General features: G+C 40.0%; 4 protein-coding genes across 5 annotated transcripts; 2 read left to right on the forward strand and 2 right to left on the reverse strand.

Annotated features, from left to right (window-relative positions):
• Window positions 1-738: 738 nt before the first annotated feature.
• Window positions 739-6,664, reverse strand: TFPI2 (tissue factor pathway inhibitor 2). Its single transcript, XM_063151431.1, has 5 exons — window positions 6,583-6,664; window positions 6,322-6,501; window positions 5,680-5,859; window positions 4,297-4,470; window positions 739-1,875 (listed from the first exon to the last, which is right to left on the reverse strand). The coding sequence occupies exons 1-5, from the start codon at window positions 6,662-6,664 to the stop codon at window positions 1,772-1,774; spliced, it is 720 nt and encodes a 239-aa protein (XP_063007501.1). The 3' UTR covers window positions 739-1,771.
• A 3,355-nt stretch (window positions 6,665-10,019) lies between these two features.
• Window positions 10,020-13,599, forward strand: LOC134415718 (guanine nucleotide-binding protein G(I)/G(S)/G(O) subunit gamma-11). Of its 2 annotated transcripts, XM_063151455.1 has the most exons (3): window positions 10,020-10,116; window positions 10,243-10,346; window positions 13,161-13,599. In XM_063151455.1, exons 2-3 carry the CDS (start codon window positions 10,251-10,253, stop codon window positions 13,284-13,286), a joined length of 222 nt encoding a protein of 73 aa, XP_063007525.1. In that variant the 5' UTR covers window positions 10,020-10,116; window positions 10,243-10,250; the 3' UTR covers window positions 13,287-13,599. The 2 variants fall into 2 exon arrangements, with proteins under 2 accessions (XP_063007525.1, XP_063007516.1); XM_063151446.1 differs by lacking the exon at window positions 10,020-10,116 and having other exon boundaries at window positions 10,155-10,346.
• Window positions 13,600-13,737: 138 nt separating this feature from the next.
• On the forward strand, window positions 13,738-89,087 carry LOC134415736 (probable acyl-CoA dehydrogenase 6). The gene is made up of 9 exons (XM_063151502.1): window positions 13,738-13,884; window positions 25,921-26,041; window positions 59,361-59,490; window positions 63,488-63,594; window positions 69,504-69,671; window positions 74,871-75,044; window positions 80,999-81,160; window positions 81,284-81,434; window positions 88,288-89,087. Exons 1-9 carry the CDS (start codon window positions 13,738-13,740, stop codon window positions 88,376-88,378), a joined length of 1,251 nt encoding a protein of 416 aa, XP_063007572.1. The 3' UTR covers window positions 88,379-89,087.
• A 1,256-nt stretch (window positions 89,088-90,343) lies between these two features.
• Window positions 90,344-94,527, reverse strand: BET1 (Bet1 golgi vesicular membrane trafficking protein). The gene is made up of 4 exons (XM_063151516.1): window positions 94,347-94,527; window positions 92,991-93,106; window positions 91,053-91,109; window positions 90,344-90,508 (listed from the first exon to the last, which is right to left on the reverse strand). The coding sequence occupies exons 1-4, from the start codon at window positions 94,363-94,365 to the stop codon at window positions 90,353-90,355; spliced, it is 348 nt and encodes a 115-aa protein (XP_063007586.1). The 5' UTR covers window positions 94,366-94,527; the 3' UTR covers window positions 90,344-90,352.
• Window positions 94,528-124,307: the final 29,780 nt, after the last annotated feature.

Here is a 124,307-nt window from a genome sequence, read left to right on the forward strand (position 1 = left end):
ACAGCACAGCTGAAGTTCACAGCCAGCAGGAAGGGATATGGGCAATGCCCACAGACACTGTGCCCTGGCTCCCCCAGGGAGTTTATACCGGCCCCTTTCTGTTTGAAGGCTGGCAACCAAGAGGTTTGGCATGGGACTCAAAACTGTGTCACAAGTCACTTGCCATTGTCTGCCACAGCGTCCTCATTCATCTGCACTAAGCAAGGGATGATTAAAATAAAAAGGGGTTTTGAGACTGAAAACCAGACAGGGAGTGACAGAAAGACAATGGCAAGCACAGACAACTGTTTTAATCGAAAATCTGGCAGTGAGAGAAACATCAGTAAGAAAATCAGATCTTGACTAGTTCGCCCATCATGTTCCCTCTCTGAAATAGGTTTAAAGCACACACCTGAATTATTCTAACTGAAAGCCAGTGTAATTTCAAACAAATAGCTTGTTACCCACACAAAAGCTATTCAGATAGTGCAACATCAAACAAGAGAGCAGCAGCAGACAATAAGCTAAACTAAGCAGCCCTTTGAGAGCACCTCATTGAGAAAGCCAGCTGAGCTACAAAACTGCTGGGGATGATTAACATCAATGCAATTTATTGGCTTTCTTCAAATAAAGACCTCAGTGTAAGGAAATGATTGAAGAGACAACTAAACTCTGTTAGAGTCATAATTAACAAATTATAGGTTCCATTACACATATTGGTCTATACAACTCATTCAGGATAATGACAGAACAAGCTTATTTTTTTTCCACAAAAAACATTTTATTAACATTACTTATGAATTTTTATTTAGAAAATATTGATGGTGAAATTAACTGAAATTCAGACATTATTAAAATACAAAATATAAAAGAATGTGCAAAAGTATCACCATAGGCATAACCTACCATAAGAAATATAAAAGTGCCTCAAAAGAGGGATTACTCTTTTGTAGATGAAATTTGCAGAAACTTCTGCTGCTCTGCTTCAACAGCTACTGGATTATCACAAATATCAAAATCCTCTGCAGATGTAATCAGCATAGCTCCATTAAAATTAGTAAAACTATGCTGATTAATGCCATATGAGGATCTGGAGTAAGTTAGCCAAAATTTCAAATGTCATGAAAAAGTAATGGCTACAGTTTAATTTTAATGCTCAACTAGCTTATTCATTGCCTTTGTCAGAGTGTTTATCAGGGCATCTCTATTCCAAATTCTCTCCTGTGGGATAAGCTGCATTTAAATTTATACTTCTTGTACTGTTATGAAGACTTCTGAAAGCCTTTACTATGAACATTGACTGTAAATGACCATCTATTTAAATGACAGGGCCAAACTATGTAAATGGCAGGGCAATAAACCTCTGAACACACTTGTGAAAAGTTCCTCTTCTTTAGCAAGCAGAGGATGAAAAAAAAAAAATTAAAAATCCATGGTAGATTTTCAGTGTTGGACTCTCCTTAGTTATAATAACAGACATTTGATTTTTCAAATTTTAACTGACTTGCAACAGCTGAAATATTCTCCCAAGGCAGTAGTAACATTTCCCCCATAAAAACATGGAAATCTAAACAAGTCTTTCCAAAATATTATTGCAAAGACAACACAGCAGAAGAACCAAACTTAGGTTCATTATTCTATTAAATGCAGTTTCTTATAAAAAAGTAAATTGCATAAAAAGCAGCTCTGAAAGACAGAACTATGTCAGTATAAAACTTTGTGAAAAATATCTTACAAAAGAAGAAAGTGGAATCAACAAAAAGTGTATCAAACATCCAAGTGCACATCAGCTTTAAGACTTCAGGTTATACATCTGAGATTTTTTCTTCAGTTTTCTCACTATTTTTCGGCGGGATAAATTTGCTGGCTTGTTGATACCAGGTTTCTGATTTCCTGCTAACAAAACAAAGGAAGCAGTTAGGGAAACTGAAGGACAAAACTGTTACTACTTGTTATCGTTTGAGTTTGGTTCATGTTACACTGTTCACTGTCCAATAATAACAAACAGCAGAAACTGTAACATGCGTTCTGCATTCTCTATTCTCACACTGTAAGGTTGCCAGTGTGTTTACCTTTGGCACTGGAATCCTACTTTGCTGCTCTTTTCCTGAGCAGGCATCAAAGCCTTATCCAAGTGTCCTGCAGTGACAGCAGAATGGAACTAAATACTGCCCTCTATTAAAAAAAGAAAAAAAAAAAAACCAAAAAACCCAAAACCCAACAACCAAACTAAAAAAACCACAAACAAAAAACCCCAACCTATTCTTACATTTCTCTAAACAGTGGGACAAAGGTTAAAATACAGCCAGTGCTTGTAGGAGATATAAAGAGAAAATTACTTGAGTTTCTGCACAAAACTCACAGAAGCTGCAGAGTGGCCCAAGACAGTCAGAGCTAACACCAGACATGCTTCCAAAGGCTGCATGAATTGTGTGAGAGCAATTCAGAAAACAAGTATTCAGCAATCTTGACTAAAAATCTTTGTCTTTATGCTACCTGTTTACCAGCACCCAGAGCCACTGTGGCCAATTCCCAATTATTCTGCTGTCAGCCCAATGCATTTGCTTTCTTTTCCAATATAAACTTTTAAAGATTAAATGACTCACAAACCTTTTCACTCAAAACACTATAGATCAATTTAACAAACAAAGTTGTATATTTGCAGAGGGAAGGTCAACTGAATTCAACCTGAGACTCCAAGAGGTAACATGAAAGCTGCTGAGGAGGAAATAATGGAAGCAGGAGAGGAGGAGCAGGAGAGGCTTAAGTTGCCTGAATTATTTGCTTAATGTTGCTGTGCACTCCCAAGCTCTAGAAATGAATATGCATAGCACAACATTAATCAGCACTAATTATGCCCTTAACTTTGGTCTTCAGCTGCACCAAGCCTTACTGAACTGTGAAACCCCAGAGTTGATGAAAAAGCTTGTAACTGGTATTTTGCATTTGGCTATCTGGTGCTCTAGTTACAAGACAGACAGCATCTCCTTACCTCTTTCTTCCACACACACAAAAGGGGAAAAAAAAAAAAGAAAAGAAAAAAAGAAGTGAGTTAGAGAGAACCCCCAGGTGAATCTGGCTGGGTGTGGGCAGGGGCAGTGTGCAGGTGAGATGCTGAAGAAGCAGCTTCCTTCCTCCTCTCTCTGAACTCTCCACACTGGAGCCTGGCCCAACCACTTCACAGGTAGCAATGGATGCAAATTAGATAATCACAAGCATCTCAGATAAACTTAACATACTATTAGAGACTCTCTCATAATAAAATGGCAGAGACACACTCAGACTTGTCATCCACAGAAATATTACTGTCATGACTAACTGGCAGGCAATATTTTTATTTCTGAGGACAGTGCTCAGGGTACAATCCTTGCCCCAGACCTGGATTTCCAGCCCAGAACTGAAGAATCATCTCCCAGCATAAGGCTTCTGACTATACAACTTCAATACTGAGGTACTCAGATCTTGTGCTTATTATGTTTAAAATAGAGTTTTTTAGTTTCAGTGCTTTTCAGTTTTTCCTTTTTCCCAAAGGCAATGTACATGCTTGATACAGCCTTAAATATATCTCCCATTAGTATCCATTTTTAAAATACTGCACTGTGTCTACTTCCTAAGTTTTCTGGGCAGCAACATACAATTTTCTATCTCATTTATTTTCCTATCAAATTAATTAAATTAGAGTATTAAAACTTGCAATAGCTGTAATGACTGCAAATAAAAGCACAACTGTTTTGATTTACAAGCATAGCCACAAGCTGGTTTCAATAAAAGCATTAGGAAAATCTATTATCATTCCAAGCTTTCCCCCCACAGCCTGAGAAACAGCTGACACAGCACGACTGATGAGGCAGAATCTTTAGTAATGGGAACAGGAAATGTCAGTAGGCAACAGGGAATTGAGGAAGGATGGTAACTTCTGAAAATGCAAAGGAAAAAAGTAAATTGATTTCACAACAGACTTTAATCCTATTTAAAACTATCCAGAATAAAAGGATATCTTGGTTTGTGGTCGTGGAGATACTGAACAGTTTAAAGACTGATTCCTTGTAGGCTCTAGGAAGTAAGCTTAGTCTTTTTGTGTGCCCTCCTCTACACTTCATTCAAATATGGTGTAACCACTTCACATCACACTGATCTTGCCAGAAGGATTTAGCATTGCCTTTCAATTTTCCCTGCCCTTAAAAACACAAGAGTCCAAAATGCAAAAAGCATACCCCTGTAGCTGGCCAAGGTGAGTAAAAGAACACTATGAATATTTGATACTGTTATATGGATGAAAAACAAATAAAAACAAGAAACAAACAAAAAAACCCTCACCATTTCTGCAGACATTGTAGCAATCCTTTTCAGTGACAAAGTTGTTGGCATTTCCACCACAGCCAGTATATCTGAACTCTTTACATGATTTAGTCTTGGTGTCATAGTAATAGCGAGGCACAGAAGAGGAACACAATCCTTCATCCATTGGGCTATAGCATAGCAAGGGGCCAGCTTGGGAAAAAAGGAGAAAGGAAAAAAAGAAGAGAGAGAGCAAGAAAAATTACATAAATGTGATCACTGTACATGGCTTCTTAAAATTGATCCTGAAATAAGTTTTGTGTCTAAACGGCTCTTTTTCCCCTTGAATTGACACTATTACTGATGACTTCAGAGACTTTCTACATCTAATTCCTGGGAGCTGTGAATTTGAGAAAGCAAGAGACCATCCTAGGAAACAGGATTAGATCCCATAAGTGAAATTCATCAGCTATCCCCATTTGTGATGCTATACATATGACAGAAAAGATTTTTACATATTATTCTATGTATATAGGAATATAGCAATAATTTCAGTGGAACAACCTCCACTGAAGGCACAACTTTGCTATGATTTTCCCAGCAAATTCTGCTCGCAGCAAAAAGTACAAATCCAACAACTTTCCTCAAGAGCGTGTTTCTTTTTGCCTCAACAAAACTTTATTTTTTCTGCTGTACCCCCTTTATCAACTCATTGTATGTGCAACAGAAATAATTCAGCTTTCACCTAAGAAAATGCTGATGATCTGTCATCAGCTACAAACAAATGTCATCAAGCACTAATAACACTTAGGGAGGGCAGTGACAGCTTTTACACATTCTGGTAGATCTTCAAAGAGCCTATCTTGAACTAGATATTAATCTGGTGTTCATGTCAAAACTTAGTTATAGTTACCTGCTCATAACTGCCACCAATCTTATTTAAAGCTCAAATAGAGACACAGTGAAGAACCACATCAGGCACCTCACTTTTGTGAGAAGCTGAGTTGTTGAGTGCCAAAAACCTGAGCTGCCTACCACCATCTCCTAGGCCTGAATTTTAAAAAGGTGTTTCTGCTTTACATAACACTTCCCTGAATGTGACTGCAACAATCTCTGACACATCATCCTCAACACACATCCTCAAACTTATTATTTCTCTTCAGATACACCTGTACAGCCCTCTAGAAGTCAAGAAATTGATTTGGTACAGCTGTGGGTGTATTTAAGATCTCAGCATTTTTGTTCTTCCAGTAACAGCTAAGACAACATACTAAAATTAAAGTCGACAACATAAACATCTGCTTTACACAAGTCTTCAAAAAAACCACTGTATGGGTATTCAGAGGAAAATATCAAATGAAGTATCCTCTTCATATTACTTTCAAACCATCTATTTTATTAAAAATTTGGAACAACCATTACTTTTTTCTGGCAGACAGTGGTCCACACAAGACTGCAAATCTCTGAAGTTGTTTCCATTTCCATAACAGCCACCATAGATGAATTCCTCACACCTCATCGAGCTCAAGTTAAAGGCATATCTTCTTAGATAGCTCCTGCAAGGTCCTCCATCAGCCTCCATACGGCATAATTTGGGCACTTCTGCAGAAACAAACAAAAAAAAAAATAAAAATTCAACCTCTGTAAAAACAGCCCTTCATGCTTTGCATACAGAACAACATGGTAGTGCAGATAAAACTGTATTACTTCAGTTGCAGGCAAGTCCCACTTTGTCCCACTTGCTTTTCTTCTGGAGGAATCCAATGCATTAATTAGCAAGTAAGTGCAATATCAAATCACATTTAAAATCCTAATAGATAAATTCCACACATCATCTCTGGATCAACTGACTCTGTATTTTCTGCCCAAAACTGCCATCAGCAAGAAGCTGCAACAAGCAGGAGGGTCATCAGTTGGACTCGATCATCTTAAAGGTCTTTTCCAACCTAAATAACACTATGATTCTAAGACTTTGTGATATATCGGGGTGGTGCAAAGCGTCCCGCAAAGCCAAGCAGCCTCCCCGGTGTGTCCCCTCCAGCCCCTGCCGGTCCCGGGACTCACTCTTGATGGTCCAGCAGCTCTTCTCGCAGTCGTCGAAGGTGAGGAAGTTGTTGGCGTTGCCGTAGCATCCCCCGTAGGTGAACTCCTGGCAGCTCTGCGTGTGCCGGTCGTAGTACCAGCGCGGCACCAGGGCGCGGCAGGGCCCCTCGTCGGGGGGCAGCAGGCAGGCGCGCTGCTTCTCTGCGGAGACACCGGGGCTGAGCCCACCGCGCCGGGAGGCGGCCCCGGCCCCGCGGGCTCCCCCCGAGGGCCCGTTCCTACCTGTGAGGGGGCGCTGGGCCAGCGCGGCGCAGGCCAGCAGCAGCAGCGGCAGCAGCGCGGGCAGGCGGCGGCCGGCGGCCATGGCAGCAGCGGGGTCCGGGCAGCGAGCGGCGCTTCCCCTCCGACGGCAGCGCTTTATATGCACCCAGGCGGCTTCCCCGGGCCGCCTCCTTGCGCAGGTGGTGGGAGGGGAAGCTCTGATTCAGCGGGGCAGGAGGTCGCCGCTGACCCGGCCGCCAGCGGGGCGCAGAGGGCTGCGCGATGCGGGATCCAGGGGCGCGGGCGGCCCCCGCCCCGTTCCGCCCCGCTCCGCCGGGGGAGCAGCGGGGGCCGGGCGGGGCTGCCTCCCGCAGGGTGCACCGCCCATAGCCCAGGGGCCCCCGCCCGGGGCTGCGGCGACCTGGCTGGGGGCCACCCCCCGCCCCGCTCACGTTACGGGATGATGCTCAAAGAGCGTTTCCTGTAAATCACGGCGAAATCCGGGACAGGTCACTCAGCGAAAGCCCCCCTCTCTCATCACTGCGCGTCCCACCCTCGTCATCCTCGCCTTCTTCCCCCCGAGGCCGCTCCCTATTCGGAAGCTCCGGGTAGATGACGGTGGGACGCCGAAAATCAAACGCTGGTCCTGCTGCATGTCCCGATCCAGCCGGATCGAGAAGAGGCTGCTTAGCGAGTGCCGCCGAGACAGACGCGCGGCGTTAGTTTACCTCCCTAGTATAAAACGCTGATGAACTTGAGAAAATGAGGCTTGGACTCTGGGGAAACTCGAGGGGCCGAATGGATAACAACTCTGGCAGCGCAAAGAGGGATGGACTTCAGGAAATACCATAACCTGGTTTATTCTACAGATTGCCTGCCCCACCAGGCAATGAGGTGTGATCTGTGGGAGGAGGGGGTGAGCACCAAACAGCATACTTTCCCTCTCTAATCTGTTAGACACATTGCGTTAATTAGTGCTTACCCCAGATGGAATATAGTAAGACAGATAAGAGTGGCTGCAAATTAGGTGCGCTCTCCATAGATAAGGACAAACTAATCTGATCTCCTATTGTTCTTCTCTGCTCCCTTTACAGCGACATTGGGCCATAGTCCTGCAGGCAGGCACTGCCCTGGATAGGTTGCAATACAGGGCCCTGGAAATCTGTGGCCTGCAGGAAAGATACAGTCTGTAAGCAGGAGGCACTTCAGGGCACCCTGACTGCTTGAACTGACTTTCTCTCCATGGCTTCTGTGCTTTACTTATGTCGGACTACAACCTAGCTTCCTGACATATTTTTCATAAAGGCAAGAAAGGAGCAAGTCTAATTCCTACTCCACCTACATGACTTCTGAAAGGGAATGAATGGCACCTCTTTCCTTCCTTTTTCAGAACTGCTTCCTTTTTCAGAATCTCCAGTAGCTAAAGCATAAGTGGTGCTTTACTGACAAGAAAATAAATCCTGGTGCAGCTTGAGTCATCACGATGGGATATATCTGCCATGCTTTAGATTCCTATAGCTACAATGGTTACTAATGGGTATCCTCATTTTTAGGGATTTTGTTCAGCATATTAGGCAGAGCAGCTATATCAAAGCTTATGTCCCTCCCGAAAAAAAGAACCAACAAACAAACAAACTCACATTCTTTTTCTATTTCCAAAAGAAAGCAAAAGGTCATTGGGAAACTAAAGTGGTTTTAATATGATATTCTTTAATATGTTGTCCTAGACTGATGCCCTTTAGTTTTCATGACATTTTTTGGAATTGCAAAGAAAGAAATTTAAATACCACTTTAAACAATAGCAGCAAAGTGAATGCAAACACCATTTTCAATATTTTCAATTTCCTCTGTGCACAGACATATAGAAATCAAAGTCTGGTTTAAAGCCACCTATCCATCAGTGCTGCTATTCAGCTTCTCCTTTGCTTTCACTTAGATCAGGTAAATATCTGTAAAAATATATGAACCACAATAAAAGTTAACACAGTGAGTGGTAGAAAGTCCATCACTCACTGCCATCTGCAGAGCCAGTCACATCAGCAGACAGGTCAGGGAAAGTTTTCCATTACAGAGCTATGGATACCAAATTCTTCCCACCCCAACCGTGTCAGTGGTGTGCCAGAGCCCACCTTCAGCTCGCTCCTGCACCCTACCCCTGCCTCCACCGCATCACATGCTCTCTGCCTCTGCACACCACAATGTTTCTGCTCCCACCAACAGCCCAGGCTGTTCTGGGGCACTGGACAGCCGGCTCCTTACACCTGTTTTGGCTGGCCCAGGACCAGCAGCTGGTGGGGTTTGGGAATGCAGCTGTCAGTGTAGGTTATGGGCGTGTAGAAAGCGCATGCCACAGCTGGGGAGGGGAAGATAGTAGCCATAGGGAGAGGAAGAGAAACTGATTTTAGTGAACTGGCTGAAGTAAAACGAATACAAACCCCAAGGGCACTACAGGAGCAGTGCTGGAGATGTAAATCTTACATGCTGCTGACAGCTGCTTACATCTGGTGAGTAGGAAGAGGTTGGAGAAAGGAGTGTATTTAATGGGAAAAAACAGAGGAGGAAAGAGGGAGGGTTAACTGCCTATAAAGATCTTTGAAGTGGCAGATAACAGAAGGACTGCAAGCCCATTTTAATGGCCCGTAGCTATGTTCAGTCTCACGGGCCCTGAATTGTGCTTCCATTGCTATTGTAGGAAAACAGCTACTAGGATGACAGATGCTAGGTGCTGTGCAAGCATGCATGGAGGGACCACTCCGTTTCTAAAAGCACAGAAACCTATTTGGGATCTAGACCTCAAAACCATATGCAACCACAGGAGAAGAATTTCCTAACTCCTTCTTGCATTTTCTGAATGCATCACTTCCCTTATGTTGAGTACTCCACCCCAACACCTGTCATAACTCCATGTGTTCAGAGACCCTTGCGCAAACCAGCCACAATAGCCCTCTTATGCAGTTGCAAGTCTGCTTTGCAGACATACCTACCAACAAGTTGCAATGTCGGGCATTGATGGGCTGGCTACCTGTTGAGGCACTTTATATGGGAACAGTTTCTTCCCCTCTCTACCTTAGTCAGTTCATCTGTAGTGGTAATGCACAAGTATTGAGGAAGGTACCCGTGCACGCCACCTGCTTCTGCCTTAGCAGAGGGGGAGAAGAACACAGAGCCCAAGGATGCAGGTGACACAGAGCCGGAGTCATTTCTATGGCCGGGAGGTGCATGGGGAGAAGATGGTGGGGAGAAAGATCTCATGCTGGGCCAAAAGCTCCAGCCGACCTCGCTGCTCTTGCCCCGCACTGGAGTTGCGGAGGGTGAAGCCAGGGAGGTCAGCACAGGAGGGTCTTCCAGCTCCCGGCTCCTGCTGGGACGGCCGGACCTCCCTGCGCTGGCAGGGCCGGTGTCAACGCCCCGGCAGCGGGGCCGGGCCGGGCTCTAATCCGGTTAGGGGGGATTAGCGCGCAGGTTTAAAGGCCGGAGCGGCGCGGGGAAGGGGTGCGGGCGCGCCGGAGAGGAAGCGGCCGGGGCCGAGCAGCGGGGCAGCCCGGCCGGCAGCGTGTGAGTGAGCCGGGGGCGGGCCGGGGGCGGCCGTCCCGCAGCCCCGCCACCGCCCGGGGGCTCCGGGCCCGGCGCCCTCGCTGCCCAGACGTAACCTTTTGTCCTCACTCCCTGCGCGCTCCGTAGTGTAGACGATGCCAGCCATCAACATCGAGGACCTGAGCGAGAAGGACAAACTGAAAATGGAAGTGGAGCAGCTCCGGAAAGAAGTGAAGCTGGAAAGGCAGCCGGTGAGCGGGCGCGGAGAGGGGGCCGGAGCTGCCCGGGGCCGGCTGTGGAGCGGGGGGCGAGCCCGTTCCTCCGGGGCCGGGCGGGGCTGTGGGAGCCGCTCGTCCGCAGAGCCCCGGCTGTTTTGGGACGGCCGCGCTTTGCACCGACGGTCCTGCCGCCACTTTGGGTGAGGGGCCGGGGACGGCGCTGTTGGCACAGCGCTGCTAACACCGCGCCGGAGCGCCGGTCCTTGCCGGGGGTGGCTGTGGAGCCCGGGGGAAGGAGCGCATCATCGCTGGGATAAAGCGCCCCGAGGGGCTGGCGCGGGCCGGCCCGCCGCGGCAGGATTTGGCACCCCTTAACTTAATCCCGGTGGATTTGGCACCCCTTAACTTCCCCTCCCCTCGAGTCCCTGGCGCCCAAGGCCGGCACAAGACCGCCTTGCCGGGCGAGGGAGGAGCGCGTCGCGCTGTTCCCCCCTTCTGTAGCAGAACGCCCAGGGACGTGCTGGTGCTAGGGGAGGATGGCCCTCCCCTGGGCAGCCCCATCGCGGCACTGCGCCCTGCCTGGCCCCTCGCCGGGTCTCGGCTGCCCGCGTCCCCGCCCCGCTTCCCGTGCCGTGCAGCGCCCGGGCAGGAGCCAGAGCACCGCCCGTGCCGAGCCGTGACCCACCCAGCCTTGTTTCATAGACATCTAGACATTCACACTGATTGTTCCTTCCACAAGTACCTTACCCTTAAAGGTTTATGGTTTTGTACATTTTCTATAGACGAAAGATGTGCAGAACTGATCATACTCTATGATGAAACTAATTTTTTAAAAAATTCTGCATGCCAGCAGAGGCAAATTACACCTAAATAAACCCTTCAAGTTAGGACCAAAAATACATTTGTATGTGGGAATCAGTAGCATTAGTCATGTTGATTACATTGAAGGTCTAGGTTTTACCCCAAGAATAAAAATGCCAATGCTGAAGTTATGTTTTAGCTGTGAGTTGGCTATCAGATATTAGATATTAGATATTACAGTATAGTAATAAGGTTCTAGCAGTATTGAGGGCTCAACGTCCAACTAGTGTTGATACCTATGTCATCTCTCAAAGATAATTCTTAGACAACTGAAATACACTCTGCAGGACATAAAGTTTTGGAAATAATAATAATTCTAAATACTTGTCTACATTTTTGGAATAAACCAAAACCCTGATCGCTTTAGTAAAATGGGTATTTTTTTCAATTTTCCTGTAGTGAAACATGTTTAATTCTACCAGTGCATTGTAACAGAAGTTTTGCTGTGAGAATGAAATTGGTGTTGTTATTGTCACAGTCCCCTGGTACCTGTGTGGGTGTTACAGGGACTGCGAAATGCAGAAACCACATTACTCTTGGTACCAAAAGCAAAACGTCAGACAAAATTTTTTTTACCCCCACTAACAACTTTACAAAATAAAAAGGAAATGGCCTTTGGAATGAATAAAAATTTCTAAATGTATATTTAAGCAGACTTTTTTACTTGTAAGTTAAAGTGATCCTGGCAGTTCTGACTGAAGTAAAACCCTGGTCCTTCATATACTTTGGCATGCAACTGTGTTATGGTGTTGTTAGGTGCTCCAGTTTGGATGAACAAAGTTGGCAAGGCACAGAAGAACAAGACACGTATAATGGGATTTCTAGGTGCAGCTTCTTCTTTGCTCTAAGGCACCTAGATCTTATTTTATGCACTGTTTAATTGGGAATTAACTCTGTTCCTTCTGATGGCTTAAAGCTTAATTTTGCACAGGCCGTGCTCTGTTGTTTGTGATGCAGTAAGTAAATTCATTGGTTCTCTTGTTGTAGTTTTACCTTTGAAATAAAATGTAATTAACAGAGGAGGCAAGGGGCCTTAAATTAGAAATACTAATCATCTAGTGGCCTGGCCAGCAGCTGGTTCCTGCTGCTGACTCTGCACAGCAGTACCACTGCAGGGCCTGCGGGTACGAAGGGAGGAGGTAGGGACAGAGCAGGAGTGTGTCCTCAGGCATGTCAGGTATTTGAGCATCTAGGGACAGTTTCTGCTGGCACAGAGAGCAAGAGATGTGTGTGCACAAGGAACCTCAGGAGCCCCAGACATTCACTTGTGCACTCTCAGACTCCACAGACACCATTACCACATGTGCTGCATGTGTCAGTGAACAAAACTAAACACCCTTCTTCTTCCTCGGTGGGTTCTGTGCAGGCTTGCCGACATCAGTGCTAGTTTGGTATGAATGCTATGGGAACTATTATGGTCTCAGAACACAATAGGCTCTTTTATTAACCATTGTTTGAAATAACCCCAGGTAACCAGTAAATAAGTTGTCTTTCCTAGTTAGACCCTCATTCAAGGTGCCTCATTGCTATAGTAGAACTGCAAAGTAAGAATTGGTATTACCACTGAAAAATCATTGCTGAATGTTTTGTTTGTGAAAAAACACATAAAGCCATAAATACTTTGAAACTGAATTGAAAGTTACTGACCCTGAAACTATTGACCATAAGTCATGCCGGTGCTGAGGGAGAGTGTGATCCCCAGCTAAATGAAACTAGATCGGCTAATAATGAACACAAGTTTTACTATGCAGCAATGGCTGTTCGGAGTTGCATTTACATTCCCAGAGACACTCACATGCTCTGTCAATATTAGGCTGTGAAAAGAGAGGAAGGAAGCTGAGTATGCACGTGCTTAGTGCTCTGTGGCCAGATATTTTATGCTTGGTGGGAAGGTGAATGAGAGAGAATATAAATTCATGGGTTTCCTCCACTGATGAACATTTCCCACGGCCGTAACGCAGCCACTCTTCTGTCCTTTCCCTCGAGGTGTCCAAGTGCTCCGAAGAGATCAAGAACTACATCGAGGAGCGGTCGGGAGAGGACCCGCTGGTGAAGGGGGTCCCCGAAGACAAGAACCCCTTCAAGGAGAAGGGAGGCTGTGTCATCGCTTAGGAGAAGGAGCCCCCGCCTGCCCCTGCTGCAGACATTCCTCCCGTACCCGTAGGGAGCGACTAGCGCGTCCCGTCCGCCGCCGGTCTGTGTCGAACGAGCACAGGAGCGGATTTATTTTCATTTTCTATTTCTCCTTACAAAAATACAGAAACCCTCGCGAAAGCAGCCGAGCCCCGCGCCGGCCGCTGGCCAGGGCCGGCTGTGCCCCGCTCCCCGCCGTGCCCGGCCTGTGTCGCTGCGCGGGGCCCGCTCGCCACCCGCTTGTCGGTCGCTTCATGGCTGTTCGTTGGCATTAAAGAGAACCTGCCCGTAACCCGAGAGCTGCCGTGACTTGCTGCCGGGGCGAGGGGAGTGGGAGGAGGGGCGGGGCGGGGCGGGGGCTGCCGGCGGCCCGGGCAGGCTTTCGGGACACGGCGGCTGTAGCGGCCTTTGCCCGGCACCGGCGGCGGCCATGGCGCTGCGCGGCGGCGGGCGCTGGGCCCGGCGCCTGGGCTGGGCGCTGCGGGGCCGCACCTCGGGGCCGCGGTACGCCGGGGACGCCCCGCGGTTCGCCGGGGACACCCCGCAGCACCGCGACCTGCGGGAGGCCCTCCGCAAGGTACCGAGGAGCGACCGGGCAGCGGCGGGACCGCGGGACACCCGGCCTGACCGCCCCGTGCGGGGAACGAACCAGGGCAAGGGCAGCGAGCCGAGAGAACGGCTCGGGATGTGCTTAAATGAGTAAACTTCCCTGTGCCAAGGGCAGAAACGGAACCGTGTGTGCCCTGCCTGCCGGTGACCCGCCGGGTGGCAGAGCCCTGCCCGGCGTGTGCTGCCCGGGGCGGAGCGGGGGCTCGGTCCCCGTTCTAGAGGAGCACGACGGACACATAATGGAGTGTCCTGCAAGACTTAGTCATAAATCAAGAGGAAACGGAGCGCTTCTGGTAACGTAGCATGTACATTGAGTGCCAAATGGCAACCTGCAAGAACAGTGGTGCTGGCGAGCTCTGTGTATTCCATGTCAGTGAGGTCAGTGTCACCTGTAGATCTCATCTCCGTGGTACTGTTCAGGGCGCCTGCCAAAGCCAGAGAATCAGCAGGTTCGGCTGTAGGGAGCCCTGGTGTGGTGCCCACTGCTGGGCTGAGCATCAGTGGGAAAGAGAAATCCACCTTTAACCTAGGAACCGCTGAGAAAAGTGCTGGAGTTCAGTACCTGCTGCAAGGGCCAAACACCATCATTGTGGCCACCACATAAGAACGTACAATGGGTTCAGGTGAAGGGAATGTAAGGACTTATCTCAGATTGCAGGCAAGTTTCCAAATTCTAGCTGGCGTGCAGTGCTCTGCTGTAGTTTTTTAAAAACAGTATGCTCTGGATTGCCAGATACTTTCATGTGAGAATGTCCTATCCTTCATGGATGTTTTTAAAAATTACTTGCAGAATCTTGTATTTCCCTAAATACGCTTAATTATTTCCAAACTTCACCTCCAACCTCCAGTCCACTGTGGACAAAAGATAGTGGAGTTACTTCTGAAGGTAAGATTTTTTTAAACTTTCACACTTCCAGTGTTAAAATATCCCAAACCCAGTGTTTGGGTCAGATTTTCTGTCACTGAGATCTGTTGTCTTCGAGCTTTGGGAGAAGGGGATGTATCTTCTGTGCTATAAAAAAGAAATCCAAGTAAGGAGGAAAAAAGACCCATGACTTGTCACTTTCTTAGTAAATTACTTTCATTACTCTACATTCCTGGACTCTTTGCAAAGCAGAAATAAAATGATGCAGAAAGAACCAGAAGCTGGAAATGAATCCTCACCTGGATTAATAGTGTAGAATTTTGTAGTTAATACCATTGTGTAAAATTTGTGCTGATTCTGTCTGGAGAGAGCCTCCATATATCTGTGTATCTTCAGAGCTATCTGCCAAATGGACTTGTTCCCTGGCATGCTGCTCTTCATTACCTGCCCAGGGACAACAACTGCATTAGTAAAAAATTCATGTCATGAAACTCAGAGGACAAGGACAGAGCTTGTAAAGGAGGTAATCTGGTTCTTTGTCATGGATAGGTTAAGGCACACATCGTTTTGTGTCTCAAGTATTTGCAGCTGTGTATTTATTGAGGACAGGGGAAGTAGCTATATTAGTGTCTGCTAGTGCAGTGTTTGCTGCTCTGTTGTGTGACACACTGCTTTTTTAAATAAAACTTTTCCCTCCTTTTCCCCTTGTTTTTATGCCCTCCATGCCTTCTGAAGTGCAGATAACAGAATGCTCTACCTTGCTGAGTTCAGGGCAGATAATTAAATCATGGGCTAAGAGAGAATGTGATGCTACATTTATCACATAAGGCCCTGTGATGAATATATTGTAGAATAAGTCACAGTAGACAATATAAACCAGCTTATTGAATCACCCTGCATTAAAAAAATGCTTATATAGCACTTATTTTAATTTCCTCTGATCATATTGGAAAAAAAGAAAAATCACTATTTATGTCAAATCCAGTCTGATGTTGTTCACACAAAGCTTCTAGCAATCAATGTTCGATTTGTCTTAAGTTAAGCCTTCCTCTAGTGATTTTAGGATAAATTGAAAAGTGTCCCCAAAGTCTTTGGGAGAGAATGGCCATTCAGTATCTGCAACACATTTTAAGTATACCTGTTATATATTCTGGGGCACCCTTTCCAGTAGCTAAATGCAGATGCGAGTACCAGAGAAATAAGAGAAATGAGCAGTGCAATTCCATGAGTGAGAGCTGGGGTTTTTGTTTGTTTGTTTGCATTAATTTTATTTTTTAGTGTATTAACGTACTTCAAATGATCTATAATTTCCCAATTGTTCTGAGCAGGATGAGGAAGAGACTCTTATAATTCCAGGGGGCTGTTTTTAGCAAGGGTATTGAAATAATTCTGTGAGTGGTTTCCTTTACAGCTTTATAGGTCACCACCCTTCCTCTTGGAAATTGAAAACCTAACTTTTCCTTAACTTGTTGAACAATGCTTGCAGTACACTGGTATCCTACAGCTTGCTTCAGTAATTACTACAGCTGGTTTGAGGAAAAAAGTTTAACTTACTCTGTGTATGTGTGTCTAACAGTATTCATATACATACAACATGTATGTGGGCTGCTTATTTGTCTTTTTCTCTGGCATTAGTAGTAAGAAACTTTGGAAATGCTGAAATTTGACATACATTTTGCTAGAGCTGCATGTAGTGTAAAAATGACATTTCATTTTGTGCCCAGTGGTGATTGAGTATAGTTACACTGTGTTGTGTGTCTGTAGGATGAGAATTTCCCCCATGACAATGAGACTCCACCAAGGGACACTGCTTCATTGTTTTCCATTCTTGGCTTGTATGTCATGAGTTTCTATTTATTAATATATATCAATAGATTTTTGCAGCAGTTAATGTCTCTTTGTATTAGAGCATGCAGGATCTGAATTTAATATTCACATTTCCCATAACTTTCTGGTAAAATTTCTGTAATTTTTCCATCAAAATAATATGCCTCTTTCTGACTACCTGCAAAATAATGAAGGGTGACAACTATTATCATTGGGGCACCTTGGATGGAGTTTTATTATGATTTTTTTAATTTTATTATGAATTTGAGTTTTATTATGAATTATTTTTATGATTTTAAGAAATCATAAACCCCTGCCACAGGATGGTGAAGTAATAGCTTGTTGGTATTAGAAAGAATACTTTAAATGCCAGTTTCTCACTAAGTTGGAAGAGAGAAAACATGCAGCTGAATCTGAACAATTACATGACTGGCACCTGCGATTTTAAAACCTAGATTATCATATACCCAAGTTAAAGGCTTCTGCAAGAGAGCAGTCTGGCAAGGCTCACAGATTCTGTGCTGACTGCCCTTCTGTCTAAGGGAAGCAAAATGTATTCCCAGGTTCTGGGGTATTGCAGTCTTTTTCATCTTGTGTCTGCCAGAAACATCGCACGAACATTTAGGGGCTAATTCTCGTGCTGGTACCAAGAATTTTTGGTAGCAGTTTATCAGAGAGGAAATCTTCATCATTGAATTTTGTTGTTATTGGAAGAGGCAGCTGGGATACACCACTGTAATGTGAGAGACCACCAAGTACACCTAGTAGTGCCCTACCAAGAAGTGCTTTTAAATCAGTGTAGGAGAACAGGAGTGGGAAAAAAATGAGGTACAGTTTATTTAAGCAAGCTCTGTAAAAAGCTTTTTCTCATAATAAGAAAAATGTCACTTTCTGTACAAATGCTTCAGTGTGTAGCAAAAGTGCAATTAAGGCAATTTTGTAATCAGTGCTCCTATTTGTTACTTGGTGTCAGAGTAGAGCTGACATTGAGTTGTTATGTCCTAACACTGGATTTTTTTTTCCTACCTCATATCAGTGTTAGAACAAATTTCCACTGTATCTAGTTAGACTTTTCAGTGAACAGTTTTTAGTACAACTATGCCTAGTGGATATTTTTGTGCCTCAGATCTAGCTATTATATTGCTTTATCATTGCCACATTTGATTAGGCAATACAGTTATGCATTTATGAGAACTAAAATTGTGTCTTAATAAGCACTTTATGCCTGAGGAAAAAACTGGGGTTGATACTGGTTTAGCCTGACAGTTCAAATGTGATGGTGTGGGCTGCAGTGAAAGAACTTGTTTTGTTCCTCCAGGGATGTAATGTAGATTCAGAAGGAGAACCCAAACCCCAGCATGCCAGCCTCTGGTGGACATTACACTCTATCTAATCAGCACCTCGGTGCTGGAAAGTAAGATTTGCAGGTGCAAGAAAATCTCTGTGGTCATTTTCTCAGTCTTGTATCTCTTTCATAACTCAATACAAGTAGCCTGGATACCATTCCAGTGGCCAGAGCTCCCTGTTGCCCAAAATGCTTGTCCCAGATCAGTGCCTAGATTAGCACAGCACACATTTTTGGTCTTGTAGGACTACCCTGGTTTAAAAGCCTCTGCTATCAGATCCCAGGAATAGCTGTGCCCTCAGCACTCGGTTTTTTACAAATTTTGGGATCCTCCCTTTTCTGCCATACTCTTGAATAGGGCAGTTGAAAGGGGTGTATTTGTGAGTGTGCAGGGACTGCCAAGTCTGCACAGGAGGGATTCGTCTTTGCAACTGTCTTTGGAAAAATGACATAAGGACGTGGTGTTGGCTGGGACCATGTGTGTTCCTTCCCAGCTGGAGCTGCCTTCTAGCCTCTCATTCCTCAGGAAATGGTTGAGCAGGGCTCAGCTCCAGGATAGGGGGCTGAACCTTTCATTTTCTTAGCATGGTAATAATGTGTGCCCCCTGCTTCAGCAATGGGGCCCCCAGATGTGCCAGCAGCTGCATGGGGGGGAGGGCAGGACATGCTTCTGCACTCCTTGGTGAACTTTTAGCATTTTAGTATTTCAGTAAGTGTTGGCAAAAACTTTTTAGTTGATTCAGGGTTTGGATTTTTTGGTTTCCTGAAGTTAAAACTGTAGTCATATGTCTGGGACCAAAAGATAATCAGTATTCAAATTTCTGAACCAGTACTCAGCCTTGCTTTACCTATTAGGTTTATTGCAAGGAACTGCGTTGCAGTGAAAAGGAAGAAACACAATGATTTAAACAGAAACATGTCTAGGTACTGACAAATGAATAGACCAGGCACAATTGCAGAATACTTATAAAGTGCGTGCTTTTTTCCCATGGAAAATCAGATTTTGTAAAAATAGATGAGGGCAGGTATGCTTTATTATACAATGAGAAACTGCCAGCTCTTACATTATAGGGTTTTTCCCTCCACTAATTTTTCCCTCTGAGAAAGGGAAAATTTCCTTTAGTAACTGTTGCCGTATTTGGTGATCACAGCTGTCTTTGGTACCCAGTGCAGTAGCAGATTGCAGAATACTTTGTTGCCTGTGGCACAGCTTAATTGAAGGTACAAAAATGAATCGTTGTGCTCTGATTAATCAGTTTTAACTGCATGTATTTCCCATTTAAGCCTTATATTTTCAAGCTATTAGGAAAATCTTCTGAGTTTTTTCTTTATATAAGCTTACTCAATATTGGTTTAAAATCTGTTGGAATCTTCTCTGGAAGGTCAGTTCTGGCCACAGCTCTGTGCAGCAGCATTGGAGAAACCCACTTTTTTTGTCTTCTCAGTGATATATTCAGTAGGTTCTTTTCTCTCTACACCTTGTCCTGCAGGCACCAAGTACAATCATTGGCTTCTGCATATAACATGTATGAAAAGAGAGGGAAATAAAATGTTTGAAAAACTTTAGTCAAAATTACTTTGTTTTTGTTCTTTATTTTAATTATGAGGAAATTCTACATCTAGGATGTTTTTTCACGTTTTTCACAGAGTCACAAAATGGATGTCTGCTTTTAAACTGAACTTTTTCAGTTCAACCCCATATCATCACGGGAAATGTTTTCTTGGCTTGTTTCCAGAAACAGTCTGATGACAGCTCAGGGTACAAAAGTTTCCATATCATGATTGAGGCACAGCCTCAAATCCCATATGCAAATAGGGCAAATTTTTCATTGACAATTCTTGTAGCTGATCATTTGCCCAGGTGTGTCACATGATATATTTGGCTGGGTAGCCAGCTGGGAATATTGAGTAAGAGATGCATATTGTATGCAAATGCCAAATCTTCTGTATTGTGGGCAAGAGGAGACTTGCCTGTGAGGCAGAGAAGTGTTTCAGCAGCATCTGGGACATTTTCTATCTGGACATGACCCCTTCATAGCAATGAGTTATATTTTACATAGATCTCCTAGGTGAGCTCCTAACTAATAATAACAACTCATGTTTTTATAGGAGGATTGAGGGCTATCCCCCTTGTTTCAGTTAGTATTTAAAAATCCCCAAAAACAACAACAACAAAAAAAAAACCCAACACCCCAAACAACCCCCCAAATAACCCAACCACAAAGAAAACAATCCCCAGAAAACTGTCCTGCAAAACTTCCTGAAGACCTTTGCCCTGTGCTGGTGGTGCATCCTGAAAGAGGAAGCAGTAGGCTGCAGCTTTGCTCTCTAGATTGCTGCAGACCACAGGCAAGCCTGTAATGAAGGATTTTGCTTGCCAGAAGAAAGTGCACTAAATAACTTTGTGTGAGCAGGCAAGGTTAGCACTGCAGGGAACATTTTCTGGCTGCTGTGTGGTTAAATCATATTTGTTTAATGGGGTTATTTTTAGCCTGTTGTGGTGTTTTAAGTCACATACTGCCTCTGCTTCTGCCCCCGATGTCATGGCAGACTGAATGATTGCCTCTTCTGCCGCAGCGCTGAGCCTGTCAGGCCAGGCTCTCCACCACCACGCTGGGTGATCCAGGCACAGGGGCAGCTCCTGGCTTCTGCCAGGGTCTCTCTCCTAGCATGTGTCATGGGGGCTGGAAGCACAGCACTGCCATCCATTCCGCCAGCGCTGGAGGGACATCACAAATGCAGGACATGTTTTGGCCTACTGTGTGGCATAGACATTCTCATCAGTGAGCTGCCGTGGCAGAAGCTCAGTCTCTCCACAGCCTCTCTAGTAGGGAGCAGCTACAAGGAGCTGACCTGCTTCTCTCACACGCCTATATTCTCCCTGGTTCTGTCCTTAATATGTTTCCACACCTCAGTCTCCTTCCCTGTGGCCTTTCCCTACCTTTCTGAAGAGTATTCCTGGGAAAGGATTGTCCATCAAACTTTATTTAGGACGTTGGAAGAGTCTTGAGAGAGTCAAGGAGGGCTGTGACCTCCAAGCCCTTGAGTGAGAAGAAATGAGTAATATATTCTGAGAAATTCAGATGTGCTTGGGATGCATGCCTTGGGGGAACCAAGATGGAGATCAACATGTGGGAAGTGGGCAGCTGCTCTTTGAACTGGGAACTTTTTTTTCCCACGTTTTTCACAGAGTCATGAAATGGATGTCTAGTTTTAAATTGAACTTTTTCATTTCAACCCCGTATCATCATGGAAAACCTTGCCTTGGTCTTCCTGTGCAGCAGCTGAGAAGACCTGCACAGGCTGCACGTGTGGCCAGTCAGGAGCTCACCAGTGGGGTCCTGGCTGCCTTGCACCCCGGGGCTGGGTTTTGGAGTCCAGCTTTGGTAGCACCAATGTGTGGCCCACGGGTTTGCCCACCTCAGCTTTGGGGTTTTTTTTTGTTTTTTTTTTTTTTTTTGCCTTAGCATCTTTCTAAAGTACTACCTTGACCTCAACACAGTGTTGCTACAATGCTGAGTTGTCTCACAGTGCAGTCATTACTCCTTGTGGTTTTGATTAAAACTGAAGGGAAAATGTAGTTTTGAAGGCTGCTAATTATTTGCTTTATTTATTGGTGATATAGAAAGCAAAGAAATCTCTGGTCTATTACCTCTTGTTTGAGTCATTGTTGCACTAATATCTACGTATAACCACTCAAGAACTGTCATTAGTGGTTTGTTGTTTATTTATTTGCTTTTTACATTAAGATCCTATTAACCGTGTCTTGTTTGGTTATTATAGCAATAGAGGTAAGTTCAATTACTGTAACGTGATTTAAATGGGAAAAAATTCTGCTCCTAACATAATATGGAACAGTTATGTCATAAAATCATAGAATCATAGAATGGTTTGGGTTGGATAGGACCTTAAAAATCATCTACTTGCAGGCCCCCTACTCTGGGCAGGGATGTTGGACACCAGATCAGCTTTCTCAAGGCCCCTTTCTACCTGACCTTGAACTCTTCCAGGGACAAGGCATCCACAACTTCTCTGGGCAATCTGTTCCAGTGTTTTACCACCCTCTGAGTAAAGAATTTCTTTCTAACATCTAATCTAATCCTGGCTCCACAAACTCCATTTAATCTTCTTAATCCACTATACCTTTTTCTTAGACATTTTCTTTTGCTTCTCTAATAAATTAGTCTAATCTCAGCTGAGGTGTAACTCACAGGAGGCTGTAGTAAAAATTTGTGTAATTTTTTAAGAATTCAGTTTCTTGTTTCAAAATTCATCATCTTGCTAATAGTGTGCTGAAACTGTACACTGTGCAGTCTTACAAGGGGCACTTAGAAGAGGTATTTTGTGTAGAACTGGTGTGGTCTTTAATTTCTGAATTGTATGATAGGAGGTAAACATGCTGATGAATAATGAAAAATAATCTTTAATTGCTGTAAAAGTCATCTGTACATTCTCTCAGTACCCAAATTAATTAAGGTACAGTTTCTACTGTTGTAGAATGCATTTCTTTTAGAATTCAAAATTAAATGGCATTGCTAATGTTTCTGGGTAGTTGCTGATACAACTACAATATCGGCAAAAATACTGAGCATCAGCATCATATATTTTTGTTACTTTTCTCATTTAAATAACATACCAAGTTTCAGTGGAAAATAGTCAAAACTGTATCAGTGATCTGGGGAGATATTTTAATTGCTTTTTTCTGAAGAAAAACTAAAATTACCTGTTTCTAACAAAATCTGAATTTATGTCTCTGTCCCCTCACCAACCCTGCCATGGCATTTCCCCAGACCTGGGCAGGAAGCTACAGGTGCTGTTTTCACAAAACTTTGTCAAGACAGTTTCTAATGAAAACACTTATTTTTCATACCATCATTCAACATGAAGTAAATTTGTTGGCTTGATCCATTTCCACTCTGGCAAGTATCCAGAGTGTTTTTAATAATTCACAGCTGATAAGAGCCCTGAGGGCATTTTTGGAGGCTCCCCAGAGAGCAGCCTGAGCTCATGCTGGGATGCAGGCTAAGCCAAGGCTGCCTCCAGACCCTGGTCCTTTAGGTTTGCGTCTTTATTGCTCGGATGAAGTAGCCTGAGAAAAACACCAGTTCCATACAGACTGTTCAAACATACAGTTCAGATAAATAAGATTTACTGTGTCCTTGCTGTCAGGAAAAGAACGCTTTTTGTTGTGGTGTACTGGTACTTCAACAAGTAGGAAGGTTATATGGCTCCTTAATCAACTTTACACCCCAAATGCCATTGAGATTTGGCCAGCTAGATCAGGTGGAAAGATTTCTTTTGTGGCTGGGAATATCTGTCAAATGACATCTGTAGTATGGTATGCTAAATATTTCTACTGTTAGAAGTTTTAGATCTTGTTATAGTTGGTATCCTGGTGATGGAAGTCTAAATGCTGGCACTCATGATTTCCATGTTTCTCATGATTTCCATGTTTCTCATGATAAAGCACATATAAATAAGCAGACCAGATGCTCACATACTGCTGAAAGCTTGCTTCTGTGCAATTGCCAAACACTGCACGGATACCTTAGGGTTTAAGTTAAGATCCCTACATAATATTTGCCTGAAGTTCATGTGTAAAGTATTTTTCTGAGGGTACAAATGTGAGGAAATAGCTAAAGCCAAGGGAGGGGACAAATCAGATGGTTAAAGTACAAAGCGTTATTTGACCTGTCTGCAGCAAGGTTTTAAACATTTAATTTTGTGATCATTCTGTCACTGCTGGCTTGGCTCTTTAAAAATACCTCTCCTTGTTTCAATTAGCTTTTCTAGGAAGGGATGACAATACCCAGTAATCAGTGCTGAAGCACCAGCCAGTTGAGGAGTACTGTAGTTCTTCAGGAATTTGGCTTATGTTTTTATGAGGTTGTACAAGGAAAGGTGTTCCATAAAACCACAGTGAATGGTCCAGTAGCTAAGAAGAAACTGTGGCTATCAATATCTGGACTTTGATTTAAAAAAAAAATTAAGGCCATACACAATTTATGGTTTATGCAATAAAGTTGTCTTTGGGGGTTTAATTGTATCATTCAAGGAAGATCTTGTTTTACTCAATGTGGCAAACTCACCTGGTAATAAATCAGTTCTGTTAAGCAATTTGAATTTTGCTCAAAGGCACAGGAGCAAACCTGTAGAAATCATGGCTTAGTCATTGAGAATGTGCTTAACTTCAAAGGTAGCTTTGTATGTAGGCTACAAAAAAACTTGGCCCAGTACCAGCTACAACAAACAAAACTATGGTAGCATATTCACCACATATTTTTGCCAAGATCCATCAAAATACTTGAATAACTTTTTGTATGCTCTTTCCCTGGGTGTTTCAGTCCAATGAGCATTACCAGACAACAGCCAAAAAGGTGTAACCACCTTCAACACTGAGGGTCAGCATCTTAGGGTCTGAGCATATGGGACATGGTAATACTGAAGAGAAATGTGAGCTCTCCTAGATAGGGTTCTGCCAAGTATTTTTTTTACTACTGATCATTAGGCCTGTGTTAATCAATATAACAGTGAGAGAGACATGATAATCACTGAATGAGTTGAACATTCAGTATACGAGTTTCTCAGAATTTGGTGAGAGAAGTGAAAAAGTGATTTTCCTGTTACCAGCATTCAAGTATGCTTATTTCTGTGGCCAGCTGGAAGACAGAAAACAGCCATATATGGGTTGAAATTCTCCAAAGAATGTGCAATAAATACGTAGTTTGGAAGAAGGTTTCACAGGGTCTCAAGAACACAGCAGTCATGGAGGGAGAGGATTCTATTTCCAGCTCAAGAAATAGTTAGCAGCACAGGACTTGTTTATTTAGTGGGGAAAGAAGACTAAGAGGAGTAAATTCTTGAAATAACAAAATCTCTCTTCATGAAACAGCATAGTAGTTAAATCATGATGCAGGTTAAAGGCATTACCTTTCTCTTGGGACCTGGTGTTTGTTTTGGTAGGGTTTAGTTTGGGGGGAGGATGTTCATATTCGGACCCCCTTGTGAGGCTGACCGAGGTGTGTGATGCCCTTGGCTGCATGGCAGGAGCAGCCTGTGCCAAGGCCTGCTCTGGGCTGCAGAGCTGGGTGGAGGTGGGCACAACCCAGCTGCCTCATGATGGGCAGCAAGAGCACACCTGCAGGCCGCCCACTTTGCTGCTTTCCCATGGCCATGGAAATCTGGGACTTTGTGGAGTGGAACATCCAGCTCTTGTGCCCTGAAACCTGAAGGTGTTGCTGAACTGCAGATGTGTTTTGCTTGCAAAAGGAAGGGAAGGGAGCACTGCAGCCTGCACAGTGTAAGGACTGTAGTCAGGCAGCTCAGGACACTGACTTTTGGATGGTGTGCACCCCTAGCAGTAGCACAGACAAGAGCTGCTCAGGGACTAGATTTGGAATATTATCAATTCTGGAAGAAGGTCATACTTTTCCAGTACTTATTCTGTCAGACTTGTGGGGAAGTCTAAATACAGACATGCTCCAAACAGCACCAACTTCCTGGAAAGTGTTTCAGGCAAAGGGAGAGGAAATTCTCTTCTACGTGGCTTTCTTGGAAATGTGTATGGTCATCAAGAACAGATCAACCTTTTTTTCCAAGGTTATTTTGAGGATAATCCAGATTTCCTTTCCTGTCACTTTCTAGAAACTATACCCAAACAGGTAACAAATGATGAGGGAAAGAGCCATTTTCATAGACATTGAAGAGGCTTAAATTTGCCCTGATGGCCTGTTCTAGTAATAATTGTTAAAATAATTATTTACATTTGCCTGATTACATTTGTTGTAATAGTTGTGGCTGAGTGGAAAATAAGGATATCCATCAGGAAGTAAGAAAATTAGTGGGCTTTTCTCAATATATATTTTCTTTTTCTTTTTGAATTGCAGTTTTTAGGTGAAAGTAGTCAAAAGTTTTTGTGCAGGATGCCTGTGTTTATAACTTGTGCAAATTTTTTTTTCCAAATCTAGATCATTGACAAGGAGATTAATCCCTTTGTGGATAAGTGGGAAGAAGAAGGACAGTTCCCAGCACATAAAGTGTTTAAAATCCTGGGACAGGCTGGATTCCTTGGTGTGGATAAGCCAACAGGTGAGTGTGTAACTCCTGACTATTAATAATGATAGACTCAAAAGATTAATTCACTTTTGCCCCAGGTCAAAGCATGGGTTGGAATTCAGTGCAAAGTTTGCTTATGTTCCTCAGTCACATACAGAGTTACTAACTCTGCAAATACAGAAAATTACATTGTTGCATACTTAAATTGATATTCTTCTAAATGCAAATGTTAAAACATGTATGACTATTATTTTAAAATTAGGGAAATGAACATCACTTCAATTTTCAACATAAAATCTATAAGAAGTATAAGAACTTTTCTTCTGCATCCAGATAGGTATGAAATAATCCAGATCTTCATTAAGGAAACCACAATTTGTAGGCATTGGAAGCATTTTAAGATCTGGCTTATTGTACTGCCTTAACATGCAACCTCTCCATCACTTCAAAGGATGAGGATAGTGTGGCCTTTTGGCCATTATCCCCTAGATTGTCTTTAAAATGCATTATTCCATCCCACAGAAGCCTGAACAGGAAAGGAGGCTGAAGATACAGAGAGCAGGTTTTTGTGTGTGTGTGTTTATATATGTCGGTGACCCAAAAAGTCCAGAGGAATAGGCGGTATTTCTGCTCTTCAGCTAAGATAGATATTCTGCTATCTATTTCTTTAATATGTGATATAATATATACTTGTTTTCTTTTCAAATGCTTCTGTTACATGTTCAAGTCACAATTCTCGGTGATTTTCTTTACCCCATTTTCCTACATTCGGAGCAGCCCAAAGTGTTTAACAGTTAACTGCAGATAATTTTCTCTATGGGGTAGCTCACATAATCTCGGCTATGCTACACCACATCATGATATTGCTAAGGCACAGGGTTCTGTGCAACAAATTGTGTCTTTTTATCACTTAATTTCAGAGGAAATATTCCCTCTTGAAATGAACTCAAATTCTTATGTTATAATGTGGAAGCTTTTCCCACAGCTGTTCAGCTGTTAGATCTCAGAGAGCTGTTGGGCTGCGATTGTCTGACAAATCCAATTAGGTCTGAGCTGGTATTTCTTTACAGAAATGCTGACAGTTCAAGATTATGCTTAAGATCGATTTAAAGGACAAATAGGATTACTGGGGGAGAGAGAAAACTGCTTCTACTTTCTGCCATAATTGTTTGATAGGCAGATTTGAATTGCATCTCAGTGGGTCTCCTTTGCATTGCTGATATTCATGTTGGGTGTAATAATGGTGCATTGCATGGCTGGCAGATTTCAGTTCTGCCTTCTTATATTCATCTCAGGGCATGCAGAGGCTTCAGCTGGGTTTAGGAACCTCAGTGCTGAAGGTGCTGCACATACAACAATACAGAGGTGGGAACTTTGAATAACACTCACAAAATATCTGGACAAGAAATAACTGGAGTAAAATCCAGTGAAGAAGGGACTCGTGGAGGTACAGGTGGCACAGAGCATGCACTTATTACACTTGTCATACTCATGTTTAAGACTATTTTAACTTCGGCTTTAATGTTTGCATCTAGCTGTTAATATAATTTATTTGACCTCTGCAGCTGCGTTTTATAAAAGGTATAAAAAATTGATAGAATCCTCAGCAACCTGTAATCCATCTCAGTTCAGTATTGTTGGGCACAGAAAGTGCACAAACTCCTTGGAAGCTGCTGTCTTTGCAGCATTCAGTTGTGCAACAGGATGTCATCAGATCCAGCTTTGCTCTGTAATGGTGTAATGCCACCAGGTACATCTTGAAAGTCCTGAAACTTTCTCCTGATGGTAATTCAAAGTAAGGTGTGTAACAGCACAGTGTATGTAACTGCACAAATTTGGCAAAGCCTGAAATTCTTTGTCTTCTACAGTTCTACACAGTCCTTAGACTTGCTGTATGATTAGTGTATACTGTAAAATAGAATTAAAAGATCCACTTTTATACTCTGCTCAGCCACTTCTGTTATTTAGTTGCTGTTTGCAGAGGAAGAGAAGTCTTAAGAAACTTGAAGAAACCAAGAGCAGGCAGGAGCTTTGGAGGGCTGTTGCAGGAGAAGAAGGGAGAGTAAATTGATTTGAGGAGAGCAATTGCAATGCAGAGCACTTGTGAGTTAACAGTCTGCCCTACTTTCTCTTTCACAAACCAAAATTATCATGTTGTATGTCTTCAAATCCAGATCATAAGACATTCTCTTTAAAGAGCACTGATTATTTTTTTAAAGTTAATTCACTTTAGTAATAGTTGCTATTTTGAAATACAAGTTTTATTGAATTTGTTTTCCAAGATCATTCCGTCAAATATGGAGGGTTTTTTTTCCTCCAGAAATAATTTTAAAATTTTCTGATTGGGCAGAAATGGGTCACAAACTTGTTTTGCTTAGATGGAAGGAAACATCTGTTGGATTTTAGATTTGTTGAAAGTAGACTTTTTCCTGTGTAAACACCATTCCCTTTATGAACAATGACCCGCTTCATGGGAGTCAGGTTTTTAAAAGAACGTGCCTTACATGTGTCCCTTATCACTGGAAACTTTCTCTGTGTGGAGAACTGATTCGGGGCACTATTTGTATTGCAAAAGCTCTATCAATTCCCACTGTATGCAGTTGCAGGCCACAAACTTGAAAAAGCTTTTCCTGTATATTTTTTTCACAGTTGTTTATGCAGTAGTTGGTTCTAGTGAATATTGGCTGTAGTTCAGGATGTTCATTGGAGGTCATGTAAACACTGTGGGCAAAGCTCAGACATGCACCCATAATTGGAGAATTTTAAGATCATCAGTAGATTTAATTTACTGTCTGGTCAGTTCTCTGCCAGAGAAAGAGTCTTCTCTTTGAACAATTTCTCTGGTATTCTTTACATGACTCAAAAATAGTGCATATGTTAGTTTTCCTTAGGAAAGAGTTTGTTTTCTGTTACATTGCAAGATTCTTCCTACTAGTAAAATACATGGTGAAAAGTGAATATCATTTATGCATAAAAAGTGTATTTTTGCTGTATGCAAAATGTGCATAAATTTACTTCACTCAGGATTTAGAAGAAAAAACCAGCATCCCTATATATTTATTATTCTTCATTTATATTTACTGTGTATTTCTTCATAAATGATAAAATTATGAGTTTTTGAGCTACTGCCAGTCCCAAAACTAAGGGCAGAGAATGTTAGGGCAGGCAGCAGAAATATTTAACCAGTCTTGGTAGTTTGCCATTGTCTGTTTTGCTAAGAGAAGTGGGCAAGACATATTCTTTGAACTGTTCTATGTGCAGATTAGATGTGATACTGGATTAAAAGTGGAAAGTAACTGTGTGGTTATTTGTGATGTTATGGCTTATGAATCAAAGCCTTGGCTGTTGCTAAATTTTAGGATGTATTGCCAAAAATGCAGGCTCAAAATGTACTGTGTGCCTGCGTATGCCAATGCAGATGATTAAAAGTTGTTTTATCAGCTGATGTAAAAGCACAGGAATCCTGTAAAGGATGGGAGAGAAGGGTTTGTGGGAGGGCAATGTTTGCTCTCCTGCATATTCACATGGCATCACTGTGAAACATGAGTGATAATGATGCCTGCCCTGGGTGTTTCATTAGTGTTTACACTGGCAGTACTGTAGGAATATTTAGTGGAATGCGTTAGCATCTAGAAATAATTATGACAAGTTTGTCCAAATAGTAGCCTGCATTTATTACTGTCAGACACCTATCAGTGAACATAGAAAATATGTTCTTGTATATTTCAGGAAAATTAAGTAACTGTGGTAGGATTTGCACATGGATGGGAAAGTGTAGTTCTACCCTGCCGGTCCCCTTCCTCTGCTGCTGGGACAAACGCCAGATTTGGGACTGGAGAAAGTAATAACCATTACCTTCTTGTCACATCAGACAGAGAAGCATCTAATAAAACAAAAATAATGTTTCAAGTGTATGATTGCACTGGAATTGGAAAATGATAAGATTCCTTCAGAAAGTCTGTTTATTACAAGTGTCTCTGTGTTGTATGTGGGGAGGGATTATAGATCTATACTATCCTCTAAGGTTAATTCTGTTGTTTTCTTTGCAAGTATACATTTATCTGGTAAAATGAGACCTTGTGAGAGTTTGGACATGGAGAATCACTTGGAAAAAATGTATGGGGTTATTTTTTCTCCCTTCTGTAGTACTAAGCCTTGTTGTTACACAGAATGAGCATAGAAGGACCTGGGAAGAGCAATAACTAGAAAGGGATTTAGTAGTTCAGGTGATACTGGATTCGATGGTAGCCTAGAAAGAAAATGGAAGGTGTTCAGGTACTTCTGTGGATAAAATTAGGAGCGATAGATTTGTCAGAAGTGAATTAATTTACCCCAAACTGTTCCTGCATGGCAGTAGTGGACCAGCTGCAGTGCTTGTTCTTGGTTTAGTAGATTTAAGTATAGTCAGCTGAATCGACTGCTTGATCTTTTCCCACTTACAAAAGAGTGCAATAATCATCAATAAATAGTAGTTGCACTCTAAAGGTTTGCAAGAGAAGCCTTTGGGCCATGCTTTCAGACACCAATGAACCACTCTCAAGTGTTTACCAGCTATAATCTATACCTGTTTTGCAATCAAGAAATAATTTTGATAGGCCGTCAGAAAGCAGTAGACCAAATCAGCCACTGCTTTGTTTGAGTCAATTTGATGACAAAAATTGTGATGTGTGGCAGGGGTTTGGAGACCTTTATCAGATATGTATAAGAAATTTCAGATGCTTATTGGACCTTCTAATTCAGTGGCTTGGATTGAAATCTCAGGAAAACAGGGATTTGTATGTGTATATACACCTGAGTTTTGTGTAGTTGAGAATTTTTTCGCCTCCTCCACTGCTGTGAAATGTTGACTATTCAAGTCCCATCTAGTATCTTGCAAGTGCATGATGAAATTCAGTTGAAAATGGTAAGGTGGGGACAGTTTGCTACATTTCAGAGATCATCAGGTATTTCTGATCAGACAGAGAAATGAGCACTTGAGTTCACCTTTGGTTTTTCTTTAACTGGGAACCTGACTTGGGAAATGGTTGTGTTTCTTTTCTTCATGGCTGGTTGGGAAATGCAGTGTTACCTCTGGGAATAGCTTGTTCAGCTATCAATAGCAGCCAGCAGAGAACTGACTTACTCAAGGACACCCAGTCTTTGCAGAAGAGATAATCTTCCTTTAAATGTGTTGTTGATAGAGGGATCAGATTAGTTCCTGGGATTCTGCTTTTGTGCTTCAGATAAGGCAAATCCTCACACTTGTGGCTTGCAATGCAGAACACAGCAGTACTTCATGCTGTTCAGGTGTGCTAATAACAATGCCTTAGGGGTCAGATGTAGGAGTTTCTGAAATCTGGTATGTGTACAGGCTATGTCAAAATTATATTCAGAAGGCAATTTAAAATGTCTCTTTCCTGGAGAAAGTTAGAAGCATCTTACTGGTAGCAAATGCTCAGTTATGTATGTGCAATTAATGCTTGAGCTCTTGACACACATTTCTCTCACAGCAGACCTGCCATGCCAAATTCCCTTCTGTGAATCACAGGCTTTGCACAAACTGTCAGACCCATGTGGTGTCTTGAATCTGACTTGGAGCACTTAGAATCTGAGATGAAACTGTTACAAGCAGCTGCCACTGTTCTGTCCCTGTTCTACTCTGGGTTGTGCAGGAGAGTCTGTCCTCTGTTGTGCTTGACTTCCCTCTAGTTTTGTAGGAAATTGTTGGGCTTGGGGATTTTCAAAGAGATTTATCTGATAAAAATCTGATATTCTTGATTTTATAGTTGTGAATAAGAGAAGAATGTACACTAAAGAGAACAGTTTAATATATTAAAGAAATATGAAATAATATAATGCCTGAAAAGAATATAGGGATTGAGACATTATCAAGTAAGACAGGAACTCTAATAAAAACTTCAGGAAGTTTTTGTTAGAGGCGTCTTGCTTATTCTTTATTTCTGTAACTCAAATAGCAAGACTGTCTCTTGAACAAAGCTTGGCCAATGAATGAGGTTATACTGAAACAACCTGGGTATTACAAATATGTCTAATTTACACATAACTGTCTTTTCCCAGCCTCAAGATTCTTGACATCTGTCATATACATAAATGGCATAATTTAATAGCTTTCTGAAAGTATAAATGCATGTCTTATGCTTACATGTCAGTACACATATGAAGTGTGGACCAACTGTGAGAGACAGTGTTCTTCCAGTCACCAGAGTTGTACATACACTGAAATTTAATTTAATTTTTCTGTTTTATAGAAAAAGTTTTGAAGTAAGATCTCAGTGTCAGGTTTTTTTTCTGGTTTTTTTTCCCTTTGTTTTTTTTTTTCTTAAGCATAGGCATGGGAGGCCATTTGTGATAAACAAAGTACTTCTTGCAGGACAGTGTATTTCCTGAAGAATGTGTCTGTTTGTTCTCTTTGTGCCTTTCCTGGGTGGCCTAGAATTGCTGATTCCTGTTATCTCTAGTGCGGTAGCTATAATTTTCCATAAGACTACTAAGCTGCTCTGTGGTCTTGCCTGCCCTGGGAGATGCCTCCAGTGCTGGGCAGCAGGAGCCAGGAACGTGGCATGACTCTGGAGGAGGGCAGGAACTTCTCGCGTGGGACCTTTGTAACAGCACACCCTCTGTACTCCCCTTGAGCCTGAGAACTGGCAGAAAATGGGCAGAAAATGCCCAGAGCCTCAACCATTTACAAATCAGCTTCACTTGTACACCTGAAAGGAGGAGCAAAGATAGGATTAATGAAAAATTTCCATGGATGTGTACCACGGGAGAAATATTGGAGTTTTTTGTGGCATCATTGAATGCTTTAAAATTCTTTGAAGCAGCATTTCTTCTGCTTCCTATACTGTGTGTCAGAGGAAATGAATGGGACTGTTCTCACCATTGCTTTATTATTCAAGAACAGGGGTCTCTCAGCAGAGCAGAAGATCTGTGAGTAATAATCCTTCTGAAAGGTTTTTTTTTTCCTTTTTACATTATGTATAACCGGTGAAACTCATTTCATGGAAAACACAAGGAGCAAAGTTTAACAGGAATCCAGAGAATGTTAAATAAATATACAGATGGTGGCACCATCTACAGTTACTGCAGGGAGAGTAATTGTATTTCTGATCCTCAGCTGCTCACTTAGCAGGTGAATACACCATTTCACAGCTTCTTGTACCCTTTGGCCTCATCAACTCCCCCCTGAATAACACATCTAGCACTGCTCCATGTGCTGGAGTCTGAGCCTGGCAAAAACATTCGCAATACATATTTCGACTTGTTCAGGATCCATCCACAGCCCAAGAAAGGAAGCCTTTAATTAGTCACAGAATCATAACGTTTGGAAAAGACCTCTTAGGTCATCAAGTCCAACCATTAACCCAGCACTGCCAAGTTAATTTTTGTATTTTTCTCCATCTTTGTATGTTGGAATGGTTGTGAACGTGTTTTTTACTACTATCCATATTTATTTTCTAAATCTTACCAATTGTTTTCAACCACCTCTATCTACTTGTGTTTCCCACTGAGCCTCATCTCTTTCTTCTTGTTTTTTTTTTTCCCTCTTGAGAGGATTCTGGTGGGTCCTTGTGTAACTTCCCAAACAAACTCTATTTGCTACTTCTTCTGTTTTAACTGACTTTGAAAGGACTGAAGGCAATAAAAATATTTTGCGAAAAAGTAATGAAAAAGGCCTCTGAATCTATTTTACTGGCTTTTTGGTCTTTGATTGTTTGCTTATTTTAGGTAGAATAATGAGGGGCTCTTTCCCCTCCCATCCTCCCCGCTTTTATTTTTTTTTTCCCCAAGAGCGATAGCATGGGAGCAACTTGCTCTTCTGTAGCTGGTGTAAAAGAGCTGTTAGTTGAGTTTGTCACTCAGAGCTGGTCAGGAAATTCTTTCCAGCGTGTTCAGATGCTTCCTGTGGACAAGGCTGTCATACTTGGCACATGATTAAAAAAAAATCACACTGAAGCTATTTTTTATTTTGGTTTTAACCAGGTCCTTTTACACCATTGAGGGAGGACAGTTTTGCTGGGGGGAGAGTGACACTGTGCTTGGGGTTGTTTGGAAGAACAAAAAGGAACCATGTAAAATTTCTATTTATTTGTTTCTAAAGCCTTACACTAGTTCATATTCTGCACGTTGGATTCTGCATTATTAAAAGAAAATAATTATAGCAGCTGATACTTGTAGCAGTGCTGCATTTAAGAAGAGATTTTGGCATCTTTGTATTCTGGGGGGTGTTTGAGCCGATCATGATGCATCCTCTGACCTCTTTGTGGATTGTATTATTCTTTTACATGCTTCTGCATAGGAAAGGTTGTGTAAGCTGTACCTTCTGGTTGTTCCTGTAAAACCTGTGAGCAACTGGACCTATAAAGGAAACAATTATGCACTTGTTACCTTTGGACAGGTCTCACTTGGACTCCCTGGCACCACACTAATGAGATGCCCAGATAAACTCGATTCTCTCAAGAATAAAGGGAGTTTCCTACATTTTAAACCCATGTCCTTCCCAACACAATGTTGGGAATCCCATCCTCTGTCTCTACCCAGGTTGAAACTGTGTGTCATCAGATCCCATAGCCCCAAAAGAGGATGTGGAAAGAGGAGAATACAAGAGGAAACAAACAGCAGGAGTAAAATTCTTTACATACAACTCATTTTGACAGGAAATGTTTTGCTCCTTCCAGTAGAACTTTGTAACTATTTTCAGGGCACTAATTTCACTTTATTGCATTTTTGCATTTATTTCTTTCTACAGAGAATCCAGTTTCTTCTTTCCTAGAAGATGGATGAGTATTTTGGTCTTTGAAAAGTTTGCTTCATCATCAGTTTAAAGTCTCCAGCAGATTTTTAATGCACATGAAAGATGCTGTAAGTTCTGCTGGATGGTACATTTAAAACTGAAGGAATCCTGAGTTTTGGAGGTGCCCACTGAACATGCTTCTGCAAACTGATTGTGCAAGAATTGGCCTGGCCTGTAAAGCCACTGTATTGTGTAACCCATAAGCAGCTCCAGGGATTTCAGAGTATCATCTTAGAGATGGATCAGAATCTGGCTATTGCACAGATTCTCTGGTGCTGCCTGCTAAATTAGGGAAGGCAGGGAAAATATCCATTTTCTGTTTGGAAACTGGAAAAACAGCAGAAGATAATGAACTGGACTTTCCCTAAAGATATTTTTCAAGCAATTTAGTTAGGTGTCTGAAACATAAAATATGTAAATGCTGAGGATTAGAAAAATCTTCCAACTTTGATCTTGTTAAAGGTTTGACAGGTTTTAATTGCTCCCAGGTTTCAGACTTTGAAACAATTTATGATGAAAAAATTAAAGTGATGAGATTATAGGAGATTTTTACCTTTGCAGCAACCACTATCTAGATCTATAGCATAGTGTGGTTTCTGCAAGGAAAAATGCACAGCAGAGTGTGGAAGGTGGAGAGAGGGGCCCATTCCATGTTGTACATTGTGCCTGCATGATAATTATTCAGGAGGCATCCTCAGGTCTTCTGACAGGTTTGAAGCTGTCTGGGGTTCGTGCTGAGTTCTGTGGATAGGCTCTCCAGCATGGCTTTGAAATATTTTGCCTGGATTTGGGTAGATGTGTGTTTGTGGTGTGCACAGTCTTCCACTGATGGATTTAGTCAGGAGAAGCTGAACAGAGAGTGGGTACAAGAGATCTGGGGCTTGAACCTGCTCCCTTCTCCCACCACTCCAGCGAGCTCTGTAATTAGCTTGTCTGTAATGAAAGGTGGAAAAAGCCTCCAGCAGAGACTTTCCATGTCCTGATGAGAGAGGAAGCAGCACATGTGAAGAGTGGTGGTCTCTCACAGTGCTACCATCATCTCCTTTCCTGTCATTTGAATGAAGATACTGGTAGTGCTTGAAAGAAAAAAACAGCTGATATTTTAACATAATTTTCCCTTCATTTCACTATTTTGTATATTCAATGGGTAGTTGTGAGCTGTATTCTGTAAATGCCTCCACATGCTGAATGATCTAATTTTCCATGTGAGAGTACAGAATAAACTTTAGAACACAAAAGGTTGCACAGAAAGGTGGCATTAATTATACAAAATTACCATCAGAAGGCAGATTATTATACAGAACATTCTTTTTAACATTATGAAACATCTTTTAATTTAATACTAAGTTTGAACTGACAACATTCAAAAAAACAATCACAAAGCTTTGGAGTTTAATTTCTTGTAAGGGAGTATCCTTAGAGGTAGTTGTTGAAGCATATTAAGTAAGTTTAAGAGGAAAGGAAATTTAAATATAAGTTCTGCTGAATAATAATAAAGGGATTAATTGAAATCATTAATTTCTGGTCATAACAGAGCTTGGTCAGAAAAGGTGAAATGGAACAATACCTGAGTTCTTCTCTGAGTCTCAAATATCCACGAGCTGTAAATATGAGAGTAATCTTGCAGAGAACAGCACTGCAGCTGGGGGTACTGGTGGATGAAGAGTTGGACATGACCTGGTAGATGTGCACTCATAGCCCAGAAAACCAAAAGTATCCTGGTCTGCATAGAAAGCAATGTGGCCAGCAGGTCAAGGGAGGTGATTGTCCCCCTCTCCTCTGCCCTTGTGAGACCCCACCTGCAGTGCTGCATCCAGCTCTGGGTCCTCAGCACAGGAAAGATTTGAGTCTGTTGGAGCAAGGCCAGAGGAGGGTCAAAACGATGATCAGAAGGACAGAGCCCCTCTCCTGTGAGGAAAGGCTGAGAGGGAAGGTGTTGTTCAGCCTGGAGAAGAGAAGACTCCAGAGAGACCTTGTTGCAGTCTTTCAGTACCTTAAGGGAGTTTATAAGAAAGATGGGAACAAGCTCTTTAGCAAGGCCTGCAGTGATATTGAGTAATTGTTCTAAATTAAAAGAGGGTAGATTCAGATTAGATGCAAGGAAAACATCTTTGACAATCAAGGTGCTGAATCTCTGGAGCAGGTTGCTCAGAGAGGTGATAGATGTCCCTCCTGTGGAACATTCAAGGTCAGGTTAGACAGAGGTCTGATGTAGCTGAAGGAGTCCCTGCTCAGCACAGGAGTGCTTGAACTAGATGACATTTAAAGGTCAAGCCAAAACATTCTATGATTCTACACAGTTAATTTCACAGGCATACATAAACAAAAGCTTGCAAAGAAAAGGATTGTCATTTCTTTGAGGTATTGTTTAAAAAGAAATAAGAAAATTAGGCAACAAATAAGAGAAAAAATCAAAACATAACATGGCCACTGATTTGTCTATGGTTAAAGTTGCATAATGTGAAATAGATAGTGATGAGGTAAGACTTGTGTTTTGTAATTGTCCCTGGCTTTGGAGTGGTACAAGTTCTTACATGTTTCCTTTTTATCTCTAATTATGCCAACTTATTAAAAAAAAAAACCCAACACAAAAAAAAACCCAAACCAAACCAAAACAAAACAAAACAAAAAAAAACAAACAAAAAAAAAAACAAAACAAAACAAAAAAAACAATCCAAAGCAAATAAACCTGCTCCCAGAGCTACACTTCTGGGATTATTAGAGGCCACCTGTGTAAGGAGGTGCATGATGCTGGTGGATGGTGGGTGCCCGCCTGGAGCCAGGCTTCAGAGCTGGGAGCTGAAATGCAGAGATGGCAAAGTCTGGAGCAGAGCCAGAAAATGAACCCTAAATTTGGGAGTCTTGGTAGCTGTGCTGAATGTGGGAGACAGGAGATTTCTGATCAGGATGGTTTGTGCTTGCTCTTGGACAGTCCTGAGGGAGTTGCTGTAGTCCAAGGCTTGAAAGATCCCAACAGATGAACCTTGTGGAGAAGTGTTTACCTCCAGCATCTCCCAACATCCCTGCTCAGCTTTCCACCACCCTTCTCACTCTTGTCTGTGATGTTTTTGAGTCAAGATTGTTTGGGGTTTTTTGTTGTGAGAGTGGTAAGTTTCAGAAAAAAAAGGTGAATGTTTTAAGAACATAGTAGAAAATGTTCTTGTTGTTCAGGTATCATGCTGAGAAACCACTTGGCAGGGGTGATTTTATTTCAGCTGACTCTGGAGAATCTGAGGAATGCCACAAATGCATTTTTAATGGTCAGCTGCTATTTTATTAAGTAACAAATTGCACCAATCAGGGCATAATTTAGAGTGAAAAATGTCTCAATGATATGAAGTCATTCTAAAGCACAGGGCGAGATGAAAACACCCATGTTCAACACAGGCTTTGAACTCACTGTGTTTGTGGAGCTGAAAGCACAATCAAAACATTGCTCTTCTTTTTGGTGTATGAGATGTGTGTCATTTGCAAAGAATGAAACTGGAGGGATTATAGTTAAGATTGGTTTTAAGTTGATCCTCTGTTAAAACCGTATGTCAACATACATCATCTTCATGCAACAATATTTTCAACACTCAGGCTGCTGGCTGAGATTTGGATAATTGCATATAGCATCCCTGCTGCTTGCCTGTGTCTTTTTAGCTGCTATAGGTCAAATATCACCTTTCTTTAAATAACCTCTGTGCAATAAAAGGCCTGAGTGATAATTATTGGGTTTTGGCTCCATTGAACTACAATGAGAACTGGGGACATACATGCAACTTTAGTTCTTTGAAAACTGAGATTGTAATGAGAGAAAGGAAATGATGTGATAAATAGCTTTCTCTTTGTTTGCCTCCTTAGAACATCTTTCCTTGCTGGTTTCTACTAAAGCCTTCAAGCCACCTGGAAGCATGTAACCAGATCAGTCAGCCTGTCCTGGTGTGTGTCTGCTGCCAAGCTCCCCTGTCTCCTGGAACGATTTCAGTGTTGCAAAGCCCAGCAAGGGAATGGCGGGCAGGTGGCAATCACTGCTTGCAGTGATTTTAAAGGCAGCATCCTCACTGACTTTAATAAGCTCTGGATTAAAGGGCCGGAGACATCTTATGCAACTTCTCTGTAATAAAGGAAAGCTCCCTGAGCCACTCATGGAGATGTCACACAGGGGATTGGCAGATGTCACCATGCCCCCTTTCTAAGTTTTTTAAATTTGGGCAGAGGGATACCTGTGATGAAATAACACCAGTGCTACCTGGTCTGCAGCAGTGGCCTTTGGAAGCAAGGGGGGGACACTCAAAGCTGCTTTTATATGAAGCTGTGATGTGGTTAGAGTTTGTTTCTGAAAAAAACTCTTACTTTATTAAATGCTCAGTTTCCTTTAATGCTTTGGGATATTATGAAGCTCAGCCAGATTAATTTGAGGTCCCAAAGATAAGCAGTTCCTGAGTGCCTGAGAAAGTCCTTAATGGGTGAGAGGAGAGAGACAAGAGTGTGTGCCACCAAGAAAAGAAATGGGGTGTGAGCTGAAGCTGCCCACTGCCCAGCTGGGGCAGCTGCATTTAGAGCTGTTACCCCACACAGCCCAGCCTTTCTCCTGGCTGCAGCCCCAGAGCCTGGAGTGGGGAGCTGGTGGTGCAAAGCCTGAGCACAGAACAGGGGGAGCAGAGCACCTGGAGCTCAGACAGAATTTCCCTCTATATGATGGCAAAAAACACCACAGTCTAACTATTTTTTGTTTGCTGGGTCACCAGGCAGAGTAGTGATCATCACTGATGCCATAAATATTTATAGAAAAAAATTCCATTCCATCTTCCACTTTCACTGAGGTATTTATCCTCACTGTTTCTCTGTTTGTTGTCAGGTCACCCACCTGATTCGTTTTTCATCACTCTACACTTGTGGGCTAATGCAATGTTGCATATATTCAGATATCTGTGAGAAGAATGACTATACTGTTTTTGCAGGAGTGCTTTTTTACTATATATTTTGCATGCTGGTAATAGAGTGTTTCTGTATTGCTTTGAGGTGCTACATTATTATTGTTGAGTGTATTTTTTTCTTCTTTTAGATATATTATCAAAGCCTTCACTGGTTTGTTTATTCTAAGAAAATCTTTATAAATCCATTTTCAAAGCTGTGCCTTGCATTTATACATATTTTACACAGCCTTAATATGTTGAAGAAAAATCAGAGGTCAAGCAGAAGCTCATAGATCCAATTAATGAGTTCCAGTAAATACCTTTAAATCCTTTATGCATTGGGAATAGAGCACAGGGACACCTCTCCTGATGCTTATTTTCACTTATTCCTTCAATATTTAATTAGCATGGCTTACTCACTAATTCTCAGTGTGTTTTGAAAATATTTAATTTGAAACTAATTAGACCAATTCCCTGACTATTAATTACCCAAACCTGCAGATGTAGGAATGGTAGCAGATCAGTCCATGTGAAGACACTGGGTGCAGCTTTATGTCAAGGCTGAATCTCAGGTGTGGCTGAACAGACTTAGGCAAATCTCTCCAAATCTTTCTCTGTACCCCTTGTCCTTTGAAAGACGGAAGAGGGGAGTGGCATAACAACCTCAATGTTGTGCTTGGCCTGTGTCCTGCAGAGAGAGCCAGGTCAGCCCCAAGCAGTGGTGTTCAGTCATGTCTGAAACATGAGTCAGAGTGGCAGGACATGTTGCTGGTGCAGAGATGTGTATACAGGTGTGTGTCTTATGGTACATGCATGTTTGTGTGTGCATATGCACATCATGACACATCACAGAGTCACAGAATATCTCGAGTCAGAAGGGACCCCCAAGATCACAGGGTTCAGATCCCTGCCCCTCTCAGGACTATCTAAAACTAAACCATATGACTAAGCGAATCATCCAGACATATGCATTTTCCAGTCTTTAAATTAATGAACAATTTTTATTTTGCCATAATTTTAAATGGTGAAATAATTGTATTGCTTGTGGAACATCGTATTTTTCTGAGGCTCTTTCCTGACTGGATTTGAAGATAAGGGAGTCTGTAGAGGAGGTCTTGTTTTTCAGAGGTTCAGTGTCCTGAAGTAGACATACTGCTAGTTGGAGATGCTCATTTGGTAATCAGCAAGTGAAATTTCAGTGAAGCATTACATACTCTTAAGTTTTTCATTCCTGCTTTTGGGCAGATGGGCATTACTGTAATCTTGCAATAAATGTGTCATGAAATGTGTTACTGAGATTTGTAAACTTGCCAGTTTGATTGAAGTGAGGAAACTTGCTCATGCTTCATTACTCTTGTGGTTTTGTATAAACATTTCTTAAGCAGTCTCAAGTTGTCATAAGGAGCATATACCCGAGTCTCTTTGTTACTTCAGTAAAGACACAGAGGCTTAGATCTCACTCTTAAAAGAATAAAAAAGGAAAATTATGCTTTTTTTTACATTTTCCATTTTTTCCTGCTGGTTCATTGGTTCTCACCTTAGACTTTGGTCTTGCATCTTGCTGAGTGTTTTGATGTGACTTTTAGCAGTGGACTTGCAAGGCATGGAAGCATTGCTGCAGTGTGCTGTGCAAATCCTGCCCAGCTAGTAGTTTTCCCATAGGCCTGCAACCCTGCCAGGCAGCAAAAGGTGTGGTTGGCAGAGCAGAAAGCCTGTCTGAGAAACCACCGTGCAGCTGTGGGGTCTGGCCATGCAGATTTTCTGTCCATTATTTGTTCAAATGGCAGCATGAACCCTTCTTCTGCCTGATTAAAGTCAGTGCAGCAGTGAATACTGCAGTAAATAATAGGAAAATACTAGCAAGATTTATTTCTCTGTGTTTGCAACACAATAGGGGTTTCAAATGAGCTGCTGCAGGTGCCCTGCATTTTCAGAGACCCTCAGCTGCTGTTAAATCACAGTCGTGCGCTGGGACTTTCAGTGTTTCTTCTTCACACTGACATCAAAACTGTGCCTGCTTTCATGCTTGTCTGCCAACCTCCCATTGCAGGAGGGAATGAAAGAAGCAGGGCTGTCTCCTGAAACACATAGGAGATGAAGTGTATCTTATTTTCATGAGAATATTAATGAGGAGCTGCAGACTGAACAACTTGAGTGTGTAGTAGTGAGGGTGCCTGCAGTTTCTGTCACCCTTCATATCTGATGACAGTAAGATGACTTACTGGGGTTAAAATTGGATCTTCATGCACTTGGTTTCTCTAAATCCTAAGTAGCAATTGAGAATATTCTTAAGTAAGGTGTCTTTTAGTCTGTTATCTAGACTTAATGCAGTGTACATTATTGGCTAGGAAAGCTGTGGTTAATTTGTTTAAAACTGTAGAAACAACAGAGCCCTTTCCCTGGCACATGCCATGTCTAGTGGCAATATTAATAAAAAACAAACTTAGATCTGTTTTAAATTTTTTTAACTCACCTTAGTTTCCTATGATTCTTTTGTTTTTCCCAAATACAAAATACTGAAAAATTACGATTTTGTATGCTGCTGGAGACAATTAAACTGCTATCTAGTTTAATTTGGTCTGTGATCTTGATTTGTTTCTCTACCCATCTGTTAATCAGCCAGAAAGACATTTTTGGGAGGTCTTTTTGTTTGACTGTTGGAATAACTTCACTCTGGTGCTGGACTGCTTCTGCCAGTGAAAGACCCAAGTTTAGTAAGTAGCACTGAACCATGTTCTGCTGTAAGTGTTTTGCAGTTATCCTTTATTCTTGAGCAGCATTTATCCCATTCTTTATTTTAAATATTTGTTTTCTTCTTTCTCTTTGCTACAAGGCTGCTTTTCTTTTTGCATCTGTTTACCACTTGTGTTGCAGAGGTCATCACTGTAATTGCCAGTGAAAGCTCAAAAAAGAGCAAATCAATCTTTTCTGTATTTCAGGGAATTTTCATCTACAGCTCTTAGGACAACAACTAAATTAACTGCATATTTTACTAGCATTGAGGACAGATTTGGAATGGAAGCTATTAGCTGGGCATGTCTTGGCCTGAAAGTTTTTGGCAAACTAATGAGGTCAAGGAAGAAATTAAGAAAGCTCAAAGGATTGATCTGTAGGAACAATTTAGGAGCTCTCTAGCTGAGCTATGGAGTGATTAGAGTCATGTGATTACAATATAAGTGTCTGGCATAAACAAGGAAATGAGGTCCTGTTTAGGACAGTGGAAGAAAATGAGAAATATAGACTGAAAAACTGCCAGCAAATGAAATGCTGAGATTATCACTTCTCACCAAAAGTTGGAAACTTTGCTGGTGAAGACATACCAGTTGTATTCATGAAGAAGATTTGCAGCTGGGACAATCTTCTGGGACCTTCTGTAGAAGTTCTTGGCTTGCTTTCTCAGGTCCTCACATCTTTAATCATCACTAAGAGCATCTTTATAGATAAGACAGATATAAAAAAGTCTCTTTTCAGTGAACAGTGCAAGAGTATGAATAATTGAAGAAAATCAGGTTGGTATTGCTAATAGGCAGCTTATCTTCAGAATCTCCATGCATTTGTTCAGAAAAAGTGTTTATTAAACAATTTCAAGCACATTTATAAGTTTCTTGTCTATTAGAAAACAGGCAAAAAGACAACTTCTGACTGCAAATTATTTGCTACACACACTTCAATCACATATATATTTATTTTATAAAAAAGTTTTGCCCTGTTTCTTTGTAAAATAAACCTGGCTTATGTCATCATTGAAAGTAGTGAAAAATGTTAAGTCATTTATCATGCTAATGAGAAAATAATCTCAACTGTAAACAGAAAAAGATAAGTAAGGAAACCATCAGTCTTCAGTTTTCATGCTGCTTCCTCTAGACAGCTTGTTAAGTCACATTGAAGTTAGAGAGTGTATGCCATGGAAAGACTTCTAAAGCAAATTTTGGGGAAGAAACCATCAAAATTGCTGTGGTTTTGTTCATGTCTTTTGTTATTCTGTAATGTGAAAGCCCCAGATAGAGTATTAAACAGACAAATATGAAACTTCTGTATAGAGTTTGGGTATGGGACAGAACACATGGGACTTACGTTTTTCATACGTTTCTAGTTTGGTTTTATGTTATTCCGACAGCCGTGTTGGGATTGGTGACACTCATTAAAGAGTGTGTAGGGTGGCCATTAGAATTAGAAAAAAGGGAGCTTTAAAGTGGAGCTGGTGTAAATTTTACAAATTGATTTTAAAAAGTATTCTTCTAATAGTTAAAAAGTGTTGTGCAGGGAGATAGCATAACAAGTGAAGTACACTGTGGTATAATTTAAAACAATCTGCCACTTTTTAGCACTGGTTATTTCATAACTCTTCTGTTGCTCCAGGCAGTTGGGATTGTGTGGCTGAGGGATGGGGAAGCCAGCAGCCAGAGACAAATTATGTTCAGGCTGGAATAACAGCAGAGCTGCTGGCAGCACCACAGTGTGACAGCTGTGGCTGCTCCAGGAGTCAGAAATCCTTCTCCTGCTGATTTCTGCTTGCAGATGGGGCAGTGGTTCACACTTAGGGATGGTCTGTTATCTTCAAACTAGTCCTCACCGTGGAATAAGGAAAATGAGAGTCCCAGCTGGTGAAAGTCCCAAGCCTTTACCTTTACCTGTTTTGGGCTGCAGTCTCTGTAGAGCTGTGAGCCCTCACCCATTGTTAGGTTTGTCCTGTACATGCCCATTTCCATGGGGGCCATTCTTATACCAGACAAGATTATGGGATGGCAATAAAAAATCTTGGTCTGTTAAAGCTGAGTGGTGGAGCTGGGTTGTTTCTCCAGTCTCTACCTGCCCCCAAAGAAGCTTTTTCCTACTGTTTGCTTTTTCCAGGAGGAAACTTCAGTTAAAGCACATACCAAGTAGGTTGTGAGGATTCATATTTCCTTCCACCCCTTGCTTCATTGAATTAGGTTTTAAACAAAGTACTTTTATTCTTAAACTTCTTTCTCCTTTGTTTTTTGCAATGGTGAGCATCACTCCTTCCTTTCCATGAGCTTTCCTGAAATTATTCCTCTGTTGTGTTCCTTGTTAATTAATTATACTACTCTCTGCTTCAGGGTTTCTTTTTTTTTTTCTCCTTTGGCTTCTTTGAGACTGTGATAAAATATCTTAACTTGTGTATCAAGAGACTTACTCTTTATACTCATGTTAGTTATCTTGCAGCATCTACTTTGTCATAGAGACCAAAAACATCACAATAGTGAATTGTAGGTAATGTACTATCTCTAAATTACATTGTCCTTCCTCACCATCCTCTTCCATGTCTTTTACTAGTGTTGTAAATCCTGCTGTCATCATTAAGGGGAAAAAAATTTCATCTTTTCAGTAAGTTATAAGGCATTTTAAAAGAAATTTCGTAGTACAATACGAGGGCTGTATTGTCTCACTAGCCATTTATTTTGAAGACATATAAAATGCTTCCATGCTTATGCAAGGAGATAAGAAAATGAAGGTAGATGAATGGGTACATGAAAGATAAGAAATACAACTGTTTGGCCCCTCTCTTCCTTAGCAGGAAAGACCTGATAGCAGGTAGTGCCTTGTATCTCTAAGTGGAATCTGACTGTCCAGACATGGGGAGGCAGCAAGGCAGTGTGGGGAGCTGAGGGCTTTTTGCTTAGCAACGCTGTGGCGTTGTTGACAGCAGTTGAGGAACTTAGCTAGAGGTCAGATTAAAAAAAATTAAAATTGAGTCAACAGGGAAACATTTGGAATAATTAAATTCCAATATGATTAGTTTTTATATAACCCTGTTGCAGCACATTCTCCATTGCTGGCAGGCTAAACAGAGGTCTTCTGATCCTGCTGTAAAACCTAGATGAATTTGGTTTGGATTCTTCCACCTTTTCTGTGTTTGTAATCAACAAAACAATCAGATCAATGAGGGTCATTCATCTTGCTAAGATATTCCAAAAACATCCTGAATGTGGGATGAAGAAGATAAATCTTCATTAGCATAAGAAACAGGACAGAAGCACAGTGCCCAAAGCTGCATTTACACTGATAAAGACTTTTCATTGAGGAAGAAATTAGGGAGCACTTTCACCCCAGGTTAGAATGGAAAACACAAACCAGAGAATGGGATTTGTCTGAAGACACATCTTAGCTCTGGAAAGCTGGCATGGAAGGATACACTGAGAGATGAAAAACAAAACAAACAAAAAATCATATCAAAATTTGTTGCTTGATTACTCAAGCATATTCATCTTCAAATAAGAGTGACAGTTTCTTATACCTCTTCGTTCCAACACAGTTAAACTTGCTAGTTCTTCTCTTTTGCTTAAAGTTTTAGCCTAAAGTTTTCTGGAAGCTGACAGGCTGCACACATCATCTCAACTGCAGGGCAAGATTAAACAGAACTCCAACAGCGCTAACTACTCTAACACAAAGTCAGAAGCAAGCCAAATCTCACAGAGTGAATTGCAATTAAATTGCAAGTGGAAGACATTTTCCAGTGGTAAAACATTAGTGTGGGTGACCTCAGTCTGCAGCAGCAAAGCTTCCAAACAGCAATTTCCCTAAAACGGTAAAAGGTTGGGGTTTCTTTTGTGGGATTTTCTATTTCTTTCCATGGCAATACTTCTAACACATAAGAAAAATCTGTCCAACAGGAATATGTGTCTAGTCTTTCATGTAAGCCTCCTTAAAATGCAGAGAATAGCACATGGTTTGGTTTGAAAATGTAATTGCTAAGGTCTGTCTTTTAGCATGCTCTTTAGGCGAATTTGTATTTGCTGAATTTTTCATGTTCTTGCTTAGTTAATTGCTCTCAGTTCATACTTTATCAATGCTACTCCAAGATTTAGAAAGCAGGATTAACCACAGTTTGAGAGAGATTTCAAACAAGAAATAATTCTTTATTGGGACTTGGTAATGTAAGGAAAACAGAAGCTCAATCATTACAGTTATACCATGTTTGCATAAATGAAGGTAAAATAAATAAGCTCTTTCTTTTCCTTTTCTTCTGTGTTGGAGATTTTTGAGATAGAAGATATGCATTCATTCATGTCTTATTTTTACTTATTTTATGCCACCTGACTTGAAGTGATGAGGCTGTAGCCCAGAAGATGCTGTGATCTTTTCCAGATGGAAAAACTCATCTCACTTCCCCCTCCCTTTGTTATTGTTGTTGTAGTTGTTGCTTTTTGGTTGGTTGGTTGGTTTGGTTTGTTTTCTTTTTTAATGGAAAGAGAATTGCAGCTTTACAAGTGAGGAATTGTTCATGTAAGTTTTCATTGTTTCAGCAATGTATAGCATGGTCTTAAAGCTTACTGCTAATTTTTAGTGCTCACTATTCAATGAACAATGTATTTGTCCTTTCCTCAACTATTTTAAACATAGAGTGAGAGTTGAGCATAAATTGATGTCTTTGGTGTAGACTTTCTCATTCTTTGTGGTTCTGTACAATGATGTAGTTGGGAAAAAGGAGGCACAGTCACTGCTGCTTTGCTCACCATTAATTTGCTGTTGCCAGAATCACTCAGTTTGGGCCTACCTCATGCTGAGAGATGCTATACACTGGATTAATCATAATGAGTTAGCAAATTGTTCTTAAGGAGGAAAAGGATTATAACAATGCAGCACTGAAAGGATGTGCAGTATGCTCAGGATCATGAAGCTTGTAAATTGTAATACATTTATTATAGTTTTGTCTGAGACACTGCAGAAGCTTCAGAATGGGTCACGTTACAGATGCGTATATAGCACTTTGTTTCTTCAGCATCTCACTCTGCACTTTGACCTTGCTAACAATGACGAAAAAGCTGCTTTGCACCCTTGAACAGCTGCCCTGGCTCTTGGGCAGTTTATAAAGACAGTCTGAGTCAGTGTGGGCTCAGTGTCTCCACTGAGAGATGTTGACCGTGCTGTATTTTTGCGTGACTGTGAGATACAAGATATGTGCTGGAAATGCATTTTAAGCCAGAACCATTCCAGGACAGACATCTGCACATCTGCTGCCTCTCCTGTGCAGCATGGAAAGCCCACAGTGTCTCAGCTGCAGGGGAGCTGCAAGGGTCCAGCAGCAATGGGCTCTTTGTTTGTCATCAGCATGATCCCTGCAGTCTCAGCCACCTCCCATGTCATGTGCTGCCCATAAATGAGGAAACTAATTTAGCCCAGCACCTCCTTAGGGTGCCTCTGAAACACTGGAAAGCTTATCAGCAAGCTCTTTGGAGATGTTGTTTAAGAGTAACTAGGAGATGGTGGGAAATATTTCTCTCTCTGAACAGAAATGTCCAGGAGACTGCATGAAACAAAGCATTCATCAGCAATCTTACATACAGTGGCTGCACAGTGAGATGGCTAACTGTGATAAAAGGTGCCTATGGTAATAAAATCCTGTTCAGTTCCCTTTCTTACAGGCCTGTGCTGCCCACTGGGGTCTCGTGACCACAGAAGCCTGCAGTGATAGATGGATGGATGTGAAAATTAGGCAAATAGTTTGTGACTAGTGAGTGTCCTCCTAAAATAGTGCTTCTTATGAGATGTTAAGTTATGTAACTCAAAACCATGACAAGGAGCCTTAGTATATTAAAATAATTTTCTAAATGTGTGTTTTGTTTCTGGAGATTCTTATACTACTTGTCAATAAATTGCATGGTATTTATTTTTTATTTCAGATTATTCAGTTACTCATTTAGAAACCCATAACACTGTATAAACACCAGGTGTCTGATGGATGGTTGCAAGTGCTTTAAAAATTCTTTGCAATTAGATGGATCTAATAGAAAGTCCTTCATACAAGACCAAGTAAAAATTAGTGGTAATGTATAGTTTTGTCAAAAGCTTTTTTCTGCATGAAAGGCTACTTTTTCCTCTCCCATTATTCCCACTTTTTGTCTACATGTAGATGTGTGGGAGAGATAGGAAAATCATGGTGACTGGAAAATCTATGTCCTTGGGAGGTGCAAGGTGGAGGGGACTCCAGCCTCCTTCATTTGTTGTTGTTTTCCTGTTTGTTTGTTTGTTTGTTTGTTTTAATTTGAAAGGAAGGTGTGTTATTGGCTAGATTATTGAGCCATGAAGATAATTATTCAGGTATTTGCCAATACTTTTAAGATTGTTTTTTAAATATCTCCTGGAATAATTTCTGAATTTCTATGAAGAAGGTGGGGGTTTTTTTCCCTCAATAAAAATCGTTTTGCTTCCCTTATTTTAAAATATAAATATTTTAAAATCAATTTCAGGAACATCCCATAACAATACAATGCATGTGTTGATTTAATGTAATTTGCCTTTCAGAATTTCTTGGAGAAAGCAATGAAATTTAATTCCTTTACAAATTTACTATGTGACCACATATTCAGTGTGTTGAATAAAAATACACATTTATTGCTATGTAACTCTAGAATGATATTTTGGGAACAAGAATTTGAAATAAAATTTGTTGTATAGCTACTTATAAAAGTAAATTACTGAGATGAGTAGTGAACCCTTCTTGGGTTCCTGAATGGTCTGTAAATATTCATAACTGAGAGAGGTCTGATTTTAGTCTTAAGTGTTTAAATAGCAAATGGTGCAAATGCCTCCTTACTGCAGACTTTAATTTGCTATTGCTAAATCTATATTCTATTTCTGTGGTAAAAAATTGCAGCTAAACTAGTTAAAGGGCATTTAACTACTGGTCCATGAATTCTTAGGATCATTAATTATAATTCAGGTAGGATTGAGAATCAAGGCAGGGATATTCTGGGGAGGAGGTTTTGTTGGTTCTCTGAACTCATCTCAGTCTTCTACAGATACCTTTAGCCGTGTCATTGTTCCCTTTTGCCCTAGATTAATCTCTAGGTATGTTATGGACCCCAGTGTGTCACACTGGTAACTGTGTAATAGGCAGCTTGATGTGATTTTAATTGCAAACTGTATTATCATTTTATCTGGTCTGCAGCAGGGTGCTGTTATTCTCTCTTGGAACAACCTGCTTTTCATTGCTTTGCAAGCTGATTTGGTACTGATTTCAGAACTAAATCTATAAGAAGAAAAAATATAGTCCTGATCAATAATAATTTCTTGGAGGAGACTACCTGGTGTGATGAAATTCTTATAGAAATAATATAACACTCTGAGTAGGAGGTTCTTTTGAAGAAAATAATCTTGAATGTGGAATTTTATTTGGTGGTGTGCTTGCACTATGCTGAAAATCCTTTCGTTTTTGCCCAGTAACACATACAAAGCACACCCAAAAACGTCAGCATAAATAAAAATAATAGATAGCATATTTCATACTGGAGATAGCAGTTCAGATCAGAATCCTGTTGTGTCAGCTCTTCTACAAACAGAGAGGAATAATCTGTTTCAGTATATGGTCTGGTTGACAAATCTTTAAGACAAGGATGCACACAGAATCCTAGGCAAAAATGAGAACTGAGCCAGATATTTGCAGCTCTAGAATATGGCTTAAAACATTTATCCACATTCCTTAAACAAAATAAAAGTTGTCAATGAATTTTTTTCTACATTAAAATTATCAAGAATAGAGAAAGCATGGAAATATATCAGTTTTACTGAAATATTGACTTTATTGGAGAAAATGAAGGGAAAGGCATTGTTCTGACATTGCAAAAGTGCTTTCATTTTTACCCCAGAAATGTTTTTTATTGTGATCTTTCCTTTGTGTGTCTTTAAAAAAAACCTAAGGTCACCTGACAGAGGCATACAATTTACTGTTATAAAAATTGGATTGTTTAATTTTTCGTTGACTTTTGTTCCCCTTTTGAGATCAAACCCATTGCCTTTCCTGGAAAACTGCAAATTTGGGTTTTGTCTTGAAGAGCTCACCACAATCCATTGCTCAGAGCTACAAATACTCTTTTATTGCTTTGCTTTTGCTAGCAGAAAGCAGTTTCAAAAGCAGCCAGGTTTCTCAAAAATCACAAACACAGGAGGTGGTCTCCTTTGGTTTCTGATGTCCTTGGGAATTGGAACCTGTGGAGGTTACAGCACGATGGATGGGCTGTCCACAGGGTGAGTGAGGGTTGGGAGCTGCCAGAGACAAGGAGCTGTGGGACTGGTGGCCCCAGCCCTGCCCATGCTGAAGGCTGTGTCAGCATGCAGAGGCAGATGTTGCCAGCTGAAGAGAATTTATAAACAAGGAAATTATCTAATGACAGAGGGGGGTGTGCTTCTGGCTCCAGCATTACTTGATGGATGTCTGTTTAATAGTCTGTTGGCTGTGGCTGTGCTGGGACTGTGCTGACCTGCAATGTGGCAAGGCTGTTAGCTAGGATGGCATTTTACCTTTTTCTCAGCGTCTGACCCAACATCTCAAGGACTTAGGAAGTCAGCCATGAATGGAAATTCTAATGGAAATTCATTTAGCCCTTTAAGTCTGTGCTGATCAGGAATTCCTGTGGAAACCTCCTGCAGTGCACTCCTGTTCCGAGTTTGCTGGTACTGAACTAAAACCTCTGTGCTGGCCAGGCTAGCTCTAGAGCATGTCCGAAGTTTATTTCATTATTCACTGCACACATGATGAAATCTTTTTTTTTGTTTGTTTGTTTTTTTAAGTTATTGCAAATTGTTGTAGATTGCAATTTTTGCAAAGTATGAGCTAGTAAAATTTATGTCTTTGGGTGTGACATATTAAGTGTCTAAAGTTTTCATATCAGACAAATGTGAATTTCCAACAAGCTATTTATTATCTTGGATTGGAATAAAAGATCTTGTAGGGAAGAAAATTAAATATAGCTTTCAACTGATAAATATTTAGTCTATATATTAAATCTTAGCATAGAATTTTTAGTAAGTAGCAAATGTAATAAGTCTGTAATCCTTAAATCACTTAGTATTGCTTCTTATTTAATTGATTTATTTATTTGGAACTCAGAAGAAACAGAATGATGTTTTTAATATTGACTGTATATCCTGATACCTTAAAGGAGTGAAAGTAATTGGATGCCTGAAAGAAATGAAGCAGTAAGTCTGGTTTTTTGTTTATGGAGAGCTACAAAACCAAGTACAGTGACTCCTTTTCATCCAGCTTTTAAAAATTCCTTACAAATGTACATACTCGTATTCAGTCCTGTTACTCTTCTCTCTGTTGTGCTTAAACTGGGTATGTTCTTTGGGGTATCTCTGTCGGTTACCCATTGATAACTCAATTCCCATTTTCTTTCCCTGTTGACCTATGGATGGTTGAATGTCTGTGCATTACTGTATGTTCCTTATACTATCTATTTGTGCATTCACACTCAAGATCTTAGTGGCAGAAAATTTGCAGAGTAGCATAAACTTTTTGTAGGAATTTGTGGCCGTGCATGTGAGAGGATGAGTCCTGAATAGAAGCACCAGCAACACATAAATGTGACGTACCTGCTTCATCCTTGTGCAGGTGTGGGACTAATTATTACCTGTTCAATGTGAACAAATATGTTTAAGACAGCTGAGCAGCTGTTCAGACATTTTCTTGGGAGGAAGAACACATTTTACATGGGGCTAACAGATGCTGATGACAGATTTGGGTGCCTCTGAGGGCTGACTTATGGTTGTGTCAGGAGGACTGCAGTGGACAGTTGTTGGAGGATTTGGTGCAGTGGTGGCCTGATCATCAGAAGGGTGCCCACCTTCAAGCTGGAGAGAAGCATTCACTGCTGGATATGCCTGACTCAGAGAATTTACTAGAGCATCTACAAGCAAACTTTAGAGCAGGCTGGTAGCAACGTGTGTGCTCAATGTACGTAAGGAGTCTGGGAGCTGTTGCTGGTTGACTGATCTCAAGCAGCAGGCAGGTTGCAAAGGTGATATCCTTGAAATGCATTCTGTGATTTGTTTATGAGCTTGCCCAAAGAGAATCCCCATGAGAAGTAACATGGCTTTTCCCCTGGAACTCAGGAAGGGTGATAGCCAGCCTTTATACTTCTTGACTTAATTTTTCTGTGTGTTTGGTGTTTATTTCATTTTCTTTACGCTGTGGCATTTAGTTTGACTGACACTTTCAAATGTACAATAATTGAGATCTGTGCTCTTTAACCTTAAAGAAAAAGCTGTGAGCTATTTTGATTAAACTCCAATTCTTTGGAACAGGTGTTGGATCAGGACTGGGGTGGGGGGGGAAATAAGCTCCATTTAAAACTCCAGGCAAAAGACAACTGAGGAGTCTGTGACCAGGGGTTGCTTAAAGTTTTTGTCTGGCTTGGAGCTGATGCAATAGCTGGTTCCTGTGGCTGTGTGCACTTTGGATCTTCTTTGTCCTATTTTCTTTTTTGGCTACTACATCTTTTACATTGTTGATGTTTCTTATAATGCCATGCGTACATTTTACTCTATTGTACCGGGCAGCTTAGCTTTTCCTCCACCATAACATTGTTTGTACACATTTTTGGGGGTTTGAGTTTTTAAGAGCTCTGATAACCTTCTGAGTTCAAAGTTTTATGCAAATGTGATTACTAACTCAGTGTCACTGGGTGATTCTGCATAACCACTTAGAAAATGAAGAAAACTTACAAATTTTTAAGGGATGTTTTAGAGAGTAGCAAGTGCAGGTGTTGGCAGCTTGGTGATTTAGAATATACTGCTCTAGCTTTTTCAAGTGTCCTATACAGATTTGAACCCTTTTTAAATGTGTCCATGCTATCCCTAGCTGGGGCCAGGTGTCTGTGGTGCATTTATCTTTATCTATTCAGTGGCAGTATTTATCTGCTCAGTGGCAGGCACTGCCAAGTTCCTCTGTGGTATTTTGTGGTGGTGTTATAGAAGAGTTTTTATCCTTACACTGTGTGAGAAGTTTCTCCTTTATTTTATAGTGTAGATCTGTCTTAATTTAAAACAGTCCTATACAGACCCAATCACCTTATTTGTCTCAGTAAATTTAGTTTCTGTGGTGGCAGCTGTGATGACGTCTGTAGAAAGAAGGAGCATAATACAGAATACAGTACAGAATAATACAGAATACAGAAGGAGTTTTGCAGGAACACACATTTTGCATTATTAATTGCTCTTGGGATTGTACTTGTGGTGCCAGCCATGAGTGCTTGAAAAGTAATGAGAAGCCAATCCATATTTTTCCTTTTCCAAGGGCTACTGGGTGATGAGTGATACTAAAAGTTTGGTTAGCAGAGTAAGTCCTTATCTGTCTTGAAATTTTTGCTCTGTGAGAGAGCAAGTACTGAAGGTGACTGTGATCTTTCTAGGATCAACCAAATAAAATCATGAAGCCCTATAATTTTTCCTGGTTTGGGACAAAATCATTCAAACTGGGGGTGTTTGGTCTCTTTTACTAAGGTAATCTGTTAAAAGGAACTTTCCATCAGTTACAATGGTTTATTTGTGTCTAGAGGTTTTTTCTTTGTTGTTTTTTTTGGTTTGTTGTTTTGTTTTGATTTTTTTTTTGTGAATTGACCTGGGGAAAAAGGATAGCCCAAAAATACATAATCTCAACAAGACTAAAATGGACTCACAATTTTTCTGTTACTTTTAATGAGAGGTTTTTTCCTCTACACCCAGCCAGATGCAAATAACCAAGAAGGCAGGGGGCGTTTTCTGAACTTCATCAGTCTCAACTTTTCAGAATGGATTTATGGGAAATTCCACAAGACAGAGAGTACACCCTTTAAATCCCTTCAATATAAAGCAGAGGAAAAGAATTATGATATGGAGTTCTGTACTGTCCTACCTGATGACATTTGCAGTTGTATAGATTCAAGGCTCTTTGTACTTCTCTGGAGTTGAAATTCTTGAACCATATTTATGATGGGTGAACAAGGTTTGAGCACTTAAATTTTGCTTCTGTTGATTTAAAATTGTAGACTGTGATGAAAAATAGCAATTAGCTTTGTCATCCTAATGTCAAATATAGAAGTCTCTCAGACCTGTCTCCAAACTGGGATTCGATTCATGCTTTGATTTTACAAATATGAGAGCACATATTTGGGGTTTTTTTGCACTGAGGTAGATGCCCAGAGTAGAAATAATACTGAGTGATTTTCTTTGGTGTAGGTAGACATCACTGAAACTTTGGAAAGTATGTAAACAAACAAGATAAATTATATAAGTTTAAACATTTAACATGGAGTTCTGGATACAGCTGCATTATATTATCACCATCCCTTTATCCAGGCTCACTTACATTGTTAAAATAATGTGAGGACCACCTGTTTCACCTTGCTTCAATACACTTACAGACTGTTTTCACTACAGATATTGTCATTCCCACTAACAGCTACTAGATGGGGTTCAGAAGCAAATTCCAAATAGAGACACTTGTAAACTCTTACAAATTTTTGACTAGAGACTTCAAGCCTATCTCATCATGCAACAGTCATATTTGAACAGTCCTCTTGAATAAGTGACAAGAAATGCTCTGGTCTTCACAAAGGTGAAATGATTATATGAGAGACTTCAGCTTCTCATTTGCCTTTATGACTCCTTTTTCATAGACTTTCTGTGCCTTTGTTTTTCCAATTGGTCTTGTCACCAGTGCTTCCATTTTGACCTGTTGTAACTAGACACCATGTCTTGCTCTTTCATTTGTAGTTTTGAGCATCATTTGTGCCGTCTACCCTAAATTCATGTAAGACTCCTGATACCCTAAATTGTCAGATTTAGTAGAATTTACACTTGCATCTTTTAAAACCAATGTTTTTTAAGATTCACTGTGTTCTTTTGGATTCTCCACTGCCAGGATCTACAAACATGACATGTAAAAGTTTGCTGGTCTGTATGAAATAAGGAGCTTTTGTGGGTTGGGGAGTGGTAAAATAATGTGATGGTGGTGGTTAGTAGAAAAGCAGAGATCCAATTTAAAGGAATAGTTTAATATACTGACCATGGTGTGGTAGGTTCATCTTGGCCAACCACTAACTCAGTCCTCCTCTTCAACAGGACAGGGCAGAAAATACAATGCCAAGGCCTGGCTGTCAAGGAATGTCAGGGAGACTGGCCACCAGTTACCATCACAGTAAAAACCAGACTTGGCAGGGGGAAAATTATTTTAATTTCCTGCCAGTTAAAGTAGATTTGTGTGGTGAGAAGCAAAGGCAAATTAAAACAAGATGTTCCACCATCCTCTTCCCAGGTTCGTCTTCCATCCTTCCTTCCTGATTGATCTACCTCACTCCCCACCCCGAGCAGCACACCAGGATGGGGATGGGAGGTTGTGGTCAGTCCATAGCACATCCTCTCTGCTCTTCCTTCCTCCTCACACTTTTTCCTTCCTGCAGCTTGGGTCCTGCCCATGGCCAGCAGTGCAGAATCTTTATTTATTTGTGTGTTTCTGTGCTCTCTGCTTTGGGCCTTATATTTCACTTGCTTCGTAAAAGAACCTGATATCCAACAATGGATGAGATATTATATTAGGCCATTTAACAGCTGGAAGTTGTGCTTTTATCATCAAAACTGTAACAATTTGAACATAGCTGAGTTGCCTCTTTCTACCTGTTTTCAGCTATAAAGCCAATAGTACATCCCACTTTCTGCCTAGTTTAGTCTACTTTGCTCTTTGTTATTTTAATTTTCTTGCTAATTAAAATTGGCAATATGGCCAAACAGTTCTCTAAAGGTCCCTCATCTCATTTTAAAGTAAAATGAAGTATTTACCCCAGAAATGTTTAACATGTGAATATTTAAATATAATTTGTTATTGATGTGGAGTTTTTTTTGGTGTGGGTTTTTTGCTGTTTATTTTTTGAAATTGTGTTTGTGTGTGTGTGTGTGTGTTTCTGTTGGTTTGTATGTTTGTAAAGTGATCAGGTCTGGAATTGATTTGGTTTCTTTCACTATGGATTTTTCACCAAAAATATCACCAAAATTTTTCACTTCTGTGTTGGGCATGGTGTTTGCTCTTCTGAATTAAAATTTAATTGACCTATTAGAATTACATCATAGTACAGCTACTTCCAGGAAATTATGTTTGTTGATGAGACTGGCGAATACAAGCCTATCATCACCAGCATATTGCCTTTTTTTGCAAATAAGTTATTCCAAAAAAGAGTAAATTCTGTTCCAAATAAAAATGTAACACTATTTCATCAAGATTTACCATCATCACTGAAGGAGATGGAAATAAGAATGGCTTGGTGGTTTTGTCTGAGAGCTGAGTCCCATGACGTGGAGGGAAATGTGCTCACACCAGCCCCAAAATCTCTGTCTGAAGTGCTGGCAGTGGGTCTGCAAGCACCAGGCTGCTACTAGGACCTGAGAAAAAAAGGAAATTTCTTTGGTGCTTGTAGCCAGCACTACCTGCTAATGCTGTGTGTGACAGCACTGGCAGCCTGGCTCGGTGTGGAGGGCTGCTTCTCCAAAGAGATGGGACACAACTGTGGTTAGCCACAGCCTAAGTTACCTGGATTACCAGGGTAATAATGGCACAGACTGCACTGACAAATCAGTCTCCACCTTGATCAAGTATGTGGGGCTCAAAAGTACATTCCCTATCATTGTTTATCAAATCGCTCACATTTCTCCATGAAACTTTAACTTCTTGGCTCCTGGAGCAGAAGTGATGAAAGCTTAGGTGTGGTGTGATTAATGGTTTTACCATTTGCTTCTGCCCTTCCTGCCTGCATCTGTGGTTGTCTCTTGTATTATCTATCCCGAGATTATAAAATCTTGGGATTTTATAATCTCTTTGCCCAGCAGGACTTCCTTCTCCACCTTCAACTCCCAAAGCTTCATTCTGCTCCTTTACTCCCTTTGGTCAGAAATTCTTTCATTCTTATCCTTTTAAAAGTTGGCCTTTTGCAGTATTTTGTTTTTAAAGTGTACTGCTTGGTAATTTATCTAAAATGAGAGCTAGAAGAGTCTGTTATGTGGTAATATACAATGGATTGTGGTATGGACAAAGAATGTCTCTAAGCTGGATACCAGGATAAAGTAGCCTAAGTTGGGTCAGTTTTGTGCATAACATTCCTCCTGGGAAGTTACTTTGGATAAATCAAAAGAAACTAAGCTTTTGATCTGTGAAATTTAAAGGAAAGATGGGAATATAACTGCATGGCAGACAAAACTAAAGATAAAATCAGTAATAACAGTAGTCTGACAATAAAAGCATTGACTGATTTAAAATAAAATTTTAAAAATGTAATGAAAAGGATTTGTGAGGTGCCAGAACTGAGGTTATCTGTTATAATTCTGCTATAGATCCATTCCAGAATAGCAAAATCTCTCTCATGCAAGATATATTTAAATAGTCTTGCCTTTACAGGCACATCCATTACTGCTCCTCAGAGCATTTATTTATTGATGGGGGCTGTGTAAAGGCAAGAAAATTACATTATCTGTTATGATAACACACTTCCATATTGCTGATGTTTCATTGTACTGCTTAAGCTCCCAGTAGGAACTTTATTTTGTATTTTTAAGAAACATTATTTTCAAGCAAAAGGTTGGAAAAGTAGAAGTTTTTTAATTCTGACAGTCTAGACTATTCATTATGACCTAAGGACAAACGTTTTTTGGAAACCAAACGTTTTGCTTTGCCTTTCCTATTGTGTTTTTCCTTTCAGCAAAGAAAGGATGCACAAAGATAGGTTTTGTGGGTTTAGGAAACAGATGATAGCATACAAAGCCCCATGTTTATATGCACTGTGGTGTTTTGACCTTTATTTAATGGTGTTTTTTGAAAACTTCAGAGCAGGTCAGTGAAGGGTGTGCTCAGTGTTTGAGGTCAGCAAGTGAAAACAGACGAGGGTCATCTGCCCCTTATTGTGTGTGTGAGGGGTGAGGGTTTGTATCTATTTATTTGAATTTTTCTTAGCCAGTCTTCAAAGGAGCTAAAAGAAAAAAAAAAAAGAAGCAGCATTATCTAATCAAAGCTGCTCAGTCAACTAATGACGTCAAGTAGTAACCTTAACCTTCACTTTCTCACCGTGTTTCCTTTGGACTATAAGCTATTTAACACAGCTAAAAATTACCTCATCCATCATAGCAATGTAGCCTTTTTCTGTGCTTCACTATGTAGTGGGTTTATCAGCACTGGGCATGGGAATGAGGTGAAGAATAATTTCTTCTTTAATTGAATTTGCAGATTGGAATGCTGCGGGGAGAGGGGCAGCAACGGGCTGTGCTGGCACCAGGCTGGCACCCCAGCTTGTCAGCTCCCTCTGAACAAGAGTGCTTTAATCACTGCAGACTGGCTGCAGGGTGTGGAATGAATGCATTCAGTGCTGCAGTTGTGTCTAACATGAATTTTGAGGTACAGCAGTAATTTAGAATAGAAACACAACCTGTGTGTGGTCATGCTCCGTGCTGACTTGGCTGCTGTGTCTGAGAAAGAGGATTGCACTGGGTGATGAGAGCAGGTGTCAGGTGTTATCAAGGAGAAATAAAAGCACTTATTACCTTGTGGTAATATGACCTTGCTATTGGGAAGAATAATTTTGCTTTCTGGTATCATTTAGACAGCATGTCACTTCTTCCTGCTGTTTTCAGTAAAAGTAATGAGGCTACGTAGGATACTGAGGTGACCTGATGTGCACAGAGATAATTAGAGCAGGTGTCATTCTCAATTCAGTTCTCAATATTGTAGAGAATAATGTGGTATTGCTTTTGTGAAAGGGAAGCTGGTAATTGTCAAATACTTAAAAATTAGCAGTTAAATGTCAGTTGGCAAATCCTTGCAGTAACAACATCTTTTTTTGCTGTTTTTCTTGTTGCTTATGCCAGTCTAGAATATGAGAATCACAGATTTTTTTTTTTTCCTCAGAATATGGCGGCATGGGTTTGGACTTCTCCTATAATATTGCAGTGGCAGAAGAGCTGGGAAATATCCGTTGTGGAGGTATTCCCATGGCCATTGGAGTGCAAACGGGCATGGCTACCCCTGCCCTTACAAGGTAATTTTCAGAAACTTTGGTTTAGCCTAAAACTCAGTTGTCATGAGTAGAAAAAAAAACCAATACTGTGTAGATTTACTGCCTAGTTGCTACTCAGTAATGCCTGAGGAAAGAACCTACTCTCTACTTCTCTCAGTTTGCTTTAGGGGAGAAAATACTTTCTCTCTTTTTTTTGATGCTAGAGTTATATTGATTATATGTTAAAACATAAACCTTGCTGAGTAGTAGATGATATGTTTAAAAACATGAAATATTGGTACCACAATCAATGAAAAAGTTTTAATTCCAGAATCCAGTTTGTTGATGTTTGTCTTTTTTCTTATATCCCAGTGCAGTAATACTAAGGATGCATTTAGTTGTAAGGACTAGGATCAGTTTAATTCTGTTTTATAATTTACTTGCTCTTTTTCCAGCTTTGCAAGGTGTTGGTCCTAAAATTGTAGCACATGTATCATGCTTCCTAAATATGCCCATTCTAGGCTATTAATAGTTTTTCTTTTTCTCATCATCTATGTCAGTGTTCCCATTTTAATCACTTACTATCATTTAGGCTTCTGCATTTTCTTAATCTGTTTTGTTGTGGTTTTTTCCTCCCCCAATAAAAGTTACCAACTTCTTCATGAAGAAGTTTTGCACATATTCTGTGTTAGAACAGAAATTCTTAAACCTAGAGTGGGGCAACTGGCTGATCCAGCAGTTTGTCCCTGGAATATGGATACACCTAAAATTCTGGAAGATGAGGGTGGGAATTAAATTCTAATAATTATGTTGAAATTGGAAATTTCTCTGCACTAAACAGATATACAAGAAGGGTAGTGGTACTCAGAAGAATATTTTAGGGATTTTTTGATAATTTTTAGGGGGTTGTTGACTTTTTTTTCCCATTCTGAATGGAAATATCTGTAAATCTACTGAAGAATCTGGAATATAAGCTCTATTCCCTTGACATTTGCTTATCCTGCTGTATGTGTGACTTTGGAGGTCTCATCTACAACAACATCTACAACAAATTTTTCTTAAAGTTTTCTTCTCCTTTGTGTAATGCAACAAAAGCTTGCTAAATGCATGGAGTTCAGTGTGTCTCTTGCAAAAGTGCCTTAGCTATAGTCCAACTGAGTATAAAAATAGTATTTTAAAAGACTTCAGACAGTACTACCTTGACCCCATGACAGCCTTTTATTCAGGGGTTTAAAGAAAGTCTATGGGTAAAAGAAAATGAGACTTTGTTCCATTGCAGTTTTTTGGCCTTCTGTTACTCTGTTCTGCTGTAGTAAAACAGTGAAATTATGCATATTTGTGCTAGTGAAATCTTAAAGTGGAAGTTCTTGGAAAATAACAGTGAATTTGTTGTTAACTTGACGAAATCTTTAATTGAGTTTGTATCTGCATTATTGAATTTTTCCCCCACTGCTGAGCCAATTCCACTGGCTATTTATACAGTCCAATGCCCCCCACACACATGTAAAAGTGAAACTTGGTAATGAAAAGAGAAAGCTGGTTGCTACAGGAAATTTTGCCTGTGTGCCTCTTTACCTCATACTATGTAGTGGGAAGACCAACTGCTTGTCCTGGGCCATGGATTCAAATGGCACCCATGTCCTGGGTGGTTTCTTTAAAAGTATCTGTGTACCATGGGGATCCTAAACACGTTCATAGAGATATGTCAGATTTTGCATCTTGGCTGTGCGTTGTTGCACAAATCAAACAATGATGTGGGAATCAACCATCAACCCCTAAAAAAGCCTCTTTGTTGGCTTTCATAACCTTGGGCTTTGTTCAGCATTCATCCAGCACATAGTGAGTGTACCTACAAACTAATTCCATGAATGTGATTCCTGTAATTCCCAGAATCCCCTAAGTGAAGCAGGGGATTCTGGGAATTACAGAAATTTCTAAATCTTTCTGCAGGATATAGATATATAATATATAATACAGGAATCTTTCTAAATTTAAGAACTAAATAGAAAATGCTTTGTCCGCAGTGATCTGACCTTTGATGGTTTGGAACATCACTTTCTGCCAGTCTTTCAAATGCATTCAGATATAATACTGCCCTTCTTGCCCACAAATAGAGTGGAGAAAGCAGCTCCTAGCTGAGGCAGTGAATGATAGGCATTTCCCAGTTTATAGACATGCCTGTAGGGTGTCACATCTGTAGTCGTACCAAATCAGTGTAGAGCTGCTTATTTCAGCAGTAGGCAGTGAACTTTACTTTTTTTTTTTTCCTCGTGTTGTTTATAGGCAAATAGTAAGCAAATTTAAGATGGGTAGAATTTTGCAAAAGTGGCATATTTTTAACACAAAAGCTAGCAGCTGAGCAAGGAGCTAGCTGTCTCCTGCAAGGCATAGAGACCCACCATCTTCTGAATATAGTGTTGCCCAACTTTTTTTTTTTTTTTTGATTGCAAAATAACATCTTCTATAACCACATTTTTGGAAGGAACTTAACTATTTTCTGGAACTCAAAACAAAGAAAGACATCAAACCAAAAATATTATTCTAAGCAAAGTCTTGCTGTGAAAATCCTCTGTTGAAATGCTAAAGGTTAGCAAAGTTTCAAGCATTAGAAAGCATTGCCAAAAATCACCACTATCTGCTCTCATAATCTGATTTTCCATTTTGTTGGTTGGGCTGTTTGGGTTTTTTTTTTTGACTGATGAATATGCAGCTATGGGTAAATCTAAATCTAAATCTAAATCTAAATCTAAATCTAAATCTAAATCTAAATCATACTTGATCAGGCCCCATGGAAAATTAACAAACAAAGTTTTCTGCCTAACAGATATGGGTACTTTGTTCCAGTATGCTAGAGGAAAGAGTAGGCACTCTGAACTTGCTTCTTGAATTTATTTGGGATTGCTGCTGTGATTTTCAGCAGGGACAGGACTAGGAGCTAAGCTCCTTGTGTGCACCAGATGGAAGTGTCTGCCAGATCCCAGTCTGTTCCCTGGCTGTCCCACATCCTTTGTGCCAGGGTTGGTTGGAGGGGATGACTTAGTCTTAGTTTGAATGGCACCATTCCTTTGGAAATACTGGGACAATGTTTTAGAAGGAGGCCCCAGGAGCCTAAGGAGATGAGTGGTGATGATGAGCTGAGAAGCCTCACAACAAAGAGGAGGCTGAGGAGGAACTTGAATTTATGGATTCCTGGACACATAAGACATTTCATGACCCAAGGAATTTTTCAGTCGCACAAGAAAGGTCTGAGAACTAGACCATGAACTCACCATTCACACTGCAAGAAGAAATCAGTGAATCTTAATTAAAGCATGACAAGAAATTGAAGCTTGACAAAATCAAGCATGAAATAGATGTAGCATATCTTGGATGGATACAGTCTTCTAAACAGCAGGAAAACAGTGTGTGCCTCTTAACTGAATTTAAATAAAGCCAAGTGAAATTTTTGTGTTAAAATACCATCCAGAGTTTGCTGTTTCCCTTTTTATTTTTGTGGAGATAAAAGAATAGCTGGAAGAAGCATTAATGGATTTTACTGAGTGATTTAAATGTAGATGTGAAGTACAAATAATTGAAATACAGGTCTTTGCAGATGGTGGCCATCACATGTCAAAAGTTTTCAGTCACCACTAAAACCTGGCAAAGAGATGGTGCAAGAAAACAGACCAGGTCCTCCATCCTGGTGGTTGCAGAGTAGTGCAGGAGCATTGAGAGGAATCCTCAGGGGTTATGTTTATTTAGATCTGGAACTTTTAAAGCAACAGTCATGTAAATTTTGGCCATCTAGACCACACGTTTCTGTGGGAATAAGACGCCTGAATACTTTTTAAAACTTCTTTTAAATGATTGTGACTGCACTTGTGGTGAAGGCTCTGAATCACAGCTTTGGAGGGTATTTATTCTATCTTTTGGCTCTGGGACAGCTTTTACCCAGTCATAGAAAAATTTGTGGGTAGAACAAAATTTGTAACTAACTTCTAATAAAATTTACCTTCATAGGGTTTTAATATCGTATCTTTCTTTTGTTATATTATTGCAGGTTTGGTTCTGATGAGTTGAAAAAACAGTTCCTCGTACCAACTATAGCTGGTGATTTTGTGGCTTGCTTGGGAATCAGTGAAACTGGAGCTGGGTCAGATGTTGCAAGTAAGTTAACCTAGCAAACAGTCAGTTTTAGACAGCCTGATGTTTTAATGGAAATAATCTGTTTTTCCTGACCCTTCACTTTGCCCCATCCTTTGTAAGAAACAAAAGGAAGGAAAGTCTGGTGTGGTGAATGCAAAAAGTAACATTCCAGGAATACAACACATCCTTCTTATGCATCCAAAAGCAATCAATTTTAACGTATTTGTCAGGTGAATCAATGCAGTGACCCTGTATAGGCTGAGCACAAGAGATTTTGTGCTGGCCCCAGTTTTCTTCTAGTGCTGTCCTGCTCTGTGCAGGCTCTCAGCTGGCAGGAGCACTCCAGCCCCTCATCATCTGCACAGCCACATTCAGTCGTGCAACTCTGGATGTACTGACAGGAACAGAGCCCGTTCAGCTGGACTAGAACTGGGCTGCCCTGACAAAGACCTCTCCACTGAATGGGGAAAAACTACAGAGCCTCTCTGATCTCAAAATGATGGCATCACTTTCAGAATGATTTCCTCTTGTTCATCCTTACTTCCCCTCGGCCCCCCTTCTGTCATTCTTGTGAAGCAAAAATATCTCTCAATTGATGATTGCTTTATTTAGAGCTAATGAAGAGTTTGCAATGTCAAATCTATTATCTTTATGATTTAGTTACTTTATATGCAACTGGGTTTTTTTTTTTTTTTTGTTTAGTGCAAGAATATGTTTAGAAACCAGGACAAAAGAAACTATAATTCTGAGGCATCCGAGGCAGTAAAAAATTTGAAAAATTAAATCAAAACAGATACAGTAGAAAAAGAAAATAATGTCTCCTCTGATGATGAACCATGGACTTCACGGAAAAGGGAATGATAAGTGACCACTTTTAGAGGTTTGCTTGTTGGACAGAGCCTGGCCAAGTTGACCAGATTGTGTTCTTACAAGCTTGCCAATGTATGACAGACATTTTTTATCCGAGGAATCCTATATCCATCTCCATGAGCAAACTCCTGTTGTTTTTTCAAGGCAAACAGATAAACATCCAGTGCTCAAGCAAGGTTGCAGCAGGTAGATTTAAAGAATGTTAATGTGGATAATGAAATAATGGCACTAGATCTTCCTGCATATTTATTGCTGTTTTCCTTTCTGGGTTAATTGAATTTATTCATAAGAAGAATTTCATAATTTTAGTAGACATGTTTATTAAATATTACTTATTAATAATTATAAACAATAAATTCAAAATATTAAATTTCAATATTATTTAAACTGCATTATTGCTTATTATAATTTAAATATTATTAGGATTTAAATAATAAATCTTATAATAGCACCTAATAATTTGTATAATAAAGTAATTATAAATTTGAATTTTGCTAATATAAGAAATATAACATCATTTATTTTAATAAATGCCTCTCTAGTTTAATTAGATGATCATCAGAAAATTCTAAATAGGAATTTAATTTTTTTGATGCAGTGTTCCAGATAATAAATAACATAAATATTCCTTGAACAGCATCTTGTTTATCATCTAGTTAAAGTGGTATGATACACTTAGATGAATGCAGTTAAAAACCAATTTGGAATCAAAGAGGATTATCTACTGAATCTATGCTGCAGCTTGGAGACACACTGCAGGATGAAATGAAAATACTTTTTCCCCTGTCCTGGAACATTTGATCCCTGATACAAATGCCAAATCCAGTTTACAGTGCTTCTGAAGGACAATTAAAGGGACAATTTAGGTATGAGCAACAACAGTTTGCGTTCTGAGTTGCACCATTCTGCACCATCTCCAGATGGCCCAGCTGCAGAGCAGACTGAGGTGTGTGAAACTGCACTTGGTGCTTGCTTTTGTTGCTCATGCTATTGGGAAGTTTGTGTCCCTAAGAAAAGTGAAGGGACATGGCAGCTGTTCACATGTGAAAGTCGGGGATGTGCTTCTGCCATGTGAGCCAGTGTATTTTAACCCGAAGAATGACACAGAGTAAAGTATCTCTAACATTTTTTCCTGCAGTTCCAAAATTACTGAAGGTGATATGAACTCAGAAAACAAACACAATGTTTACATGAGAACTGAAATGTGCCTCAAACTAATTTATTCAGAATTCAACAGAACAAAAAGGACTGTGTATATTAGTCTAATACAAAATTCATGTCAATTTGAAGGAACACCAGTCTGCTTTCAAGTGTAGTAATTTTATATTGTCCGTAGTAGTGACCATGTGCGCCAAAACTAGCACAGAGCTGGCTTGAGAAGAAAAACAGAACAGTACAGATGGTACAAAAAGTGTCTTTAATTTCAGGATTCTGGTACTACAACGCATAAGCATTTCTGTCAGTTTGAATGATATTGTCTCATTCTATCTCACTCCAATTCCACAATTTATAGAATGTAATCTGTGGGTATATATAAAACCACATCATGGAAAACACTTTTCTCACACACATCCTCTATCTTCAGGTTATGTTCAGGTGTCTGCAGCTAGCAACACTGTTCATGTCTACCTCTTCTACATAAATATCCTGCTCCATTTTGTCTCAGTGGAATCCAGCCTTTCTGCTTTTCTGGATTGAGTTTGTCTTTTCTGAGCATAAAACCCCAGAATTCTGCATGGTGTCTATAATGGCACAAATACATTTTCAACCCTGGCAGAAGTATTACTCTCCAATACATGATGTTACACAACAGCTTGCAGACTTGTGAATCCTGTGATTAACTATGGATCATCCTCATTACCAGTTTGCTATTGAAACACTGCAGGATTTAGCAATCACTTTTACTGCTTCATGTCTGAGTACTCATACTTGCCATGTTGAATTTGAAAACTCGAGATCATTCCTTTCTTGCTGGGCCATACTTCAGTTGTCTGTGTTGGTGATGTCTCCCAAGTTTGTGCCACAGACAAATTTAATTAGTGTATTCCTGTCCTTTTAAAGATCATTAATGCAAATATTCAGTAGGTTTTGTCCAGAGGCTGATATCCAGGGAGGGGCTTAACTAGTACTCTCCCTGCACATCAGAACTTCTTCTTTTAATGTAACCTGATGCAATTTCTGCTTTGCCAAGTTCCTTATGCGCATTTCCACTTTTGTCCTAAGTCTTATATTTTCAAATTTTAACTCATAGTTACCTAGTAGTGTCAATTTCACTTACTTGGGTCCAATAGGATTTTTCTCTAGAAAATCCTATTTAGTAATAAACCAGGTTAGGTTTGAATAAGATACCATGGGTAAATTGAATTCTCTTTTATTTCCAAATGTATTTTGAGGCTGTGCAGATTGCCAAAACCAATAACCTCTGTTTTCACTAATTTCAGTCTTTCTTGTAGGTGTTTAGCTTTGTCAACCATATTTGAATCTGTCTCCTGTGAAATATTTCTTCTTTTTAAGTATCCTCTATGTGCCTCCTTTTTTTTTCCCATTCTCTTGTCATTTCTATGGCTGAAACAGTTTTGTTTGCCACCACAGTCTTCTTTGATTTTGTTGGTTTTCATCTGCAAGATTTAACCTAGTTCAACCTATTTTAATACTTGTATTCCAAACTCCAAATTGTAGCTTACTTTCATCATTAATCTTGTTCATTTCCTGCAAGTCATTTCCTGGTTTTTGATGTGATTATTCATTCAGTTAGACTTGAAGGTATTTCTTTGAAGTTTTTCCTATGCTGATGAAAATTTAAGATATGTGTTCTTCATATTTTACTTTAAGGATGTGTGTTGCTTATCTTTGACTGTAATATTGACCTTAAAAATTGAAGCCAACCTTACCTTAAGTCAGATCTATTTGAGTGCATGGCTGGACTCGAGTGCAGTAGAGAAGAAAATTGAGGCTTGAGTTAGTGTGATTTGAAGAGTGATGTGATCAGCCCTGGTTGCTTATAGGGCACCAGCTGTATCATTCACCTCTGGTGATGCCTTGTGCTCTTTCCTAGAAGGGCTCCTCAGAGAATGCTGTGCAAGAGGTTGTGAGACTCAGTGGTGTGTGCCTGCAAAAATGAGTTATGGAGCACCCACTGAAGTAGCCTTTTCCCAGAGATATGCTCTGTCAGGAAAAATAATTAGTCAAATATTCCAAATTATCTTCATAGCCATATTCCTGAGTCCATTTGACCATAGTAAATTGCTAAGTACGTTTTCAAAGCTTGCTATATTTTAAACATAAAATTTATGTATTGATTTGATCATCTTTCTTAATCATCTCTAATTAAAGAGAATCAATTCTTCACAAGATCGTTTGAAATAGTTGTTTCTCACGTGTTTGAAGCAAACTGTGAACAATTGAATCTGGAGTACTTGAACTTTCTCATTAGTAAGGCATTTGTTCTTTAATCTGTGTTTGGGTGTTTTAGGCCCCTGTGACGCCATGCCCACAAGAACTATTTACATTTGTGGTAACATCACAGTGCTCATTGTTCCTTTGCAGGCCTTCTATGGGACTTCTATCTAATCTCTTCAGTAGCTGTTCCACAACAAAGGGATGCATGATGTAAATCACTGTGTATGCTCCCGTCCTTGTCACACCATTTCAGTACAGTCATATTCCTTATTCCAGCTCTTGTGTGTCCTTCCATTATTATTTAGTCTCCATGTATGTGAGTGTCCAATGTCTGTGTCCATGTATTATGAGTGCCAGTACTTTAGATTACTTAAGCTTCTTGGCATTCATTTTTATACAGATTTCATATCGAGTCCCTTGGACAGATTTGCCACAGTCTTTTTCTCTGTCTGCTGGTTTTATCCACATGATTAACAACTCTTTCCCTTGCTTATGTTCCTTTAGCCATAGCTAAATCCCATACTTCCTTATTTTATACCTTATTTAATTTTCTCCCATTATTTTTCTCCTGTGCCTTCATTAACAAGAAAAATTTTCAGCTGTGCTGACCTCAGTCCCAGTTTACCTCCTAAATGAAGATCAGATACTTGGGTTTGCTTTTGGTTTATGTTTAGAGCTCCAGGGAAGAATGTGCATGTGCAGACTGAGGTGATTGTGTGTGAAAGTGTAACCAGATGATTTAAACATGCCTGCCCACTCCACTTGGTGTCTGACTCCTACCCTCCAAGTCTATGGTCCCCCTTCAGTGGATGTTCTCTCATGAATTTCATAGTCTTGTTAGATTCACAGGTGCTGTTAGGAGTGTGGCTAGGTTCTTTTATACCATCCCCTACTTACAGCTGGATATCTGTTGGAGAGTCTTCATCAACTGGGGCTCTTGTCAAAGTTCAATTGCAGGGAAAAGAAGGGAGCCCTTTGGAAACTCTGCTGGAGGATAAATAATAACTAATGATTCTCTCTGGCTCTCTGTTGCAGGTAGGGCTGCTTGCAGCATGATGTGAACCATTGCAGATGAAAATAAGATTCTTTTTTGCCAGGGTGTATAAATAGCAGGTATTTAGAAGTCCTTCATGTCCACAGACTCATTGCATTCAGACCTGGCCTTCAGTAGCTTACCAGCTTTGAAGGTATTGCAGAACTGTGACCAAGAGCATGCAGGAAATGCATGTTTATTTATGTTTATGCATTAACAGGTACCGAGGCTTGTGTTTGTTTAAGTCATGACTCTGGAATTAATGGACTCCTCAGGACTAAGGCATACAGTAAGAGAAACTGTAACAGATCACCTCACAGTGAAATGCTTCTCTCCCAAGTTTTTGACCACCACATTTACTTAGGAAGTTTTCTGCTCTCATCCACTGGGATGAAGACTCCACCTAAAGGAAGGTGGAAGAAGTGGTCCTGTTTCCCTGGCTTGCCTTCCAAGAGTTTTCTAGACAGCTTTGCCTTATGGCCTGGAAGGGTTATAGGACAGGGGAGTATGAGGGAGAACCAAATAGTTTTCCGTCTCGAGAGCAAGGGAATGACCCTGCCAGTCATAACTGGATCGATATACCCCTCCTTCACAGTAATAACCATTCATTTCCTGTGTTTTGAAATAGATATCAAGACAACGGCCGTGAAAAAGGGCAATGAGTATGTCATAAATGGTGGTAAGATGTGGATTACGTCCGGGAGCCAGGCAGACTGGATGTGCCTCCTGGCAAACACCAGCGAAGGACCTCCCCATCAAAATAAATCTCTCATATGTCTGCCAATGAATCTACCTGGTAATAACACAGAACTCTTTGTCTTCTCATTTGATTTTATTGGTGTTCTTTGTATGCCTAATACAAGAAGGAAAGGTGTTTAACCAAAAATATATTTAGAGAAGTTGGTCAGATACATTTTCATGGCAATGATGCATATGAAAATAAAAGAATAAAGAGTTTAGAGATGTCAAACTTAGGAAATACCTCTCAGGCCTGGTGGGCTTGCTGAAGAGAATTGCAGGCATATTTAGAGTGTTTCATGGCTGTGCTGTGCAAAGGGATCCCTTCACCAGGGCACTATTACCAGTTAAATTAAAAAAATAGTATAAGAGTTAAATGTGGGCTGGAGTGAAAGATTCAAATATCCTGGAAGTAAGGACTTGTTTTTGAATAAGACAAGCAATTTCCGCTAAAGACATGGAAGAAATACTTCCTGAGCTAAGACTACCAGTTTCAGTGGTACATGCACACAGTGTCTGTTCCTGGGTAACCTGCAGACCTCACAGAATGCACGAGTGCTGTATGCATAGGGAACATCATCCAGAGAGGATGCAGTTAAGATTGTGCTGGTGGGGATCTTTTGAAGTTTTGATGCCTGTTCAAAAATTTTTAAACCTTTTCAGTTTTAACTCATTTTAATATTTAAAAATATAGAACATATAAATTTATGCTCTATATAATATATAGTATATTTAATGCTTAATTTTTAAAGTTAATGTTTATTTTATGCAAACAAACAGTTTAATACAATTTAATAGTTTTTAAATTTAGACTAATGTCTATTAATGTATTTATATATAAGATATTTATACTCAGGGCTCTTTTGTTCATTCAATTCAGAGTATTTTGCATACAAAATGTGCCATTACTGGCATTTCACATGTAGGAACACCACTATAACAGTGAAGGGAATGAATCTATGTTCACTTTATGGATTTGACTGAGAACAAAACCCAGGTCTTCACTGTTGCAAAAGAGGATGATGAGAGCTTCTTAAGGGAATGTCTTTTAAATGAATTTAAGCATGGAGTAAGTCAAGCAAGTGGATTGCCTTGGGAATCAAGCAGGTTCTGAGTGAGCTTCTACTACTTCTGCTCATGCAAGACAGGCTTTGAATGGGTGCTCATGGAAGACAGACCTGAGCTGCTTCACTACTTGTGAACTTCATCCTTATTGAGAAGTGATGAGCAAACATGTAACTTACAGCCAGAATTGCTCTGAATTTCCAGGTAAATTCACTATTCAGCCATCTGCTGATAAAAGAATGAAGTCCTTCTTGTGATTTTTCATGGACAGGTCAGAATGCAAATGCAGTACTTCTTCTCTGAGATCAATCTTCCTAAAACAACAAAGCAGCTGACCCACAGTTGGTGGCAGATAAAATACACAGAAATTTACTTAAAGGTTTTCAGCTATTTGGCTTATTCCAAAAAGACACGAGTTGTCATAGCTCTAGGAGTGGGGAGATGTTAGATCTCACAGCCTACATGCAGACCTTCTTTACCTGCATTAAATAGATTTAGAGTAGATAAATTGTCTGAGACACCTTATTCTGATCTGCAGAAGTGTAGAAGTCTTCCTAGGAACAAAATTTGTGCCCCTCAAAATGCATGTGTTCTAATTCTTCTGTGATGAACACATATTTATCTCCAAAGGGGTCACAGTACCAAGATTGGTGACCTTTTGAAATGAAGTATTAAGGCTGTTGATTGTGCTCTGTGGGTGAGTCATATCAGAAGTGAGATTTTTCAGGAAACTCCATCTGGTTTGATACATCCTAAGGATGTCTGTCTGCTAAAGATTATACTCCGTGGAGGGCAGCAGAGCAAGGCTGTACGGGAAGTGTCTGGAGGACATCACGGAATGATGCACTCTCAAACGTCCGGGGATGTATGTGTGTCAAAGCTCAAAAACAGCTGCAATGGAGAGCAAATGTGGTGTGTCTGACTCACCTCTGCAGGCACCAGCCTATAAGTCTGGGGAAGGAAGGATCTGTGGTGTATTTTTGCTAAAAATCTAAGTTGTTTTGTATTTATATCATGTGGTGGGGGAAAAAAAAGAGAGAAAAAAATTCCAAGTTCGAAAATGAATTACTAATTTCAACAATTGATAATTTATTGGATAGACAAAGTAGGATTTGCTTCTACTAATTTTAGGTATATATACTCTCTAATCTAGGCTGAAGCAAATCCTGGTCTAGATTTGACAGACATTGCTGAATACATTTCTCATAAAAGAAGTTTGGATAACAGCACCATGGATCCACAACAAATATCCAAATTAGGTGAATACTCCTCATGCAATAACAATGTCTTTAAAAAGCAGCTGAATTTTTCATATAATGAAAGAGAATCTAGCACATTGCAAAATGTCTGTGTGTAAAGTATATAGACAAATGGCTTGCAGCCCTGATATGGTAACTGTTTTGTCCTCTGGTTTGTCCTCTGAGTCCTCAGAGAGCTCTAGGGGAGACTGCAAGGAGGAGTTAATAAGGAGAAGAGCAACCATGAAAAGAGAAAGGGTGTGTTTCTTGGATTGCAATTTAAAATGTGTCTGTTTCCATTTGTAATGGCAGTAAATGGTGTCAGGAGAGAGCAACTGCCTTTTTCTTAAGATAGAATGCAGGAAATAAAAGAGATTGTCAGAAGGCTGGAGGAATGGGAGAAAATGAAAAATCAAAGATGCTTGGGAAGAACTGCCCAGGCAGAGAAATAGCAATCCATCTCAATGATACTGGTGCAAGTAGCTTAAATGGCTCTGTTACAGTGATTCTAGTAAGTCATGTGCTTGGCCTTGTTAAGTTCAGATTTGTGAGTTATTGCGTGTAATTTATTTAATACAGATGAACTCCAGGACTTACCTGGGCCAGTAATTTCTACTGCTGCTGGTAATTTCTCATTTGTAGTACCCCTTAGCAAGAGAAGGAAGATAATTACATGAAGGGAGGTTTTGATGCCCCCATAGTGGCCGAAGAGATGATTATGTATGATTGTCTTCCACAATGTAAAGCATAGCCTCAGAAGGGGCATCCCATGAGACTGATGCAGCTTGGTCTCCTTGTGGGTGAGAACCATGAATTAAGAGCAAGTGAAACTGGTAGGGCATGACAAAGGGGGATGCTGCTGGACCCAGGAAAATTGAACCACAACGCAGTCTGGAAGAATTACAGACAGAAGTCATCAGCACATTTAGCTCACTAACCAAGCCTGTAAGAGCTTTCTTCAGTGGTATTTGCTGTGTGTGGATCTGGGAAGTAAACAACGGGATTAATTTAGCAATGTAATAATGAACTGGCAGCAGTTTTGCTTTCTTGAGGAGAGTCCTTTTAAACCACCCACTAACAAGAGAAGTAAGTGCATCTTCATGTGGCTGAGGAGCAGTGATTACATAAAGCCAGTTGGCTTTAGACCATACCTGATATCTGCAATTCTCACAGAAACCAAATAACAGTATTTCAATGGGAAACAATGTTCCTGATTTCATCTGGGCTTCTAAATTGCTCAGTGTGTGGTTATTTAGCTATGTTTTTAATATGGAAACAAACCACAAATGATTTTTTGGCTGACTGAGTACAAATTACTGGATAATTTTCAATTCAAAAGTCAAGAATTCTTATACGGCTGTCCTGATTTTGCTCTTGCATTGATCATATATCAAAGCAAGTCTTCCTAATACATAATCTGTTTACAGCTTGGTTGGTGGAGAAAAAATCTTGAGTGGAACTTGTGGAAGTCTATGTGAACATTGCTCTCAGAGAAGTCTTGGCATTTGTAAATAATGTCAGTATTTCATCTCTGTGAAGAGATGAAAATTTCCATAACCTTATTTAGTGCAGCCAGAGGGAGTAAATTTGAAGGAAATTACTGCCAACTTCTTCTGCCTACAAAACCAAAGTAATTTTCATACGTCTGAAGGCCTCCTTTGAGTCAAGGATGAGATGTCTGTATTAGTTCAGAATGAGATATTTTCTGAAAGTTGTGAAGAATAGCAAGATATGAACAAGTACAGAAAAACAAGAACAGTCTGTGTGGTGACCAACCAGGTTCTACTGAGCCATGCCAGAGAGCAGTAGAGGACTGAAAACGAATAAAGAGGAAAATAACAACAGAATACCTTCTCATCACAAAGCTGGTTGGAATAACATGGACATGAGTAGTAAAAAGGTTTGGTTATCTGACAAAGATACATATGCTGAGTTGGAGGACTGTTTTGCTACACATACAGACTTGTCAGATGTAATTAACGTATTATGCACAAATCCTTATGCCTGGTTGTTGTCCTCCTTTTGCTTTTGAAACATTCTTGACTTTCACCCGGAATATTTGAATTAGCTCTAGATCAACAGGGAGACAAAAGCTGAAGACAGGAGAAATGCCAGGGGAAAACAGTGGGTGCCTGTTAAACTCTCGCGGCACATGGGTGAGCCATGTTTGCATCTGAACAACAGCAGGGAAGAACTTGTAGCTATGAGAAAACAAACAGTGGGAAGGAGTCCTGCCCAGGGTGACGAGGTAGCTGAACCCTCACGTGGCCAGACCTGAATGAACCAGGTTCATCTTCAACAGACCAATGCACGTAGGGTCAGAGTCAGTGCTGTGTAGAGAGAGTCTGTGGGAACCCAAACTCTCCTCACAAACATACACACGTGAAAACTGAGTGATCACTGTACCAGAAAAAAGCAGCATAGGCTAGGAAAGGGAGGATAAATTAAGAAGAGAGGGAAGGAACAGGATTTCCAGGAGGAGAAATACTCTTAGCTGCAGCTTAAAATGTAGCTCTGTTTTTTTCCTTACTGAATATTTGTGTACTGTTTCATAGCAGTGCAGGCACTCAGCAAATATTGCCAAATTGAATTTCAGCACTTTATTGTAATGCTAGATAAAAATCAAACACAAACAAATAAAATTGCATTGTTTGAGGACCTGTGTGGAGTAAGATTATTACGATTAGTAAATATTTATTATTTGGGGATATAATGAAAAGCGGGACTTTTACATTTAAAGTTTCTGATTTGCTGGTTTAATAAAGTGGGAAAACCTTTTAAAATAGGATCTGGGCCATTTCATTCCAGAATACTGTTATATTTTTCCTGAAGGTAGATTGCACTGTTGTCTTGGAATGTACATTCACATCTGCAGACTTTTCCTTCTGAAAACATTGTATATGTACATAGTGCTTCCATTTTTTGTGGTCTTTCTCATGCACCTTTCTCTTCAGGCATTCATGTTGCTAAAAAGATAGACAAACTGGGTATGAGGTCATCGGACACAGCTCAGATCTTTTTTGAAGATGTAAGGGTCCCCTGCAAGAACCTCATCGGTGAGGAAGGAAACGGTTTTACATACCAGATGTTGCAATTCCAAGAAGAGCGGCTGTGGGGAGTAGCCAGTGGTAAGTCATCATTTGTGCTTCTGCAGGGACACAGGGGTCACTCTTTGCATGACTAACAGCACTTTTCTTTTCTTGTAAGTTGCAATGATCTTTTAGGATCTGTTTTCGAAATCCGTCATAGCCTGGATACAGAGGACATTCCCTTTCTGTAGAAAAATTCCTTTTTCTCTAAAAAAACCTAAAGCAGAATATATTTTGTGAGCCATTGCAGACGCACTTTTTTGCCTTGTTTATTTTTCTTGTTGCTACTCTGGAAAGAAATTATGGCATCATGTTATGTCTATTACAAATGTAGTGCAAAGGCTATCAAAATATCAGCATGAAATAGAAAGATGGTGACTTTTCCTGTAGTACAGTGCATTATGATGCTGATCATGGATTTTAGAAAGGTAACTTATTGGCTGTGTAAAGTTAAGTGGCTCTTGCAGGGTGTCAGAGCTTTGTTTTGCAAATCTGTTTTACCTCTGTACACTTTGGACATAAGTGGTACATTCCTTTCCCTGAAGTTATATTGTCACAGAGTTTATGTTACTCAAAACTCAGGCTGTACTCAAATCTAGGTATTTGGGTTATATGGATTCTGGATATTCCAGGAAACCAGATCCAAGTCTGGATTCTCTACTTTCAGCCTGCAAACTTTTTCCCTACCCCTCAGTGTTTGGCTCTTAAAGTTAAATAGAATGTAGTTCACAGTAAGAAGATTGGTCCTCTTTAGATTCCAAGGTTGTTTAAATAATCTCACTGTATTCATGCTGCTGTGCATGTCCCAGTCTGTGTGTGGCTGGGGAATTAATCATTCTAAGTGGTGTTTTGATTAAGTGAACAAATAAAATCACTCATTGTTTTGGGTTCATCACAGACCAAATATTTTGGAGTTCAAATGCCTTTAAAAAAAAACTCGTTTATTGAACTAAAGTTCTTAGTTCAGCCTGAGATAAATAGTACATGTGAGAGTAGTTTTAACAAAGGACAGGAGGTTACACTTGCCAAGGACGTCACTGCAGACTCAGGCAAGCAGGAGTTGTGATACTACCACTGCTTCTGCTTTAATTGAGGTGTATACAGACTGCAAGGATGTGCATTGTGCATTTCTATGCTCAGTTTGAAGCCAAAATTAAACAAACCATGAGAAGCTCTGGGCTGCAGCGAGACTCCCCAGGCAGCATTAGTCATGCCCCAGGCAAAAGTGACGCGCACTGACAGCATCAATGCACAAAGCCTGGCAGGTTAGATCACTCCTGCTAAAGCCACGGGCAGCTTGGTACTGTCCAGTCTTGCACAACTGCCTGGCTGTCACTGTGCTCTGCCAGGAACTGGAACACCAGGTTTCAATTCCTTTTTTTGTCCACAACGACTCAGCAGGAGCAGGTGAACCCTTGCCCTGGACGAGCAGCCTGGGAAGGGCCTCTCTCCTGGCCTGCTGTGGCCAGGCAGGGGCCAGCAGGGAGGAAGAGTCTGGGAGCTCTCCAACCAGAGGGAGCTGCTTTCTGCAGTGGCTACTGTGTAAACCTTGCTGGACCCCTCGGGTTTGCTTTTTTCCAACTACCTGATATAAAATACATAAAAGCACTGGCAGCAGGGACAAGACCCATGGTTTGGGCCAAGCTGCAAACTTCAGAGATCACCAATTGTGGTGAACAAGAAAAAGAGTAACCGGTGTTCAGAAGGGAGCCCAGTACTCAATGGGTGCAGTGTGTTGTATCACAGCATCTAGAGCTGTTAACTTCCCGTCCTGAAAATAGTTTCACATAACTTCAACCATGACTGCTCAGGTGAAGGCTCAGATGTGTGAAACCATTTAAGTGCCTTTAAGTGCCTTAGGTCTGCATGTTTAATCCTGGTCTTCACTTCTGCCCCTCAGTAGGACATTTCTGTTCCTTCCCAGTTCATGACCATGACATTGAAAATCATCAGTCTGCTTTTAAATGCTTTAGGGACCAGTCCTGTGATCCTCACTTTCACTGCTTCCTTTAACTTGGAAAAGGCAGTTGACTAGTCTGTTTTTCCTTTCTGGGAGTTATTTTGTTGTGTTTGGGGTTATTTGTTCTGTTTATCTTTGTTTGGTGGAGGGTTTATGTATTTTTAGTTTCAAGTATCACATGCTCTAGACTTCTTTTTTGTTTATTAATTATCTTCTTGGTGGCCAGTATCTTTCTTCACTTGTCTTTTTTTCTTTTAAAATCTATTTTCAGTCAAACAGGTTTAAAATACAAATGGAAAACTAGCTTCCTGGAATTGCAAAATTTGCTCCCAGGTGTGGTCTCTTCTTCTGAGTGACATATCATCAAAGGCATTGGTCAAAGTCACTGTGTTTCTTGCTTCACTGAAAGAAAAAAGGTGCCACGAGTCTCCTGTGTTGTGACACTTGGTAAACACTGTCCATTTTAAGGGCCTGTTGCACTGATCACAGGAAAAGAATGTTGCTATGGCAAAAAAAGCAAACAGTTGTCCTGTGAATTGCTTAACTCAGAGACAAAGAGGGAGTTCAGCATACATATGGGAGCAGAATGGCACTTTTCTAATGAATTCTATTTGCTCCTGCAACTTCAGTTTTATGAGCACCATTGAGTCATGGCCAGTAAGCAAGATGACAGATCATTTTGCATGGGCAACACACGTCCTTAAGAATCAGATTGCTCAGCTTAGAGCTCATGTACATTTCATTAGAGAATGATCAGTCACAGCCTAGGAAAAACATAATAATTTCATTTTCTTTTGAGTGGAAACACAGCAATAAGACAAAGTGTCTTTACAGTGAGCAGAAATTTTAAGTGGAATTATATAAGTTGGATGGAGATACGAAGAAATTATTCTGCACTGGCAACTTCAAGTGCTTTCACAATTCTCATCTGTGTGGTAGGCCACGCATTCCTTAGGCTGCCCTAGTGACATTTCCTGCGTGTGCTGTCAGTTGAAACCCATGGGGCTAAGTTTGTCTGAGGATGTGGAGAACATTGTATAAAAAAAGGAAACAAATACACATAAAAAGAGGGGGGTTCCCTATTATGAATGGCATTTCTCTGAATTGGTATGACTGGGAAAGTGTTGTGCACTGTTATCAACGTGGCTGTTGGCTGTCATGGTATTCATGGTGTGCTGCATTTTGGTGCTGTTTGCTACACAGCCAAGCTTTGCCATGTTAGAGCTGTGCTCAGAGCTCTGAGTACCTGTTGTCAGCATCACAGAATGGTTTGGGAAGAGACCTTTAAAGTTCATCACGTCCAACCCTTCCACCATGGGCAGAGACACCTTTCATTAAACCAGGTTGCTCAAAGCCCATCCGTCCTGGCCTTCAACATGCCCAGGGAATGGATGTGTCTTGGGGCACCCACACCTTCTCTGTTCCAACAACAACATGTTCCAGTGTCTCACCAGTCTCATAAGACATTTCTTACAGTCATGAAATGACAGAATGGTTTGGGTTGGAAGGGACCCTAAAGATAATGTAGTTCCAGTTCCAAAACATTCTTCCTTTTGTTCAATCTAAATCTACATTCTTTTGATTTAAAACCAGTCCCCCTTGTCCTGATACCACAGGGTGTGGTAAAAACTCTGTCCCCGTCTTTCTTATAAGCTCCCTTTATATATCAAAAGGCTGCAATAAGGCCTCGCCAGAGCCTGCACTGCTCCATGCTGAACAACTCCAACACTCTTAGCCTGTCCTCATGGGAGAGGTGCTCCAGCCCTTTAATCTTCCTCAGGACCCTTCTCTGGGCCTGCTGCAACAGATCAATGGCTGTTCTGTATTGTGGGCTCCAGAGCTGGATGCAGTACTCCCAATGGGGTCTCAGGAGAGCAGAGCAGAGGGAGATAATCATGACCCTTGACCTGATGGCCTCTTTTGAAGCAGCCCAGGACAGTCCTTAGATTTCGCAAATGACAGTTCCTGAAATAAGAAGGAGGGCAGTAATGGCAGCAAAGGAAACAGGAGAAAGGATCAGCAGGGGCAGGAAGGAGGCAGTGAATTGGAAAGGTGGACACTATAAGAGCAGTTTTCCCAGAACCCCAGTCTGAGCCATGATGTTTGGTGGCTGCCTGAGTGGAGTTTGATCAAAGTGCCTTCATGATCTTTAGACCTTTTGCAAGCAGGACCTGAACAGTTTCTGTCATGTTTCTTCCCACCTGATCTTTCTCCTGCCTCCTCTTTACTCTTATTTCCTATCCCTCTTTCCCCGGTGCTGGGTGCTGGGAACCACACAAGCTGTGCTGGAGCTTGTTGCGCTGACAGACCAACACAAGATGAATGCCTTGTCTTTATCCCTTCCACCTCCCTTCTGCTCTCCTAGCACAAGCATTTACTGTTTAGTTTCCCACCCAGCAGCTCAGACTGCACTGTATTCTTCCCAGATTTCAGTCGGAGGGAAAGGGACAAGTGGTGCCTGCATACTCCTTGCTCTTTCCTTACAATTCTCAAGCTGGAGACCATTGACATACAAGTAAAAAAGCTGTTGGTGTTACACATGCTACAGTGTTGTGTGATATTGTCCTTTGGAAGGAGAGTATTTCTATTCAAGAGATGTTCCTGAAAACAGAAATATATTTTCCTTTCCAGAAAGCCAGAATTTGGGTGACAACATAGTGTGTTAACACAGAAGAAATGAGGACATTACTGTATATACTCTTCTGAAAAATAAGCATTGCAGTTAGTTGTATGATAAAGGAGGGGAAAATATTTAGATAATGAGAAAAGCTGATCACCCTATGGAATGTGGAGACATCATGTGAAAATTGGTGCTCTGTGGAAGTGATGGTGAATGATCATGGCAGGGGGAATTGGTGGGATGCATAGTCTACACAGGACAGCAGTACAGAGATGAAATTTAAATAGCAGTGATCTTGAAAACAAAGTAAAAAGGTACATGGAACCACACCAGGCTCCTGCAAGGGACTATCATGTGAGTAACTCACAGGTAGGAAAAGGGATTTCATACTAGTTTGGCTTGGGTTTATTTTGCATTTCACATTCAGAGTTTTGTGGTTTAGACTTTAAATGCAAATGGATGTGGATATGCATATTTTGAAAAGAGAAAATTTGACCCTTCTCATACAGATAGTTTTGTGAAATCATGCCCTGCTGCTTGTCATAGTAACATGAGTCCATATTTGCCAAACAAAATGCTCCACACATTCTGTATCTGCTGTTATCCCAGCTACACTGCAAGGGACTGATAGCTTAGTCATTCACTTCAAGGCCTTGGAAGAGAAACTTTTCCCTTTTTTTCTTGTTTAAAATGAGATTGCACAAAAAGCAGCAGCAAACTAGCTCTGCTTTAAAGCATTGTCTGCTGCCTCTCTCACCTGTTTTACAGCAGTACCCTATTTTCATGCTGTTTCCATTAGAATTATTTAATGGGTTTTTTTTAAAGTGGGTATGAATTTTTTTTCTCTACGCTGGGATCACAGAACACAGATGTAATAAGCAGTCTGTTTGTGTTCCTTGATCTCAGAACAGGTTTCTGCCTTTTCCCTGAAGGCTTCCTTCAATTTGCATTTCTACAGTCTTCCTCACCAAGCACACTACACTGTCTGCCTTCAGATTTTATTTCCAGGATTTAACAAACCTTCAGCACACAGGTAGCATGGGAAGTAGGAGTTGACACAAGCTTTTGCTAGGGCCCTAAATGAGACACTAAGCATAAAGTTTACCTCATCATGTTGGTACTGCTTTTTATGACTCTCCCTCTTTCCTACCCACTTCTCTTCCCTTTCTTCCAGGTTTTGGCAGTTTAGGGCTCAAATAAGATAGATGTCTTCAAGGAACAAGGAAGTACCAGACTCTTCTCAGAACTGAAACTTCACCCCAAACTGAGTGTGCAGAACAATTTCCTTTAAAAAACCTAACATGTTGCTTGATTGTTTGATGCTTGTACAATGTGAAAAAACCTTCTTTTTCAACAAGAAGCTAAACAGATCTGGCTAAAATGATGTTTTGTTCTGTGCTTTGTTTCTTCCAGCCCTGAAACCACTGGAAACTATTATACAAGAAACTATTGACTACACACGGCAGCGGAAGGTGTTTGGCCGGCCTGTCCTGCACAACCAAACCGTGCACTTCCGCCTGGCCGAGCTGGCAGCCGAAGTGGAGCTCCTGCGCTCGCTGCTGCACCGCGCCGTGGGTGAGCTCCCACATCTGCTTCCCAGACGTGCTTCTCTTTGAGCAAAGAACCTTGTCAGACTAAAGGAACATGGGGAGGTGACTTCCAGAGTGACTGACTTTTTATGTCTTCTTTTTTTATTAGCTCTCTATGTAGAAGGCAATGATGTGACAAAATTTGCCTCCATGGCTAAGCTAAAGGCAGGTCGTCTGACCCGTGAAGTGACTGACAGCTGTCTCCAGTTTTGGGGAGGAATGGGATTCACCAATGAAGTTCTCGTGAGCAGGCTTTACAGGTAAGAGAGTGATGAAAATACAAAGTGTCTTTAACTGAAATTTAGCCTCTTAAGTGTCCTGTTAAACAATCACCTACTTGAAAAGAGCAGGAGCTTCTCACCAGTGTGAATGGTCTTGTTCCACTTCATAGCATGTCTCTGAAATGGATTGTGGATGCAAGGACACCCAGTGCAATTAACTTTGAGTAGACAGGTGTCGGAACTTAACTATTCTGTTGCCAAATCTTGGCTTTGCATTAAAGTTGTGAAGTTTGAACTGCCCACAGGTTAGCTTAAATGTCAAATGGAAGAGGAAAACTCAATATTTTGCCTGATGGTCCTCTGGTATGTGTCACAGAGTAGAAAAAAAGGTGGGAAAATTGGGAGCTACCAACCAGTGACTTTTTTCTCTTTGCTTTTTGTTTGAATGTAATCTTGATTACAAGAACAGAAATAAACCCAGGAACTTTCTTCTAAAATGAATGAAAATCAGCTTTATCTTTTTCCCCGGATATGTGTGAAGCTGGAGTTCCCCACTTGGCTTCTGCAGTAGCCTGTTGTGATAGCAGTCTCCATCCTTTTAGTCACTAGATACCATGTGAGACATACAAGAGATGTAATTGCTTCCAGAAAGTTGTTAGATCATTAAACTGGTCCAGAGGCCTTTTTGCACATTAATTGAGGTCCCTTCAGATTTTAGTCTCTATCTACTTAGAGCAAAATTCTCCTTAAGGAAACAGTTTTTTAGGTATCTGGCCTCAGTGTCTTCTATTCTGTAGAATGATCAAAATTGACCTTAGATTCTCTTGCAGTAACAGCTTTCTGTTCAACCCTTACATAGACAACACCTAATCCAAAGTTAGAGAAATCAGTCGTTCAGTTAGTTGAAAGTTTTGGTAAATGTGTCTGTGTAAAGTGAGAGCAGAACACTTGAGAAAATCTGCAAAAAACTTGTTTCTTCTTAGGTAGGTTGAGTTCCTTTTTCTATTTTTAACAGCATTTTATGAACAATAATGTCATTGCAGTAAGTCAACAGATCCTCAATAGTTTTTACAAGTGGACTCCTGAAATTGTCTCACAAAGGTACAGACTGCTTTATGATGGTGTTTTTACGCTAGCTGTCAATATGATGGTTTTCCTTGGTTTTTTTCACAGCCTTATTTTAACAAGTAATGGTCATTGGTGATAGAGATGTTAAGAACTACTGCAGTAGGCAATCTAAATAAAATTAATCCCTGTCCTTACAGCACTTACTGTAAATTATGTAGTCTGGACAGATTAATGTGTACACGCTTTCACATAGTTTTGTTTAAGATTTCGTAGCCTAGTATAGTGCTAACTGTGAGCAGCGCTTTTCTGTGTGGATTCCAGAGTGATTTCCAAGTATAACAGCACAGTCACATTTTTCCTTAGAAGAAATCCAGACTGTTTCCTGTTGGTGGACGCAGTCAGCTGGCTAAAGAAATGTATCTTTCTACCTCTAAAACAAATACTCTTATAAATGAGGCTAAGGACAGTGTGATATTTATACTCTGAAATTTTCTATGAATCAGTAAAATTCCACCATTGAGTAACCAAAGGTCCAAGAAGGGACAAGGAGAATTTTACCTAAATAAACAATTACACGTTCAAGATAGAATCTTGTTAATCTGTGACAATAAGCAAAGCAGCAACTTCCCTAAAGCCCTTCTTTTACTACAGCAGTCTGAGTAACTATTCACGTCACTGTGATGTTTGTCCAGTAGCAGCAGTATCATTGCACAGCAGGACATCTAGTCCTAATGTTCAAACATTTTTGTAGCATAATCTTTATGAAGTTCCCAAAGAGATGTAGGTTAATCTTCAACACTTCTGGCTGTTACTCACTCCTCAAAGAACATACAGTACAATGCATAGTTAGTGAATGAAGTCTCTGAATTTTAGTTATTAGGGTCAGTTAGAGATCATAAGCAGAAACAGCACAAAACTGCCAACTTATTTTATTGATATCTGTCATTTAATCAGTAACATTTTAAACTTTGTAGAACAACTGGCACATCTTAATTCCTATTCTCTAGAAAGCATGAAGAGAGCTGCTTCACCGTGTAGGTGTCTATACTGGGTTGATTTTAGATATGTAAATATCTCACTTGTACAGATTCTAATAAGAAGAATAGGTAAAAAAAAAAAAAAAAGAAAAGTTTAGAGCTCAAATATCAAAAGGTTTCATAGAAAAATACAAGACAATATAAACCCATAAAGAATATGACTGTATTTCCCAACTGTACCCTAGTAGCAGGATTCTGGAGAAGGAAAGCACTAGCCTGGAGTCATGCTTGTTTATTTTTCTCTCCTCTGTCTGAAAGGCCTTAAAGACATCGTGACTTGGCAAAAATCTATTATTGAACAAAGCCATCATTTATATGAAAAACCTCTCAAGGTTATGAGAGACTGAGGAAAGAAACCTTTTTGAATCAAGTTTATTGCAATTTTTCAGACTTCCTGAGTTTTAAAAAAATTCAGGTAGTGATCTATATATTTTAATAGTAATTATGTGTGCTTCAATTGTAATAGGAAGAACTTATATGGTCTTCTTAAAGCAGTTTGATTTGTTTGGTTTATTTTAAATTCAGATTGTTATTAACTGCTAAACATCATGTCTAACTGCTTCCAGTTCTCAAAAGTTTTTCTCCTATGGGCTGTGATGGGGAGAATGCTATCATTTCTTTACTTGCTACATTGTAAAAGACTTAAGAAAGCAGTAGTGAAAAATATTGACCACTCATGTGAAATAGAAGTGTAAGTAACATTGCAAATGCATAGCTGCAGAAGAAACACATTTTCATTTTACTCCTCAACAGTCGTGTAGTTATTGCAATATGAAGGTCTATTTGTAATTGAGGATAGTTAAAAACCTAAATTCTGTATAATTTTAAGTGGATTTTTTAATAAGTAATGTATTTCCATCTAGATTTTTTTTCCTTCCCATATTTCAAAAGTTAGTTCAAATACTTCATTCACTTTCATTTTCTATTTCATTGTTTATTGTCTTTCATTCTTTATAAAACATGTCTAAATTTGAGTGAGTCCAGACAACTGGGGGTTTTAATCAGCTTTTTTCGTTATAGTAATTTATAGTCGTACCAAACAAAATGAAACCTATCCATTTCTGCTGACAATTTGCTTTGATGTCTGTACCTAACTGCTGAGACAAAACAATACCAATTGCTGTCATCTCTGAAACAAAATCTGCAGTTTCCAACTTTTTCTGCAGAGGCTTTGAGACAGATGCCTGTCTACCAATTTCTTTGACTTTTATGAGTACCTTGAGAAGGAATTTAGGAGATGAAGCACATGACGTTTACCTTTAAGATAGCAAATCAAGGCAGTGATGACTTTAAAGCAGAGCTATGTTCAACTCTGCTTTATGCTCAGAGCAGGCAAGGTGATGCCCATTCCCTCCTCTTGGCCTTCAGAATGTCCCTGAGAGGGAAGGAACAGGGTCATGGGAACTGGCAGGCATGGCTGTGGGCTGTGCCAGCCCGGTCAGAGGTCTGCTGCATTGAGTGGCACCAGCACAAATTCTTCTCTCTAGAACAAAGCCTCCTTCAGATTCTGCTTAATTTGGACAGCCTATAGGTAATCTAGCTGGGTCTGAACATGAAAAAAGTCACAAAATATTAGGCTTGAGGGTTCATCAGTACCTTTTTTGGAGAAAATTCTTGCCAGTAGTAAAACCTTAAAATAGTTAAAACCTTAAATAGTGAGTTATGAGAAAAAAAGGGTAAATCAAGTGCAGTTTGTGCTGAAAAGAAGCAGTGTATAAATGGCCAGGGAAGCAGTGATACTCTGAGCCAGGCAAACCTTGGTAAGGTTTTTTACCAATGGCCTTCTAACCAGGGAAGTGGAGAGCAGCATCTCTGAGGGACTGCTGCCATAATGCCAGGCTGTTAGGGGAACCCAGGGCTTAAATCGCCAAAACTCACTTTCTGCCCCCTGACTGGCACTGATCACTGCCAGAAAAGAGAAAAAATTTTCTTAGTTTATTTTGGCAGGAAATTTGAAGTTTCATGAAGACACCTGCATCACAGATAGTGCAGCAGGCTCCTCTCAGCTTGTTTGGGAACAGAAACAGCTTCAGTCCAATTCCATATGGTTTCCCAGAGGAAAATGTAGCGTAGAGCACCTCCCACAGCAGGCTCAGCTTCTCAGCTGTAGGTAATAAATGGTACTGGAAGGCACAACTGCAAGCATGATCACATTTTACCAGCTTGAAGCTACAGACAGATGTAGTGTGCCATGAGCTGCATACAGCACATTACAGGATCTAACAGTTTGCTTGTGCTGTGAATGTCCCTGCTTTATGGCTGGGGAAATCACACACAAGGAGAGCTCGGACTGGGATAAGGACCAGCCCTGATTTTCAGGAAAACTGGGACCAAAGTTTTAGGGGCAGGGTAGTAGACATGGCTTAGCTTGTGCAAAACAAGGTCCAATGTCACTCAGGGTGCAGAGGGGTCAGCACCAGCCAACAGAGGAATGTTAAACTGCAGACTATTTTGGATTACACTATTCAGAAACACATTTTCACGCTGTGAATTACAGGGTTCCTAATCACTAGAACAACTTTGTTATCTCATAACCTTCAAATTAGCATAGTCCAAGATTAAAGGGAGCTTGCTTTTTCTCCTTCAAGCAGTGCTTGACACATTTCTGAAGGCTGTATGACATGGCCTCTATGGAGACGGGAAACATGATTTGACAATGTGGAGGGCCTTTTTTTTTTTCCAGTTGCTACCTAACTATAAGTTATTAATCACCTGGATTGAGTTTGGTGGGTGGGAATGGTGCCTCATCCTCCCTCTTAAGTGCTGTTTTTTAACTTGACATTGAAGATTTTTTTGCTTTTATTCATTAAAACATGGATTTTTACCATTTATCTCTCTTGATTTGGTTGAGTGAAGTCTTATAATCTACAATGAGTATTTCAGACACATGGGATTTCCTGAATGTAAGGAAACACTTCACAGGGAATACTTTAGAGGGATAGAACACAGTTGGATTCTCTCCTTCCTCAGGTTAACTCCCACTCTCTAAAGAAAACAGCATTCAATGACATTCAACAAGTAGCTAGATGTTTGGTCCCTCAAAATGACACCTTTACAAACTGCCTGGTGTGCTGCAGGCTGGTTCCTCATGGTCCTTGGTCAGGGGGAAGCCACCCCACACTGGTGCTCACCTCAGGAGGGCTGCAGGTAGTTTAGGATGTGCTGCTCTGTCATGTGGCAACAAAATGGTGATGCAGAAATCAAAAGCAAAATGCTATTGTGCCAGATCAAAAGTCGTAACAGCAGTAGCCTAACAGTGTCTCTTACAAAAGCAATCGAATTCCAATATGTATATATGTTGAAATACTCATGTGCTGTATTAATAATGCATTCTTGATATAAGATAAACTATCAAGCCATAAGCATACATTAAATAACTGATATAGAAGCTGACTTCACTATGTGCTCTTTCCCAGCTTCCTTACAGAGTTTCTGGCAGGATAGTTAATCCATGGTTTCAGCTTCTTATGATGAAAGCAAGTTTCTTTCCCAGAAGACGGCTGCTGGATTAAAATCATTTGTGTCTTTTGTCATCTTAATCCGCTTAAATTAGGGGGAAACCTTCTGTCCTGGCTCCCCAGAGGAGAGATCAGCATTAGTCACCTGGCTGTAGATTCTGTAAGAAATATTCCTTATCTCACCCACAGAGACAAAAATATAACGATCAGCAAATTTTTAAAGATATAGACAAGCACTAAACATATGAAAGGTGTTCTGGTTTCTTGAGATGTGTCTTTATACGTGACAGCATGACTTGTCTGTCACACACACCACCAAAGCCAGATCTTACCATTATTTATAATTTCATATAAATGAGCCCCATATGTCCAGGATTCCTGCTGCAGATTTCTGTTGACATCACAGAGGAGTTCTGGGGATTAGTTACTTGCTGTTGCTACGATGAAGATGCCAAATGCTGAGCATTGGCAGGGACTTTCTTCAGCTTGACAAAACAGACAGCACCGCAGCACTAAGAATAAGCAACCTACCACTGTTCCAGCTCTGCTGCCTTCAGCAAGGCCTATAGGAAGTTGGGGAATCTTAAGGTTACTAAGCAGAGGTAGTTTAGAATTGTTCTGGTAGTTTTATTGGTGGTGTTTTTTCCTTCTCCCCTGAGGTAAAATATTTGTGAGTAAAACTGCTTGAGGCTGCAGTAGTGAGCACTCTGTCTAGCACCTGGAACCTAGGCAATACTGTTAGGGTTGACTTGGGATGGTTATAGCAGGTTTTAAATGAGTGATATTCAAAATATCAAATAAAGAGTAAATATTCCTGAAGCATTAATTTTTAAAGCACAAAAGCTCTATTTACACTAGAATACTATACAGAACTACTTGTAATATTATACAATGTAACATTGAAGAACCATATAATTAATAAGGCTTTTACCAGATCTTACATAGTCATTAAGAAAATCTGGATTGGTTATAAACCTTAAATGGAAATTATACCCTTTCTGTGCAATTCTCCAATACCTCATGTACTTGACTCTTTTACCCCAGGTAAGCCAATTTAAGAGCTGCAAAGCTTTTTGCTGCTGCCCCTGGAAAAGCTCCCTCCCCTCCTACAGTTCAGCTGCAGGCTTAGGCACCGACAGGTTTGGGACAGGCCCAGCAGGGGTCTTGTGGGCAGCATCACAGCCCACCTGCCCAGGAGCCAGTGGATGAGGTGTTCTGCAGGCATGTAGCATTTGTATCCAATGTGTAAGTAATTCTGGGCAAGCTGTCCAGCACAGCACCATCAGAACAGCATGCAAATGTTTAAATCTACTCTTTATGTTTCTGCAGGGACTTGAGATTGATGTCAATAGGAGGTGGCTCAGATGAAACCATGCTTTCCATCATATGCAAATACATGGACATACTTCCAAGAAAGTGATGCATCTGCACTCTTCCTTGAAAATGAAGAAAGCAAGAGCATGACTTGAGCTGCACACTGAAGGGGTACAGATCAGTAATTCTGCCATCAGAAAGCACATCAAAGTCTTTCACCATTACCACTCTGTGTTTTCCAATGCCAAATTCTTGTTGAAATGAAGCACTCTGAAAGCTTGCAGCCTCCTGCATTCCATTTTTTCAATGAGTGACCTAAGTTTTCCAATGACCCTTGCTAAGCACACAGAAAATAATATGTTCTTTAATCGAGCTTTATCTACACTTCAGAGCATCTAAGCTGATAATTAAGCAACAGAACTTCCATATGAATGGAAGCTATGTAGCTTAATCTCATTTCAGTAAAGCTCTGCTTTCAAGATGAACAATCATGGCACAAATTATTCCCTCCCATAATGAAACTCCAGAACAGTGCCTTTCCTCTCAATTAACAGGCACCTTCCCTATCTTTCACTTTTAGCAAGCAATCATTAAAATGAGCTCTGTCATCTTTGCCAAATCCGTACCAATTTGTACTCCGCTCTGTCATGGACTTTTGGTGATGGGAGTAATGTTAAATTTTTATTTGCAGAATTCTACAAACAACTGTTTAAGTGTATCTGAAGCTTGCAGAGGCTGAACTTCAGCAGCAATGTACCATGTTGTATGCATAATTATTAAGAAAAATATTAAAAATAAACACATTAATATGAAAACTGTGCATAATTACTGAAAATCTCCCTAAAACAGCCATTTAAGCTGGAAGAGGCAGCCTGTATTATTGATTAAAAAAATAAAAATTGCCCCTTAAATACAGCACCATTTCAAAAAAATACACTGATATTCTACAGTAGAAAAAAATGTATATAAACAACACTAGCTAGGATAATACTACAGGACACTTTATTTGTAAGTTCATAGTTGCTTATTAATGGTAACATATCATACAGTATTTTTAAAAAAGTTTTTCAAAAATTGTAGATGCGATTTCAATATCTAGCAAACTTAAATTTTTTTGAATGGTAAATTCAGCAACACAATAGCCTCAATGATTAGAAACTACTTGGTGAGCCAAAACTAAGTTCTCAAATCCTAATGTGACTGCACCTCCAATAAATACATCATAATGTACTTTAATATAAAATTCAAAAGATCTGCCATTGTATTTCAGACATCATGCACTGCAGATTCAGGGACTATCACTAATTGGAAAGTAAGCATAGTAATGGTAAAAGTTCAAGTGATTCAATTGAATCATTTCAGTTTTAAATACTTTAAATATAAAGAAAACATTTGTACTGTGTCCATATTGGTTGGTCCCAACGATGAAAGGCATTTGCTTAAAAGTGTAGATGTGTAAACATGATCTGTCACATTTAAATTAAAAAACAAAAAATCCAGTTTTTTGACAAGTAACTTCTTGTCAAAACACGCAGTTAAAGTTACTTACACATTAACAGATCTAAACACAAAAGTAATTTTTGGGAATACCAGTAATACATTTGCTAGCTTCAGGCCAGCCTTTAAAACTCCATAGGTAAGATCTATTTAGAAAGATCTACATATTCTTTGTGCTCTTGCAACTGAAATGACTATATGCCTGAAACTGGAGCTCTAATTTAGAGCATGGCCCAGAATGAAAAGCAGAACGAAAAAGAAAGCCTTGAAATTCTGCAAGTACTTCATTTTCAAATAACCACTGTTTGAATTTTTTTAATCAATTCTAAAAACTATTTCACCTAAAAAAATCCATCCCGCTATGCTAGCTGTTTCTGCATATTTACAAATAATCCCCCCAAAACAGGGGATGATGGGAAAACTCTGATACATTAAGAAAACTATATATAACTTCGCATTAATTGTTAATGCAATTTACAACAATTTCACTGTTTTATCCATAAAATGTGCCACTTTAAATCAATGTCTTCATTAACTAAGACTACAGTTGAAATTATACAATGTAAACCAGAGGTAACATGCATCACCTCAGTTTAATAATCCAGTATATCACAAAAAAAACAAATAATGAAAACAGCATCATGTAGCATAATAGCTTTGTCTGGCTTCCTCTGGAGAGTGTTCTCAGTCTGCCCATAGTTGCACCTAGAAGTCCACCCGTAGAGTCAAAATCATTCTCCTATATTTAAAAAAGAAACAACCAAGCAAACAAAAGAGAAAAAAACATGTAACTCTGAGAGAAAAGTACCCTTACAGCTCACTCAATATAGTTTTCCCTGTTTTTTCAAAGTTTCCAAAACTAAAATTATTTTAGAGGCAAAACTATCACCCATTTATCCAGTGCTATTATTACCCCAAGCCAAAGCAAAGTGTAAGCAAAAAAGGCATTTCTGACTCTCTTGTTTTTTGCTTCCTTCTTCTATTCTTGAATACAATTAAATATAGAAGTGCCTTTTTAATGATACTTGACATTTGCTGATTAAAAACCTATACTGATATCCGAAGCATAAAGATCTAAGTTGTGCCTTAGGAGTAATGTATTTGCACATCTTATCTTTTTGAACAGAAATACTGATACTGCTGGCAAATCAGTCACATGTTGCAGTCAACAATAAGCTGTCAAAATTTTAATACCAATGTTTATACTAAAAGACAGGATGCTTTACATTATTAACTTTTAATCCTTACCCATATTTAAAGAAAGGCAGTTATTCAATACTTACCATTTCTGATAACATTTTATTCTGGTTTTTAACTTCTGTTCCAATTTCAATGGAAAGCTATAAAAACAAAACAAAACCAAACCCAAAAAGTATTAAATATGAAGAATCAGTTAATACACAGATTGGAGAATCCACTCAAAAAATACATGACATGACTAACATTTTCCCCAGTGAAAGCAATACCTGGTATTTTCAAAAAACAAAATAACATGCACAGTATTCTATCAATAACCCTTAGGAAATAAAAGATTTTCCATTTGACTAGATGAGTCTGAAGACTCACTGGAAGTACTCAATGCTTCTCTTCCCCTTTTCCAGATAATGTCTTACTTGAATTATTGGACAGACTTAAAAAAACTCAAGATCTAGTCAAGTCTCAAGCAGCAATTACCCATTCCTGGAACAACTGTTAAAACTGCATGAGCATTGGTTTGACTCCAGGTGCTGCTGGAGCTGACACTTGTAACCTGCAAACACATCTCTTTGACAAGCTGCTGTGCTATAAACAGGAGGACTTTCCTCAGTGAACTTGTGTAGCCCTTCTCTGCTTTATGTCACAGAACAGGAGGAGGAAAGCTGCACTAGAGCCAGTCCTGAGACAGTGACCAGGGCCAGCAACAGCCTGGGCAAAAGCCTGAGACAGGTCCCAGGCCCAGCCAGAAAGTGAAGTGAGGGAGGAATGGGTTAGGGTTGGAATCAGGGGGAATGAGACCAGGCACAGCTGGAGCTGCAACATCACAAAGGTGAGACCAGCAAGAAGAGCCTTGGCTTAAAGCAGCTCTGGAGGCAACAGGGGAGAACTGACACTGAGCCTGACTCTGTTACCAGCACACTGGCCTTGAACAACTGCTCAGTTCCTGGGGTGGAGGGAAATGACTCCAGGCCCCCATGCTTTGGATTAGCCAAAACCCATTTGTTTTCACATGTCAGAACTTGAGTCTCATTATCTCGTACTGATGCATTTCAAACAAGAGTGAAACTGATTTTACATGAGGCGTCTTGGATTATGTGAAGGCTATTCCATGTGCCAAAATTATCCCATTGCATTAAAAGACAGAACTACAGAAAGATCTCCTTGGGAAACCATGAACTACTCTTTTGACATACATGGATTTTGAAATGTGACATACCACAGCAGGAGACAAGAAGTGAAATTTGATAACAAAGGTCAAAGCTTTTTTTTTACCCTTTAACTTGCTCCAAATTCTTATTCTAAACCTGTTTAATTTCTCTTTGAGACAAAACCAATTTAAAGCAACAGTATTAGCAGTAAAACTTCAAGTGAGTTCAGGCCTAAAAAATTCACTGGAATGTGGTTTATAAAACTTAAAGCTTTTAAGAACAAGAAATCCACAGAACTTTAATCTCAGAGCTGTCTTTCAGTTAGACTTGTTTGAAAGAAGTCCTCAATCTGTGAAAGGAATCAGAATCATTGGAACACCAAACTTCTCCTTCAGAGGATATTAGCAGGCTATTTCTAAGAGCTGTTTTCACATTACATATTTTTTTACTGCAACTCCCATTCCCCGTTCCTCTGTACCACTGAGATTTAAGAAACAGAGAAAATTGGGAGTGAAGCTGAGCCCAGGAAAAAAGGAAAGGTAGTGGCAAGCCTTTTTAAGTCTTTTATTTCTCACTACTCTACTGATTTGATTGTCAATAAATTCATTTCCCCAAGTCAAGTCTGTTTTGGTTATTATGGTAGTTGGTGAGTGATCTCTCCCTGCCCTTATGTTGATGCACGAACTTTTCATTGTGCTTCTTCCTCCCTTGTCCATCCACCTGAGGAGTGACAGAGCAGCTTTGGTAGGCACCTGACATCCAGCCAGGTTAACACATCACAGTTTTAAATTTCTGTTGTAAACTAAGTCTGCTGCTTCCCTGATGGATATACCTGAACTTCCTGCTGTGGTGACACCACTGCAGTTAAATACGTACCGATTTAATGGCGCTGACTTTTGAACGCAGACTTTCTGTTAACCTGTCGTTCTCCTCTTCATAAACACTGTAGCCACTGTTGGCGTAGCCATAGCTCCCTGCAGCTGCTCCATCACCTGCAAACACAACAGTCAGCAGGCAGGCTTCCTTCAGAACTGCCTGCTGGAACACCCATCCCCTCTCCAGAAACAGCACGCAGCTGGGTGGCCTCCCCGTCAGTCTGACAAAGGAAAGGACTGAACACTAAGCACCATCAAATACCCACTTCTTAATGATACACTGCCTAACACCTCCCCTGATTCCCTAAGAAGTGTTCCCAAGACTTGTCTGATTTCATGAAAATACCACTGCACAATACAAATCTGAAGTGTAGGAATAAATCTAAAGTAGTATCAAACACATCTGGTTTAGCCCCAAATACTTTCTAGGAGGAAGTCCTAGGACTCAGTCATACACTTCAGGGGTGTGAACATCTCCTCAGCTTTACAAAGCCGTCACAGCACCCACGGGGTTGCAGAACATGACATGGGAGTTCAAAGTTTCCTTCTAGTCATCAACATGACTGCTGGCTGAAAAATGAGGCCTAAGCTGCCCAAAACACTCAGCAGGAATTCTGCAAGGATTTCTCAATTTGCACCAGATTATATCTGTAATAAATTTATAACAGTGGATATTCTTGGTTTTTTTACTCCCTGAACATGGCAGGGAAACAGAGAAGCACTTAAAAAAAACCCCAAATTAACAATTTCTGAATTTGGGAAGGACTTGACAGAAGAGCAATAAATCTGTCTATTCATGGGAACACGGCTCAAACTAATATGGTGTTAGAACAACTGAACAACAGCACAACTAAATGGGGCAAGACTATTTACAAGAGCATGTAGTGACAGGACAAGGGCAATGGGTTTAAATTGAAAGACAGTACGTTTAAATTCAATACTAGAAAAGAATGCTTTACTGCGAGGGTGGTGGGGCACCGGAACAGGCTGCCCAAAGAAGTTGTGGATGCCCCCCCATCCCTGGAAGTGTTAGTTCAAAGCCAGGTTGGATGGGCCTCTGAGCAACCTGGCCTAGAGGAAGGTGTCACGGCATGGGGGGTGGACCTAGATGGTCTCTGAAGTCACTTCCAAACCAAATCCTATGACAAACACAAACCTGTCGCTGCTCGGTAAATCCAGCCGGGCCAGAAGGAGAGGCAGAGGCAGGGCTGACGGCCCTTCCCCTCCAAGCTCCCGAGCCCTGCCAGCACCCTGTCCCCAGGGCACAGCTCCCCTCACGCCTCCCGCGCCCCCAGCCCTGACAGGGGCCGGGCCCTGCCCGTGTCGAAGCCCGGCCCGGCCCGGCCGCCGCGCTTACCCAGCCCCGCGCGCCTCATGGCTCTGCCCTAAGCTGCCGCGGGAGGAGCGGGACGAGGAGCAGGAGGAGGAAGAGGAGGAAGAGGAGGAAGAGGAGGAAGAGGAGGAAGAGGAGGAGGAGGAGGCCGGAGCGCCGCCGGGTCGCGGCAGGGTTGGCGCGGCGGCCGCGGACCCTTCACCCGCGAGCGCCACGACAGCGCTGCGCGCGCGGCCCGCTGGGTGCGCGCCCGGGGCGCGACGGGGCCGCGCGGGGGCTGCTGGGGGCTGTAGTCCTGGCCTAGGGCCGCAACAGAATGCCAAGAAAATTAAAATTAAGCGCTTAGAGGAGCTTTTAATTTCTTTTTTTTTCTCTGTGAAAAACGCCAATTACTTGTTTTTAAAATTTTAAAAGGTTAATAGTAATAAAATGGTTATAAAAGTAGTAATACAATTAGAGTAATAATAATTTGGACAATTTGAAATAGGACAATATGATACTACAGAGACAAAGAGTTACGGACGTCCGGGTACCTTTTTCTGGGCAGTACGAGCCCGAAAAAGGACGCACGTTAACAGAGAATTAAGCCTTAAAAACAAGAACCTGTTGCATATTCATATACCTCATACATGATGCATAAATTCCATTCAAATAAAGGATACTATCTGGTCATTGTCAACTTCTTCCTCTGAATCCTAACAGCACCTTCGAGGCAGGAAGAAGTTCTTTTCCTCTGATAAGAGAGCAGTAAATTCTTTTTCTCTGAAAGATTTAGGTGTCCTGTGGCTGCTATTTCGCTACAAGTCCTTTCCTTTAAAAAGTATCTTACACAGCATAGTTTCTATTCCAACTTTCTTTTATAATCCCAAACTATATTTAACACACTACTCAAGAGAATCAATACAGCATTACTTTCTAACACAACACATATAATATTAATTTTAATATTTGCGAGAAGCCAATCATAAAATACACATTTTTCACATTCTCCCTCCACTGTTTATTTAGAAGTAAAAAGTTCTGCAGCATACAGACACTTAGACTGGAAACTTGAAGAATACAGTCACTTGTATTATTGAATGTGATTTAAATTTGTTTTCAAAGATAATTTCTCCTTCAGTCATTCATTCACCTCTTGCAATGCTTTAGCACATAGGGGTTTTTTCTGCTTATATGAAGGATGTGATTGACTGAATTTAATTTATTTGCCAGGATGATACCAGAAGGATTTATCAGAACTCCAATGTAAAGCAAACACCACTGAGTCCATTCAGAATTTGCTATTTCAGGGGTAGTGTCCACTGGATTAAAGAAGCTGAACTGCCTTTCCAGATACAACAGGCTGCCTTTTCATTAATTGTTCTGGTGTTTGTCTTCTGGTACAAACTGGGACCCTCAATATTGGACCAGCACCTACTTGCATTGTACAAAGTATTTAAACACAGACCACAGCTCCTTTTTCAGGAAGCTTGCAGTATACCAGGAGCCTTCACCTAGGCAGGCAGAGTTGTAGAAGGAAGAGTAAAATAGTTCTGGTCAATAAGAAGGCCCATGGCATCCTGCTGACCTCCTGTGTAATTGCTGTAAGACACCCCAAGTCCCCAGTGAATAAACCCACAAATACTGCAGCATGTCTTCTCTCTCCCTTTGTGGAAGTGCATTTGAGACCTTAGTCTTGTATCTGTCCAAGTTCTGGACAGATGTTAAGAAGCTGATTTATTTCTTTCCCTGTCACCTCTGGACGCCTGTGTCTCAAAGACCATTGCAAAGAGTAAAGTTAGTTAATGCAGAAAACAAATATTTATTTCATTATTGATAATTTAAGCAGTTTATCCAAAATTTCAAGTACAGCATCATTTGCTCATCTAAAACAGAAGAGAAGGCCAAGGAGAAGAAATGAGCTGCAGAGCTGTCTCCTGTCATGGGATTCTGTCTGGAGCTCAGCAATTCTTACAGGAATTTGCTAGCTGCCATAATTGATAACCTGAGACTTGATTTACAGCAGTTCAGGGAAATGCATCAGTTGTTTCAAAGATGGCAAAAGTGCTATCACCAGATTGAAGCTCAAAGATGGAGCCCTTTGAGGTAAAACCATCTGAAGTTCACAGGCCCATTTTTTACTTGCTGGGGCAAAGAGGGCTCTTAAAGGATTTCATGCTTAGAACAGCAAAATCTAGATGTTGAAAATGCAAAGAAAGTTAACAGATTCTGAGAAAACCTTCTTCCTGAGTGCTTCAGATTTGAGCTAGGGCTCTGTTAGGAGCAATGTCCTCATCATCAGAATTTTTGAAGAAGGGCTAGTGTGACAGTCTATACAACAAGTAATCAGAGAGTTAAAACTGAAGGTTTAGGAGGCAGTAGGAAATGTCTTTTTGTAATAGCTGGCCCGACACTCTCTCTCTTTGTTAGGTGTAATTTTATTTACATTTTTGTCTTCATACACCATCCAAGAAAATTATTGCATTTGGTGACATTGCTGTATGAAAATATTTGTCTTTACAGTATTTGCATATTATATGTCACCTTTTTCTTTCCCACATGACTCATCTTCCATTTTTCAGTAAACATGGGTTTATATATAACTAGGTAAAATGTATATCTCTCAACAAGAATTGTAGTTATCATATTAAGGAGCTCATTTTTCATTTTCACTTACATTTTCTGCAAAAGAAAATCCCAATTAACCACAGGTAGTGTGTTCAGAACTCATAGTGTATAGACATATAATCTCCTTATGATGTTGTGAAATAACATCTTGAGTCTATATGCAATTTACAAATACCACATTTATTCTACAGTTTCTTACAGCAAAGCATGAAAATGATACTGACATGATTAATGTTTCAAATCTATTTTAGTCATACTGAATTTATGGTTTTTCATACACTGGAAGTACCTCATAGGAAAGTTAGTTAATTCTGCAGATCTCCTGGCATTACAATAAGGAAATCAGGATTACATTCTGCAGCAGAAGCTGCACGCAGAGGTCAACTCTGGGTGTCATTAATATGTTTATGTTACATTTCCATGGAACAGCTTGTACTCACGTTAATGATGTCACAGAACACATCTGTGACATAAATACAGTTTTTCTGTCGATGTGATTAACTGTGCTGCTGCTGCCTTTCTCCCTGGCAGCTCCCTGCATGGAGATGTGCCCTGAGCTCCTCAGCCATCAGCCCAGCTGTGCATGGGCAGCTGGCAGCTGTGGCTGCAGCTGTTCCGTGGCATCTGCAGCTCTTCCTGCCAGGAAGCCTAAGTGAGTAGTCAGCAAGTGGTTTTCAATGAGTGACTCATCAATGTTTGATTTGCCAGTGACAACATACAGGAAGAAAAATCACCTTTAAAAAAATTAATGAAATCTGCAAGCTTACCTATTTTGTCAATGCTTTTACAATCTTTTAACAATAGCCTGCTACAGGTGTGTCATTGTCAGAGACCCTGCTGAGGCAATGTGCATGTCATTCTCCTTTCTCCAAAATATTAGTGAACAATTTACTCTTTAAAAAAACAAAAATCATGTCTTTTGTAAGAGAAGCATTCCACATGTCCTACCAGCTGTCCTGTCACTGCTACAGTTTTTACTGACTCTTTACTGACTCAAATTATACTAGATTAATACATTTATATAGCAAACACCCTACAGATGATATTAGATTATAATTGATTATATTAGTAGATTACTCCATGACCACTGCAAAAGCAGTAAAAATTATATTAGTGGATTACTGCATAACTTCACTGCAAAAGCAATAAAAAGGAAGAAAAACCCCAAAACCACAGGGAATCTGATTCAAACATCCTGTAAAATCAGTCTTCCAATACACAGCTAACTTTTACTAACGTGATACAATAATGACATTATTTTGATCAAATTATTATGTCTTTATGGTTTTATGTCTTTAAAAACAGATTTTTACAGTCTTCATTATTAACTTGCTACTTTCAACAATTATAGATTGTGAAAACAGCCTGACTAGTCACAGGCATCATTAGCAAGTTGAAAAGCAGATGTCACACAATATAATGTTTAGTATCAAATATTTCAATCAATGTTTTGTAAAGCAGTTATCTTCAATTATTTAAAAAACCACTTGCTAGTTAAATCTTGATCCATTGTGCAATTAAGTAACAGCTGACATTTCTTAATAAAACTAAAACATTATTTACAAAGAAGCAGCACAAAACAACAGACTATTTTAGTTAACCTCAGTATTTTCAAAAAGGAGTAATGTCAGCATTTTTCATCAGTAACCTTGTCAATTAACATCTTAGTTTGTTCTAAGACTGTTTAGCAAAAGGGAACTCTGAAAATGCTTCTGTTCTAACAAACCCAGTGAAACCATTCAGGACTTTGCTCCCATGTTGCAAAGCTGACAAAACTGATAGTGGGCTTAGTATGTCATGAGCCTTGTTCTTCCTGGTTGTATTCTCCAAATGATGCTGTCAAGAAAACCAAAAACCGTGTAAAAACACACCTTCTGTAAGACTTTAAATGGCTGAAGGGGTCTGATGCTCATTGCCACCCAGGTTGTCAAGCAAAGAATTAACCATCCAAGTCACCAGAGGAATAGTACATGCAGGCATCACAAATTCTTTAATCATGAGACCATATGTAAACCACTGCAAGTACCAACAAACCTGCTGGTGTCACCCATCATGATGATTCAAATCTTTATTAAATATTGCCAAAGAGAACAATGGCTGTTTCTGGTCTAAAAGCAATTCCATCATAGCTAGTGCGTCCTTCTGGAATAAGGTTTAGACTCATTTAATCTCATTTTGTATTCTAACAATTTTTTTATGATGTTATTTTATTAGGACAGTTATCAAGTATCTGCCTAAATAGCCTTTTTTGTCTTTAGAAGATAACCAAGAAGATATCTACCTGGACAAGATTCTGAGAACTCCTGTAATTTTTTATAAAACCATGTTGCTGGGAATCAGAAGAGCTTCCTTGAATATATGTAATTGTGTTTATCCCTGCCTAGTCATCCTAAGCTTTTCCATACACAAGGTCAAATGATCATTAACACTTTGTAGCTATAAAGACTTCCTATCTCATAGCTTTGCATATGAGTATGATTACAGGTTGAAAAATCACATAAATCTATCACAGCATTTTTCAACTCAGTAAATATGCTTAGAGCAAAATTTCTGGTTTGTATTTATATAAAGTTGTGATGGAACACTTTCCACACTATTTTCTTGTTCCTGATTTCAGTATCATCTCCATTTTACATTCATAGTAGAGGTCCCTCAGGGAGCTTGGTTTTTCAGATACACATCAACAGCCAAGAACCACCGGGGGGAAAGAGAAACAATATCTGTAGTTGCATCAGCAGAAAGTGTCTAGTGAGAAAATATGGTCTTTTTCACCTTTACAACACTTCTAGAATTTGTTAGCAGTGAAGGCATCTTTCTTCTCACTTTGATATAAGTTGTATCAGGGAAGTATTGAGCTTTATATTACCTCATGCACCATATAATTTAATTATTACCTAGTTGCAAAATACTGTGATTATTCTTATTTTCTTCTTCAGTTGCTTTTTAGTATCATAAACTGCTCTCGCTCCTGTTTGATTCTGCAGGGAACCCACCCAGAAATCTCTGGCGTATTTTTATAAATTTCTTGTCAGTGCTGTTAAATTACATCAAAATAAAGAAGAGAGGTTATGGAGACAACTGCTGTCTCCCTCCTAAATTTCATTACGTAAGGCTAGAATCAAAATTTACTGAAGTCATGGAGAATTTTTGTATTGACTTTGGATCAGGCTATAAATTTTTATTATAAAAACATGTCTGCTGATTATTTATCTCCCAAGTAGTGTATGCTGTGTAATCTATGAATAATTCCAGTCATGGTTTCTTTCTCTAATATTAAGGTACCATTTCTGATGTCAGCTTTGACTGGGTAATAATATCAGCTGAGTGAGTGATAAGAATTCAGAGCCATGGCAGAAGCCTGAGCATTAATAACTGTAATGTCTAAAGAGGAGGACTAATACATTTAAAATAAAAAGTGGAAGTCAAAGTAATTTTTCATTTCAGTAGAAAAAATGAATGGAGCACACAGTCCCAATCCTCCATAAGATGCAATTAAATAGTAATTTGATGATTTGTGTTATGTTTATTTTGACCTTTCAAATATGTGGGAAAGGCTTTCACCAGTTAAAGCAGAGAATTCAATAAAAACAGAGACTTTGAGCACAATGAGTTTCAGTGAAGGGAGTGCTCTTTTGCAGACTTGCAGAGCATTTTCCTACAGAATATTTTTCGAGACAAATGGAGCAGACATCATGCTTGTTTGTTTGTCCAGCAAGGCAGAACTGAGAACGTGAATCAAGATTCCTGGATATTGGAGCTAGCTTTGTTCTACCTTTGTGCTTGGCCACTGAAGAATTACTTAAGAAGGAAAAAACAAACCATCATGTACTTCCTCCCTAAGAGAACTCTCTTTAGTCTTCTCATGAGTCAACAAAGCATGCACAAACCAATTTATTTGATGATCAATTAGAGAAGCTAGTGCCTGAACATAAGTCTGCAAAAGCTCTTGCAATCCACCTGTTTTCCAGAAAGACCATTATAAGCAAATTGCCCATTCAAAGCAGTTTTATAAAGATCATTTTCTTAGACTGCTGCATGGACTGCAGCAGCTGGGTTAATTACCTGGACAGAGCACAGTGCTAATGGGATGATGTGACTTCCTGTCCCACAATGGCTCATTCTGAGTTTTCTTGTGTGTTTCTGCATAGCTCTACACTGGGCCACAAGAATACATATTTAATTTCTGTATTTATATTGTTTGCTTGATGCAGTGTAGGAATCATGGAAGAAAGGGTGACATTGTTCTCCACAAAGATGTGTCAATGCACTTGTAAGAAAAAGCTATTTTAACTTACTGAAAATCTGAGCACAATATCTAACTTATAATGAAACTTTAAAAAAATTACATCATTTTTAAAGCAAGGGGTCAAAGACTGAAGTAATTATAGTGCAGAAAAATCACTATGTTTCAGAATTAAAAGTCTCTTTATGGTTTTCTGTAAATGTAGCTAAAATCAAACTTAGGTTATATTTTATGCTATACCCATGAAGAAAGATTCCATCTCCTGCAGACCATTCACCTACAGAAGTAATATTTACTTGAAAATAACTTGAAAAGTCATTGTCACTTGTCAAAAGTATGGTCAAAAAGGACATGATTTATGAGTTCAAATTAAATTATATTATACACATCTATGCCATGACATGGAAACCCTCTACATTGACACCAGTGCTCAGAAACCCGTACTTGGACAATAACCACTACCCTCTGTCACTTTAGGGACCACGTTAGGCAAAAGGTCTGGATGTAGGGTAAGAGGTTTCTACCCCATTTACTGCCAGTTCAAGTGCACAAAACCTACTGCTATTGTGAATGGCTTCAGGTTCACCAGCTTGTGCTTTGCTGGTGGACCAGGAAATCCAGTGGTGGGTTGCTCCTTGGTTCAAGGTCCACCAGCTGGTCCTTTGTTATGGGTTGGGTCTTGGCTTACAGCTCAAAGTCTGCTGGACTGCTCTTTTGTCTTTTACTCTCAGTGCTGGCCTTGTCCTGCTGGAACTCCATTCCCTGCTGTTTGACGTGTGACAAATTAAGCTTGACTCTTAAATACTTTTTCCTTCCCTTTTATCCTTTGCTAAGGAGACCTTATTCAGTTTGTCCATCCTAGTCAACACCATTTGATATCCCTGCTGCTCAGAAAATCCTTGAGTAATGTGCAATTAACTTCATAGCTGAGTAAATATGAGTTGGTATTTTTGAATCCTTTTACCAAGAATCCAACTATTTAACTGGACCCTTTTATCTAAATCTCTTTCCTGAAATTCTGAATCAGGGCAAAGGATCAGGCTGGTGGTTTCTGGAGAATATATTTTCCTGGAAGGGTTCAGGAAGGATGGAGAGGACACTAGACACAACAAACTCTACTCAGAGTGATGTTTCTGAGTTGACTCCAAATGCTAATTACTTGTACTTCTGTTGGAAATTCACGGAGTTAAAATACAAATGTTAGTTTACTAGAGCAATGCTGAATGTCTATATACTCCAGTGGTGTAAAAGAAAATGTAGAAAGCATATCTGAATTTCATACTCGTGAATCTTTAGGTTTAAAGATAATTTTTCTTTAAATGAAATTACTAGGATAACCTCATTCATTAAAATAAAAGTTGTTATTCAATATTACTGTCTTTTAAGTTATGTATTCCATATATGTGTAAAACTATGCTTCAGGAATTACTAAATGAGGTATACTAGTACTCCTGTTAGAATCCCTATTTCCTGACAGGATACATAGTCATGGATCTGGCTTCAAAAGTTTCTCTGATGGCTTCCTTCTCACTGGTGTCAGCAGTATAAACTTTAGACCACATTTCTCTTTCACAGGTCAGCACAGATCACAGACCACAGCAAAAGTAGGGATGATTCCGGCCACACGATCATGTTTCACAAGATGCAGTTCTGTGTCTTGACAGATCATGACCAACTACAATGTGACTGACTGTATATTAATCACAGAATATCCTGAGTTAAAAGGGTCAGGTCCCACAAGACAAGGATTCCCAAGAACTGCACCACATGCCTGAGAACATTGTCCAAATGCATTGTCCAAATTGCTTCAGGCATTTTCCAGAGATGACAGATCTTAAGAAATTAGTAACAGAAAGAAGCCCAGCAAAACTAGACAGCAAAAAAGACAGATCTGAGGCACCTGGCTCTTGCGCCTAGCATTTTCTTGGCACATACAGGCCAGCTCATCCTGTGCCAGATGTCAGACTGGAGGGCTGGAGCCAGTGCTGGTGTGCAGTTTGATGTAAGTGTGACATATCCAGTGTGTGTCGTGTGTGTGCAAGGCAATGTGCGTGTGCACATAGCACGGAATGCACCTCTCTTGGATATGACTCATGCTCTTCATTAATCACAGGAAACACAAAATATCCTTGGCCAAGTCTCCAAGAAAATCCTGGTGACCTGCCAGGAGAGCAGGTCTGGCTCTAATTCTGGGTTTGTGCCTCCTACCATTGTGGTGCATGAGAAGTCAGACTCAGTGTGTGCTCCCATGCTGCTGCTGGGAAAGGGGCAGTATTTCCTCATTTCTCTTGCAGCACAAAGTGCAAATGGCAGCTCAGAAAATGTTCCTAGAAAGTGATATGCAGGATGGAGAGAGAGGATGATTGGATTCTAAGCTTGGAAAATAAATTCTGGGATGGAGCCAAAAACATCTCTGTTCCTCTTTTTCCCTGTCACTAGAATGTTAATTTCTTGCCAACGATGTTAAGGGGTTTGTTTAATCATTTTTACTAATATGTTCTAATGTCTTGAAATGGGGCTTAGGAAAGAAAAAAGTGTTATTCATTATCAGCAAAAGAATAATGTCCACTATTTGTGCTGCAGTAGAAACAATTACCTGATCTATCATGGAGATTACACAGGGAGACATAATTCCTTCCTCAGAGTCAGTGGGAGAGGAATGACCCTTTTTTGCATTACAATAGAGTAAGATTATAAGGTTCATCTTGTAGGTTTTATAGAAAGGCACGACAGTTCTCCTAGATGCCTTATAACTCTTATGGTCCCTGGAGTATTTTATCCTACTGTGAGCATTAAATTTATGCCTCATTTTAGCAACAAGGAAGCCATTTGAAGGAAAAACATCTAGGAGTGCAAACTGAATAGAAATATATCAATATAACATAGTATATAAAATATATATTTTATATATGTCTTTGTAATAAAGTAGATTTTATTTTTGCTAGAAATAACGTACATTTGATAAAAGAAGCTATATGATCTATTTTAATGTTGTTGCACTGTAATTTCCAGTTTTATGAAAAAGACACAGAATGTGCAGACAAGTTTGCAAAATCATGTTCATGCACATCACCAAACAGCCATATACAAAGAGCTTTTGCATGAGGCTCTTCAAGGTCATGTTTATTATGGAATAGATACAAATTCTGTGCGTGCACTTACTGGTAATAAGAATCTATTCTTAGGAATCACATAATTCATGGAGCAAAAGTTCATTTTAGAAATTAGAAAGAAATATTTGATATCACCCTTTAACAAATTCATAAGGATTTTTGAAAATTTAGATGAAGACAGTTAAAAATAAGCAGATTTGTTCTGTTGTATACTATGAATTGTTTTTTTCAAAGCTTTTTTCTGAGCTTCCCTGCATCGCCCACCCAGTGATTGTCACAAAGAGGAGATTCATCTCTCCCTTATGGCACTGCCAGCAGGGAGGGAAGCAGCCAGCAGCATTCAGAGGGATGCCTGTACCCTGATGTGCTGACAGGTGCAGGGGTTTCTACAGGAGGAGAACTGAAGACAGAAGAGCTGCACTTTTCTCTGCTGTTTCAGGTTGAGCATCAGATGCTCAGGTGCCCATGGCGAGGGTGCTGGGATGAGCACACCTGTTTGTGTCCACTTTTGGCCATGTCAGGCAGCAGCCTTGGTGCTGTTCCCAAGGAACAGAAAGAGAAGAAAGGGGCAAGAAAGGGACCTTGGGAGCTGCCTGGTGTGTAGTCTGTTCCAAGCTTTCCTGTGAGCAATGAAGGCAATGAAATCTTTCTCTTCTGTTTTGGTTTGGTTGTTATAAAGTTTAAGAACTTGCAAAACACCTTTCCCTCCACTGGTGTGTTATTAGGGTCTTGTTCACTGGTCAGGTGTCTGCAGGACACTTGTGGGAATTCAACACCAATAAGGCCAGAAGCCTGTTAAAATTCGACAGCAATTACCTAGGGCTCGTGCTCAAATGGATTCAGGGACAGAATGCAGTGTCACTGGGGGACTCCTGGGATAAGGCTTCTCTCCTGGAGGGGTGATGAGGAAGAAGGGAGCGAGACCTTCTTAGACTAGAAGAAAATATGTGGGGGGGGTAGAAATTAAAATTGTGCATGGTTAGTACAAATACAAAAGCAAGGAAGTTATGCTGTGTAGGAGATGTTCTGAGGGAGCTGAAATATCCAACTCTCCCTACCCAGCAGAATTCTCAAAAGATGTTGAATCCTGCTGGACACTCACATGTAAAGGATGTGAATATTGTAGGCAGCTGAAAATGAGAGTATGTTTCTTTAGGGGTGACTTTTGCTAAGAGTTTAATTAGATGAGTTTTTACATCTTAGCTTTGATGTTCTTCGATGAACTGGTTTGTACAAAACTGGTTTTCAGGCATCTCTTATATGAACTTTGATAGAAACCAATTCTAGCCAAGGCTTTTAAAATAGTCCAACTCACTGCCTTCAATTATTTAAGAGCTCTTTTTTTTCCTTAAGACTCTGGAGAATATTACCTTGAAGTCAAATAAAACTGTTTACACATACTGTGAACCATCAGCAAAACAATTAAACCTCTTTCTAGGAGACCATAATGCACTGACAGTTAAGATTTTATTTAATGGAATACTAACGAGGATTTTAAATGACATTTAATGGATTTGAAAAGATTATTTTCTTTCCACAGCTGAATTATTAGTAGGTTTGTACTGAGTTGTAGGGTATCATTATTATTTTTACATCAGTAATGCCTTTCTAACCTCAATTAACAGGAGAACAGAAGCCACGCTCTGAATGTTTCACTGAAATGCAGTTGTCAGCTATGTAAATGACTTTATAAATATGTCCCAAAAATGGAAATAGTTTATGCAAATTAACCTGAACCACGCTGTACAGGATTGGAAGTACAAGAAATAACTCAGTGGTTTTGGGAAGCATTGAAAAGCATGACTTGGAGAATCAGCTGAGTTCCACCAGAGGCAGGAAAGGAGACCTCACTAACCTCTCCAGGAGTGCCAAGGATGGAGAAGGACATCTCTTCTGCTCACCCTCTTTTCTTGTAAAGTATTTTTTTTCATTCTCAGAACATTTCCTCTCATGTAAAAAAATCATACTTTTAAATATATCCTCAACGATTGGAAAAACCCTACTACAAAGGGAAATAGATTTAAAATTAATACCATTAATGTTTCATGCTCCTTAGTGGTAGCTGGTTCTTACAAAGATTTGGAAAGAAATATAAAAATCCTTGAAGCCTTTCACTTTGAATTATTTCAAAGCTGGTAGACTGGCAAAAAGAAATGTAAATTTTTTCCTTCCTTCAAAACTCCTGAATATTTGCTAATATTTGCTATTTTATCCATTTTATTAAAGGCTTCTCATGAGCATCTGCTCTGAATTTGCTTTAGTCATTGATTATTAATTTCTCACATAGTGTCATGTGAGATGACTTTATGTTATTACTCAATGTCTTTCAGTAGGTTTAACTCAGTAAAATCTGCAATTGCTGCTCCTTGAACAGTTTTTATTTAGACTGTGTTTATACAGCTTGGGTAGAATTTCTCATCCAAAAGGTATTAAGACCTTAAAGAGGACAGAATTTTGATACTGAAATGAAAAAAATAGGTGAAAGAAGATCCAAAAGAGGATCAGAAAGATGTCTAATGTGAAGCAAATTCAGGTGTTAGGTTTTAGCTTGTACATATGTAATAGCAGAGATGAAAAGATACACCTTCCTCAATTCAGCAGACACGTTTCTCTTCTGTGAGGAATAGAGGACTCTGTCCTAGATGCTTTCTTCAAAGATTTACTCATTCTTTTAAACTATTGATTCAGAAAACCTGAGAACTTCGGTAAATGAGTTACAGTTTCTGTCAAGGTACATAAAAATAGCAAACAATAGCTAGTTTAGAAGTTGGCAATTACAGTAGCCTTGTTAGGCCAGTGCTGCTTAATAGTTATTATTTCATAAGATGTTTATCTTCTAACCTTTTTGTGAGCATTTTAAAGAAGTTGTCAGTTCACTGTTAACATGTCATGTTGATGCATTCCTTATCTTCAATATGAAAAGTTTCCAGATAAGCTGAGATATTGCATCAATTACTACAAACTATTTGTAATATTAAATTTGCCTGAGTATCGAAAATTGGAAGGGACCTCTGGAGGTGAACAGGTCCAACCCCATGCTCACACAGACTCACGGCCAGAAAGCTGCCAGGACAATGTCCAGAAGGGTTTTGAATGTCTCCAAGGATGGGGATAATGTATTGATTTTCTTATGCCTCTTAATGACTCTTACAAGCACTCTGAAAGCAGGTTTAGCATTTTTGAGAAAGCCTCAAGGACACTTTTGCCTACTGGAGAGCTGTGAAATACACAGTGATTACACTGCTGTGCAGAGGGCTTACCTGAGAGTCTGGGCTGAGATTCCTGGAATCTCAAATGGACACACTGGAATGGCTCAGTTATGTCTGAAGTTTAATATTTGCCTCCTGCTGTGTTTCATATGTTTCACTGGGAGAAATCTGCTGAGGATTTCATAAGCAGTTCTATTTTTTATTTGAGTTTTCAATTGTATTTCCAGTCCAGCCTTTTTATCAAACACACAGCAGTTTGCTGACAGAATTCACTGCTTCATTTCAAATGCTCCACTTATCACCTGGTTTCTGCTGGATGCTTTATCTATTTTTTAGAAAACACTTAATCTGAGATACCAAACAGCTATCTTAATACTGAGTATGTATTAGTCAATATAGCAACAAATAGAAAGCTTGCACACAGCTATTACAGACAAATATGGCAATCAAAAACTTATTTAGCAGCAATTTCTGATAGCATCAAGAAATAACACTGATTGTAGGGCAGAGGATTTCTCCAATGTGAAGAAATAAATAGCCCTTAATATACAGTTCTTTTGTATGTGTTTATTTTCTGCTTTTCATAAACTATGTCAGTTGAGTTTGTCATTTAATAATGGCAAATGGAGAGGGGAAGCCAAGCTGTTAGGCTGTTTGTTTCTTAGCACAGAATTAGAGCACCTTTTCTTACATTTGACAGATCTGGACCTTTTATACTGTATAGTATCCTAGCAGGGGTGTGTGTGTGTGTCTGTTACATCTCCCATAAGCAATTATTTTATTGCCATCTGCTAACTCACAAAGATCCATGGACCACAAAGGTCCACATGGTCAGTGGAAGTGTTAGAAGTAAAAAACATGCTGAAAACTTACAATCACATTTTTTCACATGCCTCTATGAAATAAACTGGCAGAACTGGTGCAGTACCCTCCAGTCCAAAGATCAGGGGGTGAGGGGGAGTATCCTGTGGCTGGGTCAGCACTGATCATCAAATTTAACTAATAAGGGCTAATTTAACTCATTAAGGGCTATGGTCTCAGTTAGTTATGACTATACTGGTCTTTGGATTTGCACAAGTGTAATCTCTTGAGCTCTCACACACAAAGATTTTTTTACCGCTACTTGGCTAAAAAGGAAATACATTGTTTTCTCTGTTGATATTTAATATCTCACTATTTTACACATCAGAGATATGCATAGATATGTTGTTAGAGTCCACTAAATATTGGAGGTTTGCGTTCATTTACATTGCGTGCCTTTTCAGTGTCTGTTTAACATTCATCCAGCAAATTCAGGAATCATAGCTGATTTATTATTTGTATCTGCTCAGGCTGCAAATCTCTGTTCTGTGGTTTACAGAACTATTGCAGAATTATGTCTTGGTGTCAGGCTTCCACATTCAATGGCAATTAATCTGTGCTGAAACAATCTCAGAACATATTAAGAATGTTGAAGGACATAAGTATTTCATATATGAGTATCTAATTAAATGTTTATAAATATTTTGTCAGAAAGACCACTGCTTTTCTCAACTGTAAATGGAAATTATACCTTATTTATCCAGGATTCACTACTTTTGAGGCCTTTTTCAAATATTTTTTGGAGTGTTAAATGTCTGTTCAGAGTGACCATCACATTTTGTGCACACTTACAGAATTGCTTATGCACCATCACACATGGAAGGGAGTGCCTGAGCCTGCAGGTGCTCGGAAGGCTGGAGCTGCTCTGGGGTGAATTGGTTCATCTTCAGTCCTTACACAGGGCAGGCTGCAGCTGTGTCTGAAACTTCTTGCAGCCCTAATAATTTTCTTGCTATTGTGTGAATAATGCAGGAAACTCTGGTATTTCTGCATTGTGGTGGAAAATAAAAAAAAACATGAGTCTAATGAGGGATATTTTTAAAAAAGTGTGTATCTGAAAAAGGGATTTAGCCAATATTTAGCTCTCAAATCTCAAGCTGCAATTTCAAGAACCTCTCCACACCTTCTGTCTCATAATGCATATACTTAAACTCCTAAGCCCCCCAGTCCTCTAGACTTTTAAGTTCTTCTACTCAGACTCAGAAGCACTTCTGCTTGGATAAGGCTGACCACCTCAGGATTTTTCAATTTAAAGATCAGATACATAAAGAATTTTGGTGACTAGCAGCCAATCAATACCCTGATGTGGCTACTTCTTTTGACTGCTATATGGAATACTTAATCTCATATTACCACTCCCAGGTTTTATAGTGAATCTAATGTAATTACTTTTTTTCCCCCCTGCCTTTGTGTGTTTTTATCCATGGAATAATTTCTGGACATGTTTACCCATAAGTGTGATTTTTTTTACTGAAATACTCATTGCTTCTTCAGTAGTTTGAAAATATTAGCTAATATATGAGCTCACAAAAAGGTTCTTTCCTCCCATGTTTTTCTTAGCAATTCTTGTTGATATTGACAACGTTTTTGCTCATGGACTGCAGGTATCATTTTTGGTACTCTGACTTTTAATAAACTGAATCAAACATAGGGAGTAATCATTATGAAGACAGCAGATTTCAGTTATGAAAAAGTGAATTGCTGGAAGGGTGAAACCTTAGTCACACAGAAGAAACCCTCTAGATGCAGAAGTCCCCTTGTACATAGTCTTCATTCCAATTTGGGGTATATACCAGCAACTCACTGTGATAAATAATTGGCTGTCTTGAATGCCTCAAGGCTTGAGATCTCATTTAAAATAAAACAGATGCTTTGAAGAATATACATAATAACACCTCAAAGTTTGAATGAAAAAAAATATCCTAATTAGGATCAAGAACACTGTATCTTCTCACAAAGCCAGAAATATACTCCACAAAAACAATGCATATTTCTGTCAGCCACTGAAAGAGATTAACATTTACTAATTTGGTTGAATCCACCACTTTTTTCCATTTTCTTCTAACCAAATACTATATTTCAAATTTGACAGCTCTCTATATTATGATCTTGAACACCTTCCAAAATCTGTGGGCATATAATAAATTTTAAGTGAAGTCTGAATCAGAAGGTTTTTTTCTCTGACAAATGTTTGTACCTTTGGGTAAGAGAAGTTCTAAAGGGATGCAACTTGTGAAGAAAGTGTGAAAATAGCTATTAAAAATCATTCTTCATGTAACTATGTTTAAAAAATCTGTTTTAGGCTACCATATGAGGAGCTTTCATTCTCAAAAAGAGATGTCTTATTTTTAGAAACAGAAAACCTTATAGAGCTTTTGTTTTCTGTCATGTGACTGACTCTAAGTGGATAGTACTATTAAAGAAATATCCTCCTGTAGATTTAAAATATTGTAGAAATACCAGATGGTAATGGGAGATGATTTTTATTTTTAAAGAAAAGAAAATTGTTGTTATTTAATTCAAATGAGAAACCATTAAAATATGGTTATTAAAATAGAAGGAAAAACAATAAACCAATAAAGCCCTGCTTTTGGGAGTTTGGGATTTTGTCTATGTTTTATGAATCCATAAAATAGCCTGTGCTTTTCCTTGGAGTATTATGGTGCATGTTTGTGATTACTGAGCTTATTTACTTTCTCATCAATGTGCTTATGATTTGCAAGGTGGGGCTCTTAGCAACTCGTCAGGAGCTAACAGCAGGTAAATTAAATGCATGTAAAGAACCACATGGTTCTGCATTTACTTGGAACAGTTGCTCTAGAGAGGAAAAACACAAGGCTTGAAGAACTTGCAAGAAGTAACACTAAGTCCAGAAGTGCCAAGTTTACTGTGTTACCAAACCCATGCTGGGGTTCCTCACCAGCTCTGTGCCTTGGTCCCTTCCAGCCTTCCCTGCTGGGTGATCAGAGGCAGCAAGGCTGCGGTTTCCTGGGGCTGTGCTCCTCTTGTGCCACAGGAGGGTGTGAGAAGTGGTTGGTCTCCTCACTCTTTCCCAGTGCCTAAAGCTGAGACCGCTGGTTGGGGGTGGGAGTTTCCAGGGCTGAAGGTGAAGGCTTAACCCTGTTTGATTTTGGTTTTCTTTCTATTTTTTTTCCCCTCCTGGGTGTACTGTTCCCTCTCTATTAGCAGAAAACAGTATGGAATGTAGGACAAATTAATTGTTGCCAAATTTCACAACTTGCAGTCTGGACTAGATTCAGCTGATTACTAGCTGATGTCAATTCTGACTCTAGAGTCAGTTGTAAACAAAAATCATTCAAAATCTGGACTCACACTTTCAGTGTTCATGATGTTCTGGTGTAGCCTGAGCTGAAGAGGGGTTTCCAGCTTTATAACCTGATTAATGTCTGCAGTGTGTCCAAGCAGTGTGCTGGTGGAATATTACTGACAGTATTTGGTACAAGTTCTATGGCTGCAGTAAGTTAAGGCACATAATGTACAAATCACTTGTTCAGGCCTATTTAAAATGTCACAAGGAATAAATAGAATAAAATTCAGAAGCAGAGAGTTCCCATCCTTTAACACATAAGCTGAATAATCTATGATTCAGGAAAAAAGACTACCCTCAAACAAGATATTTTTTCTGGACTGCTCAAGCATAATTTGTGCATTCTCTAATAAAACTGAAAAATGTTACTTTTTATACTTTCATGTCTTAAGTTTTTTAGTAAAAACAGTTAAGGTGAAAACTGAACATAGGGTGAAGAGTTCAACAGCAGCTTGCTAATGAGGCTTAATTTAGGACATTCTGTTTGCTGCTTTTTCATAAAGTCTTTCTCTGTTCTTTTTAGCTGAAAATCGTCCTTTGTTAACCTCAACTAGATACTAATAAAAAATAAAACGTGGCTTAGAAATGTACGCCCCATGATAATTCAGGCATGCAGAGGTGTGCCTGCAGTGAGACATACAAGCCCTCAGCAAGCAAAGAAAAGATCTGATTTCATTTGCTCTGATCAACAATGGCTGTGAATCCACTGTGGTTTGGGGTCTAATTAGATGATTGTTAATTGCTTAATGTGGGAAGGAAAAGTTCATGATACATAAGAGAATCTTCTGTTGCTGATTTCAAAACCCATGAGTAATCCTCAAGATTGGCAGTGGGACCATGGCTGACTCAGCTCCATGTAGTGTCTATAAACACATTAGCAAAGCAAGAAGCTGATGAATTATTCTGGGGAGAACTCAAGGGGAAAGTTATTTCCTCTGTTGTCAGTCAAGGCAGAGCAATAAATGTGGCCTTGCTTTGACTTGGTGTTCCTGGTATACTGCAGGTTTTCACTGTCCTCTATCATCTTCTCCTTCAACATCTGCTTTGTGCTTACCCTGCCAGCCATCAGCTAGAAAACATGTAGACTGGCTCTTCTTAAACTTGAGCATAATTTTGAAGTCCTGGATACTTTGTAAGCCAGAAGTAACTAAATCAAAGGTAAATTAAGGCCATAGGAAATCCAGGAGTTGTGGCAGAAGCTTGTATTGACCAGGCACCTGGATAGAGGAAGGGATAAATTAGAGCAGCAGAGCCACTGGTGCAAGTAGAAAATGGTTCTTAAGGCACCCCTGGATACAGACTGAGGAAGGGTAAGCATTTCCACGGCGGCATTTAAGGAAGCAGAACAGACCTCCTCTTAAAGAGGGAAATTTGCTTTTTTTATTCCTTTTCTCATTTTGGCGGCAGAGATGCATAAGGGTTTCCAGAACTGAGAGGCAGGAAAAAAATGAGTTGGGAGTCAAAAACTGGTTGCCTTATGTAATGCTTGACCTTTTTCCATTGTTCCTAAGTAAGTTATAATTATAGTCTGACTTACAGAAGAAACAACTGTTTGAAACATAAAATAGCTGAATTCTGGTTTACAGAAATGTCAGAAATTATATATTTGATGACCTTAAAACATCTCTTTCAATGTTTTATTATTTTACCAGAATTAAATACTTTTAGCAAAGTGCATCAACTTTAATGGGTGCAGTTTTCATTTTAAAAATACTTAGAGTTGAAAATAAATAGGTTGCTTTTTTTAAGATCCCTAAGTGTGTTGGAGTGTGTTCTACATGCGAAAGACCATGTGTGTTCTTTTGCTACAGAGTTCATAACAAAACACCACTTTGTTATCTTCAAATCCAGAGGGTCACAGCGGGTAATGTTCAGATTGGAATATTTGAAATCAGCTTGTACTTAGATCAGCTCATTTATGTACTGTGCTGAAAATTAATTGTTGTAGGTTTTGTGCCAGTGTTGGACAGTATGGCCTGTTGGTGACCTTGCAGAGCTGATAAATGGAATGTTTTCATTTTTCTGAAGAATGGTCTGTATGGCCTACTCAGCTCATATGAAGGAAGCAATGTTTTGCATCTCCATAGTAATTTTTAGTAGTACTTAACTCTTTGTGTAAACAATTTTGCTGTTTCTTCTGCTGTAATTTCTTCTCAGCACACATCAATGTAAAACTGTAATTTAAGAGTTCCTACTTCAAAAGATACAAGTTTTCATAATATTTGGTGATCTGTCAAGTATGGAAAAGTCTCACCATGAAGAGCTTTACAGTTAACACAGTTACAGCTGCAATTCCCAATTCACTGCAGTCAGTATCAGAAATTACAAATCCAAATTGAAGACTTCTCAAAGGCTCCTCTGAGAACACAACTTCATCATCTTGTACGTACCTACTTCTCACTAACACTCTTGTAGACAGCCCTCTACTTGAGCAAATCCCTTCTTGCTTGTTTATCAGCATGGGCTGTGATACAGTGTGGTTTTTTTCAGTGCTTCCCTCTTCTGTGCTGAAGCACGGATTCCTGCAAGTCATCATCTGGCTTTTCTAGCTTTCTAAAGGCGCCTTGCTTGAAACCTATATGAAGAAATGATTTTTCATTGTGCTCACCACTCTGTAACAAATGCAACCTTGACTGAAAGCATTAGGTTGATTGTGCTCTCAGCAGCTGTTTCACCTGAACTGCACTTTCCCAGAGATCACTCTCGGGTTCATTCTATCACCTGTGAGACAAAGAAGAGAGAAGTTCAAGCAATGAAGCAGTTCAAATGTCAAAACATATTTTGGCAAGGCAATTGTAGCTGACTATTTGCAGAGTTCCTGATCACACTGTAGCCAGCAGCAGAAAAAAGCTACTGAGAATAAGTTTCCTCAGAACTGTTTAAGATAAGCGATTATAATGACTGGGAAACAGTCCCCTGTGGCTGTCTGTTCCCATAAGCTTTCAAAAAAATGGCTCAAGTCTATTTCACCAGAAAGTCCTCAATTTTCCTGCCAATTGAGAAAAATCCAATAACATCAGGATAAAGCACCCTTGAGATTCATTCAGCTGGCAAAGCTGTGTCTGTCTATTTAGAGTAGAAACACCTGGTCTATTTTGGTTTTTATATGCAAAGCACTGAAAGCATAGCTAACAGATTAAGGCGCTCAGCATCTGAGCAAGGCAGGCCCATAGTGCAGAATCACTGATGGCTTACTTTGCATCAGGAAGCACCATTTTATGGTAAAATTACTTTTTTCAGTCAACATTATTTAGATACGTGTTCTATTGGTTGCAAAGTATGGGACTTAAAGAGAAGGTCTTGGTAGTCACAAAACTTGATTCTCCAAAATAGTTTCAGATATATCTAATAGATCAATCAAAAGACAAAAAGGGGATGAGAAACAGAGCTGATCAGTGCAATCATGCAGCAAAATTATTACCCCATAAAGAAAAGATACTCCAGACCTGTAAGAAGAAAGCAGTGCTCTGTTTCCTCATCAAATTCTTAAACCTTAGGTGCTCACTGCCCATGAAAGTCATTACAGTATTTCTAATTTTAGAACTGCTTTATATGGATACTAATGTTGTAAGCAAGGCTAGCAGAGGCCACTTAAGGAGCAGAATATGTTCCTTAGCTGCTCTAAACAAAAATACCAATTTCCATTGTCAGGTGGCTAAGAGCAGCATAAGGTGTGGACTTTGTGCAAGTGCAGCGGGTTCGCATGGGGAAGTTTTGATCCCATCAGGAACCAGAAGGGTATTGAGTGTCACTCTGCTAGTGACTAAAAAGATGTCTAACTTGCCTTGCTTTATTGGTTCAACTCTTTCTTTAAATAGTTGTTTTCTTCCTAGCTGCACTGTAGAACAACAAAATAGTTGTGATGCCAAATTTAAAGACTAACTGATGTAGTTTTTATACTGGAGCACTATTGTGCAGAACTCGGCAGAACATATTAATTAGACAGCTGTAGTCCAAAATTCCATGTACTCTACTTCAGTCACATATTGGAGAAGTTTGTTTCTTAATTGTCATAGAATGGTGAGCATTTCACATTTCATTAGACCACGTTGCTCAAAGCCCCATTGAAATATCCTTGAATACTTCCAGCGATTTAGGATCCAAAACTTCCCTGGACAACCTGTTCCATGATCTTACCACCCTCAGTGTGAAGAATTTCTTAGTAATATCTTTTCTAAATCTACCTTCTCTCAGTTTAAAGTCATTCCTCCTTGTGATTTACCACTACATGCTCTTGTAGTAATTTCCTGATCAGTTAATAATGTCATGATCCTTCATCCCTTCAGTTATGTGCTACAGGTGACAGAATCAGGGGGAAGGGGTTCTTATTTTGTTTGGTTTGTTTTGTGTTTTTTTAATGCTTTCTGACGTGTATCAGCTGAGGCATCTTAGAAATTATAAGCCATTCAAAGTGTTAAGGGAAATCATTCAAAAGAAAATTGGTATTTTAATCTTATGCTTCTTACAAAATGGTGAATGTTTGTTTAGGATTCCTCACAGAAATTTAGGCAATTAAATATCTTAAATGCTCCACAAATAAGAGCAAAGATAACAGGATTTCAGTTGCATGTAGGCAAATTATTTCTGTGTGTGTAATGACTGCCTAAAGAAATAAGCACTTGAGCATGCAAGTGATAATTATGGATGGTAATGTCCTGTTATCTACCAAACCACGCATCTTGCATGAGTAAGTGCTTTTTGTGTAGGAGCATATTTGTGTAACCTCTGCATAGGGCCTTTCCTCACTCTCTCTCAGCTCATGGCAAGAGATTGATTCGGCTCATGTTATTGAGTTCTTGGTATAGGCAACTTTTGCCTATCTGATTCAATTTGCCTGGTTTTGATAATGAAGTTCCCATTTTTCAATACTTTCTGTAGCAGCTTTTCTAAAGAAGTTTTTTTCAGTTTTTATTAGGAAGTAGAGGAAAGGCAAAAGCAAGAATCAGAGATGCAGGTTCTACAAAGCCCTGGGGAGTCACTGTAAGACCTTCTGTCTGCACTTAGGACAGCATTACACTTCTGGATCTGCATCTATATTGTTGTCCTCCTTTAATAAATGCTCTACTCCCACCTACTATTGCTTGTGACCAATGAGAGCTTCAATGCGTATTTTGCTTGAAGAGCTCTTGCTGTAGCATTCCATTACACATGGATTGCCTAGGTGCTCTGGAATAATACAAGTCCATAGAATGTATCCCTTACACCCAATAATGTACATGTTCTTACTCATGAAACTGATCCAAAGTTGATCTGTACTGAAGTTTTCTCATTTGAAGAAAAAACTTAATTAATGTTAACATTATTAATATTAATTTTAATGTTTCTCAGCACGTAGCTTCAAATGAAATCAGGTAAAACAACAAGCCCTCAAAAACTCATAACACACAGAGAGCAGGAGAAAAGTGGGGAGTGGGCAGGTATGGTGCCCACCATACCTTAAAGGAACAGGTGATTCTCCTGTTGCATAAAGGAAACATCTGATGGTGAGCAGTAGCTGCTAACTCCCATGCTTTTAAACCTCTTCTCTCATAATAGGCCAAATCTACTTTAGTCAAAGAGTATAATTACCTGAATTACATTGTTGTACTTCAGCTCTGTGGAGAAGCACCTGGGAGTCCTGGTGAACAAGAAACTGTCCATGATCCTGCAGCACCCTTGTGGCCAAGGAGGCCAATGGTATCCTGCTGTTCACTAGGAAAAGCATCAACAACAGGTCAAGGAAGGTGATCCACACCCCCTGCTCAGCCCTAGTGTGGCCACACCTGGAGTGCTGTGTCCTGTTCTGGGCTCATCAGTAGAGAGGGAACATTGAGCTGCTGGGGGTAATTGAGCAGCAAAGATGATTAAGGAGAGGCTGAGGGAACTGAGTCTGTTCAGCCTCGACAAGAGACAGCTGAGACCTCATCCATGTCTATCAGTATTGGAAGGGAGGGTGTCAAGAGGATGGACCAGGCTCTCTTCTGGTGCCATGCAAGAGGACAAGAGGCAATGGGCAGAAACGGATGCACAGGAAGTTCCACCTGAACACAAGGAAGAACTTTACTGCACAGGTGACCACACACTGGAATAGGTTGTCCAGAAATGTTGTGGAGACTCCCTTGCTGGAGATATTCAAGAACCAGCTGTACACAATCCTGTGCCTTGTGAGAGATTGAGCTGTATACCCACTGTGGTCACTTCCAGCCTTACCCATGCCAACCCTGATCCTTGCGGTTCTGTGATGAGTAATGAATTCCCCTGTCCTTAAAGGAAAGTCTGCTGTAGTTGCAAAACTGCATCTCACATTAAATTATTACAGATTAATGAAGTGTCTAACTTGAGACTCAAACAAGCCAGATAGGCCCTGAAAGTGTTCAGTCATCTCTGTTGAGAGTTGCCTATACAGGTCTATCTCCCTCTCCTTGCCTCTCTCTCATCTTCATGATAAATCCTGTGCATGTGAGCCTTCTAAGAAAGCTCTGGGCCCAGTGTGCCTTCTGGTGGTGTATTGCTCTGTTCTCACAACACTTCCTGTGATTCAGTATAAGATTCTCTAAGAAGAGAACATTACAGAACATGAGCATTTATCCAGAAACTGTACTTGAGTTTTAATGCTTCCACATCAATCTTGAGTTGCAATGTTTCTGTAGAAGTTGAGCTCATGGAAATTAGTAGCATAAAAGCACAAAAGGTATACTTCTTTATTGCAGAGAAATTCTCTTTAATTGGAACGTGGGCTGTGGCTTGGTGCATTGAGCTGTTTTGCACTGCAGTGAAGTATAAAACAGGACCTCAGCTGTATGACATTGCTCCGGCCTCTTCCACTGCATCATTCTGGGAAAACTGAATTTAGAGAGAAATTAGTTTGTACAAAGACACTTGGAGGCTGTCTTCTGTCATGTGTTAGAACATTTCAAGGTATGTTTCTTCAAGACAGCTGTTCTCACTGCAGAGACCACTTCCTTCCAGAAGACATCTGCAGAGAAAAGTAATGCAGGCCTATGAACCTGGTTCTATTTCAGTGTTTCATCTTCCCAGGTGATTCACAGTACGGCCAACAGACTGAAATGCCTCAGAATAAAAAAAATATTGCAATGCTTATTATTTTACAGCTATCCAAAGAACCCTCCTGGTGATATGAATGTTGGATGTGTTTAACAGGAACAGTTAATCTTTATGTTCTCAGGAATATTTTCAAAGGTATTTATCTTAAAGAGCTGCTGCATCAAATGATTATGTAATGCCTTTAAAGGTAATTGACAGCTATATTGTAGTTAGGAATCTCTCAACATCAGGTTTCAAAATAAGTGTAGTAATCATTACATTAGAGTTTTTTCCCCTTTGTATAGCCTCTAAGAAGCTTGATCAAAAAACTACTACTTGCAACCACCAACAACTTGACATTTGTAGGAGACACAGGTTTAATTCTGTACCTGAAGGGTGTTGGTGGCTTGAATCAGTCCTAGGTAAGAAAACCAATTTCTGGGCTATTTAGGAGGTTCTTGGAAAGTTAGTTCTGGGGGCCTGACACTGAGGAGTGTCTGATGTTACTTGGGATGGGAGAGAGGAGGAACAGTCCGAAAGGAGCTCCTGTTGTCTCTGAAGCAGGATAACTTCCAGATACTTTTATGTCTTTGACAGGACATGTTCTTCTGTTGCCTAATTTATCTAATGATTCTAAAATGCTGGGATCTCTGAAATGCAATTTTTGTCCGTTCGTAACGGTAAGAAACCTATCAGTACACTTGATAGAAGATCTGTTATATGAAGACTTGAAGTATAAGTCTTTGACTTTGAGATACTATTTCTGATAGCTTAAAATAAATTATAGAGAAGTGAATGATTATATTCCTGCAGTGGTCTAATACTATTTATCTTAGGAAGCATGAGTTAGTAATTTTGAACCACATAGCATTTGCTCTATCCATCCAGATTTTGTGCAGCTCAAGGGGATACAGGCCTTTCAACGGTGCCAAGATATAAAAGTAGCTAACTGGAAAGCTGAAATAGCATGGATTTAATGGACAGAAACATCTGAATTGAACTTGTTCATATTTTAGATGCTGCACTTTACTTGTTACTGTGCCTTCTTTTAAACATGCTTCCTAAGTGATGTTTGTATTTGCCCCTGAGGTTATTCAGCCTCAAGTGAAGTTAACAGCACATAAAGTTCTAAGGATCATTTTTAACCTTTATATGAATATTTCATTGCTCCCAATGAAGCCTCCATCCAATGGAAAACACTTGCCTTTAACAATTCAAGATCAAATCCTAAATTGTTATAGCAGGCCTGAATCAGTGCACAGCTGGAATGTGAACATCACAGAAATGTGTATGCTGAAAGGTCTGGAGGAGGCAGAGGGAGCCAGGAGCCTGCTGCTGGATTCCCAGCAGACCACTCTGTGTCCAGAAACCTGGGGACTGCTCGCTGAATTTTCTGCTTGAAAGTACATGAGGACCTGAGACTAGAATTCCTGTCTCTCTCCCAAAAACTTTGCTTTAATGCATCACAGTAGTACCACTTGAATACCGGAGACTGGCACTTCATATCTTGCATCCTAGTAAAATGAATTGTTCCTGTGTTTGATTTCATTTCCTTGACTCCTAACCCTCAAGCAGAACAAGAAAAAGTTAATAGTGTTGACTATGTAGGCAGAAAGGGGGGATTTATGTTGGTGGAGAAAGCCTTGAAATGAGCCACTCTTCTGACAGAAAACAAGAAAACACTTTTCAAAAAAGTTCAGTAGTTTAAAAAGTAGTTACATATACTGCAGCAAAATAAGTTTGTACAGTGGTCAAATATATCTTGAATATTAGACTCAATTTCCTGGGATGTTCATTGAGTTGAACTATCCCAAGCAAACCTGTAACAACTTCCCCACTGGAATGTAATTTCCTTCTGCCATGTTACATTCTTTGTTTCATTTTGCAAAAGAAATATCTAGCTGGAGAGTGGGTGGAGGCAGACTGCAATGAATCTTCTAATATTTTGGCCAGTGATACATCTGCTGTGGATATAATTTGAGCACAGTGGAATTTAGAATTATGTCAATACTGGAATTGATTTATTTGTTTTCCTTGACATCAAAACTTGCACTATCTGATAACATATAGAGTATAACTGGGCTGGTTTTCTGGATTTTATCTTGTCCTCCAGTACTTAGTTTCATTTGAAATACAATTCTACTACTGATCATCTCGACTGCAAGAAAAACCTCTCACTTAGGCCTTTGTGAAGTGTGACATCAGCTTTTATTTAAAGTTCAGCTGAGGAGAAAAATCTAGTTTTTAGTGGAAACTGAAGGTAGTGTGGGTTTTTTCCTTGCTATTAATAGCACCACAAACTGTGTTAGTCTGGTCTTTGATAGCAAAGTTTTGAGTTTTCCAGTAGCTGATAGATGATGTTTTCCCCACACCTTCAATGCTGGAACAAAACACGTGCAGCTCATCTGTAAAGTAAAATCAAGGTCAATAACACAGACTGACTTGGTTTAGTGTACAGCTGATTAGAATTTTATGTCTGTTCTATCTGAAAATGGTTAAAGAGTCATTAACAAAGCACTGGGGGGTGGGAAAAATTTCTAGATTTATCATTCTTAAAGCTGAGATGTCATCAGGTCCACAGAGGCAGCAGCCCATGCTCACACATGATGTGAGGAGACCACATCATGCTTTTATCTTCTTTCTCTTATTAGCAAAACACCTATGTATGTTTTCTCCATGTGTACAGGCTGCTTGAAAACAGTCCCCCTTGGATCTTGGCCTATCTTGTGAAATATTGCCTTGTGGTGGTATTGCAAATATGGGTGTTGTGAACAGTTATCCGAGATCCATTGGTTTAGCAAGTACCATTGCCTGAAATCTTATTGCATTCACTACCATTGCTATAATCCCTTCCCCATGGTGCAGTTTTCCCTTCCATATTTAAAATGCAATAATTGTATTATAAGTATTGTTTCCAAACTTATTTGGTTTAATTTAGTTAGTTTCTCATTAGCTCTGGATCAGGACCTTGCTGCGGTACTGACTCTGCTATACTTCATTTAATTATATTTAATGCAATCTGTTTGTTTCCCAGGGGTTAAACAAACCTGCAGCCAAAGACTGAAAATGAGAACAGAGGGCTGCTTTCAGGCAGGTCTAGAAGAATTAGACTTAAAGCATGCATTGCATCTACTGTTTAGTTCCCTATCTCTCCACAGTACTGCATGACCCCCTAACCTAGCAGCAGGAAGCCAACCCAATTCAATATGAAAAAAAAGCTCTTTCCCTCTGGACAGCTAATAAAGTGGTTTTGTGCTTGTTCTGGGTTCCCTACTTTCCTGTATGCCTGGTCTTTCTACATTCAAATGCTTATTTTAGCTGAAGATTTGGGTTTTGTTTGGAACATCTGGCAAGGAGATGTGGTACTGAGCACCTCCACAGAACATGGGGCTATTCAGTTAAATCTCATTTCCACATTTATGTGCTGCAGTTGTTAGTTTTCTGACAATACTTACTGGAAGAGTCCAATTTATCAGTTTTCTTTCCATTTCCCAGCATAAATTGAGTTCTGCCTTTCCAATGATTCCTATGTTTATCACTATTACTGTGGCCCCACTTCCCTTACAAAAAAAAGGTAGTTTTTATGTCCTGGGAGATACCCTGCTGTTTCCTAGGATACTTTTCACAGAAACTGAGAGATGCCTCTTTCTGCAAAAGCAGTATTGCTGATTGCCCACAGGTAGGGTGAAAAGGGCAGAGAGCAACTGGCTTGAGCTGAAGACCTGGGGAAAACAGTGTGAGGAGCAAATCTGCAGAATCTGATGCTGTGGACATTTGTGCCCATTTCTCTTTCCATACCTGCTTTCTAAAGCATCACCAGGTCCTATTTGCCTATTTTTACTGCACAGGTACACACAGAGATGCACTGCAATAAAAGAGTCCTAAATGGCAAAGTATGTGCTCAAGTTTCGCTGCTGGGCATGTTGCAGCAGGAGATCACTGTGAATGAAGCTCCTCAGGAACAAAGCAGTTGTGAAGAGTGAACAAAATTAGCATTTCCTCAAAACCATGGGGTCTCTACAAGCAGAAGAAATGTGAAGGCCAGCTGGGGACACGACTGGAGATAAAGAGAGAATACAGATCTGCTGTTTCTACTGGGCCAAATGCTCAGAGAAGGGTTGAATTCCCTCTGCTTTGAGGAGTACTTGGCTTCCTATGACATCTCACAAGTCACTGTCCTCTATTTTCAGAAGTGGCTTTCATATAGTAGTAAAAGCCAACGCAGGATTAGGTGAGAATCTGGTTAAAACCCCGTTTCATACAGATGAATTACATATTCCTCTGGATGTTTCTGTAGTGTTTCCAGGATCTTTAGCCTAAGCTTCAATTAGTATAGCCTTGTAATAGTACATTTCACCCAGAAATGACAAGGGTTTAATAAAATTAACTCTATGGTTGTGTTGTAATGTACTCTAGGGATTTGTAATTAAAGCTGATTAAGAACATTCCAATTAAATTACTTTCTATTGGATTATGCATATTCTGCAGCATTATGATGTTTCCTTTTACTTTTCCCCAGGAGCCCAGGGAGGCTTCAGGGGGCAGGCTGCTATGTGGTGCAGATCCAGCCTTAGCATTCCAGGCAGCCCTTCCCCAAAGCAAGAAGTAAGTCTGAGGTGGCAGCCCAAGAGGGTTTGAACAAGGCTGCAAGCGTGCTCGGCTGTATGGGAGGAAACTGAAGGCTGCCTCCAGGAAAGGGAGATCACTGACGTTTGGAATGGCTGCAATTAATCTTTGCAAGCCTCATTCTGTAATGACAGTTTGCAACAGTCTTTCTGATGAAAAACTCTTGGTTTTTCTTCTAAAATCTCAGTCTTGTTTATTCCAGCCAACCCTCCTCTTTTCCTAATGCACAGAGGAGTGGAGGCATTATCAGTGTTTTTTGCTTTTCTAAAATCTCCTGGGAAATATAGAAATAGCCAGCAATAAAGACCAGCAGCTATTATCACTGCTTTCTGTTATGATAGGTGTACAACCCCTGACACCGTCGCTTTTAAAAAGCTACCTACCTTTTTCTATGTGCTCTGAAAACTTCTTTTAACGAATGGGTTAGTCAGTAATGATTCTTGAACTGGGTTGCCTTGGACTAACAAACCACTTACCCTTTTCTACTGGGCTTTCTAGTAGGAATGGGGACTTTTAATTTGCTAATAAGTGACTTAGAAATACAAGAGTCTGAGTGTATGTAATCTTACAATGCTCTTTAAAAGGGACATTGTGTAATCCTTTCTTTCTTCAGCTTCAATGGGGGCACTACTGACCTTGCATCAGCTCTCAGAGTACACTGTGCTACTCTGCTGTCACTGAGTACTAATTGTGGCAAATAACTCCACAAATTTCTGCCAGAAGCAAGAAACATTCATGCATTTGAAAGTCACTGTACTTGGATGTACTTTAATTATGCTCTATATTTGCATTTTTCAACATCAGCATCTCAGTAACATCTCAGTTTATAAATGTTAATCATCTTTTTTTTTTTAAGACTGACAGCAAACCAAAGTTACAGCTGACTCTATTCAGGTGTCTGGGAGCAGGTCCAATAATTATAAAGAATCAGAGCAGCAAGCTCTACTTAGAGACATCAATTCAAAATAAATACAG

The sequence above is a fragment of the Melospiza melodia genome, chromosome 1 (genome assembly GCF_035770615.1).
Source record: "Melospiza melodia melodia isolate bMelMel2 chromosome 1, bMelMel2.pri, whole genome shotgun sequence".
Taxonomy (NCBI): Eukaryota; Metazoa; Chordata; class Aves; order Passeriformes; family Passerellidae; genus Melospiza; species Melospiza melodia.

What these genes read in the sequence shown, in the direction of transcription:
- BET1 (XM_063151516.1), bottom strand. An exon ending in AAGTCAGCGCCATTAAATCG is followed by an intron (nt 91,110 to 92,990) that starts GTACGTATTTAA and finishes TTGTTTTTATAG; the next exon opens with CTTTCCATTGAAATTGGAAC. An exon ending in ATAAAATGTTATCAGAAATG is followed by an intron (nt 90,509 to 91,052) that starts GTAAGTATTGAA and finishes TTTTAAATATAG; the next exon opens with GAGAATGATTTTGACTCTAC.
- LOC134415718 (XM_063151455.1), top strand. Translation starts at nt 10,251, where the DNA reads ATGCCAGCCATCAACATCGAGGACCTGAGCGAGAAGGACAAACTGAAA. An exon ending in TGAAGCTGGAAAGGCAGCCG is followed by an intron (nt 10,347 to 13,160) that starts GTGAGCGGGCGC and finishes CTTTCCCTCGAG; the next exon opens with GTGTCCAAGTGCTCCGAAGA.
- LOC134415736 (XM_063151502.1), top strand. Translation starts at nt 13,738, where the DNA reads ATGGCGCTGCGCGGCGGCGGGCGCTGGGCCCGGCGCCTGGGCTGGGCG. An exon ending in GCTGTGGGGAGTAGCCAGTG is followed by an intron (nt 75,045 to 80,998) that starts GTAAGTCATCAT and finishes TGTTTCTTCCAG; the next exon opens with CCCTGAAACCACTGGAAACT. An exon ending in GCTGCTGCACCGCGCCGTGG is followed by an intron (nt 81,161 to 81,283) that starts GTGAGCTCCCAC and finishes TTTTTTTATTAG; the next exon opens with CTCTCTATGTAGAAGGCAAT.
- TFPI2 (XM_063151431.1), bottom strand. Translation starts at nt 6,664, where the DNA reads ATGGCCGCCGGCCGCCGCCTGCCCGCGCTGCTGCCGCTGCTGCTGCTG. An exon ending in GAGCTGCTGGACCATCAAGA is followed by an intron (nt 5,860 to 6,321) that starts GTGAGTCCCGGG and finishes TTGTTTCTGCAG; the next exon opens with AAGTGCCCAAATTATGCCGT. An exon ending in CCACTGTCTGCCAGAAAAAA is followed by an intron (nt 4,471 to 5,679) that starts GTAATGGTTGTT and finishes TTTTTTCCCAAG; the next exon opens with CTGGCCCCTTGCTATGCTAT.